Genomic DNA, 144179 nt, shown 5'->3' with positions numbered 1-144179 from the left:
GTTCCTTACGAATTTGGGCTTTCTGGTACAGGCCATAGTAATATCTGTCTCTGTCTCACCCTAAAGAGAGCAATGTGTCATGTTAAAATGGACAATTCTTTTTTATTATAAATTCCATCTTTCATTAAATCCTCATAATTTTTAATCAAAATAACTTCCCCTCCCTCTTGCAGCAAGACATCAACTCTTCTCTGATGGCGTGTTGGCGGGACAACCTGTCACTCACAAGACATCACAACAATAGCAAACCACAGCCATCCAATCATTTCCTGATGGACAAAATCAAGTCCTGCTCTACATTTTTTCTTGTTTAGAAAGCTGTTTCACTTGGATATACATCACAATAAGGAAGAAGAGACTATCACAACTTCCATTTCATGCTGACTTTTAAAAAATAGGTAACGCAAGGATCAGAGCTTACAGCCATCCTCTGCTTCTCTCCGCCACTGAGGACATCCATCCAGTCCTGCACACTCTCCCAGCTGCCCTCTCGGTCCAGGATATGTCCCAACTGGACATTGTCCAGATATTCCTTCAGCACCTGACCAGAATTACACAATATATAATAATAGCAACGCTATAGTTTACTATTCAAGCGCATTACTTAAAGGAACAGTTCACCCAAAGTCCCTTTAAGACAAGTCATTTCACTCGGCGGCCATCTTTGAAACGCCTTTTGGGCATCCAAGTGCAGCTCCTATCTCTTTGAATGGGGAAAAATTTCGATTAAATTTCATATTTGAAATTGCCAATGAAATCTGACAACAACTGTGTCATAAATTTGGTTTCTAAATTCTTGAATCATGACAAAAAAACAGTATTTTTCTGGCTGCATGCGCAGCTTTAATTCGCGTCTCTTGTGCCTCATTTCGGAGGCACGCATCTGACTGTTTCTATAGAAACCGGAGCTTCTACCAGCCGCTGCAGTGACGCGATGACTTTACCAATCGGCGATTTGCTCTTATTTAGAAGGCGGGACTTATTCCGCCATATTGCACGTTGCAATTTCTCCCATTCAAAACAATACGAGTGACGCGTCTTGTGTTATTCTATAGTCTTTGGTTGACCCAATAATAGTGGTGAGCTAACAGAGCTAGTGCAAGACAAGCATTTGTGGTTAAGAAGTATATCTTTTAGAAAATGACCAATCGTTTCGCTAGATAAGACCCTTATTCCTTGTCTGGGATCGTGAAGAGCCCTCTGAAGCTGCATTTAAACTGCAGTTTGGACCTTCAACCTTGAAGTCCACCATATGGAGAAAAATCCTGCAATGTTTTCCTTAAAAACATTAATTTCTTTTCGACTGAAGAAAGAAAGACAAACATATTGGATGACATGAGGGTGAGTAAATTATCAGGATATTTTTAATTCTGAAGCAAACTAATCCTTTAATATGTAAACAACTGATCAATGCACATACCTAGAGAGCACAACAAATATGGTCAACGGACGTTCAAACGTGCTTGCGTGACGTGCGAGAATAAACCTTATTGATTCTCACACGTCAAGCAACTACATTTTAGCTTCCGTTCTCTGTTTGTGTATTGTTGATCAAAGTTTATATGTGAATAAAAGCCTACAGTAAATTAAATCTGTTCATCATATAAAGCAATCATGTCTCTTTAGAAGCTTTGGATTAAACAGTTTGATTTATATGGATTTCTTTTACTCTCCTTATGAACCCTTTAAAGCAGCAAAGTTTTGGTGGACAAAAAAGATGAACAAAAGTCTTATGGGGTTTGAACAACATGAGGTTGAGTAAATTATGAGAGAATTTTCATTTTTTGGGTGAACTATCCCTTTATTACATAATATCTAATTTTGCCGTGATTATAAAACTCACCCGATCAGATGTTCCTTTCTTTAATTGGTCTTCGTGCGTGTCAGGATAAATCACCTGATCTCTAAGGGAACCCAGTGTCATATATGGCCTCTGAAAAAAAAATAAAAAATACAAACAAATGAACCTGGAAAATATATAGGAGAAAATGTTCACATTTTAACCTGCTGTCATAAAAGACCTGTGTGAAAAGGCCCACCTGAGGAACATAGAAGAGCTTCCCTCTCTCTGGTTTCGTGAGCTTTCCTCCACACAAAGGCCACAGCTGGGGATGCAAAGAGATACAATGTATATGAACAACAACAACAAAAAACTCTAAAGACACATAGTTCTTCTGAAGAACAGATCTAACCTCTCCCAGCACCCTGAAGAGGGAACTCTTCCCACAGCCGTTGGGACCACAGACTAACACATTTGTCCCAGATGACACCTTAATGTAAGGAGGGAAGATGGTAATTACCAAAACCAGATCACAAAACCCTATTTTCCAATCTAAATAACAAATTTAGACTAAGAAAAACATTATTTATGGAGCGCTAACCTCAAAAGACAAGTCGCGGATGAGAATGTCTCCATTGGGCGTCGCTAAAGGTATGTGTTCAAACCTGTGGATGAAAGGATACAGCTCAATTTGAACCACTGATAATATGCTTGTCAGACACGATGTCTACATTTAACAAACTAGAAAAATAACAAACAGGCCTTTGGAACCAAGGATTATATGAACAAATAAATGCTAAGTAGCTAACTATGATGACTAGATTGATGTTTGTTTAGTTTGTACCTAACTTACTTGATAATGTTGTCTGTGATTATGATTTCACCTCTCCCGGGAATAAGAGGGATTTTCTCTACTGCTGCATCTGTAAAAAATAACAATAAATACATATATATAAAACAATTACATTGAATAAAAAAAATGAATGTTAAAAAAGATGATAGCACTTTATTTACCTGTTCCTCATGTACATACTATTATTATAGTAATTACAATAACAAGGTACTAGCCCTGAACCTACCCCTAAACCTAACCTTAACCCATGTAGTTACCTTATATTACCAAGTACTTTCTTAAGTAAGTACACTGTAAGTACACGTAAAATGCTTAAAAAAACAAACAAAACACACAAACCTTTGCTTTGCTGCGTTATCATGGTCCGTTCATATCTGCCTGAATTCAGCTCCTTAAGGACATCCTGAATTTCTGTAATTCTTGCAGTGAACCTAATAAAAGGATTCAGATTCCAGATACTCAAGCAGATTAAAAACAGACAGCAGGCGAGCACTGGCAAATGTAGAGTAAAGGTTGCACAGACTAGTCGACTTCAATGCTCTGCCAAGACTTTGACTAGTCGCTGATTATGGCCTATAGAGGGCGCAACAGGATAAGATATCTTTGAAGTTTTATGCTCGTATCCAACAGTTAATGACAAATAAAGGCATACTCTGACAGCACTCCACGAGATATGTTTAATTATACCATCAGTATGCTCAATATTGATTGGGTGAATGAACGTTTTAAACAGCTTATTGTACATGTAAGTAAATCGCTGTTCTAAACTAAAGCGCTGCTACATAACACGCACACATATACAGCATAGCTTGTGCAGATCACGTGCACACTGAAACGTTCAGTAGAACAGAAATGTATTGTCAATACTGTTCTGTGATTTATCAAGAAAATAGCTTAGAAACTGAAAAGTTCTAGCATATATTTCTTAGTAACTAAAACCCACAGCTTCACTATTACTAGAGAGACGCTGCCAGGTAGAAATAATTCACACACGCAATAAATCTCGCACTAATGCATTCATATAAATGTAATGTTTACTGTGCTACTTTATCTGTATCTGATTTAGAATGAGGAGAAATCTGTGAGAAATATAATGACCCAAAGACAAAAGAACTGATAAAAATAAGTTGTTATGTAGGAGCAATAGCCTTGTGGGCAGCACTGTCACATGCCATATAGCTGTGCACAAGGCAACCCACGTTCGAGTCTCTGCTCAGGGTTCAGGCTTATTTGTTCATTAATGATGTTATCAGTGACTAGTCATTGTCGACTCGACTTAAAGGTGATAAAGAGGATCTTTTCGTCGACTGAGAAACCAAAGACTGTTACTGAGTTTTTGAAATGAGCGCATGCATAAGAACAACCCCCCCTCCTTTCGTGGGAACGCCTCCCAAAACGCGTGCACGAGTATTGGAACACGAGTGTTTACCACCGGAATTCGCTGTGTCGTGTTAGTGGATTCATTGTGTCGGACTCACCGCAGGTAACTCATAATCTGCAGTTGTTACTCCTGTCTCCGGACAAAAACATTGCATGCGGTGCCTGTGGAGTGTGGAAAGTTACTGGAGCGCACAGCCGCGCTCGTCTCTCACAAGGAACGTCATGGCAGTGATTGACAAGCCAGAGGGCCAATCGTTTACGCGATGATCGCGTAAACGATTGGCTGATGTTTTTAAGGCCCTACCTCGTGCACAGATGATGTATCTTAATATTATTCCTTTCTGTGCACCTAATAAATAGTTTTTTATCAGTTAGTAAAGACAGTTTCAAGTAATATTGCAAAAATGTATAAAACAAAACATCCTCTTTAGCACCTTTAAGTCTGAAATTTGAAGTCATTCAACCCCTAGTGTAGAGGTGAAGAATGGCATGAGGAACAAGCAAAGAATGAATGTACTGGAGGCAGAGCACTCACCCGGACAGTCTGGTCATCTCTCTGCCCGCCAGGACGATCCTTCCCAGGGCCTGTGCCAAACTTATTAACATCCGCCCACTCTGGTAGTAGTCCTGCAGCATAAAACAAACACAGAAGAACTTCTATCTTCTGTGCAAACATTTATCTAAGGAAATCCTTACTGATCCAATAAAGCAATTTTTATTCAATCTGGAGAGATCAAAGGTCAGTAATTACAAGCAAAATGTTATCTGAATTTACATACACATCGCCACTGTATAGTTAAAGTGATTTAAACTGGTACCATAAAAAATTTTCAGATACTGCTTTCTGAAATAAAATAATAATAATAAAAATAAAACAGATCAGTCTTACTAAACAGTCACTTTGTCTGTGTTCAATCATACTCACTTCCAGTCGCTCAGCATTTGTGCTGTTCAGATGCCGTTGGTTTGTGAGGTCCAGGAACGGCCGGCTAATAACCAGGTAACCTACCGCCATGGCTATGTCTAGAGAATCATCAGAAAATGTGTTTCCCATAAAAGTTTCTTTAAATTTGTCTTAACAATGATCCATACTAGGGCCTGTCTCTACGTAAGACAACTTTTAAAATCAGCATTGACTTTCATAATGTGACATATTTCCAAGTGAAACATTTCAAAGTAGAATTGATCCAGACCTGAATGTCACTTTTATATACTATATCAATAATTACATTTTGATTGAGGGTTATAAAGACAAATTATTTGAACAAATGAATTGCACACAATAAAACCTGAAACATGCATTAAACAGTAAAAAAGGGCCAAATTTGATCTATGTTGACTTTAAAAATTCAATTTGGATTCTGCTGCCACCTTCAGTAGTAGGCTATATCTGCTTACATTTGGCTATGATGCTGTCCATGACACCCATTGAGAAACGAAAGTGTATGAAGTGATTCAAATGGTCCACCTAAAAAAAAAAAGAGGTCTGATTGAACGATTCACCAACATTGTGTATGAATTAGATAACGGATATCAAAACTATTTTTATTTTCCTCACCAGTTTCTGAAAGGTGGTAATAATGGTTTGCTTTTCTCTCCTGCTGCCGTTGTAAAACGCAATCTCCTCACTGAAACAATATGCAGAAATCATGCATTTTTCTTCATAACATACCTTAGACAAACAGCCAGGCAAAGAGATGGAGGCCCATAGATACCTGTTAGTGATGAGACGAGAGTTGACATATCTGTACTCCCCCTCATACTTTTGCTCTGTTATGGTCATCTTGCCAATTGGCCTGCGCAGTCTCGTCAGGAGAAGACCGGAGAGCACCAGATAGCTCAGCAAACTAGCGGGGCCCTACAGAGGAGCAGGAAGATGTTTCAAACACTGAAAAGTGAGGTGCTGAATTAGCCGGTAAACGGTGTTGGGTAGTGCATTGCTAAGTAAATAATTACTGTAATTTAATTCATTTTCCTTTGAAAAAGTAAAGTAAGGGATTACTCTTAATTTTTCTGTAATTTCAATAAAGTTACTTCTGATGTAATTGCATTAAATACTGTGTAGTACACTATAGAACAATTCTACTTAAAACAATAGTGGATTTAATATCAGATTTTAACATCTAGTGTATGTTTTTATGTAACCTTCTCCCATTAAATACTTTGGTCAATTCAAGAATAATTTATGTAATTTATATTATTTAACTGGATGATTTAAGAGAGCAGTTTCATATCTACCCTTGTATTGTTAAACTCATCACGGTTGATTTAGAAAGTAGCTAATTAGTAATGCAATATTTTTTAGAATGCGAAATTAGTTCAGTAATTAACATTATTGAAGATGTAATTAGTAATTACTTAATTACTAACTTAGCCTACACTGCTAGTAAATTATTTGAAACTGACACTTACAAGAGTCCCAATGGCTGTGTTCAGTTTGAAGATGTAGATTAATATATCTAGTAGAGGCTGAAGGAAAAAGGAAAAGAATCAATAAGTCTCAAACTGAAGACATGTTAAAATATGGTTCAGAATAACCCCAAATTTTTTTTTTTTCTTTTTTTTCTTTAACAGAATGATAGTTGCTCCATGTTACCTTGCTGACATTGGAATATAGATCCACCACACTGTTGCAGAACTTCTCCACATCTTGTGTTATCAGCTGGTCTGGGTTTGCAATGCGGTTATCCAAGTTGCCAATCTTGTAGTATGTGAACCCCCTATTGTAAGATATAGTGTTGTAAAACATACAGCAGTGCTTTTCTAATTAAAACATGCACATAATACTTACTTTTAAAAGTAATGTGTTACAATATTGCGTCACTCTCCCCAAAACGTAACTAATTATGTTACTTAGTTGTTGTTTTTTTTGGTCAAGTAATGCATTATGATACTTTTTGTTACTTTTCTCACCTGGCTGAGGCTCCCTCTCTTCCAGGCCTTGCAGATGTTTTTTTTGTTTTTTTGCAAGTCTTTAACACAGTAATGCATTCAACAACATAGCCTATATAACAGGGATAGGCAGTGTCGGTCCTGGGCTGCATCCGAAAACCTAGACAGCTGGCTTATCGGGCAATGACTTGTAAGGCAGCGTTTTTGCATAAAGGCACCTCACAAAACTGATTTCGGACTGACTTCTGAGGCAGCGTAACAGTTTAATGATCTAAAGCGAAATAGCAAGAACTTTGGTGAGAACTAAACAAAATATTTAATTACTACAGTAGTAATTTCTCACTAGAAATTACATCAAAAGTGGAAAATGTTGGTCAAAAATGTACATTTACACACAAACTGACCAGCAAACGCAACTTTCGGAAGCCATCTTTATTTTTCTAGCACAACTGGAATGCACAGGATTGTGTGATATCAAAGGCAGCGAAGGATGCATCTATGCCGCTTTCAAAAATCGATCAGATTAAGGTATCTCAGGAAACAGGAAGTGAAGCTAACATTGGATTCGGATGCCTTGATGCCTTCCTCACATGTGTCCTCCGAAGGCAGCGTTTTCCAGTTTTTGTACGCAGCCCTGGAGTACCGCTGTCCTGCAGAGTTCAGTTCCAACCCTAAAACACACCTGAACAAGCTAATCAATGTCTTCAGGATTACTAAGGCTACAGGTAAGCCAGTTTTTTTTTAATCAGGGTTGGATCAAAACTCTGCAGGACAGCGGCACTCCAGGACAGACATTGCCCATCACTGCTATATAACAAACACATTCATTTTCTTTTAAAAACTCATTAAAAAAATATTATTTCCTGACCCCCTACAGCTATGTATATGCCATACAAAAGATTTGTTACTTTTGTACTTTTTGTCTGTTCCCGCATACACTACTTCATGGAGCAGAGAGAGAATTTTAATTTACTAGTTTATAAAAAATTAATGAAAAGTAACGTGCATTACTTTTTTAAAAAAGTAACTAAAATATTAATGAGTACATTAATAAAGTAATGTGCTACTTTACTCATTACATCAAAAACTAATCAGATATGTTACCCAAACACTACATTGTTTACATTTCAAAGTAAGAAACTGTGTAAACTGAATTTTAAAAGACATTAATAATTCACTCTATTAGCAAAAACAATTTTAATAGAGTCAACTAAAAATGAATATGAACAGAACAGAAATATGACAACACTGGATTCAATTTAAGCATCATTCACCAGTTGACGAATATAACTTACATCAGGTAGTCATCGTAAAGTTGATTGGTCAGCCTTACTCTGAAACACAGCTTCAGTTCATTGAGTCCCAGCTTTAAGAAGTTATTCACTAGAGATATCTGATGAGTTACACAAAAACATGTTTCTCAAATAAATCTATATGAAATACATACAGTCAAAGGGAAAAAAAGGTACTAAAATATTAAATAATGCATTATTCCCTGTTTATGATATGTTAACTACATTTTAATAACATTTTATAGAACACAAGATTTGTTATGATCCCTCTATTAAAAAATACAAAATTTAATACAGAATGATACATTGGCCTGGTTTCACAGACAGGGTTTAGATTAAGCCAGGATTAGGCCTATAAGTAGCTTTTATAAACATGATTTAGAAAAAAAAACCATTACTGATGTGCATCTTGAGTCAAAACAATGGCACTGACATATCTTAAAATATGTCAGTGCCATTGTTTTGTCTCAAGATGCACATCAGTAATGTTTTTTTTTTTTTTTTACATTTTAGTCTGGGACTAGTCTGTTTTAGTCATTTTAGCCTGGGACTAGGGTTTAGCCTTGTCTGTGACACCAGGGGATTATGTTTTCATATAAATGGCTTGACGACCAACTTGTAAATTGGACACAGTAACTCTGTGTAAAGTTTAGTCTACTTACAAAAGGCATGACTGTGATAAAGTTGACCAAGTATCTTTTGAAAGTAGTTGTCGAGCGTCCAATAATTGCACTGCAAACCACCCACCCACACACACACACACACACACACACACACACACACACACACACATTGAATAGCAGTCATTCTGTGCTTGTAGTCAGTACAAGAAAAACAGGACAGACAGCATTTAAGTGTTCAGGCACGACACCCAGAGGTAACCATGCCACTGAGAAATGCACTGGACTACAAATACAACAAATATAGGAAAAGAAGGAGGAACTTACATAAACATTCATAATCGTGATTCAAGATCAGATAAGATGAATATAACGTACAAAAACCTCCCCTCCTAATGTTGTAAAATGGCATGTGGCAAATGTGATCAAGAATCTAAAATCTTCATACCTCTCAATCATGGTCCCATTATGGATCATCCAGACATCACAGTAGGTTCTGGCCATGAGCATGGCAGCAATCAGAAGCAAATATCCTGACTAGGACAGAAAACAACCAATAATGCAGCTGTAGCCAATATAAAAATGATTTTACATAGACCACACAGCCAGTGGAAATAAATGACATTAAATACATGATAGCAAAAATACTTACCTCTTTGCAAAAGGTCTGTGGCAGCAGGATTTTCATGATATGATAAATGCGCCTGAAAAACACCTTGTCCACCGCAGCCTTGTCTGTCTTTCTATCCTTCTGAAAAGGCCATTGAATCATATTAATCTGCATGCATGATTTTCAACTAGGGGGTCCTGAATGGGCTGTATGTATAATATACTACTACAAACTCCCATCTTCAATTTAGATAAAGAAAACTACGTAGATTTAGACTAAGGAATGCACTTACATCATGGTCCAACAGTAGTTTTGATGATCTTTTCTCTCTATAAATGAACACGTGGGTAAAGCATGAGAAATCAACAAGACTTAGAATAAATCATATTGCGTTTCGATGAAACTCATTCCCAGACGCATGTTAAATGAATAAATGAATGTGTCCGGTGTCAATGATATTTCAATGTCGAAGAGGTTATATCGGACACAGGTTAAATAAATGGCAACAGGCATAAGAAGTTCTTACCCATTGGTCTCCGAAGACAGTCTTTGTTTTAATACGTACACGGCGAACACCAAAGCACCTGCGATGGAGAAATTGCCGGCTGTCAGATGCTTACTAACAGCCGCCATGTTTTATGAAATCAATAAGGAAGCGACGGCGGGCCACGACGGACCCACGCAGAGGATTTCCTCCAGTTTTTTTCAAAGCACGACGGTTAACCGGGAGCTTCTATAGGTCTACACATGCCTAAGAGCACACAAACACACATACGTACACTTTCTATAGAAATATCACACACACTGATGTATACACACGTAGTGAAACGTTCAGCCGAAAGGTGTCGGCAGAGTCACGTCATTCAAAGGTGCAGAGTTATTCCTTTTTGCTACATTTTTGCTACGTACGGTTTTTTTCTTCTTTTGCTTGGGTTTCCAGTTATAATGCAATCTAGCTCTCGGTGCCCAAGTCTCAGCGTATTTATTAAATCATATTGGTAATTTATTTTTATCAGAAAGTCCCAAATTTTATGCTTTTACTTTTTTTTTTTTTTTAAGAAATATAGTGTTGTTTTATATTGTACATTTAGGTGTTTTATTTATTCTTCAGCCCTTTTTCTTTTCTTTTTACTTTGTTCATTTGTAATTTCGCTTCAGCTTTGCATTAACTGTTGTCTTATACTATGAATTAGAACCATACTAATATTATTTAAATAGGTAAATATGTTGACATTGTTGACTTAATACGTAATGTTTAAAAATTGTCATTTTTGAATTGTTAAGCTTTGAAACCTTAAAAAAAAAAATAATTAAAAAACTCTTTTAGATTTTTTTTTCCAGCTATATGCTGGAAAGAATGCTGGACCTGCATATAACCCTAATTTTATGTCTATCCTAAATTTAACTATTTATTATCATTGTACACTTCCATCTACATCATTCAGAGTAGCACATGTAATTTTGATGAGGAAAACAAGCGGATTGTTCAGAGCACTCCGCCAGCCAATAGGAAGTTTCCTTTGAGGTCACGTGAGTAAGTTTTGAGTCAGTCCCTCAGTAAGTTTTTCTCTCGTCAGTTGTGATGTGAACAGCGGTGCGTCGGCGAGCGTCTCATTTGAGCCTATTTTATGATTTTACAAAGGATTTACCTTCATAATTCTGCAGTATGATGTTCCTCATAAACTATTCAAGTAAGTACCACTCGTCTGAGACGCTTTAAACACAGCAACTAACTATTAAAGATTTATAAATGTAAAGTGCTTAGCTAGCAGCGCTAAAGTGTAACGTTAAATCAGCTATGAAGAGGAGAAACAGTTACAGTATTGAGAGGAATTAGCTATTAAATTCGGTTTGACGAATTATTTGTTCTATCTTAACAGTCGGAAAATTAAATACCTAAATTAAATAAAGGAATTTAATAATACATAAGTGATTTGATGCTGTTTTCATGATCTGTTAAGGAGCCAAACTGGTCAAACCAAAACAACATTTAATTCTGAAAATAAATCATAGCTGGTCATACTCCACCTAATGTCAGTGTTTTTTCCTCTGTCCATTTCCTCTCATATCACTGAACACAGGCGAGAGGGTTAGTTTTGAATGACAGGTGTCAAGCCCCTATTAAATGATAAAGATCGGTGCATTACTTGCATTCTGCAGCAGACGTGCGTCACGTGTAGACAAAAGCAGTCACGTAATCACAGTGATCCAGAAAACATTCAGCAATAAAAATTACATGTCAATGGATGATGCATTCGTAGATAATGGGTCAGGTAGTCTGAGGTCTTGTTTCTCGATCATCACAATGATAATGAACAGCTTGAGTTGAGAGCACTTTTGGTGCTGCGGAAACTGGTTTTAAATTGAACGTTCCTGTTTGCTTAGAAAAGCAATTTTGATGCATTTATAATATGGCAAGATGTTAATTACCTTTTTCAGTATGTAAATTAAGAACAATGTTTATTATTTTTTTAATTTATTTTACTATTATCCAAACTAAATGAAAATACTCTTAACTCCCAAAATCCATCTGGAGCAACCAAATTTGAGGTGTGCCGTACAAGGCAAAATTTAGTATGGATCACCCTTGTGGGATTTGAACCTACAACCCTCACTTACCAGTCCAGGAGCCTCATTTTTAAAAATGTACATCAGATTTGATTCTAAATTCCATGTATTTTATCCTATATAAAAAGTAATTGGGATTTATAAAGGCAGAAACTGACACAGAAATATTCTTGTTTATATGCCAAATAAAGATCATGTGTACAAACTTTTTTATGCGCTCATATACAAGTAATTAAATTAATCCAATATAGCATAAGATAAATAGGCAATCACAACATGCATTCATATAATTATATGTAAAAATGTGCAACATTTTAACTGCTTTGTGAAAATGACATCACCAAAATGAATTTATTTATAACACTAATAGTCAAAAGTTTGGAATACATACAGTACATGCGTACATATACATATATATATTATTTATGAATTTTCAGCAGTTATTACTTCTGTTAGTGTGTCACTGTTTCCACAAAAATATTAAGCAGCAAACACTGTTTTCAATATTGATAACAATAATAAATGTTTCTTAATAAAGAGATATTTCTGGGCATTCTGTTCTTGGAGTTGATGAACTTGTACACATTGCACTTGAATTGAAGATGTAATGTGATTTACAAATAGGGATACAGTTTTGGGCATGCATTTTATAAATGCGTACATTTTATAAAACATTTCGGCCATAAGTTCACACTTAAGATCATTGTACATGTTTATAAATGAGGCTCCTGGTCTCATTTGTATGCTTACTTTAGCTGTTTATGATCATCAGCTTTTTCTCCCACAGTGCCCTCAGCTCTCGACTGGCAGGAGGGCGCTTGGATCTGCGGCTGAGGCGGCTCAGTAACGGCAGAAGCGGCTGCTGGAATGTTCCGTCAGGGCAGCAACAGTGGGAATAAGCGCTTGGCAAGCGGTGCTCGTCTCTCCCAGCCCAACATCCCTGTGTCCCTGTCTCCCGGGTCCAACAAAACGCAAGAAATGGGCCGCAGCTCTAAGACAAACCCCCTCAATGCTATGGGCCTGGACCATACCATCACCGGCCCAGGAGGGGACCCTGACTACATCATGCAGCTGGTCAATGATGTTCGCAAGTTTTCTGATGTGCTGCTGAGCCTAAAGGAGGCTTTTCACTCCAAAGGTGAGGTTCTACTTAACCCTTGCTACTTCAGATGCTTCCAAAAGTGTTTTGGTGCGTTACAGTCATGGTTAATCATGTGGTATCGCTGTTTATGACTGATCATCTTCTTTTAAATGTGCATATGGGTCGGTCGTGTCAGCCCACGCTGATGTGGAAGTTTTGTAAGCTGTGTTAGTGTTCCTCATTCCCATCACTGGAGGAGTGCCACGTTTGTCAGGATGCCACGGGTAAACTCCTGGCCATCCTGCTGAGAGTGTTGCTTTTCTGCTGCACAAGGCATCTCTGAAATTTGCCTCCTTGTGGTAACCCAACAACCACCCTCTTGAATAGATATGACTGCACATGACACACAGAGTCTGTTGTTGGTTATCCCTGTTTGCTTTTTCAAGGTACAGTACTTTATGGGAAACTATGAGTTCCTGTTCTGCATTATTGGAAACAGCTAACAAGATTATGTTCCTGATTCTTCCTTTTAGAGAAAAGTTGCTTGCTATGATGAAAGAATGAAAAGCCTTTATTATATAGTCATCCACAGTAAATAAATACAGCATTTATGACAGAGCTGTAGGGTATAGATAGTGACTGGCCAATTATGGTTTGTGGTCTATACACATTTAAATACTTTCCCATCTAAGAATAGCCAAACCGTCCCACCCCCAGTAGGGAATATGATGCTTTTTTATTCTTTGCAAAAAGCATTTCACCACTTAAAATGGTGGTCACTGGCAAAACAAGTATGACAACTATTAGTTTTGCTATTTCTGCCAAAGTATGTTTATGTACACTCAAGATTTCAGTCATAGTTCATTCAATAATTAATCTTTTTAAAAAGCCTTTTAAACAGTTTAGTCCCATTATTCTAATTGTTCCAGTCTGTTTTTTGCAATGTTGGACTAACAAACCTACACTACCATTCAAACGTTTGGGGTTAGTAGGAATTTCTTTATTTTATTCAGCAAGGATTTGTTAAATCAAAGTAAATACATTTATAATGTTACTTATAACTACTATACAGTTTTATATTGCAAATAAATGTTGTTCTTTTGAACTATGAAAAAAAAGTATCACGGTTTCCACGAAAAAATATTATCAACATTGATAATAGTAAGGAATGTTTCTTGGGTTTCCACAAAAAATATTCTCAACACTGATAATAGTAAGGAATGTTTCTTGAGCAGCAAATCAGCATATTAGAATGATTTCCGAAGGATCGTGTGACACTGAAGATGGGAGTAATGAGGCTGAAAATTATTCACAGAAATAAATGACATTTTAATAGAAAATAGTTATTTTTAAATTGTAATAACTTTTCACAATTTTACTGTTTTGACTGTATCTTTGATCATATAAATGCAGCATTGTGAGCATAAGAGACTTCTTTCAAAAACATGAAAAATTCTTACCGACCCCAAACTTTTGAATGGTAGTGTAGATAAAATGATTGTAGCTGGTCTTCATACAGCATGTACACGTTAATCAGACTCTAGTTTGCCTTGGCATTGTGTGCATTCTAAAAAAGGTGGAGGTGATGCAGCACAACACATATTTTAATCCTTCAAATGCTTGATTATGCTTCGTGTTACATATACAAGGACAGACAGATGAACAGTAGCCCGACATCACATAATCCTACTTTAGTTTGTAACTGTAAAGATGCTTTGACAATATGACACAAAATAAAATTCATACAATTTTTATTAGCATATAATTTTATTAGCATACTTTTGTATTGCCAAAACATTACAGGAAGTGGGTTGAGGTGAAAAAAACATTCTCAAAAGAGGCTTTTGTACCACTGAATTATAACTTCAGTACTTTATTTTACAAGTGTGGCAGCTGCTGACTACGAAAACTTAACACAAATACCAGCAAAACATATGGATTGAATGATCTCAATAATCCAGATAAAGCTTTGGTACATATTTGCTGAATATGAGCAGATAAATCTCTTTCTCTTTCTCTTTCTCTTTCAGTGCAGTCTGCCTATAAAAAAAGAATTCTACCTGCTTTTATTTTAAATGATAAACTGTTTGTTTGAGTACTGATGAGTGAGATACTTCACACCACCCTTTGTCAAGCAGCCCAGTGACACTTCCCACAAGCACATGCTTTTGACCTCCCCACTCTCCCACTGCCCTGTTCTCTCTCAGCAGAGGAGATGCTCACTGACCCTCTAAATGTATGGATTCAGCCTATCTGCGCAGAGATTGCTCATCACACAGCTCTCCTCACCTCCCTGACTGTTATTTTACACTAGCTATGATCTACAAGTCAGCCAGGAGGAACGCTACAGGAACTCATCTGCGTGCTTGTTTGCTCTTCAGTCTGAATGCACGTCACGTTGAGTGTCTCCTCTAGACTTTTGTAGACTTAACGCGTCACTTTAGACCAAAAAAAAATGAGTGGTTTGTAAAGTGTTTATCAGAAAACTGCAGTCGTAGTGCTTTTTTCATCAGTGTTTATGTTGGCTCATCACTTTGATCTGGCGCGACCAAACTCTTCTCGTCGGTGATTCCTCCTCCGACATGAAGCCCCCTCCTCCTGCATACCCCACATTCCTTCAGAACAAATGTTCACTTGTTCCTTCGATTGACTGTTGTTAGGTGTGCGACACATGAAAAATGACTCTTCCTTGCTGAAATTTCAGAGTTTTCAAGGGCACTTTTTCACTCCGTTTTTGTTGTTTGACTATCTGGCAGCCGGGGAATTTTTAAAAAAAGTTGTCGTAGTCAAATTTTTTTCTCAGTTGAATGGTTTTCTATGTTCCTTCTTTTTGATTGACATCTTTCCCATGAAACTCTCCGATGCTGTGCATATCCTGTGAGAAATGTCACTTTTTTTGTTGTTTCTCTTGTCAAAACAAACCTGAGAGCTAAGCCTAGCGTGAATTTCTTTTGAATCAAACATTTAGATGTTTTTAGTGTAATGTTGAACTCCCGTGACAGTTGGACATTCAGAAGGGTGGGGTGTTTTTACTGGAAGGGCTAAATATCAAATGATTCCCTCTGTGATTTTAAAGAAGCACGTTCGGAGCGAACGGAGTGTATTGTGGCCTGTCGACGCTCATCATGTGGGTAGCTGAAAGAATGTGCTTTTCTGTTTTGAAGAGTTTCTCTTAAGTGCTCTGAGTTTGAAAAATGCTGTGATAATAGCCAGGAGGTTTAATCCAGTTCACATTTATTTGTAGAGCACTTTTCACAATACATATGGTTTCAAAGCAGCTTCACAGAAAATGCATGTTTCTACTTTACAAATCTGTTATCAGAGGTGGCTGTGTCAGTAATGTTCATATGTCAAAAATGTACAGTTCAAAAGATAATACAAATCATACAAATGTAGACTGATTTAGTGTAGTTCACAGTTCAGATAACAGCACTAAGTGTTTGTCTTTTTTATAAACACGCGGAGTTGCCAGATGTCAAGAGAATAAAAAATTGGGGCTTTTCTCTTCAATTGTTTAGGGATGCAATGATATGAAAATTTTGGCCGACAGCCGATAATCCTTTATATTTGAAAGCCGATAACCGATATATTGGCCGAAAATCTAAATGCAACTTTTTTTTTAATTTAATTTTTGAGAGCCTCACCAAGTCTCACCATTAAAAGCCATGTCCCAAGCACACAATTATAACTATGTTATATTATATCATTATAACTTCATGTAGCCGATATGACAGATTTGCACTGCTGTATTTAAACTACTGTACTAAACTGTATTTTCTTTTTTGAAGTGACTCCAATCATATCAAGCATTTCAGCTTCAATTATAGTGAACAGTGCGCATCTGAAGTGTCTCAGCTGAAGGAAATAATCCATTATTTATCGGCTTTAATTTATCGGACAAATTTTCTTATTGGGCCGATATCGATAATATTAAAAATGAACATATATCAGCCAATACCAATATGGTGGCCGATATATCATGCATCCCTAAAAATGATACATTTTCTGCCCAGTATTTTACTTAATCTTCTCATTCTGGCAACCATGTTCACATGCTCTCTCTGCATTGCAATAAAGTGCTGATGATCTGACAACACAGACGAACATGTATGCTGGAGTTGTGAAATTCTGCTTGAATTAAAGTGTCATACAGCCAGTCTGTGTACCTTCAGGAGGCTGCTTGTGCGATTCGCTGCTAGTATATCACGCGAGCACATGTTCTCTTTGATGAACTGTAATAAATCTAATCATGGTTCTTGACCATTTTATTTGCGATCATGGTTGGTGAATAAATGCGCTCCGTGCAAACTCTGTGCTACAATACAAAGTAAAAATTTTACATAATTTGGAATTAATATTAGGAATTTCACTTTTTCACGTTTTAGCTTTTGAGAGAATCTTTTTAATGTTTTACCAGTTTTCATAAAGTAAAACAATGTGAAAGATGAAAATGGCTAAAAGCACAAAAGACAAGTATCGTTCTTTGTGGTCTGATTGTACGAATTTGCATTTGCGGAGCTATCTGCGTCTGTTGTTTGTCTCATTTGCAAGCAAATTGCTTCTCATAAAATATCTAATATGAAGACAAATTACAAAGCCCTTACCAAAACCACTGCTAGAAGTCATTATTAATGGTAAGTATTGTTCAGTTTACTCTTATCAATACAATTGTAATCAATATTTTTTTGTATTGATTTCCCGTGCTATCATATCAAGCTATCAGAGTTGGTTAAATGAAGTCCATGTTCCACTTAAAGACATATTAAGCTGAGTTCAGACTGCACGATTTTCAAAGTAGTCGGGTCACTGATCTTTTCACACTGCATGACTATCTTGGCCAGCATTCAGTCGCTGCTGTGTTCAAACTGCACTATGGATCGGCTACATAAGGTTTCACACTGCATGGCTTTACAATAGGAAGAATCGCCGACAACTCTGTCTGGCACGCAAACTGTTTCACAACCAAACACACGCGAGATGTGACAAGGAAACCACGCGATATCACGCATGCAAGACCGGAGTTATTATTATTATTATTATTATTATTAAAAACGGCAGCCCGCAAGAAGCTTGCAATACGAATTGCCTGTGCGCTGTTTTGCAGCGAAAACAAGAAAAAGAAAAGAAGAATATGGAGGAGGAAATGTTTGGGGAGACTGTTGATTGTGTGTTCTGCAACGAGAGTTGTAGGTAAATTAATAACTTTTCAATGTGCTGCTGTTGCGGATGGTCAAGCAAATGTTTGTGCTTTGTTTCTGTTTGATATAATTGTAATGTTTATCTGAAACGAAGCCATGCTTGCTGATATTGTGGTCTGTAACTCCTCCCCGAACTCCCCGCTGCTCTGTATCTTGCTCTCTCATTGGCTGTCTATCATCGCCGATGTAGTTTTCAGTCAGAACACTTTTCACACAGCAGGATTTTGAATCGCCGTCAGGTCCAGATATTTAGCATGCCAAATATCTCACGGGTGTCGGCAACTCGTCTGCGATTCTCTCAGATCGCTTTTGTTCATTCACACTGCGTGATTGTCACTCGTGTGAACGAGCACCGATTTGCCTGTGATTTCGGGCATTTGTCGGTGATTTCTCAAAACCTGTCGGCGAGCCAAAATCGGGGCTAAAATCGTGCAGTCTGAACTCTGCTTTAGGTGAAGTGTAGGATATTGCCATGCAGCCCTGAATCTAGGTTTAAAAATATCTAGTTAGTCATCTGAGATTATCCCCATTTTTATCCCTCTATTATTTTTGTGTATTTATTTGGGAATCTACCCGATTTGCTTTCTGAGAATTGTGAATAGCTTAAAAAGCTGCAGTCCATAATGAAAAGGTTCAATTTTATGAGACTCTCTCAACCCTTAAGCGTGGGAACTTGGAAGGATCTGAGTCCACGCAGAACCAAGCAAAATGATCTTTAGTTTAAAATTAGCTCAGGTTTTTCCTCTTTTCTTAGACTTGGTTAAAAAATAGTCTTCCAACAGAGTTATTTTGCTCCAGTCGTAAAGCTCTTATTATGGCTTACAAAGATTGTATGCTTTGGCCACGTACACACTGCAAAGATTTGGGCATGACAACCACATTTAAACGGGGGAGTACTATCACTGGTACATTGAGCAGGTCTCTCTAGACTGTAATGAATGGGTTTCCCCGAGACCACAGGCCTGGTGAGCATTGGAAAAATACAGATATTCTCCATTTAATTTTATCTAATCAAAAAAACTTTTTTTGGGAACCTCTCTGATTGGTTGATCTTACATTGGGTCCAGGCAGGTCGTAATTACTCACAACGAGAGAGCACTTCTCCTAATCATTTTTGTTTTAAGATTGTATGAGTTTGCTCTGCATGGACAAACCGATTTCAAAAACTCTGCAGTACCCTAGTTTTAAATTTAAACAGCCAGTCATATGCCGGGTTCATTTGGTTTTTTCATTTCCAACTTTTATTTCCAAGTTCCTCAGACACCTGCACTCACCCTTACACCTGCAGTCTGATAGATGTAAAACAAATGAGGGGTTCAGGCATAAAAGAGTATTTTCTTTTAGCTGGGCCTAGTCGACAAATTGTTTGCGTGAATGCACCAGCCTGTTGGAGGTCTTGGTATGGAGGCCCCTTTGGCATATTGTAGTGGTGGTAATCTGGGGATATGGACAAAACCCTTCAAATTGAAAAAGTGAAAAAAAGACACCCCACCCTCGTGTTACGAGATTGCTTCGCAGAGTGTTGCGGGTGGCACCATTGACGAAGCCCCTGTGGTAGGCGATATAATGGCTCGCTGCGCTTGTGAAGTGGAGAAGAGAGATTTGTTGGGCAGTAACTTTCCCACTAAAGGTGAGGGATGTTTTTGTGTGGGCCTGTGGTTGGGTAGCATTTCCTGGGGTGTGGATTTACAGCCGCAGTTCAGCAGATTGGTCATGGGGATGTGCCAGTTGGCCCATGAAATCCTAGCAAAGTACAGAGCCATCATTAGTGCTGGATATAAAGTGTTTTTTTTTGGGTTCATGTCAAATGAAGGCCTCTTGATAGAGGTTATTTTGGTTTGGCTGGATGAAATATGTAACTGAACTGAGTTTGAACATGAAAAGTGTGACTTGTCGGTTTAGGTGTGTTTATTTCCCCTTATGTGCTAATGGGGCACTCCAGTCTTTGCTAATTTCCTGCACTTCAAAGAATGCTCTTTCTGTTCCCGTACAAGAGAAGTGGGACCATGTGAGGAAGGCCGACAGGCACAACGACAAACCCAGTGCCGCTTTCTCACAGATGAGTTACAACGGAGCATCACTAAGCTTGTCTGTCTCTTTGGGCAAAGCGCAACTTAGGCAGGTCGAGACGTGCCTATTGATTACCTGTTGTTAGCAACAGAGGAAATGCCAGCAGCTGTGCGTAAATGCTTTGAAGTGTGTGATGACATTGTGTCAAGCGGCTAATTTTCTAGGAAACACTTGGAACATATGCTGGGAAAAAAAAAAAAAACACAACCTGTTTTCTCAGGGAAAAAAAGTGACGTGTAGTTTCTGACTGTAGCAGCCCTAAAAATGTGAAGTGATGTTTAATTGACTAGCACTAAATATTTTTTGTTTGGTTATAGTTACTGGTAGAATTAAAAAATTAACATTAAATTAATTTAAGTTAATTTCTGCATTTGATGTGTGGATTGTTTAACAATACCATTAAATAAATATAATTTAAATTACTATTTAAATAATAATATGAACATTTTGAATGTTAAATCAGTGTGTTAAAGGGTTAGTTCATCCAAAAATATCTTATGGTGTATGAGTATGAGTAATTAATGACAGAAATTAAATTTATTTTCGGGTGAACTTAGGTGCAGTTAATCACAGAAAAACGTATGAGTAATTAGTTGCTTATACTATTCAATAGTTTTAATGATTTGAAGTCACAAATTTGCTCATAAATATTATTTCAGTGGGTTGCATTAAAATATTATTTTAGTTATTATAAAAATAATTAAGTATTCAATTTTATAAGAACATTTAATATTATTCAAATAATTAAAAAAATACAAAAAATGAATTACAATATTATATTTCTATTCATGTTTATTCTGTAATAATTTGGGGGTTACTTATGTAGATATATTTATATTTCTAATCACAGAAAGGTGTGTGGTTAATTAGTTGCTTGTATCAGTTCAGTAGTTAATACATGTTGGATCAGAATCATTCATTTGATGGACCTTCAGACTAGTAATTCAGTAACATCCTGTTGCATTTTGTCCCTGTGAACTATGGACATTTTCACAATGTTTTTAAGCCTTTGTAAACAACCATTTTTAAGACATCCATCAGTTAAACTTGCTGAGTTGCTAAAAAACATGTCATACCTGTAAGCCATGAGATCAATCCCTAATGTGTGTGTTCATGAGAAAACGTGACTTGTTGACTTTCTTGCCGATGAGCCGTGGGATATGGGCCATTTGCGGCCTCCGTATTCTCACACTGCGGTGCGAGGCTTGTTGGCAGTTGGGTGAGATTATGTTAAACGGCTCTGATCAGAGACTGAGGGGCAGGCGAAGAGCACAAGTGAAACATGAAGAGACTGAGCGTGAAGCGTGGCTGGGCCAGCACGCAGGCAGAGCGTGGGAGGGACGGCGACTCGCTGCTGGAGCTCTCAGAGGGAAATAGACACTGGACTGAGGGCCGTCAGCGGGGGGCTCGTCCCAAACAATGCATGTGTTCCTCTCTGGCGGTATCCCTACCGAAACAAAGCCCCTCAGTTCCCCCTGAGCAGTTTTCATGCATACTTTTTAAAATCCCATTGTTTTGACAGCACTGAAGAGTTTGGGGGCCCAGATGATGCATTATTCATAACAGAGTGAGAGCGGGTTTGGAGAGCACCGATTGCTATGCTGGCATGAAGACGTCCTGGGACCCCAATCAGCTCTGACACATGACATAGTCCCCTGTGTGCTGGGCCCCCGTTGGGCGGACGCAACATTCCATCAGTCTTTTGGGGGGTGGATCACTGCCTGTCATTCAGACCGGCCTGTCCTGCGTGTCTAGCCACACTTTAAAATCAAACATCTTTAGAGACCAACAGCACTGCTTTTTAGATGGGGCTGCACTAGCATCGTCATTAAAAATGTGCTGTGCACAGACCGCTTAATCAGAAAAGGCTTTTCCTTCTGTGACCTGCTGCTTGGGACTTGACCCCTCACCAGTAATTAGGAGGGCAGAGAGGGGAGGACCTTTAGCTGGGGTGGGGGTTTCTGATGGAGCACTTTTGTCTGAGGGACACTTCAAAGTCAGAGAGGAGAGAGGACACTCCTGAGTATCCCTGGGGCTAGAGCCTCCTCTCCTCTTACCACTCTGGAATCTCCTAATCCTGACGGTTTGAAGACATGCACATGGTCATTTTGTTGGTCACTTGGTTTCAATTTCTGCAGCATTGCACTGTGTAGTCCCGCCCACAACAAAGACTCATTGCATCGAATGCCTCTCCTCATGCATATAAATCATTGTATAATGACTTGATGTAAACAGAAGTGACTGACATGTTGGTCTTAAAGCAGTGGACCAGGCAGTCAGTGCATACACATGAATTCGTGGAACTGAGTTGGAGGAAGAGGAGTGATAATAGAGATTCACAGCAGAGGTGATGAGGCAATAAACAGCCCATTACTTATCATTTTGGCGCCACTCTGAGGGCCGTGACTTTTTTCCCTGACATCTTTATTCATGTGTGTGTTTTTCATGTGTTTTCACACTGAGGGGAATTTAGGGTGGCAAATACAGAATGATAAATTGAAGACTCTTAACTGTCAGAACATTTGAGCTTCCTATTATTTATTTATTTTTTTTACAGTGGGAGAAGCGATCCTCTCTGTTCCGCCAAACACGCACATACCTTCCACGTTGTAACTGTGCACTCGTAAAACTTCTCTCATCGCTGTGGCATGATGTACATCTGCACAGAAAGGATAAAAAACAGATGCTCCTGCTATCAAAACTTCACGAACCCTTTGCAACATTCAGTTAGTTATGAAGTCATCTGCTGCACACATCCAAATGACAGTCCACTTTATCCTAATGTAAACAAGGTGGGTTAGTTTATGGGTTCACATGATGTAAACACACATTTCTAACCGTAATGTCTATTCACAGCAAGTCTAAATATTTAAAGTTTGAAAAACATGCACAATAATATTTTGAAACTTAATATTTGATAATGTTTAATATCAGTATCTCACTTTTGGGGGGGTTATTTGAAGGTTAGTTGTTTGTTTGGATGCCAGACAATTAATTCAGATATACCCTTTTGACCTTCTGAGAATGAACCAGTTTGATGTCAATAGATTTGTGTGTAAAAAGCAAAAATTGTTTGTGAATGTTTTGTCATTTATTTAAAGCAAACTTGGTGGCCTTTCAAGTCAATGTGAAATCAAAATTGACCATATTTACTTGACAATTGGCCGTTGCTTAGGCTGCGTATGTTTTGATGTTAATAATGTTATAATCACTGGTGTCAAAAGTATTCACATTCATTACTCGGGTAGAAGTATAGATACTAGGGTTTTAAAAGACTTCTGTAGAAGTTGTAGAAGTATCAACTTAAGCTTTTTATGCAAGTAGAAGTGTAAAAGTACTGGTTTGAAAACTACTTAGAATAACAGTAAAAGTAATGTAAGGAGACAAAAGCTTAGGCCACGCCACAGGGGCCTATTGAGGAGGTGCACTACCCCACCTCCTCAAAAAACATTTTTCAAAAGGCCATAATGACTATAATGTTATATTAAAATGTTAATGTTAAAAATTTTTGGATGCACTAGGCTACCTGTTTCTACCAACCTCCTCGCTGGTGGAGGTTGATTGGGACATTTCGCTCTTCTTGAGTCTCTGCCACGGACAGCTTTGTACTTAGCTTCATATGGCTGCTATGTCCAATGTTGGGGGTAACGAGTTACAAAGTTAGTATAGCCTACTTATCACAACATTGTCAATCGCAAAGGCTAATTTATTCAAACGTCTCTCTACCAAACTACCTACTGTAGCTTAATTTGCGGAGGACGAAGAGAAAGCACCCATTTGATAAATGAGCCTGTAGTGGAGGTGGAGAAATAATAACTTTTAAGAAATAATCGTTAAAGACCCCAACACTGGCTATGTCCTCCTTGCTGGAGTGTGACATGATTTGTGTCATGTGCAGGTGCGATGGATTGCGTACAAACCAATAGGGTGTCAGAATGGTATATGTTTATACTTCTCTTCCAACCACAATCCAATTCACACCATCTGGATGGCGCTATTTATCTGGATAGTTTTTTTTTTTTTTTTTTTTGATGATGATGATGAAAAAACAAGCCGAAATGAAGTAGGAGTAACGAGGGTATTTTTAAAATGTAAGGAGTAGAAAGTACGGATAATTGCGTGAAAATGTAAGGAGTAGAAGTAAAAAGTCGGCTGAAAAATAGTTACTCCTGTAAAGTATAGATACTTAAGTAGAAATTTTGGGTAAGGTAACAAAGTATTTGTACTTCGTTACTTGATACCTCTGGTTATAATATTAAAAAATAATATATTAAAAGCTAAATAAGCGTTGCTTGAGTCAACATTCGGTCTGGCTCATTCTTGTATGAAAAGCCCACTTTTCACCCAGTCAGTTCCAAATAGATTAAACCAAGTTCTACCCTGCATATTTCTCTTGGATTCACATTACAGACGTGGATTCACATTTAAAGGAGTTTCACATTGATTTTAAAGTCTTCCTATTATGCTATTGTGAAGGTTCCTAATTTTATTATGGAGGTCTCCGACAGGTTTACAATAGGTCCCTGTTCGGATGAACAAGCCTCTTGGGCACTTGTGGTCTAATGGTTAGAGAGTCGGACTTGTAACCCGAAGGTCGTGGGTTAGAGTCTCAGTACCGGCATAAAATTATATAGGCCTGTCCATTTCTGATAATTCCAGGTTGCTATGCTCACGCAGGTTGTTTACTCATTTAACTCATGGCTACGAGAAATATATGTCGTTCCATCAACACTGGATCTCGAGGCCATGACATTGCGTGGCCACACCATAAGGATGTTGTTAGCTCGAAAAAATCTTGTAGCCACAACTTCTTATCATGTTCCCATGAGTTAATATGTCATGGCCACGACAAAACTGTGTGAACCGGGTTGGGTTTGAAAATAAATGCTTCGGGTCAGGTTGGACTAATTTTACACTACTGTTCTGCTCTGGTTGGTCAGATGGCCCAGTCTGTTGTGATTGGTCATTTTTGTAAAGGTATTGTTTAATTTATAGCATGAACGAGCATGTGGGTAAACACAACATAAAAGCCGTAATGAAACAGTGCTGTACACTGATAACAGAAACGCCAACAAACATGAACAGAAGTTTGCTGGTGTTTGTAGGCATTTGTTGGAGAAGTATGAAATATAATTTAGCTAACTGACTAGCGATGCCAAACTGTGTTGGTCTTTGTTTATGTCCCAGAAACTATATAACTTCATAAAAAAATAAAACATACTTGCAGGTTGGGGCCCATAAACAGCAGCTTCTGCTTTTAAAGTGGGAACTGTGCCATCTTTCAGTAATAGCCTTTGTGCAAATCCAGCATTTAACTCATGTAGATTTTAACTCATGTAGAATTAAACTTAAATTTTAAACATTGTTCCCGAACTCCAGTGTCCCTAGGAAGAAGACTTGTATGCATGCAACATGGCCTCACCCACTTTGTTAAAATTGCTTTAATAAATTTGTGGAAACTGACATTTTTAGGATTCTTTGAATATAAAATTCAAAAGAACAGCATTTTTAAAATAAAAAAATATTTTAAAAACCTTTGTAACATAAGATATGTCTTTACTGTTACTTTTGATCAATTTAATGTATCCTTTCTAAATAAAAGTATTAATTTCTTTAACAAAATAGATCTTATTGACCTCAAACTTTCGAACAGAAATGTATATTCAAAAACTGGAGAGAATCAAGTCAAAACTCTCTGATCAACTTTTCCATGACAGCAGTAATCCAGTCAGCATTAATGAAGTACCTCACTCTCAGTTAAATTTTTTTTTATTACAAGTCTGGATTGGTGTGCATATCTGTTGTCATGTTTGTCTCAGAGTTCTTTTCTTATCTTGATGTCTGACATCTGTGAAATGCTCAGAGCATTGCCTGCATCTCAAGCCATCGACTCACAATCTGCTCAGTCTATAACCACAGTGGCTTACACCATCACACGCCTCCATTTGAGATTTCTGAGAATAAGTGTTCTGTTAGGCCAATGTCACGCATGCCACTTCATCATGTGAATGCTTGGGGAAGGTTCACAAGGGTATTTTTAACTGACTGAATTTCAGAATTCTCGACGTTGCTGCTGTACCCTTCTTGTTTTAAAATTGTGCATCCCCTAAACACACAGAGGAAGTTCAGCTGATGCGATTGTGGTCTCTATCTGTTTGTCACCCACAGAAAATCAAGAGTGCTCGCAGCACGTGGTCAACGAGCGAATTGGGGAGCTTGTACGCGTGCTGAAGGTCGTCATTGGTAAACACCAGGCGCTGAACTCTTCAGAAATTCTCGGTGCTGCAGGCACTGTTATCGCCAAAGTCAAAGGTGAGCATCCTCATTCAGCTCCGCCTCACTTAAGAATCAGCAACTCAGAATTGATCTATAAAAAAATAGATCTGTTCCATTGTTTGTGTATGCACTCAGTTTTTTTAGGTTCATCTGTGTGCATGTCTATAGTACATTTTATTAAAATACTGAATTTGGTCCTCAAATATATCTTATATCAATATCTTAAAGCATTAAGCCACATTAAGAGTTAAGCATTAATTCTATAATAATAATAATTAAAATGGCAAAAACTATTTGTAATAAATCACTGTTTTAAAGGATTAGTTCACTTTAAAATGAAAATTATCCTAAGCTTTACTCATCCTCAAGCCATCCTAGGTGTATATGTCTTTCTGATGAACACATTCAGAGTTTCCGCCAGACTGCCTTCCGTATTCAACTTAGAAAAAAGTGTAACTGACATTGCATCAGTTATGCTTTTTTCGTAAGTTGAATACGGAAGGCGGTCTGGCGGACATAGCGTAAGTGTTTTGAACTGCGAGAGGCATTACACTTTCTTCCTAAGTTGAATATGGAAGGCGGTCTGATGGAAGCTAGATATTTTACTGTATAACTTGTTTAATATGGATCTTTTTCTTACACAAACACATTGCTTCGCTTCAGAAGACCTTTATTAACCCCCCTCAGCTGTGTGGAGTACGTTAATGATGGATGGATGCACTTTCTTGAGCTTCATACTTGTTGGTCTTGTTCACTGCCAATATAAAGGTTGGATGCGTCAGGATATTTATTAATATAACTCCGATTGTGTTCATCAGAAAGAAGAAAGTCCTATACACCTAGGATGGCTTGATGGTAAAGCGTGGGGTAATTGTAATTTGAAAGTGAACTAATCCTTTAACTCTTGTTTCTGACTCGTGTTGTTTAATGTGAAGCAGTTGTTTTTGTACTGATGGCAGACATATCATTCTTTTGTTGTGAATAATCTTATCTTTTGTTTTGCATCCATCAAGTTCCAAAAAATACAAAAACAAATGACTGTCCCTTTCATGTAAAAAAATTAAAATAGTCACTAGATTATCAACGGACCTTACTGCATGGTTATGTAATATTAATACATTAAACATTTCAAAAATAACTACATTGTGATCATGATATTGATTTTGGTCATACCACCCACTCCTAATCGGTGTAATTCTTCTGGCTAGTGCACAGGAACGTTCATGTGTACATCAGTGCAGTTCGCATTCCAGATTCAGGTTGCAGAAGAGGGAACAGATGATTTCTGTGCTATGTTGACATACTGAATGTGTTTCTTATTCATTATCCACATAATTCCTAGCTGTTTCCAACAGTGTTTTTTCACTTTTGTCAGCATTGATTCAAGTGGCCTCTAGAGTATCATCCTTTGCCACTAGAGGGCCAGTGACCCCTCTGAGCTCCCATGTGTCCTATACAAGGACAGGCTCTTGTTAAGAGGAAGTCTGAAGAGTTTAACAGAGGAAGATAATCTGTGGATTGTTGACATGCTTAAGGCCTGCACTTTTTTTTTCTTTTTGAATGGGGAAGTTGAAAAGAAAGGTTGATCACCTCAGATACCCGCTTCATGTTACATGTTAGAGCGACATTCCAGTGTGTGCGTCCAACTCACACTTCAGCTTGCTTGCATTTTAACGCCCCACATCCATGTCAGCCGTTTTCTTTCACTCGATGGAACACTATGAACTTCAGGAAATCAGATGCACATTTTTTCCCCCTCAATCACGCTCTGTCCATGCGGTCCTCTCTCTTTTTAAAAAAACGCTGCATAGTTTTGCTGAAGAATCTCTCAGGGGCGCAGCAATAAAAGTGTCAAGTGTCTCAAGTTATTGAAATTCTTTCTTCCCCCACCCATGTCTAGAGCGAGTCAGTGGCATCTGACTCACTGTATTTTTATCTTTGCTTCTGATCTGAAGAAGACACTGTTATCTCAGGTATTTTATCCCATCTTATGACGCATTGCACCTGATGAAGTGATACTTGCCTGTGTTAGAACACCACAAGTGTGTGGTAATAATCATTCTAGTTCTTTTTTTTTTTTAAGAAAAATGATTCTTTAAATCTGTTTTCTTGACAGAATTTGAAAGAAGTCTGTCCAATGATGCAAAAAATGCTTTCAAGGTTTTTTTTCTTTGAGAGAGCTACTTTCTGAATGTAGCTATTCCCGAAATGTATTTGAGCTGTGAAGGGGGCAGAAGTGGAAGCATTGTTGTGGACCTGCAGGATGTCCTGAGGAAGAAGTCAGCGTTCCATTGCAGGGGCCACTGAGCCGCCCGCCTGCATTCAGAAGCAGAGAGGCATGCACCAGGAGACACACACCTCTCACGCTCTCTTCTCCAGCGCCGTCTCCTCTCCTCACATTGTGGCAGTTGAGTTTGGGGATTCCCATCTCTGTTGACAGTCGCTGTGTTTTGTGTGGCATTCAACTAAAAACTGCGCCCATGCGGAACTGGAAACTACAGCTGAATATGTTGCTTTTTTTAATGGCCTCGTCACTTTTTCTTGTATGTCAGGGAAAAAGTGGAAGTTGAGCTGTATTGTGAACTAGGCTGTGGTGTTAGTTCCTGAAGTGCTAGGGGAGATTTGCCTTCGGTTAATCTATGCTTTACAATATCGAACTTGGATATGACTGCAAGTGCAAGTTAAAGGAGTTGGTAAGTTGGGCGAAAGTTGTTTGAACGTCCTCTGAATGTTTTGAGAGTTCAAGCTTTGTCAGTGTTTCCTGTAAAGGGAAGGCTCAGCTAGCAGACAGGAAGTTCTTGGTAAATGCAAGTTGTTTTGCCTCTCTGAGACTTTACTTGCTGTCTGTCACAAATCTGAGGTTTAAACGTAAGATTCAATGTCAATACGATGTCAATTTCTCTTCTAGCTGCTCAAAACATGGACATGGTGGGTCATCAATCATCTTCTTGAAACAATGAAGAAAAGTGTCCTTTGATTTATTTACATGTAAACTGTTCAGCATTTGTGTTGTACTCTAGGGAAGCATGCCTTGAGTACAAAGCAGCATTAGACTCTAAATAAGGTGTTCAAAATTAGTCTGATTTTAAAGGAAAATAAAATTAGTCTCATGTTGAATGAGTGAATTATACAGTAAATTATCAGAAATTGTTGGATCTTCTCATCTGTCCTCAATAGCTATGGTGGTGCTCCCAGCTGATGATTAATTCATATTGTCATAAACATCTATGCCCTTGATGAATTGTAATTTTGGTGCCTTTTGCCTGCTCTTCTCATGTGGTTTATCACTTCCCACAGGCGTGAATGTCAAGGAAGTTAATAAAGAAAACAAAGGCACAATATTTGGTGAGATATTCACATCGATCGACACTTTGGCATTCACCTTTGGCAATGTGTGAGTACCATACTCTTCTGTAATTAAACGTATATTATGCTTTCCATCTGTATAGATTTACTTTCAGTTTCCATGTCCCAATTTTACAGCACACGTCAGCTGTACATCCTGTAGTCACTGTCTTACCACAGATGAAATGTACTTTTGTAGTGTTACTTAAAGGGTAGTTCACCCAAAAATTAAAATTGTGTCAACAATTACTCATTTTAATTTGGTTCTAAACCCATAAGACTTTCTTTGAAACACAAATCTGAAAGATTTCTGTCCCTTATCTTATTGAAAGTCTATGCAACCAAAACTTGAATTCTTAAAAACAACAACAAAAAAAAAAAAACGTATAAACATATTAACATTGATCAGCACACATACCTAGAGCACATTAAATATGGTCAACTGAAACTCAACCGTACTTGCGTGACACTTGAGAACAAACCTCATTGGTTCTCCACCATCAAGCATGTTTGAGCTTCTGTTTACCTTATTTGATGTGCTTTCGATGGTTAGAGAAAAATGATCAGAGAATATTAAATATATCTTCACTTGTGTTTGGAAAATAAACGAAAGTTATGCTGCTTTGGAATAAAAAAAGGGTTGAGTCAATGATCACAGAATTTTCATTTTTGGGTGAACTATCCCTTTATTACTGCTCAATTTTATTTAAAATTATCTATTTGTGATTACATTATTTGATTTATTCTATTTGTGAAAGTATCATCATAATGTTGTAACAGTATTATGTATGATCAAGTTATATTATGTGCAGTGTCTCAACATTGACTTGTCTTTCTTTTCCACTCAGAGTGTCTGACTTCCTTATGGGAGATGTGGACAGTGGCTCCAGGTTGGGGTACCCCCAAGCCAGAAGAAGTTGTGTAAGTTGTCACCTTCATTGCCTTTTTTAAACCCAGGTCACAAGTTGAGCCTTCAAAAGTCCTTAAATAGTTCACACAAAAATCCATTATTTACTCATCCTCATGTTGTTCATACCCATGTGTCATTTTTTCAGTGGAACAGGAAAGGAAAATTTTCTACTTAAGCAGTTCTTTTCCATACAACAAAAGTTCATAGTGACCACGTCTGCCAATATAAAGTAATGAAAAATTAGTCCTTATGACTTGTGTGCTGTGTTCAATGTCTTCTGGAGCCATACGATAGCTTTATGTCAAAAGCAGACTGAAATTTAAGCCATTATTCATCATTTATAAACAAAATTATCATATGGCTTCAGAAATAGACTACCATTCAAAAGTTTGGGGTTGATAAGATTTTTAAATGTTTTAAATGTTTTTGCAAAATGTCTGTTATTTTTACCAAGGCTGCATTTATTTGATTAAAAATAGTTATATTGTGAAAAATTATTACAGTTTTCTATTTTAGAGGGGACATTAACTTTTTTTTTTTTTTTTTTTTTTACAATGCTCTCTGAAGTCCACTTATAATGTTATCAATATTTTACATTAAAAAATTTCCTAATTTAGAAGTAATAAGCTATTTTCTATCCTGTTTTTTACCCTCTCTTTCGAACACTTTGAACGTTTTGATAGGCGTGCCGCATTCAAGATTTGGAAGTAAACGGCCACCGCTATGATTGGCTAACAGTTTTGACTATTAAATTAATTTTCAAATCTGTGGGTGTGGCAATGATGTAGAAGTAGGCATTGATCTTCTTTTGAAGATGCAGCCTTTCATCGCACTATGACGTAATGGTGTGACAAAAACCAAAATGAGTCGTTTTTAATATAGTACAATGACCTCTTATATGTCAAAAGATCAATGAGTTTTGTGTTCCACAGAAAAAAAAAAAAAAAACAACATTTTTTTAGAAAAAGCATGAGTAAATAATGACATTATTTTTTAGTGAACTATCCTTTTTAAAGGTAGGGTAGCAATCAATAATAAAAGGGTTCTAAATATATATTTTTTTTTACATATATTCTGTGGAAGTCTCAGGACCAAAAAACGTTCATTCAGTTGTTGCATTCGGTCCAAATGCAATAATAAGACGTCCTACCTGCCTATCAGTGTATGTATAAGCATACCTCCAAGCACCCTGCTCATGCAGACATCACGTCATCATGAGGCTATGCAGAGTTGTAGACAGCCACCGAATGTCATAAACAGCAGCCACTTTTACAGTTTCTCCTGAACCAAAACAACAAGCTGATGCTGTGTTCACATCATAACTAATTAATTGCGAGATGGCAACCCACGACGTTCTACTAGGAGCGGTTCACGTCTTCAGACTCAGATTAATGCGTTTCTATGGCAACATTATCTACACTGAAATGAATCTGCAGCAGTCAGGTTGTACAAGTCAGTGCTCTTTAAGTTGCTTACGTTCATTATTACTGTAAAGTGATGTGCTTTGAGACATGAAGTAATTGAGCTCCTTAATTAAACGCTTTGCAGACTGTGTGCGTTCATGTGTTTTGGAGGAGGCGTGGCTTTGGCGAGCACTCTGAAGGGAGGGTGGGATCTTATGATTTAAAGCTAGCTAGCTAGCCTCTCTGAAATTGCCTACCCTATCTTTAAGTTTAGATGTCTTTTTTTAAAATAATGAATCCTGGCTTGCCCCTGTGATTTAAAGAGCAGGGTGTTTTAAGCTTTGACCTAGATGTTAAAAGAGATAAAAGATAAAAGAGAATCAGTCAAAAAAAAAAGCACCTTCTCATCCCTCACCTCTGTAATCATACTTCTCATCCCGTATGAAATGTCTTTCCCTTTATCTCTTCTAGTCTTTTGAAAACCTCTCTGAAGATTCACGGGGCTGCAGTCAAAATGATCTGGCAGGTAAATGGATTTCCTTTCTTTCTTCTTTATGTACCCTTCTTTTACATCCTTCTCTCACTGTTTTTATAGCAAAGATAGCAGGCTTGTGCCGTTGAGGCGTTGCAGTGAATCTCTTCACTCGTTTTATGTGCCCCCCAATCAACAGAAATACAAACTTTTTTTAATACAAACGTTTTAAGTTTTCTAGTTTAAAACAAACCACACATGAAAGGTGTTGTTCTAGCAGAGAGACAGATGAGCAGTACTGATCGACAAGAGAGCTATATACACCCTGTACCTTCACACTTGTGTTGTTTTTCATATAGTCTAACATTCTTCTTGTTTGCCAAATGGTTGACATTCTTTGGAGTTTTTTTGGACGTTTGTGTGAGGAATGGGAACCACATGTGGCTTATTGGGCGGGGTGCTTGGATTCAGTACGGCTGAGCTGCGTGTCAGTACATTTGGGGAAGGTTAAGCAGAAATTTTATGACATGGTCTCACACGCTCATGCCATGCAATATATCGTACATACATCTAATGCTACCACATATTAGTGTCAGTTTTAGAAACATGTCTTATGGCTATGGTGGAGAATATTTAGTCCTCTTAAAAGCAAGTCTGCCACCAATTTGAAGGCTGTCGCTGCCTTTAATGAGGCTAACTTGTAAAATTGGCCTTGTAACTTTTGGCCTATAAACCAAATAAGCCAGTAACATTTAATAGTTAATTTTAAATGACAGTTTTAGAGAGCGGAGAGACGAGGTTGAGGAAATATAAATGTCTTCAAAGAAAATGTCTACCTCTGCATTTTCGTCAATCTTTTTAAACAGTGTGGAGCGTGTATTTTTTTTTGGTTGTGCGTGTTCATATGCGATGTTCTGGGTGTGTGTTTCTAGATCATGCTCTGTCTCCAGAGCTGTCCACTGTCGAGCAGGTGGACCTCCTTCTGCTGAAGAATGACAGTGGAGTTGAGTCGGCCTTGCTCTATGCCAAGGCCTGGTCCAAATACACCAAAGACGTGTTGGCATGGGTGGAGAAACGCCTCAGCCTGGGTCAGTCCATTCTTAAAGCCTGATCTTATTTGGTTTGAATTTCCAGGGTTGATCTTTGGTGTTTCATGTGGTCTCTGTATTTTACAGACATGGAATGTGCCAAAAGTTTTGCCAAGATGGCAGAATCTGCAAAGGCAGTAGCAAGTCAGCAGGTGATGGTCTTTTTAGTGCATTGTTTTGGTCAAATATAATGTATATGCATACTACTGCTCAAACATTTGGGGTCAGTATGATTTTGTTTTTTAATTTATTTATTAAAGATGCATTAAATTGATCAAAAGTGACAGTAAAGACATTTAAAATGTCGATTTCTATTTCAAATAAATGCTGTCACTGTCCACTGAATTATTAAGCAGCACAACTGTTTTCAACATTGATGATAATAAGGAATGTTTCTTGAGCATCAAGTAAGCATGTTAGAATGATTTCTGAAAAATCATGTGACACTAAAGACTGGAGTAATGATGCTGAAAATTCAGCTTTGGCATCACAGGAATTAATTATATTTTAGAATATATTAAAACAATTTTAATCATATTTTTAATATTAATGTTTTGACTGTATCAAATAAATGCAGAGAACATGAAGAGACTTTTTTCTTTAAAATAATTTTACCGACCCCTAAACTTTTGAACGTTTTAGTGTATTTGGTTTTGGGCCTCTAAGTGATGTTATTGTGTTACTGTGTGTCTTTATCTAAAGGACTACATGCCGTTCCGGGATATTTATGTCTCTGCGTTTAAAAATGAGATAGAGTACAATCATGTTCTGCTCCAAACGGCTGCAGCTCTTCAAACAAACAAATTCATACAGGTATAATCAGTTGACTCTACTGCATACTTTTAGCTAACTATTCAACAAATCATTTCTTATAATTCTATACAATTCCCATAATTCCAACAGCCACTGCTGGCCCGCAAGAATGACCTGGACAAGCAGAGGAAAGAGATAAAGGAACAATGGCAAAGAGAGCTGAAGAAAATGGTACCTATGATTACTTGAATTCTTTGAATTTCATCACTAACGTTTCTTCAGAACGATAGCGCTTAATAACACGTGTGTTTTCAGGGCGAGGCCGAGAGCGCTTTGAAGAAGGCTAGGTTGCTGAAGGTGCAGAAGAAAGAGGAGTACGAGAAGGCACGCAGCTCCACCAGCCGCACCGAAGAGGAGCAGCCGACAGCAGGAGGCAGGACTCTGGAGAAGAAACGGAGGGTGGAGGAAGAGGCCCTACAGAAGGTACTGCAGAAACTGCACTATAAATAATTTTAAAGCTCTAAATTCAACTCCAACACCATCACAGACTGCACAAACCCACACACACCCTTTCCTTTATTATCCCTGTTTACTGGACATCAAAGCGGCAATAAGAAACAGAGTTTGTGGGAATTAATTTGATTTTTCTTTAACATCTGATGCACTGTCTGAAAATTTGGCCATATAATCTAAACATTACTGTTGCTATAACAACTCTAGCAACTACACTGACTGAACACACACTAAACACATTTCTTCATAAATTGCAATTTTTTTGCAAACCTGTTTTGTGCTGCTAATGACATACTACATCTTAAAACAGGCTAGTAAAATCACTATGCTTTTATTTTGTTTGACTCATGGTCTGCTTTTGTGGTGACCCTAGGCAGAGGAAGCGCAGGAGCAGTATAAAGCCTGTGTGGCCGATCTAGAGGCAAAGAAGGTCGGCTTGTCAAATGCTAAGAGTGAGATCCTCGCTCAGATTCGGAAGCTGGTCTTCCAATGCGACCTGACTCTCAAAGCGGTCTGTATCACATCGTCACTATATAAAAGTACAGTTCAAAAGTTTGAGGTCTGTTAGATTTTTAAATGTTTTTGAAGAAAGTCTGATATGCTCACCAATGCTGCATTTATGTTTTACGATCAAAATTACAACAAAACTGTAATATTGTGAAATATGTTACAATTTCTATTTCTGTGATGGCAAAGATTAATTTTCAGCATCATTACTCTAGTCTTCAGTGTCACATGATCCTTCAGAAATCATTCTAATATATTAATTTGCTGCTTAAGAAACATTTCTCATTATCAAAGTTGAAAACAGTTGTGCTGCTCTATATTTTTGAGGAAACTGTGATACATTTATTAAAAAACAGAAATCTTACTGACCCCAATTTTTTGAATGATAGTGTATATATTGAACTGCCCTTTTTCCTATTATTGCACACTGACTATTCTCATGAACACTTGTAGGTGACAGTGAACTGGTTCCAGATGCAACAGGCTCAGACTGTGCCTCTGTCTGTCAACTACCAAGCTCTAAGTGAACAGGCCAAAAAGTATGAGCCTGGCCAGCGCTACTCTGAGTTTGTTTGCAGCTTGCCTAAAGAGCGAGTGTGGCTGGAGTCTCTGTCTCAGGACATCACTACTTCCTCAAAAACGGGGTTAGTCCACATTAAAGTTTCCATGCAAGCCGTGCATTGTTTGCATCTTCCTCAGGAAGAATGATGAGCGAAACAACCGCCGGTCATGCCGTGTTGTTTACCCAAGTGTTCTGGTCTCCGTAATCACTGCCCCGTGCAAACTTTGCTTTTCAGCTTGACCTCTGAATCACACCCATGTACAAACATACTGGCCTGTGCTATTACATCTCTTTACAGTGCAAATCTCATGCTTTCCTGTTGTGTAACCCATTTTACAATCAGCAGAGACTTTGCGCAGCTTGATTTAACTGCAGTATTTTTCTAAATCATTCTTTAACAAGTGTCTTTCTTTCCAGAATATCTCTTCATAAGAGGTCTCAAAGTAGCACCCGTTCGTCCCATGGGAACCTGTCGCAGGGTTCTGTTACCTCTGCGGATAACCACAGCGCAGACGAGGTTGAGGGTACCGTACAACCCTGCAAGGCCAAGATCGCAGAGAGACGGTCCAATAGCAGCATAGACATGCAAGGTAAGAGATGTTGTATCTTATTCGTTAAAGATCTAGGCTGGTGATTAAGGCCCTGTTTACATCTGGTATTAAGATGCACTTTGGTCAATTAGATCTCATGTAGATGAGGGAGACATATTCCTGTTTACACCTGGTGTTTTAATCCGTCCACTTTCGACCACTTCTGTCCTGATTTTTCAAGGCGAGGGTCTATGGATGGGTAAATGTATGGGATTTTCTGGATCTTTTGATCTAATGGACAAAATTAGCTCACGCAATTTACATATAAAGGCAGCGATGATAGAAAAACACATGAAGAGCAGCTTTCGTTTCTTCTCTGACAGCTGCAAGACCACACCGAATGCGGTGAGTGTGTGTTAGAAATCAGGAATGGTGAGAGAACATTGCGCTTGGTATGTTTTTCATCTTCAAACCAAACTTGGGTCTCCAGCTGACAAAGTTTAAATCCCGTCTGGCTAGCGTCCTTCTCATAATGTTTACGCATTAGGTCAGTAGGCGGAGAGTAGGCGGTCTTTTGTGGCTATTCGAGAAGCATCACTTGTGACAAGCTCAAAATATTTTAGACCCCATTTACACCTGTATTTAGCATCGTCCAATTGTGATCCGATCGACCAAAATGCATCTTAATACCAGGTGTAAACAGGGCCTAAAAGTTTACAATGATACATTTTTGTGGCACTAAATGGAATGAGAAATATAATGACAGAATTCCCCTTCTACCATTGTTTGGACAAACAGATAATCCTTCCCCAAACTCACACTATTGGTTGAGCCATAGTTGCTACTTCAGGCTGCTCAAACATATAGAGCAGGTTTTTACACTCTTTGGGGGATGTCAACCTACTCAACCTGCATTTGTTAGACTCTAAGACTTTAAAGGATTAAATGCTACAAGATTTATTTTCTTTCCACTTCATCAATATCCTGAGATGTTTGCGGCTATGAGGCACATTTATTTGGCAAGCTTCAATCTCCTGTACAGGTTATTTTTATGGCTTGACACGTCCACTGTAGGTTTTCTTTTTACCCAGTGAGAGCCGTTCAAAGCTTCGACTAAAGCTGCAAGCAGTCAGGATTAAGGCCTATACCCAGATCGGCTCTCGGCTTCCAAAAAGCCCCTGGTGCTGTGACATCATCGGCCTGCTGGATTACAGCCTGAGCATTCAGACTGGATGACTAAACTAAAGAATCAAGAACATCAGTTGAACGCCATGAACTGAATGAAACATTCAGACAGGCTGATTCTCCCAAACACAAAAAGGATTTTGCCCCTCAGTTTTATGTATAGAGACTAGAGATTTCAAAGATGAAATTTAATTCTGAGGTTAATTCTGTGTGTTGTAGCGTCAAGGACGCAGGGCTCACAGCGGGCCTGGAGCTCAGGCAGTGCCGGCGGAGGAGGGATGTGCAGTGACTCGGAGAGTGCTGGGGGAAGCAGCGAGTCTCGTTCCATGGACTCTCCCACAGCCAGTCCAGGTGCTTTTTCTTACCCACATTTCATCCTACAATCTGTTACACAGTATGGGACATCTCTTATATATGAAATCAGTGCCTCCAGGATTTCAGGGGACTTTTTTCTGATTTCTGTGGCCTAAAATGACTGATTTTGCTGCGGCATTTCTCAAAATTTGTGGCAATATTTGCAGCATTTCTTGTGTAATTTTTTGGTGAAATTACACCAGAGTTAATATTCTTCTAACATTTTTATTATTTTTCTGAGCTCAAGAACCACTGGGCTCTGTAATTTTAAAAAGGAGAACACTGATAATAACTTAAAATATAATTTCAACATTTTATTTCATATGTAACAGCAAATAAAACAAAACAAAAAAAATATATAAAATGTTACATTGCTGTGTTTCTCACAGGATTTTGAGAAACTATGGGAGCATGGTTGTCATTTAGAAGGTTTTGTATATTTTATCAATCAATTTTGTATATTTTATGTATCAAATATGATACAACAGGCTTTGAGGAAAATGTATTTGTTCATCTATCAATCATCATTGTATGCCCATTGCATTGCATTGCATTATGTTTTGCCCCCCACAATAAAAATGATAGAGCTTTCATCATAAAACTAAGCAAATCTTCTTACCAAGACATATTGTAAGAGATATAGAGTGACAAATTATATTTATATGCATTTTATGTAAGTAGTCTGCTGTATTGTTATACAGATTTCATTGATTTACATACATAAGCAAACTGCAATTTTTGATCGGTTTTGGCCTCTGAATAAAATTAAGCTGTTTTCCCCCTCCATACTCTCGCCACATCATATGGGCCATAAAATCCTGGTGTATCAAATATATGAAAAAACATAAAACACATGCAAACTTCTTTTATTTTTTGTCTAAAAGGTTAAAGAAAACTGTTCTGTTTTAAAAAAATGTAATTATTTTTTGACTATATTATTTCAAGCTTTACAGAGATTATTAGTATTTTTATAATACAACAAAAAAAAAAAACCTTAAATGTAACAGTGGCTGTAACAGCGCGAGTGGGATTGTTGCGGTGGTTGACTCACTGACAGATGCACTGCCGAAGCAACGCTGCAAACAGTTGTTTGTCGATCAATTCAAGTTCAACGCACGTAGTCTACTTCAAAGTGGGCTTTCCTTTGGCTGAATGTGCATTGTAACTAACCAAATGTGTAGTTTTCTTGATTTTGCAAATTGTGCGATCGCGGAATCCTGGAGGGACTGTGAAATACTTTATTTAAAATATATCACGCGTACATCTGAAAATGGTTTTTAATATCAATGTTAATTTTCTGTATAATTATTTATTCATTCATTCATTCAATCATTCATTCCACCTTGTTCTTGACATAGTTGTGTTTGTGACATAGTTCCATGAGCAGAATTTAACATAATTTGCTGAACAATGTTCACAACATCACAGAAAACCAGGCATAAAAACATATATGTGATCAACAAATCATTGGGATGTGAGAGTATATGCACTGGCCTAATCAGGCATGTGACAGTTTTGCCAGACATCCTGAAATGCTTTCACTCTGCCCAATGGTATCAGCCATTCTTATTGTTGAGGCCTGTATATTTTATGAAGAGTTTAATCCTACAAAGAAGTTTCTCTAAAAATATTGCTGGTTTAGGCACGTTTGTAAGTTTTGCTTGTAAAGTGGTTGACCTAGTTCTCATTGGACAGGATGGAGAAGTGCTCTGCAGGGTGGAAGTATCTAATGTGTGTGCTTGTGTGTCTTCATGCTAAAGGGGATTTCAAACGCAGGCTTCCCAGAACTCCCTCAACTGGTACTATGTCTTCTGCAGATGACCTGGATGAGAGGGAACCCCCTTCCCCATCAGATAATGGTTGGTTGTACAAACTGAATAGCGTGATTGTGGCTGTCTGTGTTCATAGATGTGTGGTGACACACCACAGGTTCATGTTTATTATGCAAGTGCTGAAATGCTCGCACCCTTGTTTTTGCTGTCTGTGCAGCTGTGTAGATGGGCTTGGTGTTGACATTGGCAAAATGCCACAGTTAACAGTTCCTCTCTCTCCACCTAAAGTGTTACATTTCAGTAATAATTGCTGAATGTAAACAAATGTTAGACTTAGGAAATACATTTGAGGAAATAGAGAGAGGATTGTGCTTCCTCAAAAGTACTAAAAGAGTCATTCATTAAATCGGAATGCAAACCAGAATCATTAAATTTCTTTATTTCCCATCCACACTCACATTTAAGACTCTTGATTATCCCATGTCCAAACCAGAACTTTGTTGATGGGCCAGCAGAATGTTTTTAAACTATTTGCAAATTAGCATTTGAAACACATTATGTCTTTTCTTGTCTCAGGTCTCGCTGAGATGGTGTTGGAAACGGCCAGTTCTCCCGGCCCTTTCCGCAATGCTCAGATGTCAAAAGCGGCGCACACCCACAAGTTGCGGAAACTGAGAGCGCCTTCCAAGTGCAGAGAGTGTGACAGTCTGGTGATGTTCCACGGAGCTGAGTGTGAGGAGGTGCGTCATCATCATCAACACCCAAACTGATTTAGTTCACATTGTTCCGTAGAGCCATTTTTCATTCTCTACTCTCTTATTCCATAGTGCTCCTTGGCCTGTCACAAGAAATGCCTGGAGACTCTTGCCATTCAGTGTGGTCATAAGAAGCTCCAGGGTAGACTGCACCTGTTTGGGATTGACTTCGCCCAAGTAGCTAAGAACAGTCCTGACGGCATCCCCTTCATCATCAAAAAATGCACCTCGGAAATCGAGAGCCGTGCCCTGAACATTAAGGTAAAGAATTGAGATGTAACTTAAAGGAATTGCGTTATTTCAATGTTTGAGTCATCTTGTGAATGACGCCTACTTTCGGTACGTTTCAAGGGCATTTATCGGGTGAATGGGGCGAAGTCTCGTGTGGAAAAGCTGTGCCAGGCCTTTGAGAACGGAAAGGACTTAGTAGAGCTTTCTGACCTCCACCCACATGACATAAGCAACGTGCTCAAGCTTTACCTAAGACAGGTGTGGTGGGATAAATAATCCCAGTTTCATCATGTCATTTATGAAACTTGAATTATTAGAGTGCAACAGTACCCGCCCGGTTTTTCAGCATCCATGGTTTCAGACTTTTTTTAAAAGTCTTCATTAAAGTTATAAGCCATGAACCAAACCAACCAGCTATTAGGTGAATCACAACATTACAAACTTTGATTTAAAGCAGAAAAGTATTTGAAAATAAAATAAAAAGACAAAGCTACAAGACCGTGAAGCATTGCAAATGACAATCCAATTAAAAATGATGGATAAATATAAATCTAAATCTTTAAATAAGTAGTTTTCTATTTCTCCATTGTTTTTAATTTGATTATGCTGTTCGCAATGCTAGGATTGTAGTTCTTTCTATCTCTAAAGTCATTAGGTACACAATCCTTTGTATTTTTGTCAGATTTTCAAATACTTTTTTGCTTCAAATCAAAGTTTGTAATGTTATGATTCACTTCTTAGCTGGTTGGCTTGGTTCATGGCTTATAACGCTTTAACAAAGACACCTTTGAAATCCTTATGGGAGAAATGAATGGAAAATATACTTCTGGAACCAATGCTGCTGAAAAAGTGAGCAGGCACTGTTGAACTCAACTATAGCTGTATAACTTCCATTGCTCTTCTCATTTAGAAAACAAAAAGTAACTCTAACTTTTTGTTAATTGACATTGCCAAACAAAATGTTTTTCAGTTGCCAGAGCCATTGATTCTGTATCGGTATTATAATGATGTCATTGGGCTGGCAAAAGAGACTCAGAACCTGGATGAGACCGACTCGGCTAAAGAGAAATCAACAGGGGAGCAGCTGTGCCTCAGCATTGAGCTTAAAAGAGTTCTCTTCAAAATTAGAGACCTCCTTCGCCAGCTTCCTGGAGCTCATTACAAAACCCTGCAGTTCCTCATCACACATCTGCACAGGTATGCTAACACAAACCATAAACATATGCATCTAAAAAAAAAAAATAGTATACCTCTAACATCGCGGCCTTACTGTATGTACGTTTTAACGCATCCTCTGTGGCGGCCGTGAAACCACGCCATGAAATTGACTGATGGAGCAAAATGGCTGTGTGTATTGGGCTAACCCTAATCCAGCTACTCGTTTGTCATTTTTTTTAAGCGTTAGCCTCCCTTTATATCTAAAGTCCTTTCGTTTTCTTCAGAAAGAGCTTTAGAATCAGAAAGAGCTTTATTGCCAGGTATGTTTACACATACTAGGAATTTGTTTTAGTGAAATAAGTAAAATGGTAAAATAGCAGTGACGCACAAAGGAAATATGTTATAGACAACATACATAAAACAGAAATTGTAACGCGTGAGCAGATAAGTTTCTCGTGCATAGTCTGTTTTTTTTTTTTTGTTTTTTTTTTTGCAAAGGTCCTTTTAGGGCTCCGTAGGAATCCATTATAAGAATCAGTTTTTTCATTGCTAGTTGCTTGAAACCCTTAAGTGTGTTTTGTGAGAGTGAAATATAAATCCACCACTCCAAAACATCATTGTTTTACAGAGTAACAGAGCAGTCTGAGGAGAACAAGATGACAGCTAGTAACCTGGGTATCATCTTCGGTCCCACGCTCATCAAGCCCAGGCAGTTGGATGCAGAAGTGTCGCTGTCCTCTCTGGTTGACTACCCTCACCAGGCCCGCATGGTGGAGCTGCTCATCAATTACCACCAAATGATCTTTGATGTCCCCCTCAGCCCAGTGTCTCCCACCAGTCCTACAGCATCACAGGCTTCCACTGTGCCCAACATCCAGGACAAAGAGCCAAAACTCAGCCGTCACTCCCGATCTCTCATGGATATCAAAGAGGTGAGATGGGACAGAGAACGGAAGCTAGACCTCACTTGCTTTAAGGACATTTTTAGGAAATATTATGTTTATGATAGTGGTGGGAATCTTTTGGCACCTCGCGATTCGATTCAAAACCATTCTCGATTTTGAATCAAATTTCAATTAGGTATATGCATAGATTTCATTGTAGTTTACTGTTATATGTTACTTTTCCTATTTGACTGGTAGACAGTTTAATAGGTCTTGAAAGAAAAATCCAACTGAATTAAATGTAAGCCTTGAAATTTATTTAGTTTTTCTTCCCATTTTAGTCAACACAATATTACAAAACAAATGCCATTTAAGCTGGCAGTCTTCTGTAATATAAAAAATAGAGACAAAGAACAAATTACAAATGATAGGACAAATATATTTGAAATTTGTGAATTGATCGGTAGAGGATGATCGTGATTCATATGTGAATTGATTTTTCCCCCACTCCATAGTTTATGATTTGTGATCTGTATTTATTGTTCATACAGAGTGCGAAAATTTACAAGAGACACTCGTCTGTGATTACCTCTGCACAGCTTGTGGAGGAAGTTAAGGAAATGAAGACAGGGGATGATAGAGCACAAACACCTGGTTAGTATGAGTGTCTTTGCTCATCTTTGGTAAAATCAAAACTGTTGAACCATGGCTGCATGAAAAATGTTTATCTTTTTTATCTGAAAGTTTATGCAGGTAAATTAATATTTTTAATGAAATAGATGAATGAAATTAATGAAATGAATATGTTTTCTTTGAATAAACTTAGACTTTTTATGGTATTATGTGTCAATTACTATTGATTTCTAAAGAGTTAATATTGGTAATTCTCAGATGTGTTCTTATAAATATAATTTAATGATATATTCAAATACACTTTCTAATATTGCAACAAACATCCTGCAACAAGTGGTTTTTCTATAGATCATGTAAAATTAAAAAACTTAAAATTAATTCAGTGCTAAAAATTGTGTAAATGTAGTAATAACATGGTAATAACACAATAACATTCAAAACTTTGAAAGCTTTGTGCATTCAGTTTTTGTTCAAATACAAGATGGTTTTAGTTGAAAAATATTAAGTTATGACTGTTTTATAAACTTATGTTTCACTGGGTCAAGATTGACCCGGAAATGCAAAAGTCACATTCAGATTTTAAATACATTAAAAGGTTACTCTAAATTAATAGTTTGTATAAATTAATTTTAAGAGTATTTTTTTCTCTCCAGTGGGTGAGTGTTCAGATATCAATGGGGTTGACTCAGCTCCTGTGGACATGCAGAAGTCCACATCTGTGTTCAGCCGGCCCAGTGCCAGCAGCCGATTGGTGCAGCTGCGTCCCCAGCGCTCAAAGCCGGTGTCTCGACCCATCAGCATGCCTGTGGACCGACTGCTCAATGAGGTCAACAGCCGCAACACTGTGGAGCATGAACACTCGCCTGCCGCCATTCAGGAGACCACCGAACCGGAGAAACCTTCGACACCACGACTCTCAAGCTATTACAGGAACCCCTTAATCGACACTCAGACGCTCAGGAGGACCTGGGACAGACAGTACAGGCATTACGACGTGACACCCAGAACTGCAATGATAGTGGCCAACCTGCCACCCTCTGGTGTGCCGAAAGCATCTGAAATTAGCGTTGTACCCCACAGCATTGCTACTAGAAAAGATGGTACAAGCCAGTCTGTCGGGGCTCCAATAACCTTCCGAGCACCACGGACACTAAAACCCCCTCCTGGAACGTTCTATAGACCTCCATCAGGAGCCCAATTCAGGTCATTTGACTCACTGGCAAAAACTGTTTCAGCGGCACCAACCACTACCACAGGAGCTGTTTACACAACAGCCATTACCATATTAACAACAGCAGCCTCGTCAAATGTTGCGACAGTCACTACAGCAGTGACAACGCCCCCCACCACACCGACAACACCGGTGACTGTCGCTCTAACGGCCAAGCCAACCTTTACAACAATAACAAGCACTGTATCAGGAGTGGAAGAAGGACTTTCTGAAAGTGACTCGCAAAGCCCCATCACGCTCTCGCCCCCTCAGTCTCCAGGCTCCAGCGCTGAGGAGCTCAGCCCAACAGATGCCAAACCCCTCTATCAGAGACGCAGTCGCCGTATGCAGGAGCTGGAGCAGCGAGAGGCCCATTTTGTTTAAAAAAAAAAACACTGGCTCTTGAAAAAGCCAAATCTGTTGGCTTCTAGGGTTGTCCTCTAGGGCAGTTTTTGTCACGCCTGGTACAGTATTCTCCTGATATGTGACAAAGTGACTGATTCCTCCACAGTCCTCACAAGGTCAATTTTAATAGTCTAGTAGTAGATCTGACTACGACTGTATATGTATGTATCTGTATGTCTTTTTTTGTGCCATACTGTATATATTAAATTGTTTTACTATCCCTTTAAGAAAGGGCAAAAATATTACAGGAGAGGTGAAACGTCTCTGTGAATTAAATAGCTATTTGTTAATGTCCCTTTAAGCTACTGTTTGAGCCGGAAATATCAGCAAAGGTCCAAAACATTTGTGACATTCACTTAACCGTAAGTGAGCACTCTTTTATGTTATTTTTGTATATTGTTTCTGAACGTTTATGCCAAATGTGTTTAATTTTCATTATCCCATTGTGATAAAATGGCCATCCAGAGGTTTCAAGAGACACTTCTATATCAATAAATAATCAGTTATATTAATGTGTTATTAAAGTCAGAAGTTCTGTGTAATAATTGTATGAACTCAACAGGAGTGTGTATAGTATTGTCTGTAAATGTATGCCAACCTGTTCATTGTGATGCACTTGCTAAGCCTAACCACTGCATCATCACTGCCTTCGCATGATGTAATACAGTTACTGCTGGCTGTTTTTTTTTTTCTTTTTCTGTTTGTCTCTCAGAAAAACTTCTGCTCGTGCGTGTTTTAGGCTGCGCAAGTGCATCTGTTTCTGTTTTATTTCAGAGTTATATATGCATTTGTTTTCATTTTGTACACATAACCTGCTGCCATAAACATACGATAAACATACCAACAATTCTTGAAGACGTGCAACATGTTTGCAGATTAAATATTTAGTTAAAACTATTTTTGTATTTTTTGCCCTTTTTTTCTTTTTCTTTTTTTTCTATATTACTGGTGGTTTATTGCTGGCTCAAATCAAATAAGTATGTCCCTGCCAGTGTTTTTATTGTTAACTAAAACTAAAACTAGTTATAATAATCAATTTTGTTTATTGGAATAAAGCTGAAATAAAATATAAATAAGATGAAAAGCTTAAAAAAAATTAAATGAAAATGAGAAATATTGAGTCAGCACTAAATATGTTTAACTTATAATAAACGGTAGCTCAGGAATGCTTGCTTTACATGTGAGAACTAATGAGGTTCATTCTCGCATGTTACGCAGCACGTTTGAGCTTCCGCAAGAACCAATGAGGTTAATTCTCGCGTTACGCAGCACGTTTGAGCTTCCGCAAGAACCAATGAGGTTAATTCTTGCGTTACGCAGCACGTTTGAGCTTCCGCAAGAACCAATGAGGTTAATTCTCGCGTTACGCAGCACGTTTGAGCTTCCGCAAGAACCAATGAGGTTAATTCTCGCGTTACGCAGCACGTTTGAGCTTCCGCAAGAACCAATGAGGTTAATTCTTGCGTTACGCAGCACGTTTGAGCTTCCGCAAGAACCAATGAGGTTCGTTCTCGCGTTACGCAGCACGTTTGAGCTTCCGCAAGAACCAATGAGGTTCATTCTCGCGTTACGCAGCACGTTTGAGCTTCCGCAAGAACCAATGAGGTTAATTCTCGCGTTACGCAGCACGTTTGAGCTTCCGCAAGAACCAATGAGGTTAATTCTCGCGTTACGCAGCACGTTTGAGCTTCCGCAAGAACCAATGAGGTTCGTTCACGCATGTTACGCAGCGCGTTTGAGCTTCCGCAAGAACCAATGAGGTTCATTCTCGTGTGTTAAGCAGCACATTTGAGCTTCTGCAAGAACCAATGAGGTTAATTCTCGCATTACACAGCGCGTTTGAGCTTCCGCAAGAACCAATGAGGTTCATTCTCGTGTGTTAAGCAGCACATTTGAGCTTCTGCAAGAACCAATGAGGTTAATTCTCGCGTTACACAGCACATTTGAGCTTCCGCAAGAACCAATGAGGTTCATTCTCGCGTGTTACGCAGCACGTTTGAGCTTCCGCAAGAACCAATGAGGTTAATTCTCGCGTTACGCAGCACGTCTGAGCTTCCGCAAGAACCAATGAGGTTAATTCTCGCGTTACGCAGCACGTTTGAGCTTCCGCAAGAACCAATGAGGTTCGTTCACGCATGTTACGCAGCGCGTTTGAGCTTCCGCAAGAACCAATGAGGTTCATTCTCGTGTGTTAAGCAGCACATTGGAGCTTCTGCAAGAACCAATGAGGTTAATTCTCGCGTTACACAGCACGTTTGAGCTTCCGCAAGAACCAATGAGGTTCATTCTCGTGTGTTAAGCAGCACATTTGAGCTTCCGCAAGAACCAATGAGGTTCGTTCTCGCGTGTTACGCAGCAGGTTGAGCTTCCGCAAGAACCAATAAGGTTCATTCTCGCTTGTTACGCAGCACGTTTGAGCTTCCGCAAGAACCAATGAGGTTCGTTCTCGCGTGTTACGCAGCACGTTTGAGCTTCTGCAAGAACCAGTGAGGTTCATTCTCGCGTTACACAGCACGTTTGAGCTTCCGCAAGAACCAATGAGGTTCATTCTTGCGTTACGCAGCACGTTTGAGTTTCCGCAAGAACCAATGAGGTTCATTCTCGCGTTACGCAGCACGTTTGAGCTTCCGCAAGAACCAATGAGGTTCATTCTCGTGTGTTAAGCAGCACATTTGAGCTTCCGCAAGAACCAATGAGGTTAATTCTCGCGTTACGCAGCACGTTTGAGCTTCCGCAAGAACCAATGAGGTTAATTCTCGCGTTACGCAGCACGTTTGAGCTTCCGCAAGAACCAATGAGGTTCATTCTCGCGTGTTACGCAGCACGTTTGAGCTTCCGCAAGAATCAATGAGGTTAATTCTCGCGTTACGCATCACGTTTGAGCTTCCGCAAGAACCAATGAGGTTAATTCTCGCGTTACGCATCACGTTTGAGCTTCCGCAAGAACCAATGAGGTTAATTCTCGCGTTACGCAGCACGTTTGAGCTTCCGCAAGAACCAATGAGGTTCATTCTCATGTGTTACGCAGCACGTTTGAGCTTCCGCAAGAACCAATGAGGTTCGTTCTCACGTTACGCAGCACGTTTGAGCTTCCGCAAGAACCAATGAGGTTCGTTCTCGCGTGTTACGCAGCACGTTTGAGCTTCCGCAAGAACCAATGAGGTTCGTTCTCGCGTTACGCAGCACGTTTGAGCTTCCGCAAGAACCAATGAGGTTCGTTCTCGCGTGTTACGCAGCACGTTTGAGCTTCCGCAAGAACCAATGAGGTTAATTCTCGCGTTACGCAGCACGTTTGAGCTTCCGCAAGAACCAATGAGGTTAATTCTCACGTTACACAGCACGTTTGAGCTGCAAGAACCAATGAGGTTCATTCTCTCATTACGCAGCACGTTTGAGCTTCCGCAAGAACCAATGAGGTTCGTTCTTGCGTGTTAAGCAGCACGTTTGAGCTTCTGCAAGAACCAATGAGGTTCATTCTTGCGTTACGCAGCACGTTTGAGCTTCCGCAAGAACCAATGAGGTTCATTCTCGCATGTTACGCAGCACGTTTGAGCTCCCGCAAGAACCAATGAGGTTCGTTCTCGCGTGTTACGCAGCAGGTTGAGCTTCCGCAAGAACCAATAAGGTTCATTCTCGCTTGTTACGCAGCACGTTTGAGCTTCCGCAAGAACCAATGAGGTTCGTTCTCGCGTGTTACGCAGCACGTTTGAGCTTCTGCAAGAACCAGTGAGGTTCATTCTCGCGTTACACAGCACGTTTGAGCTTCCGCAAGAACCAATGAGGTTCATTCTTGCGTTACGCAGCACGTTTGAGTTTCCGCAAGAACCAATGAGGTTCATTCTCGCGTTACGCAGCACGTTTGAGCTTCCGCAAGAACCAATGAGGTTCATTCTCGTGTGTTAAGCAGCACATTTGAGCTTCCGCAAGAACCAATGAGGTTAATTCTCGCGTTACGCAGCGCGTTTGAGCTTCCGCAAGAACCAATGAGGTTAATTCTCGCGTTACGCAGCACGTTTGAGCTTCCGCAAGAACCAATGAGGTTCATTCTCGCGTGTTACGCAGCATGTTTGAGCTTCCGCAAGAATCAATGAGGTTAATTCTCGCGTTACGCATCACGTTTGAGCTTCCGCAAGAACCAATGAGGTTAATTCTCGCGTTACGCAGCACGTTTGAGCTTCCCCAAGAACCAATGAGGTTAATTCTCGCGTTACGCAGCACGTTTGAGCTTCCGCAAGAACCAATGAGGTTCATTCTCATGTGTTACGCAGCACGTTTGAGCTTCCGCAAGAACCAATGAGGTTCGTTCTCATGTTACGCAGCACGTTTGAGCTTCCGCAAGAACCAATGAGGTTCGTTCTCGCGTGTTACGCAGCACGTTTGAGCTTCCGCAAGAACCAATGAGGTTCGTTCTCACGTTACGCAGCACGTTTGAGCTTCCGCAAGAACCAATGAGGTTCGTTCTCGCGTGTTACGCAGCACGTTTGAGCTTCCGCAAGAACCAATGAGGTTCATTCTCGCGTTACGCAGCACGTTTGAGCTTCCGCAAGAACCAATGAGGTTCATTCTCGCGTGTTACGCAGCACGTTTGAGCTTCTGCAAGAACCAATGAGGTTCATTCTCTCATTACGCAGCACGTTTGAGCTTCCGCAAGAACCAATAAGGTTCGTTCTCGTGTGTTAAGCAGCACGTTTGAGCTTCTGCAAGAACCAATGAGGTTCATTCTTGCGTTACGCAGCACGTTTGAGCTTCCGCAAGAACCAATGAGGTTCATTCTCGCGTGTTACGCAGCACGTTTGAGCTTCTGCAAGAACCAATGAGGTTCATTCTCTCATTACGCAGCACGTTTGAGCTTCCGCAAGAACCAATGAGGTTCATTCTCGCATGTTACGCAGCACGTTTGAGCTCCCGCAAGAACCAATGAGGTTCGTTCTCGCGTGTTACGCAGCAGGTTGAGCTTCCGCAAGAACCAATAAGGTTCATTCTCGCTTGTTACGCAGCACGTTTGAGCTTCCGCAAGAACCAATGAGGTTCGTTCTCGCGTGTTATGCAGCACGTTTGAGCTTCTGCAAGAACCAGTGAGGTTCATTCTCGCGTTACACAGCACGTTTGAGCTTCCGCAAGAACCAATGAGGTTCATTCTTGCGTTACGCAGCACGTTTGAGTTTCCGCAAGAACCAATGAGGTTCATTCTCGCGTTACGCAGCACGTTTGAGCTTCCGCAAGAACCAATGAGGTTCATTCTCGTGTGTTAAGCAGCACATTTGAGCTTCCGCAAGAACCAATGAGGTTAATTCTCGCGTTACGCAGCACATTTGAGCTTCCGCAAGAACCAATGAGGTTAATTCTCGCGTTACGCAGCACGTTTGAGCTTCCGCAAGAACCAATGAGGTTCATTCTCGCGTGTTACGCAGCACGTTTGAGCTTCCGCAAGAATCAATGAGGTTAATTCTCGCGTTACGCATCACGTTTGAGCTTCCGCAAGAACCAATGAGGTTAATTCTCGCGTTACGCAGCACGTTTGAGCTTCCCCAAGAACCAATGAGGTTAATTCTCGCGTTACGCAGCACGTTTGAGCTTCCGCAAGAACCAATGAGGTTCATTCTCATGTGTTACGCAGCACGTTTGAGCTTCCGCAAGAACCAATGAGGTTCGTTCTCACGTTACGCAGCACGTTTGAGCTTCCGCAAGAACCAATGAGGTTCGTTCTCGCGTGTTACGCAGCACGTTTGAGCTTCCGCAAGAACCAATGAGGTTCATTCTCGCGTTACGCAGCACGTTTGAGCTTCCGCAAGAACCAATGAGGTTAATTCTCGCGTTACGCAGCACGTTTGAGCTTCCCCAAGAACCAATGAGGTTAATTCTCGCGTTACGCAGCACGTTTGAGCTTCCGCAAGAACCAATGAGGTTCATTCTCATGTGTTACGCAGCACGTTTGAGCTTCCGCAAGAACCAATGAGGTTCGTTCTCACGTTACGCAGCACGTTTGAGCTTCCGCAAGAACCAATGAGGTTCGTTCTCGCGTGTTACGCAGCACGTTTGAGCTTCCGCAAGAACCAATGAGGTTAATTCTCGCGTTACGCAGCACGTTTGAGCTTCCGCAAGAACCAATGAGGTTAATTCTCACGTTACACAGCACGTTTGAGCTTCCGCAAGAACCAATGAGGTTCATTCTCGCGTTACGCAGCACGTTTGAGCTTCCGCAAGAATCAGTGAGGTTAATTCTCGCGTTACGCAGCACGTTTGAGCTTCCGCAAGAACCAATGAGGTTCGTTCTCACGTTACGCAGCACGTTTGAGCTTCCGCAAGAACCAATGAGGTTCGTTCTCGCGTGTTACGCAGCACGTTTGAGCTTCCGCAAGAACCAATGAGGTTAATTCTCGCGTTACGCAGCACGTTTGAGCTTCCGCAAGAACCAATGAGGTTAATTCTCACGTTACACAGCACGTTTGAGCTTCCGCAAGAACCAATGAGGTTCATTCTCGCGTTACGCAGCACGTTTGAGCTTCCGCAAGAATCAGTGAGGTTAATTCTCGCGTTACGCAGCACGTTTGAGCTTCCGCAAGAACCAATGAGGTTAATTCTTGCGTTACGCAGCACGTTTGAGCTTCCGCAAGAACCAATGAGGTTAGTTCTCGCGTTACACAGCACGTTTGAGCTTCCGCAAGAACCAATGAGGTTAATTCTCGCGTGTTACGCAGCACGTTTGAGCTTCCGCAAGAACCAATGAGGTTAATTCTCGTGTGTTACGCAGCACGTTTGAGCTTCCGCAAGAATCAGTGAGGTTAATTCTCGCGTTACGCAGCACGTTTGAGCTTCCGCAAGAACCAATGAGGTTAATTCTTGCGTTACGCAGCACGTTTGAGCTTCCGCAAGAACCAATGAGGTTAGTTCTCGCGTTACACAGCACGTTTGAGCTTCCGCAAGAACCAATGAGGTTAATTCTTGCGTTACGCAGCACGTTTGAGCTTCCGCAAGAACCAATGAGGTTCGTTCTCGCGTTACGCAGCACGTTTGAGCTTCCGCAAGAACCAATGAGGTTAATTCTCGCGTTACGCAGCACGTTTGAGCTTCCGCAAGAACCAATGAGGTTAATTCTCGCGTTACGCAGCACGTTTGAGCTTCCGCAAGAACCGATGAGGTTCGTTCTCGCATGTTACGCAGCGCGTTTGAGCTTCCGCAAGAACCGATGAGGTTCGTTCGCACATGTTACGCAGCGCGTTTGAGCTTCCGCAAGAACCAATGAGGTTCATTCTCGTGTGTTAAGCAGCACATTTGAGCTTCCGCAAGAACCAATGAGGTTAATTCTCATGTTACGCAGCATGTTTGAGCTTCCGCAAGAACCAATGAGGTTAATTCTCGCGTTACGCAGCACGTTTGAGCTTCCGCAAGAACCAATGAGGTTAATTCTCGCGTTACGCAGCACGTTTGAGTTTCCGCAAAAAACAATGAGGTTCATTCTCATGTTACGCAGCATGATTGAGCTTCCACAAGAACCAATGAGGTGTTACGCAGCATGTTTGAGCCTCTCAAGAACCAATAAGATACATTTTTGTGTTACACAGTACGTAAAGTGCCCTCCACTAATATTGCCACCCTTGGTAAATATGAACAAAGGTGGCTGTGAAAATAAATCTGCATTGTTTATCCTTTTGATCTTATATTTTTTAAAATCACAAAATTCTAACCTTTTATTTAAGTAAAACAATTGAAAATGGGGGAGAAAGCTCATTATGAAATAAATGTTTTTCTCTAGTTCACGTTGGCCACAATTATTGGCACACAATTATTGCAACATCCTTTTGCCAAGATGACAGCTCTGAGTCTTCACCTATAATGCCTGATGAGTTTGGAGAACACCTGACAAGAGATCAGAGACCATTCCTCCATACAGAATCTCTCCAGATCCTTCAGATTCCAGCTCCATGTTGGTGCTTCTTCTCTTCAGTTCACTCCACTCAGACTCCACTCAGGGGACTGGGATGGTCATGGCAGAAGCTTCATTTTGTGCTCAGTGACACATTTTTGTGTTGATTCTGATGTTTGTTTTGGATCATTGTCCTGATGGAAGATCCAACCATGGCCCATTAGAAGATTTCTAGCAGAAGCAGGTTAGTATTTGATAGAATCCATGATACCATGTATCTGAACAAGATGTCCAGGGCCTCCAGCAGAAAAATAGGCCCACAACATTAGCAGTAAATTTAACCGTGGGCATGGGGTACTTTTTATCCATGTGTGCACCAAACCCATCTGGTGGGTTTGCTGCCAAAAAAGCTCTTTTTTAGTTTCCTCTGTCCATAGAAGCTGGTCCCTTTTTGAAGTTCCAGTCGTGTCTGACAACTGAATATGCTGGAGTTTGTTTTTGGATGAGTGATGAACAACTTGTGGGGGATGTAGGTGCTGTTTGAAGAACCAATGCGGTTCATTCTCATTTGTTACGCAGCACATTTGAGCTTCCTCAAGAACCAATGAGGTTCATTCTCATTTGTTACACAGCACATTTGAGCTTCCGCAAGAACCAATGAGATTTGTTCTGATGTGTCAAGAAGGTTTGGCTGAGTGCTCTTTAGTGTTTGCTGATCAATGTTTGTTAATATTTGAATGAAATCCTAAATTCAGTCTGTTATCTTCATTTGTTCTAAAGAGTTTGGATTTAGAACATTGGATTTTCATTTTTGGGTGAACGAACCCTTAAAGCTAAATAGAAAATAAATAAATACATTAAAAAAACTAATAAAGATGACAAAAAATTACCATACAATAAAAAATATTTTTCAAATAAATCAAAGATTTTTGGAGTATGTTTTACCAAAAAACAAACAAACAAAAATATTTCAGTCTTTCTGCTTTAAACTTTAATGTTTTTTCAATGTTACTTGTAAAAATTACATGTAGTTTCTTTGTAATTAATTGCGGAAAAAAAAAAAAGTCACCAATTGTTGTGTAAAACACGATTCCTAAAGCATTGATTCCTGCTTTAGCAAAACTTCTTATTAAAAATGACTACATTTAAACATAATTTATTATGATTTAATCAGCATGTTCAAGATTTCATGTCAAAGGTTAATTTAGCTGCTGTATTTCAGGGGGAGACAGACCAGTGTCCTGATTACAGAGCTTGCCTATTGTTCTCACTCCCTGTGTATCTGTAACTGTCCGGGACAGAGTCTGTCCCTCCTCATCCCTAATTAGACATGTCACCTGAGCTCCAGCACTGAGCTGCTCAGCTCTGACTCATCCAACAAACAGAAGCAGAAATAGGATATAAAATATAGCACACATACTCCAAATGTCCATATAATACTTAATATAACACAACACACATTAACAGTATCTCCTAATGCATCATCAATCCTCCACTTGTACTTGTAAATAAATAGTAGTATTTTTAAAATGGAGGGCTTTGTTGATGGCCATGTTAACCCTGCAGATTAAGGCAATCAGATTAGTGGTATCACATGAGTCAGTCAAGAGCAGCAAGTTTGGCTGTTGTGTTTCAACGACTATCATGGACTGTAATTATGTACCTTTATATGCGAATGTTGAGGGACTCAAATCTTTTCAGCACTGAAGTAAGTATACCATTTTTGGTCATACACTACCATCCAAAAGTTTGTGTTCAGTAAGATTTTATTTATTATTATTATTTATTTATTATTTTTTAAAGAAATTAATACTTCTATTCATCAAGGATACATTAATTTGATCAAAAGTGACTAAGACGTATTTAAACAAGATTTTATTTAAAAAAAATGCTGTTCTTTTGAACTTATTATCAAAGAATCCAGAAAAAAATATGTCACTGATTCCTCAAAAATATTGAGCAACACATTTGTTTTCAACATTGATAATAATAAGAAATGTTTCTTAAGCAGCAAATCAGCATATTAGAATGATTTCTGAAGGATCATGTGACACTGAAGACTGTATTAATGATGTTGAAAATTCAGCTGTGCCATCACAGGAATAAATTACATTTTAAAATGTATTCAAATAGAAACTGGTTATTTTAATAACAATAGTTACAGTTTTTACATAAGAGACTTCTTTCAAAAACATCTTCAAAATCTTACTGACACCAAACCTTTGAACGGTAGCGTACATTCACGACAGGTTTAAGTTGTCCTCGGTAGAGAATATGCATATTATACCTAAAATAATGCATTTTTTTATTTTTTTCATTCATTTAGCCATAAAGATCAAGTATACTCGTAATATGTCTATCAAAAGAGACTCCATAAGATGAGACATTTCTATCTGAACCTGAACTCAAAGGGCTTTAATCAGTGTTTGTGTAAAAAGATCACTGTGGAAAATTAGATGTCTAACAGACATAATAACAGCTCTGTCTGTGACTGCTGTGCTGTTTTGGTCTTGCTGTAGTAGTCATTGCTATGGCTCAAAATAGTTCAGTGGTTCAATGCTAGGCCCATATTTTCTTTAAAGATTTGTGACCCAATATCACATGACAAAGTCTCCAAACACTAAAACAGTTGTTTTTTTTAAAGGAAGACTGCTGGTCGTCTAAAATCTGATCACATGGTCACATGTAAAGCTCTGCAATGCTAACAATATCTGAACAGTTCTGCAAGTTTTCTGTCAGTTTGTTTGTGAGTGTTAAGTATGTGATGTGTTGCCAGGTTTGTTGTTTGTTGGTGACCCCTACGAGGGGTTAAGTTGGAGCCATGAACACAAGCAGCCAGATCCGTCTGCTGCTCTGGAAGAACTGGACACTCCGCAAGAGACAAAAGGTACAATTAACCGATTCACCGGGACGCAAAACAATCATCATCGCAGGCTGTAGTTTCTAAAGCCTCAAGACAGCTTATATTTAGAGCGCTCTGTTTATATCATGTGATACAAGCCTCAAAAATTTGGTTACGAGTGCAGGATTTAGGCAATGAGGTGTGACATGCCACACAAAAATATAAGACTCTGAAGCTGAAAACTGTGTTTGCTGTGCTTCAGAATGTTCCAAGTTTACTTTTAGTACATTATGTGCATAATTTATTGTCTGCTATTATTTATTTAACATCAGGGCAACACTTTTCATTACGGTTCGATCAGTTCTATGGATGATTTTAGAGAATTTTAGATCCAATATTGGATATTTCGTTTTACTTCAGCATATTTTTACAGTTAGATTACCAATATCTGAAAATTAATATCCATTTTGTCATACTGTACATTATAATGTTGATGCTTAAATTCAAAACAATTTTAGTTTTTAGTGTTTTCTGTTCAATTTATTTAGACAAAATAGTATAGAATTTTAATATTGATAACATTTATCAGTTATTGGCCATATCATGAAAATAATTAAATATCAAAATTTTTGCTTAGCTAATATTGTGCATATTGTACAACCTTATTCAATTCTTTAAAATGAATGCATTATACTTTAATAAATTATTGTTCTTTATTAGGTCATATAATACATAATGCATTATGACATAACAAGGACCAGTAATTTATTACAGCATTTAGTAATCGAGGCCCATATATATAGACTAAGATATTTCTTGTATTTCTGTGTTAATTATGACAAAAGCTGCTTGTTTTAAAACTTTTTTATTAACAGAATTTGAGAATTTATTGAGAGTGGGGAGAGAAATATAATTCAGTTTACATCTTCATTTTGTGATTTTGGCATTTTTAATTTATATTAGAGTTAGATTGTTTTAATATATTAGTTTGTACAACTTGAAATGTTAAAAATGCATTCATGTATAAAATAATATTAACATTAAATGCTTTAAATAGTATATACAGTATTTATTCATGTAATTAGTAAATAGTAAAAAGTAGTATTGTTTTTCATGATACCTTATTATGTTAGGTAATAGATTTGTAATATATTGTTGTATTACAAAGTGTTACCAACATTGCTACAATCCTACATCCTAGATCTGACGTGTTTCTGAGCATTCTGCTCTCTTGTTATGTGCACAGATTCGCTTCCTGGTTGAGATTCTGTGGCCTGTGGTTTTATTCATTGGACTTGTTTGGCTACGAAGAGCAAATCCTCTATATCGCCAACATGAATGTAAGAATACACATTAAAGTATATTGTTAGCTCTTGTCAATGTCACACTCACAGCCAGATATAGATAAAAATGGGTTTTCAAATAATAAACGTTTCCTTCAACATCTGTCTGTCGTGACTGAGGACTTGCTCATGATATCTGTAAATGCAGGTCATTTTCCCAGCAAGGCTATGCCTTCAACAGGAATCCTGCCTTGGATCCAAGGGATTTTCTGCAATGCTAATAACCCATGTTTTCGCCATCAAACTCGAGGAGAGTCACCTGGGGTCGTTTCCAACTACCACAACTCCATGTGAGTCAGACACTCCTCCACAGCTCAAATCTGGAAGATTTTCCTATCTAGGACATGTTGTGTTGTAGGCGTTCAGAGATAGTCCTCTGACACTATATAGTTTGGACCAGAAATGTGTTTTCCTATGCAGAGGAGTTTTGCAGGAGGTGCAACAAAGAGTCGGGATTGTAAATTTAGTCTTATCCCATTAGAAAGCTGTTTTTTTCTCTCTTTTTTCTCTCTCTCAAGTTAAAGGGTTAGTTCACCCAAAAATGAAAATTCGGTCATTAACTACTCACCCTCATGTCGCTCCACATCCGTAGGATCTTCGTTCATCTTCAGAACACAAATTAAGATATTTTTAATAAAATCTGATGGCTCAGTGAGGCCTCTATTGCCAGCAAGATAATTAACACTTTCAATGCCCAGAAAGCTACTAAAGACATTTTTAAAACAGTTCATGTGACTACAATGGTTCAACCTTAATGTTATAAAGCGACGAAAATACTTTTTGTGCACCTTTATTCAACAATATAGTGATGGGTGATTTCAAAACACAACACAAATTACAAATAGTCACAAATAGAACATTTTATATATGTCTTTAGTAGATTTCTGGGCATCTGAGGGTGTTAATTATCTCACTGTACCATCAGATTTCATCAAAAATATCTTAATTTGTGTTCTGAAGATGAACAAAGATCTTACGGGTGTGGAACGACATGAGGTTGAGTAATTAATGACAGAATTTTCATTTTTGGGTGAACTAACCCTTTAATACCGTAAAATTAGAGATGTACCAACGCTATGTCACGACCAATTCGTACTTATTCTACGAGGTGGCTATTTCGTATAAATTCATACGACCTCACTCGTGCGAATTCGTATGATTTGTCTAAACCCCAGTGACGGTTAGGTTTAGGGGCGGGGTTTGGGGTAGGTCATTCGTATGAATTCATACGAATTTGCCAACTCGTAAAATACATACGATTTAGCAAAAAACGTATGAATTAGTACGAGTGAGGTCGTATGAATTCATACGATTTAGCCACCTCGTAAAATACGTACGAATTGCCGTGAGATCGGGTTGGATGTACCCATTTCAATTTTTTTGGCTGATTCCGATTTCCGATTTTTTGTTAGTGAGAAATCGCCCTATTCCTTTTTTCTTTCTAAGAACTATAATTGACAACATATACAAACAAAAATCTACTTTTCTTCAATGCAAAGTTTTATTTTCATTTAAAAAACAAACAAACAAACAAGTAAAAGTCAGTAATAAAATATAAACAGCTCAAATAAATGCAACAGAATAAAGAGATCTATGAAACTAAGTTTTTTTTGGGGTTAACTGGGTTTCTATTCAGGTAAGAAATACTACAGAAATTAAAGTAATCAAATGTAAAATGACACATTTTACATTGGTTACATTAATTTCTGTAGTCTTTTTTGTAAATATTAATACAGATCAATTCTTACCATTAAAGTTATAAAACGTAGGCCTATTCAGTCAAGAGCAGAAAGTGATTTTCTTTTGTTCTTTCATTAACATGACAGACAGCAGCAGGAATATTGGACTGCTGTCCCTTTAAGAGTTTATGAACGGTGTTCAACGGACCCAATACTGTTACACACAACATGGGTTCACTTCTTAGCTATTTAACGATTCAAAACTGACTGTGTTAATCTGTATACTCGCCAAGATTGCCTGTGCCGCTGGTTTTGACATACGTTTGTATGTATTTGACAGTTTAAGCGCATTATGCTACTCGTTTTGGTATTTGTGAGTCAATGTTTCAATGTTTTCCTCACATAATGAAACAAGTAGTAACATTTAAAAAAACATTTGGTAAGCATCCAACTAAGCGTTTCAGGTAAAAACATTCTATGAACGATAGTTTTTAAGAACATTATAAAGACCAGATACTCTTGAAGGAATGTTTTATTAACTTTACTGGAAATGTTCATTCGTAACTTTGAGAGAACCTTGCCACAACATTAGCTGAAATTCTGAGAATGTTTGTTTTTAATGGACTTCCAATCTCAGTTCCAGTCTATCGTTGTTACTCATTTATTTCTGCCCTCCTTAGACTGGCACGGTTTTACATGGATTCTCAGGAGCTGCTGTTCAACGACACTGAGTTCCAACAGCTCGGTCGTCTGTGGCGTGAAGTCACTGTCATGAGCAACTTCATGGAGACGCTGCGCACCAATCCTGAGCTGGTGGCAGGTATGTAGAGCATGGGGAGCGTCTGCTGTCTGACCCATTAACCCGGCCCTTAGAGGAACTGATGGAACCTCTTTAATGGATCTGAGTGATGGATGGAGAGAGTGGGCATTTCCTCTCTTGTGCTTCCACTCCTCTCATACCTGTTTCCTTTTCCTGCTCCATCTAATGGGTTGATGACTAGACCTTAGTGTGAGGGCGAATCCACGTCTTTCTTAAAAGATGATGTGAATTTTTCCACTTTGGGAATGTATTTTTTAGGAAAATATTATTTTATTTGATAAAAATATGGTAAGAACAGTAATATTGTGAATTGCTTCACAAGAGAATTGCTTTCCAATTGAATATATTATGAGCGCTATGAGCACTTTACTGACATAACTGTGACTTCACTCAGCACTTACTGTTGTTCTCATGTTGATTTGATTGATTCTACTACTCTCATTTGTAAGTCGCTTTGGATAAAAGCGTCTGCTAAATGACTAAATGTAAATGTAAATGTAAATGTATATTTTAACATGTAATTTATTCCTGTTATGGTAAAGCTGAATTTTCAGCATCATTACTTCAGTCTTCAGTGTCACATGATCCTTCAGAATTCATTCTATTATGCAGATGTTCTAGAAACATTTATTATTATTATTATTATTATTATTATTATCAGTTTAAAACAGTGATACATTTTTTCAGGATTCTTTAATGAACAGAGTAAGCATTTATTTAAAATAGGAATATTTTGTGCTACAATGTAAAAGTCTTTACTGTCAATTTTCATCAGTTGAATAATAAAAAATCCCAAACCCAACCTTTTAAACAGTAGTGTATATAGTAATACAATTTAATATTCTACATCCTACTTGGTAAAAACAATTTTTTAATCTCTTATCACAGTCATAATTTGCATCTTTTTAATGTCATATGATAATATTTTCATAACATGTCTTATCATATCTTTTATACAAGTAACAGTCCTATTAGTTTATCTCTGAACACCTTTAACTGGAGTGAATTAGTTAAATCTGTCAGCACTTTCTCCACACACGACCCCCATGTTGTGACCTTTCAACACAGAGTACTGTTGAGCGACAAACCTTTCAGCAAAGAATTCAGTGATCAAGTGATCCATTGAAGCACTTTGTCAGCACAGTTTGTCCTCTGAGTGAATATATGTCAAAGTCATTATACACGCTGATCAGCACACTGCTGCAATGTTAAGAGTGCTCCAGTTAAAAAGGTGTGGAATGCATTCTTCCCATTTCACATGTAACTAGGCCACAAAAAAAGGGAATATTTGTTTACTTGCATCTCAAGTCAAAGTTTTAAAGGATTTAGTTTAAGAAAGCAATTTTTATGATCTAAAACAAATCTTTTATGACCTTTACAGACTTGAATGTGGCTTGGACTTATGACATTTTCATTATAAAATTATAGTTTTCATTACTGATGTTTAATCATATGTTTTCCTCCATGTCCTTTCCTTTCCCCTGTGCATTTAGGTAAAGGACTGAAAGTGGAAGACATTCTGAAGGACGACGAGACTCTAACATCATTCCTACTGCGGGACGTTGGGCTTTCAGAAGCTGTGGTGCATGATCTTACAAATGCACTAGTGCGGGTGGAGCAAGTAAGTTGTGGCAAATTTTCCTGCTTTTTAAAAGCACAATGGCTGCTTCTCTTGTGAGACATTGGTTTTCATAAATGCTTTAACAGCTTCCCACTGCAACAAGAATCTTGCCACACAGTCACATCCTCATACACTCCTATGGGGACTCCCTAGATGTTTCCAGCAAAATCTAGTAGGTTTGTGTTGTGTTTTATGGTGTTTAACAGTCACTGAGAGCCCTTCCTGAAGTTGTGTGTCATTGTCTTGGTGACGTATGTCTTCTTTTGTTTCACGCTGGCCTTTCACACACTGGCTGATTTATTGTGCAGTCCATTGTCTCAGTGATTCAAGCACTCTTAAGCAGGCTGCTTTGATCCTACACATTACTAAGTGCACCTTGATGTATTGTGATACACAACATAATGGATGGAGCTATTTCCAGAAATCTGTATTTGAATGATTTCTTTAACACAAATTTATTAATTTTACAAACCATAATCCATCTGAAGATATTTCTATAAGATCATGCTGAGAATTTCACAAATGAGATATCCAGTTGTTCTTCAAGACAGTAATGAGATTAAATAAAGATCAAATATAACCATATAGTCTCTTGCTTCTCAAAAATTTCTTCCTACGAAAAATTATTCCCCTAGTAATCTCATTTTTGTCCTCTGGAGTTTTAAAAAGTCTTACAAAGAAAAAAAAAAAGAAAAAAAAATATTTTTTTAAAAGGTATGCTATGTAACCTTTGACTCTCTAGCAGTTAAAATACAAAACTGCATGCATTTTGCAGAGGAACATTGTTTTGGTTGTGCTTTGGCGCTGCATGACTGTGCGGATGAATTCTTCCTCATAAGTAAAAAAGGACAGAGATTATCCTACTGCTCATAAAACATTCACTACTAGGATCATAACCCATTTAGATGGAAAGGATCCCAAGCGGACTAGCTGAAGATGTTACTGTAGCTATACCCATTAAAAGACATGGTACTGCTTTACAATGAACTCTGTTAGAGAGCTAAATATGGCAATTTATCTGTTCAATAAAATACCTTACTCACCTGTCGAGTCGTAAAATTGGCATCTCCTCATCACTGTTACAACATTTCAAATACCTCAGTTAACTCCATTTTCGAAAAGCCAAGCCAATGTTGATTCTTGTTTTATTACGAGCTCTGTCAGTTTCTCTTCTGTTCTGGATTTTTTTTAAAGTAGGTGATTCCCCGGAGGTTTGAGATTTAGCGCTCCATGTCGATTTTCTCGCTCGCTGTGACAACTAAACTATGTCACTCCCGCGCCATACACACGCCTTATTAGCCGGAGCAACTTTTCTCTATTTACAGATATGATGAGACACGCCAAATGAGTGACGTGTGTACACAATTTCCCACGAAATCTATCCTTTATATAATCACTTATAATAGGCTTATAGGCTTATCATAGTGCATCAGGGAGGACTGATGATATATTGACTTGGAAAAATGTTACATAGTGTACCCATATTGTACCTTGTAAAAGACTGTAAAAATGTGACAGTAAAAATCTGGTTAAATTGTTAAAAATAGTTAAAGTTGTACTCTCTCTCTCTCTCTCTCTCTCTCTCTCTCTCTCTCTCTCTATATATATATATATATATATATATATATATATATATATATATATATATATATATATATATATAGAAAAACTGTAATAGAACTACATTTTGTGTTGTAAATGTACCTTTTTTTAAGGAAAAAACGTATAATTCACAGTGAAAAACTGTAAACTGACATTCCTATAAAATTTACAGATTGCTCTATAAATATTTTTACTTTTTTACTGTATTTACTGAATACTGAATTATTCTTTTTATTTTTTTCACAGTGTTTTCATCAAATTCCTCCAAAACCAAATTTTGACCAAATCTGTTAGCATGCCTCTATACCCTGAATATGTATGAACAACCTTCAAAGCCACGAAATAACAACTTCTGTGCATCTTCACTAAGCAGAGCTTTAATTCTGGACATGCTGAACTTTGCCCAATAATCTGCTCCTGTGTTTCCAGTTTGCATATGGCGTCCCAGATCTGACTCTGAAGGAGATCGCCTGCAGTCAGACTCTTCTGGATCGATTTCTCATCTTCCCCAACCGTGGATTGTACTGGGTCCACAATGCCATGTGTGCCCTTTCCCAGCAGAAACTGCAGAAGATCGAGGATGTACTTTACGCCAACATAGACTTCTTCAAGCTCTTCCGACTGGTCAGTCATGACACTTTCTCTTTACACATGCTGCACTGAAAACTGTTATACTGGTGTTTAGAGAAATTAAATGTAATTCAATCCCAAAAAATGACCAAATTAAATTCCTGAAAATGATAATTCCAAAATGAAATGGATTGAAAATGTTGTGTATACAGTAAATCACACTCCCTTTGCCATGATTGTACACTGTACAAGGCCAACTACATAAAATGTGAATGATCAAATACTTTTTTTGGGAAGAAATTAATACTTTTATGCAGAAAGAAATGTTTTTTGAGCAGCAAATCAGCATATTAGAATGATTTCTGAAGGATCATGTGACACTGAAACGTCTTAAATTATAATAATATTTTACAATATTACTGTTTTTGTTTTATTTTTAAATAAATGCAGTGTTGGTGAGCATGAGACTTCCTTCAGGAACATTAAAAATTTTACCAACCCCATACTTTGAATGATAAATATAACACTAAATTATGCTATCATTATAATAACTTATACATTTATAAATATAATAGAGTAGTTATAAAATTAAATATAATATAGATGTTTCTGTGAAATATTCAACATTTCTAAATGGTCACTGAGGTGTTATAACGTTCTCTCGCTGTAACTCACTCTCTGTTTGCCTTATACATTTTGAAACTGTTAATTTTGTTTCAGAGAAATTTAAATATTTTTCATGAAGTTTGGAAATATTTAGCTCAGAGTCAACAGTAATTAACTGTCATCAATGTACTCCTCTATAGTGTGCTGTATACATGAGCTGTACGGATGTCACATGTGACACATGCTTTGGAATTATGGAAAAGCTGTTCTAAACACATCATAAGTGTTCACAGGTGGTGCACTAAACTAAGAATGTGGATCATGAGCCAGACCTACTTACCTGTTGTTAGATTTTAGGAGGCCTATGAATACCACTGCTGAAACAACACTACTTATCAGCTTTCTCTTTCTTAGTCTCTCTCTCACTTCGTCCGTGTGGTTCAGCTAGGGTTAGGCCAAAGCAGATGGTAGCGTTAGCATGATGACACACTGCCTGGCCTCATTTACTAATGAGATTAATGAAGACACACCCTCCGGTGCATGGTGAGGACTGCTGTGGAAGCAGTTACTGTTCTTTAAGCAGTTTTGCTGTCTCTCGTGATGATGTTAGGCTTTCGGGAAAAGTTGTTGCTCATCTTGCAGCTCTCTGCTGGTGTCATGAATGGTGGAATCATAACAAAGCTTACATCACTCTGCTGAATAAATTGCCCTATGTCAGCTATAGAAATCATACAGCAGGGGTGCAAAATTCAGTTCCTGGAGGCCCACAGCCCTGCTCCAACACACATACCTGTAGTTTTCAGTTTTCAGCCTGAAGGACTTCATGAGCTGTTTAATTCAGGTGTGTTTAATTAGGGTTGAATCTAAGCTCTACAGTGCTGTGGCCCTCCAAATGGAGCAAATAGAGCCCATCAATGCTTGCAGACTATTGCTGGACAGTGACAAGAGATGCTCCATTTAATAGACAAGCCAAGTAGCACAGAGTAGACACTGAATAGGACTAAACTACAGTATGTACAGTAAATATGAGTTTTTTGCCTTTTGTTTCATAATAAATTTGATTTATAACCCTTTGCTTATTTTTATAGTGTTACATAAACAGGACAGGTGACAGGTACTATCGACACAATCTACATAGATGTAGAATGTAAAAAACATATATATCTTGGAATATTATCAGCCAATCATTTGTTTTAATTGTCATATTTAAATTCAGCACATCAAAATACATAATAAATGGACCCTTTTTCTCTAAAGCAGATGAATTCTAAAAAGTTTGTAGACCAGTGTTATTAATAATAAGTCAACATGCAGTAAATCAATGACTATATTAATGTACTCAACATATGAACCCTATATTCCCGGAAAGAACATAAAGTCAATGTCTTCCATCTCTAAGGGCCCCGTTTACACTAATTGTGGTATTTGTTTTAAAACTGAGTTTTAAAATTAAAACAATCCTTGTCTACACTGGCGTTTCCACAGAGTTTCAGAAACGATCTCCGTCCACACTACACAACCGAAAATGCATGTCACATGGCCGTTAAAGGTACAGGTTGTAGGCGCACTACCAAAACAATAACAATCGCGTGGTTTGATGACGCTAAGAAGGTGCGTGGAATGATGGGATTTGTTGTCTTCTACACAACCGCTGACAGCCATCAATCAGACGGAAAGATAAAGAATACGAAAAGATACGAATCAAAACAACTCACCTGTTGAGTAAAACACAAGCGAGATCGGCATCTCTTTCTAGGTGAAGTTTGTCGCAAAGCTCTCTCCATCTAGAAAATGCAACACCGATATTGATCCTCGCTCTTTCTCTCCTCTTGTCCCAAACTCTTCTTGGGTCGTTTGGTTGGCCCGTACGCTTACATTTATGGGAGCTGTCCTTGTCAACAGAACCAGCGGCAGATGGCAGATAAATAAGTAACACAATCCACCATAAAACGTGCAAGAAGTAAATAAGGAACTGCTTGAAGCAAGCTAGTGGTTTGCTGGACGCTAGACACTACTTCTGCATTTGTCCACGGCACTGTTGTCATGTGGTTCCTACGTCAGTAAAGGCGGTAACAAAGGGTAACTGACGTCATTGACAGGCGACTGCATTGCCCCGTGTCACTGTTTAGAATGGGAATTTTCTCATGATTTACAAGGAGTTGAAAACATTAGAGATATTGTTAGTAATCAGCTGGACAAAATATATAACACAAGCCTAGTGGTTTTTGGATATTTTACTGTGAATATCTTACAAATTGTACCTTTAATGAACATTGGGTATGCGCGTACAACTGTAAACAGTTGCCTCTTGCGCATGTAGGCAGCTGCAGTATTAAAAAAATGTTGAGTTTAACTGCACAATGGCTGCTAAAAATGAAAACAAAGCCAGCAAAGATTGCAGTTCAGTCTCCATGTTATTGTTTACACGGTCGTCAAGGATAAGCAGAGTGAATGTGGGCAGCCACGCCATCATTTTCAAAAGTCTCTGTTTTGGTCTGTTTATACTGAAACGCAACCCCGGCATTTTCAAACTAAAATGGGTCTGCAGCGTTTTCGAAAGTCTCTGTTTTTGAGGTTCGAAAACGCTGGCGTAGTGAAAACGACAGGCGTAACTGTAGCAAAACTTATGTCATTTTAAAACGAAAATGCACTTTTGTAAATAGGTCCTAAGATGGATTTTGGGCATCTCCTGGCAAGACCACATTCCAAACAAAAGCTCACCCAGAGACGCATGCACACCAGCTGAATGCCCAAAGACCTGCTGTACGGCGAACTTGCCAATGGCTCCAGGCCAGCAGGAAAGCATGTACTTCGCTACAAAGATATGTGCCAATAAGACAAGCAACATCAATCCAGATGCAGCTGTAGATCATGATAGATGGAAGCTCGCTCTCACATTAGACAGTCTATTAGAATGATTTCTGAAGGATTGAGTGACAAAAAAAGCAGCCTTGGTGACCACGAGACTTCTTTTAAAAGCATTTAAAAATCCTTTAAGTGGTCGTATACATTGTTAAAAATAAATTTTACAGGTAATGGTCTGTCATACAATAAAATACCTGTTGTTTTACAGATATTAGCTGTAGTTTAAATAAACAGTAATATACTGTACAACACAATGTATTCTGGGTAATATTTGTTGTTTTCGAGAAAGTAGCCTAGAGCAGTATAACTTGAATTAGCAGCTCTCAAAGTCGACACAAAGAGGCTGTGTCCCAAATCACACCCTATACCCTCATTCCATAAATAGTTTACTAATAAAGTTCACTTAAGACAGTGAATTACACTGATGAACACCTGCTGTTAACAAGCAGAATCCGTAAGATCAAATAAAGATGAAAGAATAAATGAAGTTTCAAGATCTGATTAAACAACTCTACAAACAGCATTACCAGCTTCACTTTCATTACCAGCTTTATTTTAAATGTGGGGTTTAAATGTTAATGCTTTATTGATTCATTTAATGTTACCATTGTGGTGATCGGTGTTTGCTTCGGTTGGGCTCTTCACCCTTGACTTTTCAACATTAGTTTTTCTTTGTCTGCTGTAACTGTGTGTTTAAGGCATACATGTTATAACAAAAAAGCACAAAGAAAATATGATCAGATACTATTGGCTGTTTATTAATGCTTTAAGTCATGAAACAGCCTGGTTCGCTGATCTCTTTCTAATCTATAATTATATGGGTGATGTTTTATATTTTTGATTATGATATTTCTGTGATTCTACAGCATGATATAGCTACATCAGTGTCATGACAAAAAGATAATATGAATCATTTTAAAAACATCTGTATCATTTAGACACACACAGACGTCAAGAATAAGCATATGAATTTCAATGATGAATGAATTTCAATGTGACAGAATTAAATTTAGTCTAGTAGTAAGTGAAGCTGGTAATGCTGTTTTTGGAGTTGTTTAATGAGATCTTTAAAGATTTAATGTCTGATTTTAAGGCTGTGACTGTAGTTAGCTGTAGTTCTTGTGTTTCCGTTTGTCTTTTTTTCTGTTGTTGTTTCTCTTTCCTTCAATGTTAACAGCAGGTATTCATCAGTAATGGTCAATCCTCAATTAGTCACTTAATTATCTAATTAATTTAAACACTGCTGCACTGTTACTCTAACACTCTAGCACTCTGTAGTGTGAACACTATAAGTGTTCATTAAACACTAAGGATTTTGTTGTGGGGTTAAAAGTGTTAAAGGTGTAAGATGAAAAAAAAAAACATGAACTGTAATTTAACAGTAATAAACGGTAAATTAATTTCTGACAACATACTACAGAAAAACAATAATTTACTAGTGCCCCTGCTACCAGAAAATTACCTTAAAATCAAGGAATCATTTTATTATTTCCATGACGACGCGTCACTGTTTGTCACGTGACACACGGCAGCAACAACAGAACTGTATGACTGATGGATTGCTTTTGTCATTTTTCCTTTTTTATTCAAAATATTCACAAACTTGTTAACTATTTCATGAAATATCTGATATTCCAATTGTCAAATATGTATAAGTGAATGTGTTTTGTTGTTTAAACACTTTTATAATGATCTCGTTAGTTGAGCTGTATGCGCGATATCCGCCATTTTTGTTTGTGCCGCAGTTCAGAGACTCAGATCTGTTGTGATTTACAACATGTGAATTCATCCACACCTCTCGAAATACATGAATGTAAGTGTCTGGTGAACTGGGAGAAGAACAGAGTAAACTTTAAAGTTGCTTATAATACAGTATGTATCTGATTTTAATATAACACGTCTAGTTATAATGGAATGGATTATTATTGTTTATATAGAGGTCTATGGTAATCTAACAATGAATGTATGTTAAAAGTCAAAGATTTTATAGTATTATAAGGAGATTTGTGTAGAATTACAGTAATAAACAGTAGGATAAGAATAAGGATAAACAACAGGATAAGAAATTACTGATTATCTATGGGTTTTTTTCTGACAGTATTTTTCTGTTTTTAAACAGATGCTGCCAGAAAAAAATTTTTATTTTACGTTTATTTATTTACAATGTATGTAATGTATTTTAATATTACTTTTAAAACAGTATTACAATGACAAAACGTTTAAAATTGTGTACTCAAAGTAATTATATCTATAAGTACAATGAGTGGGCCACCTCGACATTTCCATTTTTCCTTGGTTTCATATAAACTCAAACACTCTTTCCTTTTCTCTGTGTTCAGTTGCCCATGGTGCTGGATAATCACATGACTGGGATGGACCTGCAGTTCTGGGGTCGAGTGCTTTCAGCAGTGTCCGACAAGCTTCAGGAGGTACGACTGCTTGAGAAAACTCAGTTCCTTTCCCCTTTCAAGACCCTTATTTTAGCATCCAGGAAGCTCCTCACTTCCCTTCAGCTCTTTAGAAAGCTCCAAGAGAGATGGTAGGAAAGTGTGTGCGGATCATTATTGTCTATCACATCAGAACCTCAGTTGTACGGTTAAATCACCATAATCTTGTGAAAAGGGCAGAAAGTGTTTATATGACCAATTAATGTGTGTACATGCATGTGTTTCATCACTCCTGTTTTATAATTATGTTGAAAGGACATTCCACTGAGGTCACATCCTGTTGGTGGAGTACATTTCTTTCCCTTTTGCTTGGGTGACAGAAAGCCTGGCCAACTAATGCTATCACCCACCACTAAATCCATCTGCGCTCAGTGGGTCTGAATGTATGAATGGGAAGTAGGGAGTAAAAGTGTTAGTTTAGCCGAGGTTGAGCAATGACTCATAATTCATACTGAAACCTCTATGGAAATCTTCATGTTTTCACCTACACTTATCTTGACCTGGTTTGACTCACTGTGCTATCATAGTGTGCATTAGAGTTCACGACCCATGGAAAAGTGCTGGATCTTACGTTCACTCCTATTTTGACACAGAGCAGCATTTGCTAGGCTTTGTGGAGATGAAAATGAGCATAACAGCTGTGAGGATATTTGTCCTTCGCATGAATTCTCCCTAAAGCATTTCCCATAACTTCAGAGATAACATCAGATTACATGATGTTATTAATTACGTCTTTTATATTGTTAGAAATGGTTTTCTTTAATGCACTCAAATAAAAAATGAAAAATCTGTCATAATTTACTTACATCATTACCCTCATGTCGTTCCCATACAAAAAAGGTGTTTATTCTGTTTTTTTTTATTTGTTTGTTTTTTGTCCTTACAATGAAAGTCAATGGGGTCCAAAACAACACTGGACATTGTATGGACAAAAACAGACACTTTTCAAAATGTCTTTTTTTGTGTTGTTTATTTCTATACAGAGTTTACCAGTTGGATTAGACTGATCATGTACATGGCAGAATTCAAATTGGATCAGTTGCAAACCTGGTTCTCACCTTATTTTTACCTCCAGGATGCCAAATTGAGCCACAACTGTACATAAGGGTTTATTTAGGGATATCCTCTTCAAGTGCATCTTTAGGTTGCCACGTGTATTAGCCTGCTTTAGTTCTGGCAGATAAGAGATGTTGACCCTGGATGGTGAGGTTCAGACAAGGTCGGTCAACCAATTAGGCGACATTCTGCAAGCGACCATCTAGGGCACGTCTCTTACCTTAAAGGGATAGTTCACCCAAAAATTTAAATTTGATGTTTATCTGCTTACACCCAGGGCATCCAAGATGTAGGTGACTTTGTTTCTTCAGTAGAACACAAATGATGATTTTTAACTCCAACCGTTGCCGTCTGTCAGTCAAATAATGAGAGTCAATGGGAACTTCTAATATGAGAGTAAATAAAACTTGCATAGACCAAATTAAACCCTGCGGCTTGTGATGACACATTGATGTCCTAAGACACGAAACGATCGGTTTGTGCGAGAAACCAAACAGTATTTATATTATTTTTTACCTCTAAAACACCACTATATCCAACTGCAATCAGCACTCGTTTAGTGAGGCAGCGATGTCTCGCACTTATTGAAGTATATGCGCGAGACATCACTGCCATTGTTAGAGCACGATCAGGCCTCACTAAGCGAATGCTGAATGTAGTTGGACATAGTGGTGTTTTAGAGGTAAAAAACGATATAAATACTGTTCAGTTTCTCGCACAAACCGATCGTTTCGTGTCTTAGGACATCAATGTGTCGTCATGAGCCGCAGGGTTTAATTTGGATTTGTCTAAGCAAGTTTTATTTACTCTTATAAAAGAAGTTCCCATCCACTAGCATTATTTGACTGACAGACGGCAACGGTTGGAGTTAAAAATCATCATTTGTGTTCTACTGAAGAAACAAAGTCACTTACATGTTGGATGTGCTGGGGGTAAGCAGATAAACATCAAATTTTCATTTTTGGGTGAACTATCCCTTTAAAAGAGCTTTTTTTCATTTACTACATAAATCTTAAATTTCCATTTGATAACTGTACTATTATTCTAAAATAATAATAAAGAATGAAAAGGTACACTGTAAACCTGAATGCTGGGAAATAGAAATCCCAGCCCAGTTTCAGGTAAATTTAAATTTGTATAAATTAAAAGAAACAATTTCATAAAACTCAAAACAATGATATAATTCAGATTACTTAAATGTGTCAGTTTCGTGAACTCAAAAGAAAAAGAAATTTCTAAATACTCATAAAAGCTAATTTGATTGAACTAATTTATTTAATTTGAGTTTGCCCTACTTAAATGCATGAATTATTTTGAGTGTTAGGGTTTACAGTGTACACTAACATTCATGTATGGGATCGGTAAGCTTCTTTAATGCTTTGAAGGAAGTCTCTTATTCTCATTAGTTTTATTTGTCAAAGGGACAGTAAAATAGTGTAAGATATTGTGGTCGGCGCCGATGGCCTCATGGGCAGCGCACTGACATGTAGCGCCAATGCGCTTCGGGCAAACCCGAGTTCGAGTCCCGGCTCGTGGTCCTTTCCCGGTCCCGTCCTCCTCTCTTTCTCCCACTTCGCTTCCTGTCTAGTAACTGTCCTATCATAATAAAGGCAAAAATGCCAAAAATAAATCTTAAAAAAAAAAAAAAAAATTGTGTAAAATATTGTGAAATATTATTACAATTTAACATGTTATAAGCTGAATTTTCAGCATTATTACTCCAGTCTTCAGTGTCAAATGATCCTTTAGAAATCATTATCATATGCTGATTTGGTGCTCGAGAAACATTTCTTATTATTATCAATGCTGAAAACAGATTTTTTTTTTAATGAAAAGAAAGTTTAAAAGAACAGCATTTATATGAAATAGAAATCTTTTGTTAACAATTAACATAAATTAACATAATTTGATATATTTTACACATTTACGCTGAATAGAATTAATTAATTAAAAAAAGCATTTACTGACCCCTAAAATTGAGCAGTAGTGTACATTATGTCCAAACATTTGACTGATAATGTATGCTTTTAGGCATACATCAAACTTTATATTTAATTATTCTCAAGTGAAAGTTGTGCTATTACAGCCATAAAGACATAGTTAACACAAACATTTTGTCATTGTTTACTACTCTCAAATTTTTAAAAGCTGTATATCATTCTGTGGATCACAAAAGAAGATGTTTTAGCAGAATATCCAAGTTGCTGTTTCCTATACAATTAAAATAGTTGGTAATTCAAGCTTAAAAAGATCATTAAAACATCATAAAATTACCATTCAAGATGTTTTGTGCTGAAAATCTTGCCTTTCTCCACTTCTCCTACCCTTTTGCATTTAAGACCCCTTATACATAAATAAATCTGTACATACTGTAGCTGTTATAGTTTTAAAATCAGACTATAAAAGTTTACTAAATTTACTAAAATGTCCTTTCTCCTAAAGCTTGCAGGGAGGCCCAGCTCCCAAGACTTGATGCGGGTCATGTACTCCATATTCCAGCCTGGGGGTCCCACTTCCTTCAGTCAGCTGATGTCCACTGTGTCAGATCTGTTCTGCGGATACCCTGAGGGTGAGGGCACCCGGGTCTTCTCTTTTAACTGGTATGAGGACAATAACTACAAGGCTTTCCTAGGCATCAACAGCTCCAGAGGACACGAGAGCTACACCTACGACAAGACAGCAAGTGAGAGCTGTTGATCTGTCTTTTTCAGTTTCTTTTTTTAAAAATCTTTTACTTTCTTTGAATTTTTCTTCTGCACTTTTTCTTTCTTTTCTTTCTTGTTCTGTTTCTCATTCACTCTCTCTGTGGCCCACAGCTCCTTTCTGTAATGCATTGATGCAGAACCTGGAGTCAAACCCTATTACGAAAATCGTGTGGAATTCAGTGAAGCCTCTGGTGATGGGGAAGATCCTGTACACCCCAGACTCCGCGGCTGTCAGAAAGATATTAAAGAGTGTAAGGTTTAAATATCCACCCACTCTCACACATGCGCTGTCAACCAAATTGTATACTACCATTCAAAACTATTTGGGGTTGGAAAGATTTTCTCTGAAAGAAGTATCTTATGCTTATGAGGCTGCATTTACTTGATCAAAAATACAGTAAAAACGGTAATATTGTGAAATATTATTATTACATTTTAAAATAAATATTTCAATTCATTCACGTGATGCAAAGCTGAATGTTCAGCATCATTACTCCAGTCTTCAGTGTCACATGATCCTTCAGAAAGCATTCTAATGCTAATTTGTTGCTCTTTTGTAAGATTATAAAAGTCTTTACTTTCACTTTTGATAAATTTAATGCATCCTTACTAAATAAAAGTAATTATTTCTAAAAAGAAAAAATCTTACTGACCCCAAACTTTTGAATGGTATACAGTGGGGACAAAAAAATCTGAGACCTGAACATGAATTGTGTCAGTATCTGGTTTATCTCTTTTTTTTTTTTTATATAACAGCAGCACTTGAGCTGCATGAACTCCACAAGTTGTGTAAAACATGATGATCATGTTCAGCATCATAATTTGAGATAATCCAGCAAGCATCTTGTGTGCTTCAATAGTCAGGGTTACACTGGAATATATATTTCCATCTTGATGGTTGTTTTTGTTTCAATGAGCATCCCTAAAGTGCCCTGTAAACATACAGTATGACACTGACAATGCATATGGATTCATGTTTGTGTGTGTGTGTGTTCTACAGGCTAACACTACTTTTGAGGAGCTAGAGAGGTTGAAGAAAATGGCTAAGGTCTGGGAAGAGGTGGGACCACAGCTCTGGGAGTTCTTTCAGAACAGCGTCCAAATGAACATGATACGGGTAACATATCTGTTTCTTTTCATCTCACACACACACATACCGTACATGCATACACACTTCTCTTTATCCCTTCACATGCCACATTATGCCAACAAACTTCTGAATATGTAATCCACTGTCCTCCTTTAGTGTCCTCCTTTCTGTATGATCTCTCATGGGATTAAGTTTTCATTTATATTATCTGTCATATTATTGTATCTGTAAGTAAATCCATTCTCAAATATTGTCTGAGATTGTTTGTATATTTGGTGTCAGTAAGTAAAAAAAAAAAGAATACCTTTCAGAAAGGATGCATTAAATTGATTGAAATTTATAGTAAATATATTTAATGTTACAAAAGATTTTCTATTTAAAATAAATGCTGTTTCATTTTGAGGGAACTCGTGCTGCGTCGAAGAAAATGGGGAACTAGGGAGTGCCTCCCAGCTTGACAGCGTCTGAAGCATGTGTTGAACTAGTTCAGTCTCGATTGGTGTTGCGTCATGACGTCATGTGATGCTGTACACAGAAGCTACAAAAGAGAGCTGGCACAGTGTTATATTAAGCTCTTCACCAAGTGTTCTGTGTTGTTGTCAGTCCTAGTGTTGTCAAAAGTACCGACTTCGGTACCTAGTCGGTACTGAAATTTTAAAAACTTGACGCTTTGAGTGCTTTTGAGTGGATTCGTAAACATCTCTGATTGGCCGTTGTTTTCACGGCTCATCGGATATGTCTGTGATAGGCTTCAATGATCAATGCTGTAAAAACGTTGTAAATAGTCATCAATTAATCTCTTCACTAAGCGCTTACACAGATACACGCGGGAGCGTTTGAAAGCCAATTGTAGCCAATCACAGGCATATCCGATGAGCGCGTCAACACAATGGCCAATCAGAGATGTTTATGAATCCGCTCAACAGCGCTCAAAGCGTCACGTTTTTAAAATTTCAGTACCGATTGGTACCGAAGTCGGTACTTTTGACAACACTAGTTAGTCCTATTTGGTGTTGTTTGTAATACCTTTTGGCCTGCTGTACATGAGACCCCTGCAGTGGTGGCTAAGGACCAGGGGGTTTTCCCAGAGGGGAAATTCCACATGATTAAAGTAACGTGCAGATGCCTTCGTTCTTTGGGTATGTTGTTTTTGTCCAAGGGTCCTGTGTTGGGAGCGTCTTGTCAGCGTAAATTACGGAATTGGATGCATCCATCACAGGCTGGGGAGCTGTCATGGAAGGCCGCTTTACCAGAGGTCTGTGGAGAGGGCATCATCTTTCGTGGCACATCAATTGCCTGGAGATGATGGCTGTGTTTCTAGCCCTGAGGCACTTCCTCATGGACCTCAGGGGCCATCATGTTCTGCTACGAAAGGAGAATACATCGGTGGTCTCCTATATAAATCAGCAGGGGGGCCTGAAGTCGTGCCCTCTCTGTAGTATGCCGCATCAGGTTCTTCTGTGGTCCCAGGGAAAGTTGCTCTTGCTCAGAGCGATGTATATTCCTGGGGACCAAAATTTGGGAGCAGACACCCTGTTGAGGTAGAGGCTGAGTCATGAGGAATGGAGGCTACACCCCGACATGGCAGAACTTCGGCCAAGCGGATGTGGATTTAATCGCCTCCCTCGAGAACTCCCACTGTCCACTTTGGTTTTCCCTCATGCATCCAGCTCCTCTGGGGCTGGATGACGTGGTACAGGCGCAGCTGAGGCGGATATGGAGTTCTAGAGAGGATCTGGCGATACGGGGTCAGTTTACCCCTAGTTGCCCTGTGCTGGCCAGCCTGAGTTTGGTTTTCAGGCATCATAGAGCTCCTAGCAGGCACCCCTTGGGAGATCCCCATCAGACAGGACCTAGTGTCGCAAGCCGGGGGCCTAATTTATGACCCCCGTCCAGAGCCGTGGAAGCTATGGGTCTGGCCTCTGAGGGGGACCAGCTTCTAAGCACTGGTCTCTCAGTAGAGGGTGTTTGATACCATTTTAAACTGTAGAGCTCCCTCCATGAGGAAACTTTATGCCCTAAAGTTTAATGTGTTTCCTTTATGGTGCAGAGAATGACCCAGTTAACTGCCCAGTGGCTTCAGTGCTGGAGTTCCTCCAAAGCCGTTTCTCTGATGGTCTTTCCCCGTCCACACTTAAGGTCTATGTGGCAGCCATAGCTGCCTTCCACATGCTTTTAAGCGGTGGTCCTTTTAAGCACCAATTAATTGTTAATTTCCTTCGTGGTGCTCAGAGGATGAGACCTGTCGCCCAAGCCAGGGTTCCTATTTGGGGCCTGGCACTGGTTCTTGAAGGGTTATCCCTGGCACCCTTTGAACCTATTGACAAGTTGTCGGAGAAGTTTCTCTCTTTCAAAGTGGCCTTCCCTCTTGCCTGGAGAACCCTAAAGCCCTGTTATCTGGGGTTTCCCTTCAAGAGGTTTGTGATGCAGCTGGCTGGGCCTCCCTGCACACCTACATAAGATATAGCTGTCACGCTGGAGGCGCTCCCCTAATTGTCTCAGGGAATAAGGGTTACAGTCGTAACCCGAGACATTCTTATGAACTTTCTCTTTGTCAAAGAGTCCTGAAGAAATGGATCATTGTTTCCTGAAACTGTTTTCAACATTGATATTAATAATAAATGTTTCTTGAGCACCAAATCAGCTTATTATAATGATTTCTGAGGATCATGTAACGCTGAAGACTGGAGTAATAATACTGAAAATTCAGCTTGAATATATTTAAAAATGTATTAACATTGCTTTATAACATATATTAACATAACATGATAACAGTGAACACAGCATGCTAACACAAATCACTGTATATTTTTGATGACATAAATGCAGTCTTGGTGAGCATAAGAAAGTTTTTTTTTTCAGTCCTTTATTTCTATCTCTGACTTTCTCTTTTTCCTCCCCATTGTAGGACACACTTAGAAACCCCACAGTGATGGACTTTTTGGACAGGAATCTTAAAGAAACAGAGTTCTCTACCAAAGACATCCTTAACTTCCTGCACAATGGTCCAGAAAAGGAGAGATATATGAACATGACCAACTTTGACTGGAGAAATGTCTTCAGTCTGGCTGATCAGGCTATTAGGATGTTCAACCAGTACAGTGAGGTGAGAGCAGTCATCAATTCAGATTGGCTTTAAGGATAAATTAGTTATAAACCACAAATAAATAATACTCATCTACTTCCCATTTCAACCACCTCATCCACATGTTTCCTTCAAAATAGAACTAGATGATAGGTGGGGCCTCCGCAATGTGATGTCACATTGCATAGAACCTGCAAACTGCTTATTTTGAGACACTGCTTATGATTTATGGGGATTAAAAAAAGGAGTGGGTGGATTTTTACTATCATAGGGTGGTTGTGTTCATAACCCGCTGACACACATTAATGTTCAGACACCATGTAAAAGTGAATTTTGCATAATAGGTTCTCTTTAATATTTATATATCGAATATCTTTACAGTATCGATACAATCTTCTGCATTTGCGCTAGATAACCTTTTTTTGTTCAAAAACACTCAAAACTTACTCAACAAAACAATCATTTACTGAACAGATTTTACTCAACACTTATTCATTCTGGAATAAAACAATAATTCATACAAGAGATTTGTTCAGAAACAATCACAGGTGGAGTGTGCGGTGAAAGCCGAAAGGAATATTGTTTAGCACTGTAATATGTTAATATTGGCAAATATCTTCCATAAAAACAAGTCAAAATTAATTTACATCCTTAAACCTTGCCCCTCTAAAACATTCAGCTCTTTCCAGAGGAGATGAAAAGGTCTAGCAATGCTCTATGTAGAGCATTTCCTCAAACCATCCTTGTCGTTCCTTACTTCACAGAACGAGGCTCTTTAGCTCTGAGCACCACAGCTCTCATTCTACGGAGTGCTGATTGCTCTCAGCACATCACCACAAGAAAGACCACTTAGCACGGCTATATAGAGCCCATCGTGGCCAGATGGGTGAAAGGGAAAAGAACAAGCAAGCTGTCAACAGCATGCAGGCCCCTCTATTGTATGGCTTTGATTAAGTAGAGAGTGGGTGGGAGAGCCACTCTTTGCCAGCGCCTTGTTGTTTTTATGGACGGTGGGCTTCACTGAGAAACAACAGGGGCAAATCACTCAGCTTCAGCTTCACAACCCCTGTTCGTAAGCTGGAGGCCTCTTCTCGCAAATTGATTCGATTGGGATGGCGATGGTGGGAGAGATCATAGAACAACCCAGTCTCCTTTTGTTTCCGTCCGAGCGGAGAGCCATCGTGCTTTACAAACAAACCTTGCTTGTTTAACCCATTAGCTATAGTTGTCATCGTTCAGCCTTGCTCAGATATTACCTTGAAGAGCTATGGCATCATTTGTCGCTGAAAAAATGACTGATTTGTCTGTCTTTTTGGTTTATTTGTGGTTTTTTGGGGGTGTGATCTCAAGCTGTGTGCTTCTGAATGTGAATGTTGTGTTTTTGAATTGAAATGTGTTGAGAACATGTGAGTCCTGCAGGGGGTCCCATTGAATCTTTCCATTCACTTGTTTGTTCGGGACCTCTGGTGGCATTGTACATTACTGTGAATGACTCCATTAGATATGGTGTACATGAAATAGGAGGCCTCTCGGCTCTAGTGCGGTGGCATGTGATGTGAGAGCGAGCCGTTCACTCAGCTATTGTACAGCAGTCCTCCAGTGAAGAGCCAACACAGACTCTGTGATTTTCCCATGTCATTGGAGCGCTTTGAGAACGAGAGGCCTGCTACATGGAGAATTGCTTTGGCTTTTGAAAGCGTGACACACACATTATTATACAACATTATTAGTTCCAGTCCTCGTTTTTTTTGGCTGCTTGTTTGTGTTTGCGCACTCTACTGTATATGTGATGGGATCATACGAAGACTCTTTCTGCAGTTACATTGTTACACCAGTAGGTGGCAACAAGCGGAAAACTGAATTGTTCAAAAACAGTTGAGAGAAACAATCATTTACTCAACAGATTCATTAAAAACACTGATTCAGTCTGTGATGAATCAATCATTCACCTAAAAGATTTGTTCTTAAAGATTGATTCATTCCATTAGTGAACCACAGAGATGCACAACAGTTCTGTTGTTGCTTTGTTTGGAACTATTTTCATTGGTAAAGCAAAAATAGACAAAGTAACTGGCAATATTGTGTCTAAAATGTAAACAACTGATTACTAATGTCTTGTTTATTGGATGGTTTGTTGTATAAAACAATTTCACATTTGCAGTTGTGCTGTCTCAATATTCGGAAACAACAGTGGGACTTGCTCGTGCAATATTGCTTTACAAGCAATGAATAAAAAGTACTAATAGTACTTAGAGGAGTAACTCGTCTTGCATTTTTTGTGCATCTATACTGTATATGATCCAATGTACTTATGGATGTCACCACAAGCACTTATAGGATTAAACATTCAAACGCATGTTATTTTCTATTTACTCATATTTACACTCTTCTTTTTATATCTTATCAGTGTATAAGTCTGGATAAGTTTGTGGGTCACATGGATGAGAATATGATGACCCATCAGGCTCTGCATCTGCTGGAGGAGAATAAGTTCTGGGCAGGTCTGGTCTTCATGGACATGTATCCCTGGACCACAGAACTCCCCCGCCATGTCAAGTTCAAGATCCGAATGGACATTGATGCAGTGGAACGTACCAACAAAATCAAAGACAGGTGAGACTTCATGATGTTTAAATGGCTTAACTGTTCATTTGATCTAATAAGGGTTGTTCCTTAAACAAGGTCAGGGTTGGTAGTTCATGAGACACAGATTACGAGACCATTAAACCCCACAAGTGGAGACTGAATCTGTTTTATATGAATCTTAAAAAACAATTTTTAAATAAACCATTTTAGTGGGCTTCCTTACTCATCAAAATCATAAAAAATGTTTAAATCAATCTTGAGGGATCATTGAAGGAACATTAGATTTAAGTTCTTGTCTCATCTTTCAGAGTACATGTTTTGATTCAGATTTTATATAACATTTGTGTAAGGAGAGAATGGAAGATCTTCTCTTGTTCATGTAAGGCGTTACTGCTCAACGCACTATTGTTAGAGAAAGAAAAAGAGAAAGAGCGGGCACAATCACATTCTCCATGGAGCTCCAGTGTGCTGCACACTGCAAAGTGACACCACTCATTACTGAGAGTCTCTCTGGAGCACAAAACATGCCTGCCGGTGTTAGTCTGATCATATCTCATGTAGCCATCCCTCTTTGACACACGAAAACAAACAGCAGAGGATAGAATGACCCTGTGGGTTCATTGTGTTTTCATTATGTGGGCATAATACAAAGCCAAGGCACTGCTAAAAAACCCCAAAACAAAACAAAAAAAACAGCGTGAATTGAGTTACAGATAAAACATTTTTTTTGTCTCCTAAACGTTTTAAGTGTAATGCAGGAGATGAGGCAGATCTAAGTGCAGGAGTTACATTTAAATGCTATCAAAACACCAACCAGGAAACACAGGGAACACATACATGTGAGTAAAATCAAACATCGACTGACAAAGAACTAGAGAAACACAAGTGCTATACTTTATATACACAGGGGGTAACAAGCAGACTACAGCCCTGTCCCAAATGGCACACTTCATATGCACTTTCTGTCTTGTGGACTTACAATGGCTGCCGTGTGCTCATGTCCATTAAGTCCATGAGACCGTATGGTGTCCCATTTGTCATTTGAGGTTTCAGAAGGGTGCTAGCGAGCTCCCCCTTTGCGGTCGATATGCACCCTCGATATGCGCACTTTTGCCGAGCCTGCATCAGATTTCTTCCCGACAGTCATGTCTGTGGTGTCACGTCACGAAAGTGTGGACTCGTAGGAAGACCGCAAGTGTTTAGGGTGCCATTTGGGACAGGGCCTACAAAGCATGGCACAAGAAACAGGAAACACTTCAACATAACAGTCCAGGACTATATAACATTAAGCACATTGTTATGGTATGACTTGTGGAAAAACAGGCTTTATTGCAAAATTTCAGCACTGTTATAATTAAGAATAAGTATCCAAAACCCTTCTTGGCTTTGACTTTTTTGAGTAGCCTTCCCAGCAAACTAGGGAATTTCTTTACATGTGCATGACAAACTAACAATCTCTAAAGTGTCATGGTCCTGGAATATTCATATACAGTATTTCACTGATCCCCAGAAAGTACCTGAATATGTACATTAAGAGGTCTACAGTTGCTTTGAGTATTTTAGCCTCTACCCAGTGAAACTCAGTTTACTCAACAGGTTTCAAAATATAGATTTTTTTTGGATTAAAGACTATTGAAGTTAACATTTTTGAGTAATTCATGTTGGATTACACAGCAAGTGTGATGTGCTAGAAGGCTGAATTTTAAGTATGTTCATCTCAGAGTAGCCCAATGACAGTCTATAGAGTTTTATTAGGTGATATTAAAACTAATTTTAAATACTGTAGACTATGATTTACTGATTGAGCTCCATTGTACGTAAACTGTTGACCACTAAGGATTAATGCATTTTACTGCTCTTGGATAAACTGTCAATGAAAAATATACACTAAGTTTGGGATTAAGATTTTTTAAATGTTTTTTAATTCAGTAAAACAGTAATATTGTGAAATAGTAATACAATTTAAAATAACCGTTTTCTTTTGTAATATATTTTAAAATGTAAAATATTAATGTGATGGCAAGGCTGAATTTTCAGCAGCTATTATGCCAGTCTTCAGTGTCACATGATCCTTCAGAAATTCGCATCAGCTGACTCCCAGGTGACTGACGTCTACCTATAGGAATATGACGCCTATAACAGCACCAATATATAAGCTCCTCAGTATTAGCAGCAGCTATTGCATTCTCAGGAGCTAATTACCCTCCTCCATCCCCAGCTCCTCCTCTCGTCAGTCAGGATTTGCCTTATGATTCCCCTGAATCAAACTAATTCTTGAAATATGTGTACATGTTAAATTATTGACATTAATTATATCTACATACAGTATATTGGTTCTGTTCGGTTTACCCTAGGGGGGTTATTGCTGCTCTCCCTGCTCTTATCCATGCTAGGCTGCATGGATGCCTAGGGAGTTCTTGCCCAGAACAGAACCATACCGTCAATACAAACTCTATGTAATTATCAATCATATTTGACGATAGTGGTCCTGACAGAAATCAATCTAATATGCTGATTTGCTGCTCAAGAAACATTCAATATTCTTGATTATGAGTAAAACTTTTTAAATGATCACCACACTACTAAATGCACCTTTAAGTATCCTACTCTTTCTTTCTCTTAGGTACTGGGACCCTGGCCCCAGGGCAGACCCTCTGGAGGACCATCGCTACATTTGGGGAGGTTTTGCCTACCTGCAGGACATGATTGAACATGGTATCCTAAAGTTACACACAGGTCATGACTGGCCTCTAGGTGTTTACGTGCAGCAGATGCCCTACCCCTGCTACGTGGATGACATGTGAGTGATGGCTGAAATTATGTGGTCAGAAAGGGCTAACTGACCCTATCCCATATCATCAGACCAGCTTAAATGGATATTCCACCCAGTTGAAAATTCTGTCATCATTTGGGTCATTCCAAACCTTTTTTTTCTTTCTCCTGCGGAAGACAAAAGAAGAACTGTTTAGGCAACCAAACAGTCTTGGTTCCCTTTGACTAAAATTATATTATTGACTATACAATAGAAGTAAATGGGACCTAAACTGTTTGGTTACCAACATTTTTAAAATATCTTCTTTTGTTCAGCAGAAGAAAGAAAGTAATGCTTGGAACAACATGAGGGTGAGTAAATGTTCACAGAATTTTCATTTTGGGTGGTCTTTCCACATATGACTCCAGTTGCATTATTTCATGGCATATAATAGTTCTCAATGAAACCTTGCAATTATTCAATGGATCTTGTTTGTTTTGTCCCATATCAAGGTTCATGCTGACCCTAAATCGCTGTTTCCCCATCTTCATGGTGCTGGCCTGGATCTACTCTGTGTCCATGGTGGTGAAGAGCATTGTGCTGGAGAAGGAGATGAGGCTAAAGGATACGCTGAAGGCCATGGGCGTCTCTAATGGAGTCATCTGGTACACATGGTTTATCGACAGCTTCCTCATCATGGCCGCCAGCACCGCTCTACTGACTGCCATTATCATGGTGAGGAAGAAATGCGATGACTGATGAACTTTTTCCTTCTGAGCCTTTCCTTCTGCATTGTGACCTCTGCTGGATGTATGTTGTTAGTACATATATGGAGGGTCTCTCTCTCTCTCTCTCTCTCTCTCACTCTCTCTTTATTGTTTTCCTCTGGACCTTATTACTTAGAATATGCCTGGACCACATTTTACAATTGTGGATTTTTATGACAATAACTGTCTATTTATACCTCATTACCTCATCAGTAGCAAAGCAAAGGAAAAGAAATGTGTGAGGATAAATTATTTAGCTGTTAAATTAGAAGAGTATCCTAATTATTGTATGTCTTTGTCCTCAGGTTGGAAAAGTGCTCAATTACAGTGATCCCATCATCCTGTTCCTGTTCCTCCTCACGTTCACTGTGGCCACTATCATGCAGTGCTTTCTGATGAGTGTATTCTTCAATAAGGCCAACCTGGCTGCGGCTTGCAGCGGCATCATCTACTTCACCCTGTACCTTCCTCATATTTTCTGTTTCGCCTGGCAGGACCGCATTACCAAGAATATGAAGTTAGCCGTGGTGAGTACACTATGGTGTTCTACTTCTCTTCAATTCGATCCAGTCTCAAACGCCATCATTCAAAATTTGGTCATTCTCAACCAGGGGGCCGGGGATCACTATGATTAAATAGTTTTAAATTTAAATTAAAGGTGCAATATGTAAGATTTTTGCAGTAAAATATCCAAAAAACACTGTGTTATATATTTTGTTCACTTGAGTAGAAAATCGCTATTATAACCAAGACTCCGGGACGTGTGAGAAGTTGCCTGTCAATTGCGTCATACCCGCGTTACCCTCGGTTTCCGGGTTTATTTTGTAAAAACCATGGAAATATTTACGTTTAATATTTACATGTTTTAATAGGAAAGGGAACAACTGTTTGGTTACGTTTATAGACAGAAAACTAATTGTTGTTATATAGCTCAACACGTTTAGTCTTATTGTTTAAATCTAATTTTCTTGATTTTTTGCGAGTACCATGCTTTACCATGCCTCAGAGCTGTGTTACCTCATACTCATGACAGGAAAAGTGGAAGCAGCGCCGGCGACTGTGGCATAATAAAAGTTCCGCTGCTCGTGGTGTGTGTTGCGCAATCGCTCCAGCGGCCTCGTTCAGCTCCCACAACACTCGGTCCTGCTCTGCTTCATACTACAGTAACTTTAATAATCTCATCCATGAACGTGAGTCCTGTCCCAATTCTTTTCCACCGGGCGTTGAGGTAAAGACCATATGTCCCAAGATTCCGCGCTCAAACTTGCTGTCATCAAGCTACGCCTTTGTTGTGAATAGGCCTCTAGTGACCTCTAGCGAACAGAAATCTTACATATTGCACCTTTAATCAAAAATTATATTAAAAAATAATCAAACTGAAATCATAAAGTAAAATGCTAAAACCCATAAAATAAAATATGTAAATGTGTAAACAGCAATGTATTTCATATATAATACTATGGCATAATAAAACAATAAATAATAAAAAACTAAAAATATTTGTTTCTCCCTTTAGTAACTTGTTTTTAATTGAAGAACATAAACTTCTAAAGTCACACCACTGTGGTCAATTAATTTAATATATCAATACTTCCACTTAAAAAAAAAACAAACTGTTTTGAATACAACCTATACAACCTATTGTTGGCTGTTACAAATATACCCGTGCGACTTATGGCTGGTTTATGTGTTCCAGGGTCACATATTGGGGAGCTTTCTAATATTGTGTTGAACTAAGGGAGGCCTTCAAGTCAAATAGGTTGAGAACCACTGTTATAAATGTATTTAGCATGAAATCTTATTTCATTTAGAAACTATTTAAATTTAGAAAGTCATTCATTTATATTTGGACTTTACATCTGAGTGGTCAAAATGGCTCTTGCATGAATTAAAGTTTGGTGAAACAATCCTCCTTTTCCAGAGCTTTCTGTCTCCAGTGGCCTTTGGTTTTGGGACAGAGTATCTATCCCGCTATGAGGAGCAAGGCCTGGGTCTGCAGTGGGACAATATTGGTACAAGTCCTCTAGAGGGTGATGAGTACTCCTTCTTCACTTCTATTCGGATGATGCTATTGGATGCAGTTCTTTATGCTGTTTTGGCTTGGTATCTCGACAATGTCTTTCCAGGTCAGTTTCTTACAAAGCACTGCACTGAATGTTGCTAAACTACTGTAAAAGAAAGCTTACTTTGTTCCATTGGCTTTTCAGGCCAGTATGGCATTGGTCGGCCATTTTATTTTCCTTTGCAGCCCTCGTACTGGGTGAAGCTGACACCTTCACCTTCACCCTCACAGAATCCAGAACCAGGTATGGTTGATTGTTTACACCTGATATAAACATCCATTTAGGATGATTCAATCACATGTTGGCAGCAAAAAATACAGGTGTAAACAGGGCCTACATTAGATTCATTTTGTAAACACCTCTGCTTCTCTGTAGGCCCTGAGAAGCCTCTGGTAAATAACTTGGAGAAGCAGGAGGATGTTGAGCATGGGGGCCTTTCGCCGGATCACAGGGAATGCAATGGTTCCCGCAGCAGCAAGAACTGCAAGCACAAGGAGAAACGAGAGAGGATGGAGAAGGAGAAAGAGCGGGACGAGCAGTTAAAAACGCATGAAGAGATACAACAAGAGGAGATCCAGCCTGTGCACAATGGTAAGGATGCCAGTTGGGTTGTGTTATTTACACTTTTCCTGAAGTTTCAAAAAGACACTTAATTCTAAATCCAAAGAAATTTATATAGCTGTTTGAACCATAAGTGTAGTTTTAACGTTTGAGGGTTACAAATTTACATGTCAAATGTTGAATTTCTTTGATTTGTGCTTCACTATTTTCCTTTAACTGTCATTCCGATTAAAATGTCAATGAGTGAATTGATCTTTAGAGTATTCCTGTACTACAATATATAAACCTGTATATGAACCCAAACCTGTTACATTGTCAGTTATCTGTCTGGTTTAGTGTCCGTATGGGTATTTTATTGCAGGAAATCCATTCTTTGAGCCAGAACCGGAGGGTCTGTTAATAGGAGTCTCAGTACAGGACTTGGTGAAGGTGTATTCGAGGAACTCAAGACCTGCAGTGGACTGTCTCAGCATGAACTTCTATGAGGACCAGATCACTTCTTTCCTGGGTCACAATGGGGCAGGAAAGACCACCACTTTGTGCGTCCTTATCTTCTCTTTATCCTTTGATGATATAGAAACATCTAGTTTGTGTCATTTTGGACACATTTCTCATATATGTACTTGCACTGTCGCAGGTCCATATTGACTGGGTTGTTTCCGCCCACCTCTGGAACGGCTTACGTATATGGGAGGGACATTCGCACAGAAATGGACACCATACGACAGTCGTTGGGCATGTGTCCGCAGTACAACATCCTCTTCAACCAGTGAGCACTCTTTCTTTGCAAGTGGACATAATATTATAAATACTGCAATCTGATATGTATGTTTCATTTTATTTCACTCAGTCTGACAGTAGAGGAGCATATTCTCTTCTACTCTCTGATGAAGGGACGTGAGCGCAAGGAGGCCGAGCAGGAGGTTGAAGACATGCTGGAGGACCTGGGATTGCCTCATAAACGAGACGAGGAAGCACAGAACCTCTCTGGTGGGTCTGAATGTGAACCTGAGATGATAATCTGGTTTATCTGCAATCTGTTATTAAGGGGTCTAAAGTTTGCCCACTCAGGATCTGTGTTATAGACAGATACTTAAAAACCAGGGAGACGGGGGGTACTGGAGATAAGCTTCTTATTTGGAGCTGATCTGGGTTAGGGATAAAATGAAGCAAAGATGCATCAACTTGATGCAAAAAAGTGTCAGTAAAGACATTTCTAATGTCACAAAAGATTTATATTTTAAAAAAAAAATGCTGTTCTTTTGAACTTTCTATTCATCAAAGAATACTGAAAAAGGAAATGATATTTTAAAATATATTAAAACAGAAAAACGTATTTTTGTAAGATCTTTAAAGCACAGACATGAACTGACCGAACACATTATCTCAGAATTACTCATGTTTTACTCTGAAGGCGAAGAACAGGCTTGCTTTATGATTGTGCCTAGGTTTCAAATGTTCCAGCGTTATTTCCTGACACAATCTCTGGGTGTCATGTTGTCTTAAATATCTCTGACTGTACCCACAGTATATGCAATTTTTAGTGACTTTTTACATTACATTTTTTTACAATTTGCTTCTGCTCTGTCAATAAGGGGGTATGCAGAGGAAGCTGTCAGTGGCGATGGCTTTCGTAGGCGGTTCTAAGGTGGTGATTTTGGATGAGCCAACATCAGGAGTGGATCCATACTCCAGACGCTCCATTTGGGACCTGCTACTCAAGTACCGCACAGGTACTGCCATCTTCTGGCCAAAGAAAACATGGCAGGATTATAAATACCACCACTGCCAGAGACTTTGTTGTACAGCTGCTCATGTAATAATATACAAATCGGATCCTCCTGTTATTAAATATCTGTATCATCTCTTTCTCTCTCTCTTACACACACACTTCATCCAGGCCGCACAGTAATACTGTCCACTCATCACATGGATGAGGCAGACCTGTTAAGTGACAGAGTTGCCATTATCTCTAAAGGGAAACTACACTGCAGTGGCTCTCCTCTCTTTCTGAAGAACTGCTTTGGAGTAGGTTTCTACCTCACGCTGGTGCGTCGCATTAAAGACCAGCGCAAGAAGGAGGTGAGACTTCTTTTTACCATGTTGTTAAGTACAGCAAAACACCATGGGTGAATATAAAGTAAAAATTTTAACTAATATATATCACCATACTGATAAACCACCACAATACTTTAAAATTAAGATGATTGTTTTGTATTACAAGTTTTCTGAAATGTTGTACTTAAATATGCAAATTAGGCATTATCTAGTTAAAAATGCTCTAATTTGCATACATATTTTTCACAGAAATATGAGCATTTGATAAAGCCAGGTTCAAAATTCTGTTTAATTTATTTGAGATATTAGAGTTTACAATTTTTTTTTTTTAATTTATTTTGGATATCCCTTTTATCATAAATCAGAAAATACAATTTATAGGGTGAGTTCATTTTCAAATGAAAATTAGCCCAAGTTTTCCTCACCCTCAAGCCATCCTAGGTGTATATGACTTTCTTCTTTCTGATGAACACAATCAGAGTTATATTAATAAATATCCTGATACATCTAAGCTTTATAATGGTAGTGAGCAATACCAATTAGTATGAAGCTCAAGAAAGTGCTTCCATCCACATACATCCATCATAAACATACTCCACACCGCTCCGGGGGGTTAATAAAGGCCTTCTGAAGCGAATTGATGCATTTGTGTAAAAAAAAAATATAGATATTTAAGTTATGAAGTGAAATATCTAGCTTCCACCAATAAAATGTTATATAAACCAAGCGAATGTTCCTGGAAGGGAGGGATTATGGTCCCTCCAGAGAATACGTCATCAGAGAGAAGAGATGATAGAGGATAACCCCTAAAAATAACATAAATACCTGGAATGTGGTTCTTAAAAGTACAGTATTTTGACTGTGTCCAATAAAAGTTCTTGTGCTCCTCAGAATGAGTGTGACTGTGCATCTGAATGTTCCTGCACCTGCTCCACCTGCACTAGATATAAAGAAGAGAGTCAGGCAGTACAGCCTGAGAGAACACTGGACGGTCAGTGGAATAACAACTCAAAATATACAGTGATATCATTTCTTCAAAAATTAATATTTTTTTCTATCTCTCTACACAGGGAATGTTGAGAGCATCACTACTCTGATTCATCATCATGTACCTGAGGCAAAGCTGATTGAAATGATAGGTCAGGAGATGACCTATCTGCTCCCAAATAAGGGTTTTAAATATCGTGCTTACGCCAGCCTTTTCCGAGAACTGGAGGAAACCTTGGCTGACATGGGCCTCAGTAGCTTTGGCATATCTGACACATCACTAGAGGAGGTTGAACAACATTTCTTTTCTTTCTTTATGCTTGCAACCATTACCATCAGTGATACCAGTCAACAGACTGCAGAATTTATATAGCTTTTGTGCTTAAATTTTGTGTATAATTTTAATATTTATATATGGGTATTGATTATATATATATATGTTGGCTGTTACTGTGCAAAACTTACTGATATGTGTGTGCTCATTAATGATTTAAGAAACTGTGTTGTATATATTTAGATCTTTCTGAAAGTTACAGCAGATGGAGAGGCAGCCAACAGCTCTGTTACACCAGGTAAAAATCCTCATATTATCTATATTTATATATAAAATTCATCTCAAGTTAATTCATCTCATAAAGTCCTGTACTTTCCATAAACCAGTAGTTCATAACCCTGTGTTTGACTGTGTCAAACTACCCCCTCAGAGCAATGGATGCTACAACAGAGGAAAAATGGCAATGGTTTCTTGAAAGAAAGAGAGGCTACGAGTAATGTTGAAGGTGAATCGAGATCCCAGATCTCAGCTTTGCTCAGCACTCATGCTAAGAAGCTAACAGGGTGCTAAAGGGTTTGACTGAGGTGCTATGCTTCATGTAGAGATAAAGCTTCTTGAGAAACAGTAGCTCTTGGCAGCAACCAGACCATCTTAGACCAATGTGAATTTCCATGCTGGTCCAGGCTGGTTTGTGCTGATTAGTGCTGGTCTAGCTGGTAAACCAGTCATTTGTGCTGACTGATTGCCTGACAATGGTTCTTGGTTAAGCTAGTAAATATATGGGGCTTGCTTGTTAAAGCAACTAATGTGGTCTTGCTGGCTTGGAAGTTTGAGCTGGTCAGTTGTCTTAGCAAGGTGAGGACAAACCAGCAGCCAAAATATAATGCTGAGAGCAGTTTTTACAGCAGGTCTAATTAGTTTATGCCCGTATCTGGTCTGGTTTACAGATGCTAATGGAATGGGGAGCACACTTGAGTCTGACAACAGTGCTGGCAGAGCCTCCAGGCAGGTTAAAGGCATTAGCCTGGTACTCAAGCAGTTCCACGCTCTTCTGGTCAAGAGATTTCACCATGCCACACGCAGCCACAAAGATTTCCTTGCACAGGTAAGGTGAAGTTCGCGTGTGGACACAATGTTATGAAAATGAGGAAATTTCACCCAAAAAGGATCATTTTGTCATTATTTACTCACCTTCATGCCGTTTCAAGCTTCTATGACTTTCTTTCTTCTGTGGAACCCAAAAGTACAATTTCTGAAAAATATTCTGAAGAAGTTTTTTTCTAGAATAGACAATAAGCAGATGTTTTCTTTAAATTTTGCTTTTTTTTGTAGATTGTTTTGCCAGCCAGTTTTGTCCTTATTTCTTTGGTCTTCACTATGATTGTCCCACCATTTGGAGAGTATCCCAGTCTAACCCTCACTCCATGGATGTACGGACCACAGTTTACCTTCATCAGGTGAGATCAGCTGTTTAGAGTCTAAGGGCATTTTCACTCCTCTAGATTGTTTGCTTTGTTCTGAAACAAAGATGTTGCGATTTCTTCTTGGTTCGGTTTGCTTTCACAAGGCAACATTTCTAAAATTTGTTAATACGAGTCAAGTGCGAGTAAACTCTCCTCTCATTGGTCAGCGTGCACCTGTTTATGTTCCAGGATTCAGCTCATAGCAGACATCAGTCAGGGTGGATAGACAACAGCTCCACGGGCTGATTGTGGCTTTCTTTGTAGCTGTTATTAAATTACTTTATCATTTTTAACAAGAATCAAGGCTTTGTATTTTTATGTTTTGGACAGTTGTTCTGAAATATTTTATATATTTTTGTCTGACCAAATTTCAATTTGGCATTTCACTTTATCTTTGCTCCAGCTTACCCATGATTCATTTTGAGAGGCATTAGCAAAATGTAATTACCTGTCGTATATTGTGATAAAGCATGGTTCGTTGGTCCGTTAGGTCGGATTATTTCTCACCACTCCAAAGTTCGCTAGCTGAAACCACTTTGTTCGTTCGTGCTATGTCAGACCAATTATTTTGGTGTGGATCCAAGCACAATTGCCATGTTCACATATGCCTAATCGAACCGAACTAATGGAGAAAATGCACCAGGTTCTGAAACAACCAAACCAGATGTGAAAATGCCCTAATAACCTGCTTATATAATAGTTTGTATGTTTTCATGGGAGATAATTTATCACTGGTCTTCTGTATTTCAGTAATGAGCAGCCATCACACCCAAAAATGAAGCACTTCATACAGACGTTGCTGAAGGACCCTGGCATGGGAACACGTTGTATGGCAAATCAGCCCTTAGAGTGAGTTTAGAAGTTTTGTCTGAAGGTGGTTTGAATTGTATTGTGTTGTGTTTGTATTGGCAGTAGCAAGTCCTGATTGTTGCTCTGCAGCAGCAGTAGTGTAGCATATACTCTGCCAAGACCGAACATATCAACATTGTCAACATCAACATCTATTACCTTGCCAAACACTCCGAGATTTGTCATGACAGAAATTAATCTTTGAATGAGCGTAACAAAATCTCATTAGTTTTCTCTATAGATGTATAATAATAACGTATAAACATTACAGGGCTATGCATTTGAGCCACGAGTCAATATCATTTTCAGTTCATTGTTTAATTAACTTAATTGCTAGGAGGAGTACAGTGAGAAGTGCCTGGTTCCCACAGTAAAGTTCAGTGGTACTAAAGCTCTTATATAGGGATGTATGAGTGCTGATGGTGTGTGGGAGTTGTGCTTTATCAGTGCTGTCATGAATTCCCACACCACTGTGTAATTTAATACACAAACTTGAAACAGAAGATGTTACCCTTTCCTCATTCCCTGCATTGTTGGGAATTTTTTCAACATGACAATGAAGATATGCATTCTCTATTGCACTCAATTTTAACACTCTTGAGCACCTGTGAGGGATTCTGTAGAGATGAGTTGAGCAACACTCACTATTAAAGATCAGGGCATTTAATGAGCTCATCATCCAGGAGTTAAATAGGACAGATGTGAAAATTTGTCATGAACTTGTACACTCCATGCCAATAAGGGTCAGAGCGGTATATTCAAAATTATGGAGGGCATACTAAGTACTAGAATATTATACATTTGTTGAATTAAATCTAGGGTGTACTCATTTCTGCAATCCTTAATTTAAACAAAATTGCCTAATTTACTTATTTTATTAATGATATTTCTCAGTTTTTATTATGTACTGTATATGTTTAATACATTTTAGTTTTGCCATCTTTCTATGAAATGTATTAGTGATCATACAGAAAATACATCTTTTGTATTTGTTCAGAGGGGGTGTACTCATTTAAGCTGTGCACTTTATATACTTAAATTAAGTTACTGTATATTATATTATATGTGAATTTGTGCTCACAGGAACCTCTTCACCTGCTTAAACAAAACCTCTAATTGGGAAGTTCCTCCAGTGTCTCCTGAGGTCACAAACATATTATTGAGTCCCGCATGGGATACAAGAAACCCCTCCCCTTCCTGTGAGTGCAGCACTGATACAAAGCTCACTATGCTACCTGTCTGTGCAGCTGGAGCTGGAGGACTGCCACCACCACAGGTCAGGATCAGATTGAATTGAAATACTTTAATCGTAATTATAAAGATCCAGGCAGTGGGTTTAGTGATGTTGTTGTTGTTGCTCTGATGTAGAGAAAAGAGCCAACAGGGGACATTTTGCTCGACATGACAAACAGAAACATCTCTGACTACTTAGTGAAGACTTACCCCACGCTCATTAAGACCAGGTGAGCTGTTATAAAAACTTCAGTGTGTCAGTAGTGTTAGGATTCATTTCATTTTGTATAATGACTGCTGTTTTCCTTATATGCAGCTTGAAGAGCAAATATTGGGTGAATGAACAAAGGTAAAGTTTCTGTCTTTTATTATTTAGTTGTGTGGATGTTTGATGTGGTTGCCGATATGGATATGAAACAAACAGTTGTCCAATTGAAACATATCTGTGGAAAACCTATACATCATAATCAAAGGATTTCTTTTTTGCAAAATGCCTCGGGATTTTACTTCATTTCATACTAAAATGTTGATAATAAAAATTAATGGATCTGTGTTTACAACAAAAATATACCAGTGCAAAATGTTAATGTGCAAAAATGATGTAATGGTAATATTCAATAACACAACAAATAGTGGACACAATAACTAAGGCACCTTTAAAAATATGCTTGATTAAACCCAAATTTGCACAGGTATGGTGGACTCTCTGTTGGTGGACAACTACCGATTCTCGATGTGGACCCTGAGATGATCCAGAACATTTTTACCCAGCTTGGACGGATGATGAATATTACAGGGGTATGATATTTTGTACTACACATAATAAACAATCATGAGATTTTGATATGAAGCATTTAAATATATTATTTTCTATTCTGATCACATAACATATACTCTATTGAATGATTTCCTCCTCTTAGGGTCACTATTCAAAGTTAGCCATGAAAGAATTAGGAACCTTCTTGCACTTCATGGAGAGTGAGTACAATGTTAAGGTAAGTTAAACCACCTATTTAACAATACAATATCTCAAAATGTGTTGGACACTTAAGCTATGTTTAAAAATGACATATTTTGCTCCTGTCCCAGGTGTGGTATAATAACAAAGGCTGGCATGCCATGGTCTCCTTCATGAACATAGCAAACAACGCCATTCTCCGCGCTCACCTGCCGCCTCACGCCAACCCATCAGAATACGGCATTACTGCCATCAACCACCCGCTCAACCTCACCAAAGAGCAGCTCTCAGAGGTCACTGTGTGAGTGTCAGATGTCACATTGAAATGTTTTTGACTGATAGGCTCAGTTTACATCATCTGTCTTGGATGCTCAGCACTAAATAGAGGTGTGAAAGGGGTCCAAAATGTTTTGTAATCCTACTCATTAGTCATTCGTCCACTGTACTAAAACAAGGGGTTTAATCTTAATGTGACGTTCAGTTAATAGTGATGTATGATTGATGTACACTACCATTCAAAAGTTTGGGGTCTGTATGCTTTATTTTGAAAGAAGTCTCTTATGCTCACCAAGGCTGCATTTATTTGATAGTAATAGTATTAATAGTATTATTTTATAGTAATATTGTGATTTTTATTTTTTTTTTACATTTCAATAGTATACATGACTTTGACTTGGTTTGATATGCAAACCATTGATTCGAAACAAAAGATTCGTAAAGCCACGAAGCTTCATGAAGCAGTGTTTTGAAATCGGCCATTACTAGATATTGTTGAAAAGTTATTTTGTTTTTCTGGCTCACAAAAAGTATTCTCGTCGCTTCATAACATTAAGGTTGAACCACTGTAGTCACATGGACTGTTTTAAATATGTCTTTAGTAGCTTTCTGGGCATTGAAAGTGTTCAGCAAAACTTTTTTGCTGGTAATAGAGGCCTAACTGAGCCGTCGGATTTTATCAAAAAAAATTCTAATTTGTGTTCTGAAGATGAACGAAGGTCTTACGGGAGTAGAACGACATGACAGTGAGTAATTAATGACAGAATTTGCATTTTTGGTTGAGCTAACCCTTTAAATCTTACTAACCCCATACTTTTGAATGGTAGTGTATGTAGGCATGGAATCCGAAAACACCGAAGTCTGATACACATCATTTCAAGTGTATTCCTGTTTTCATACATAAATGTAAATACTGTATGACTGTGTGAATCATGTTTTTTAAGTAAAAAGTGTAGTAAAAGACTGCTTTTCCTTCCGGACAGTCTCGCCACATCAGTGGATGCAGTGGTGGCCATCTGCGTCATCTTTGCCATGTCCTTCATCCCAGCCAGCTTTATCCTCTACCTCATTCAGGAACGTGTCACCAAGGCCAAACATCTGCAGTTTGTTAGTGGAGTCAGTCCTGTGGTCTACTGGGTCGCCAACTTTTTCTGGGACATGGTGAGATTAATCAGCATTGTCTGCTTACAAGGACAGTTCTGTAAAATGTCAATCCTTAGTCATTGCGAAATGTTTTTGGACTGCTGCTTGATTGCTCATATCCTATTCGTTTGTTTGTGCCAGATGAACTACTCCGCCAGCACAGTGATGGTTGTGGCCATTTTCATGGCTTTTGATAAGAAGTGCTACACATCACCCACAAATCTGCCAGCGCTGGTTGCTCTGCTTTTGCTCTATGGGTCAGTCAGCGGCTTATGTAGATTGCCATTGACTTGAGAAAATCAGCTCAAGCACAACAGTGATTTTTCTTTCACTCTTCACTATGCAGGTGGTCAGTGACGCCCATGATGTACCCCATGTCCTACATGTTCAATGTCCCCAGCACGGCGTACGTGTCCCTCTCCTGCATCAACCTTTTCATTGGTATCAACAGTAGTGCCATCACCTTCATCTTAGAGCTCTTTGAAAACAACAGGGTATAATTAAATTTGTATTCACAATTTTTGTTGTTGTTTGATTTATATAAAATTATAATATAGTACCTTTTAACAATAAAGTCTTTCTTTGCTTATAATTCCATATTTACAGATCTCGTATTGCTTATTTTGTAGTAATTGCTTGTGTTTTTTCTTCACAAACCCTTCAGTCTCTACTAATGTTTAATGAGGTGTTGAAGAAGGTGCTTCTGGTCTTCCCTCACTTCTGTCTCGGTCGAGGTCTCATTGATATGGCCATGAACCAGGCCGTGACTGATGTCTACGCCCGATTTGGTATGTCCGTCTATTAGCAAGGCCTATTAATGATATATCAATTGTTGTGGAAAACCTGTCACCTCAAATAAAAGCCCTTTAAAGGTGCCATCGAATAGAAAATTAAATTTATCTTGGCATAGTTGAATAACAAGAGTTCAGTACATGGAAATGACATACAGTGAGTCTCAAACACCATTGTTTCCTCCTTCTTATATAAATCTCATTTGTTTAAAAGACCTCCGAAGAACAGGCAAATCTCAACATAACACCGACTGTTACGTAACAGTTGGGATCATTAATATGTACGCCCACAATATTTGCATATGCCAGCTCATGTTCAAGGCATTAGACAAGGGCAGCCAGTATTAACGTCTGGATCTGTGCACAGCAGAATCACTAGACTAGGTAAGCAAGCAAGAACAATAGCGAAAAATGGCAGATGGAGCGATAATAACTGACATGATCCATGATATCATGATATTTTTAGTGATATTTGTAAATTGTCTTTCTAAATGTTTCGTTAGCATGTTGCTAATGTACTGTTAAATGTGGTTAAAGTTAATATATTCATTTTTCATTTTTCGTCGCTATATTCATTTTTAAACACTTGCAGTCTGTATAATTCATAAACACAACTTCATTCTTTATAAATCTCTCCAACAGTGTGTAATGTTAGCTTTAGCCTGTTAGCCACGGAGCACAGCCTCAATCTCATTCAGAATCAAATGTAAACATCCAAATAAATACTTTACTCACATGATCCGATGCATACATGCAGCATGCATAACGAACACTTTGTAAAGATCCATTTTGAGGGTTATATTAGCTGTTTGAACTTTGTTTATGCTGTTTAAGGCAAGCGCGAGCTCTGGGGGCGGGGAGCGTGAGGAATTAAAGGGGCCGCAGCCTGAATCGGTGCATTTCTAATTATTAGAATTAAATTAAATAGGCAGTTAAAAAAAATATTAAAAAAAATCTATGAATAGCATTTATTTGAAATAGTAAATACTTTTTGTAGTAAAGACAATTGTTACAAAAAAAAAAAAAAAAAAAGTTATTTTAATGCATCCTTTCTGGATAAAAGTATTCATTGCTTTCCAAAAAAAAAAAACCATCAAACAAAAATCTTACTGACCCCAAACTTTTAAACGGCAGAGTATATTAATACAAAAAAAAAAAAAAAAAAAAAAAAAAAAATTGCTAACTAACACTGCTTAATATTAGGGATGGGCATTTTTCCAAAATATTGTATTAGAATATTTGGGCTCGTAAAAAAAACGAATATTCGAATATTCGTTTATTTAAATGAGGTTAAACGAGAAGGACGTTATTGTTTTATATTCATCAATATTTTGTAACCATTTCTGAACAAGCTTACGATTAGGCAACATACATAACAAGCTTACATTATATCTCATTATATTCTTTTCGTTCAAAGCATTAAACAATATGTGTAAACAGAAAATATTAAGAACAAAAGCATTTAATCTCAAGCAGCGCGAGCGGGAAAATACTAATAAAGCAGATAGCGCCCGTTATTGTACAAAACGTACATAATACACTCGAGTCAGTTATCGTGTTTATTGTTTCACATGTTCACGTTGAGAAAAACAATAATATCCACATGCTCGGGTGAGAAAACGATCCGTGCTGACAGACGTTGCAGAGACTAAGATAACAATACATAACGGTGTGCTAAGCTAAGTTTCTAACAGTAGCACTGTGTTTTCTGTTCGTAAATATATCTCCCGCGACGAAACTTAAAGAAATATGTCTCAAAATCATTTTGCTATCAGATAAGTTATCATCTTGGCTCACTCGGGGATAACTTACAGCTGCACTTACCTGACGTCGTGAATGCAGTAATGGACAGCTGTCTTTCCTCACTCGACGGGTATTTAGATTTCATGTCAAAAGTACTTCCATTTTGTAAGATAATTTTCATCTAAGTAATTCCAAACTGCGCGAGTTAGATAAAAACATTATGTGATGATCAAATAAAATAAACTTGTTGAACACGCTCCACAGCGCCACCCGGTGCATTTAGTTATAACTGCGAGTTTTAGTGCTCAGGATTTATCATGGATTCACTGCATTTATTTATTTTTCGAATATTAATTACAGAACGAATATTCGACTATTTGTGCACATCCCTACTTAATATAATGAACTGCTAAGTAGTTTCTTTTGTCATGTTTTATCTTGCCTATGGTAATAAGTGAGACAGATCTGCTACTGGCGCCCCCTCAAAAAAACAACATAAAAAAAAACAATATTGTTATAATATTGTTGTCATAAACAGGGGAGGAGTTTTCCATGGATCCATTCAGATGGGACTTTGTGGGGAAGAATCTCTTCTGTATGGCTGTGGAGGGTTTCGTGTATTTCATCTTTAACCTGGTCGTCCAGTACAACTTTTTCCTTGATCTCTGGTGAGGGCTAAAAGACATTATTAATATCCTCTGAGATTCTGCTCAGTACAGACTTTTACTCTACAACTGCAAAATAAACATTAAAAGAAAAGTTAGCTGTAAAATGGGATCTGTTTAATATTTATTTGTGTTTACTGTAGCTGTTAGGAAAAATCCTTAAACAGCATATGACGGTAACTATTATTTTTGTAGGTTGTCAGACCATGCGAGGAGACCAGTTAAAGATGAAGATGATGATGTAGCTCAGGAGAGAGAGCGCATTTACAAAGGAGGAAACAAGAACGACATCCTTCTAGTTCGAGACTTGTCAAAAGTAAGTGACCAGATGTACTAAGATAAAAAACATATATTTTTGGAGTATATTTTGTAGCAATGTCGGTATTTTAAAGGACCAAAGTATTTTGTGTTCTGATCTCAGACATACAGGCGCAGAAAACGACCAGCAGTGGACAGAATATGTGTAGGAGTTCCAGCGGGGGAGGTATCACTAAAAAAATCATTTGTAAACCATACTGCTGCTCTTTCAGTTGAAATGAACCGCTGGACAATAACGTGGAATTCAACTTAAATGTTCTGTGCAGTGTTTTGGGCTTCTTGGTGTAAACGGCGCAGGTAAAACCACAACCTTTAAAATGCTGACCGGAGACACCGATGTGACGTCAGGGGAGGCGTCAGTAGCTGGATACAGGTAGTGTTCAAACCATAAGGAGCCACTAGTTGTGAACTTCCATTGGATGTTAATGCTAATCATGACATGGGTTTTTCTTCAGTATTCTTACCAACATACTGGATGTGCACCAGAACATGGGCTACTGTCCTCAGTTTGATGCCATAGATGAACTGCTGACGGGGAGGGAGCACCTGTACCTGTACGCCCGCCTCCGAGGGATCCCTGAATCTGAGATTAGCAGAGTGAGACTCACAATTCACCTCCCATCCCTTACAGATCACATGACACGCACCAGGACAAAAACATAGTACACGACACTTAAAACAAAATTTTTTTGTACACTTCACTGTACACAAAAAACTACTGTATGTTAGGCTCTGTTAAATGAAATTCCATTCTGATACAATCTGGTATGTTTTCTGTAGGTGGCAGAATGGGGCATTCAGAAGCTGGGTCTGTCTGAATATGCCGGAAACTGTGCTGGTACCTACAGCGGGGGCAACAAGAGGAAGCTGTCTACTGCTATTGCTATGATTGGCTGTCCTCCTCTAGTGCTCCTGGTATGTTTTTCCTAAGCATTCTCATTGTCATTGTGTAAATCAAAATATTGGTGTAATGTAACCGTGTAAATGTGTGTAGGATGAGCCCACCACAGGAATGGACCCTCACTCTCGCCGGTTCCTGTGGACCGCCATTCTGAGTATCATCCGTGATGGGAGGGCAGTCGTTTTGACGTCGCACAGGCAAGAGTTTGATGTTAACCCAGGATTTCCCTAACAGGCTTCACTCTGATAATTAAAGAAGAATACAGTCTGTGTGTTACAGAGTGAAGAGCATCTCTGTTCATTTATCAGCTTAGACCAAGTTTTTAGAGTTCACAGTTCAGTATGAGACATTTTCTTGTGAAATGAAATGTCATATCACAGTTAAAATCGCAATATATCACAGTATAATTTTTGGCCAAGTCAGTGTGTAATGTTGCTCTCTCTCTCTCTCTCTCTCTCTCTCTCTCTCTCTCTCTATATATATATATATATATATATATATATATATATATATATACACTCACCTAAAGGATTATTAGGAACACCTGTTCAATTTCTCATTAATGCAATTATCTAATCAACCAATCACATGGCAGTTGCTTCAATGCATTTAGGGGTGTGGTCCTGGTCAAGACAATCTCCTGAACTCCAAACTGAATGTCAGAATGGGAAAGAAAGGTGATTTAAGCAATTTTGAGCGTGGCATGGTTGTTGGTGCCAGACGGGCCGGTCTGAGTATTTCACAATCTGCTCAGTTACTGGGATTTTCATGCGCAACCATTTCTAGGGTTTACAAAGAATGGTGTGAAAAGGGAAAAACATCCAGTATGCGGCAGTCCTATGGGCGAAAATGCCTTGTTGATGCTAGAGGTCAGAGGAGAATGGGCCGACTGATTCAAGCTGATAGAAGAGCAACTTGGACTGAAATAACCACTCGTTACAACCGAGGTATGCAGCAAAGCATTTGTGAAGCCACAACATGCACATCCTTGAGGCGGATGGGCTACAACAGCAGAAGACCCACCGGGTACCACTCATCTGCACTACAAATAGGAAAAAGAGGCTATAATTTGCACGAGCTCACCAAAATTGGACAGTTGAAGACGTTGCCTGGTCTGATGAGTCTCGACATTCAGATGGTAGAGTCAGAATTTGGCGTAAACAGAATGAGAACATGGATCCATCATGCCTTGTTACCACTGTGCAGGCTCGTGGTGGTGGTGTAATGGTGTGGGGGAAGTTTTCTTGGCACACTTTAGGCCCCTTAGTGCAAATTGGCCTACCTGAGCATTGTTTCTGACCATGTCCATCCCTTTATGACCACCATGTACCCATCCTCTGATGGCTACTTCCAGCAGGATAATGCACCATGTCACAAAGCTCGAATCATTTCAAATTGGTTTCTTGAACATGACAATAATTTATTTGATTGTTTGTTTGCATCTACAGTATGGAAGAATGTGAAGCCCTTTGTACTCGTTTGGCCATCATGGTCAATGGGACATTTAAGTGTCTGGGCACAATCCAGCATCTGAAATACAAGTGAGTACATTCTTTTGGAAAGTTTTATAAAAATTCAAGAATGCCATTTCCATATTACCACAAATCAACTTGTTCTTCCAGTGTTGAAGGGGTCCTGTTATACTTTTTTACATTTTCAACTTTATTTAGCATGTAATGTTGCTGACATTAAACATGACAAAGGTCTGCAAAGTTACAAAGTCACTCCAAAGGGAGTTTTTCCTCTATATCAGTATAACATTTTATTTTTGGGTCTTTTAAATAGTTGCTTATTTGCTTGCATATTACTAGAATATTGGCTGTTTATTAGTACTTATTAAACACATATTAATGCCTTATTATTCTACATGACCTTATTCTACATTCTTAATCCTACCCAATACCTAAACTTAACAACTACCTTACTAACTATTAATAAGCAGTAAATTAGGAGTTTATTGAGGGAAAAGTCTTTTAAAAATGAATATATGTTCTCCATACTAAAGTGTTACCCAGTAAACACTGTTTCTAAACTCCCTACAATGTCTCAATTCTAGTCCTGAGTTTTCTTCCAGGAACGTATATGTAACAATATCCCTCATTTAAATAATTACTGCCAAAACATATGCAAAAAAAAAAAAAAAAGCTGTGAGGCCTGGTTGAGTGTGTTGAAACTTGTGGTTATGGTAAGTGGCGTGACATTTCTGAAACGCACTAGAAACAATTAACAACACACTGATCCAGCCGATCAATCGGAGCACATTGCGAGGAGCTTCATGGAGATGAGAATTAATCAGAGTGTTATAGACAGACTGGGAAGAGAGATGCTGCAACAATGTCAAATATGTGAACAATAATGTGTTTTTTTAAACACTCAAGCATGAAATCCTATTCAACAAAATCAGGACTTTGTAAAAAAGCATAATAGTTCCCCTTTAAATGTTCAACTATTAAAGCTGATATGCATAATAACTTTAAACCATCAAATGGTCAACAAAACAAGTGCATACTTGATTTTATATGCATGTATTGATTGTACTTGCGGACAGGTTTGGAGGTGGCTATGTAGTCACGATGAAGATCAAAGCTGCAAAAGCAGGCCTGACTCCTGACCTGGTCCCGGCTGAGTCCTTCATGGATAGCAGCTTCCCGGGATGTATACAGCGAGAGAAACACTACAACACTTTACAATATGAAATCGCCGCTGCCTCACTGGCGCGAGTCTTCCAGCTGGTGTTGACCAACAAAGAGAGACTGAACATTGAGGACTACTCTGTGTCTCAGACCACATTAGACCAGGTGCGATGTGATACAGCATCAAGCAACAAATCTTTTTTCATGTCAGTCCTTACCAGCTGTTGACAGCATGTTAAGAGTTATTTTAACATTTCACTTTGACTGCAGACAAGAAAAATAGCTTGATTCTGTAGAATTGACATGCTGTGGATGCATTTAGGGACCTTTTATTAGGAATGGTTGAAATTCCCATGCAGAGACTGAATTCGATTTGCTCAGCAAATGTGACTGACAGGACTAACAGCTCATCTGTTTCACTGCCTTACAGGTGTTCGTGAGTTTTGCCAAGCAGCAATCAGGAGAGGATGACACTGTCCCCCCTCATCTCAGAGCATCAGGGTCAAGACGAGAGAAAAAGGTCTCGCCACTACAAAGAGTAGTGTCAAAAAACAGATAAAATGAACTCAGATGCTTCAAAGGGACAGTAACTCATGGCTGACAGCATGTTGTTCATGAAGTTCCCTAAAGCCAAATATATGTATTTATACACAAAACCAACTGTATCTATATTAAGTTTAATTTAATTTAATTGCCCTCGGTCCATAGCACTCTGAACCAAAGGTCAATCTACACCCAATGAAAGAGAACCTTCATTGACACATTAATACTGATTAAGCTCATTTGAAGTAGGTACAAAACTTGCTTTAGGTTCCCATACAATCTGAAATGTTTATTGTGTTTATACATTTGTAAATATTAGTGTTGCAATTTTTCTTTGTTGTACAAATCTCTCAAATGCTGAATGCAAGAGCATCTGCTACAGCACTGCCTGTGTACGCACTCACCAAAATGCTTCATTCTAATATAACTTTGATAATGCACTGATTTTGTACTGGTTAAACATCAACAGTATGAGCTCAAATAAATGTGAAATCTATAATCAAAACCTGAAATGTATGCAGCATTTTGCAGCATTGCGTTATTTCAAAAAAGTTACTTTTTATTGTTACTCTTTCTCATGGTCAGCTGGCTGGCACTTTCTCTGAAACACTTGATTTGGCTTGCAGTTGTTTTTTTAATGCAGTGAATACACACTTATGAGATCTACAAACAGCCAATCCCTGACCGTAAAAATTAGTGAGTAAGGCTGTGTGACTGTTTTGAAGAATGGAGAGATTCAATTGTATTTATCAGTAAATATTTTAAAGGGTTAGTTCACCCAGAAATTAAAATTCAGTCACCCTCAGGCCGTTACACACCCGTAAGACCTTCATTCATCTTCGAAACACAAATTAAGATATTTTTGATAAAATCCGATGTGAGGCCTCCATTGCCAGCAAGATAATTAACACTTTCAAAGCTACTAAAGACATTTTTAAAACAGTTCATGTGACTGCAGTGGTTCAACCTTAATGTTATGAAGTGACGAGGATACTTTTTGTGCATCAAAAAAAAAAAATTAAAAAAATAACGACTTTATTCAATAATATCTAGTGATGGGCGATTTCAAAACACTGCTTCATGAAGCTTTGAAGCTTTACGAATCGTTTCAAACCACTTTACGAATTGTTTCAAATCAGTGGTTCGCAGCATGTATCAAACTGCCAAAGTCACGCCCCCCAGTGGTGAACCACTGAAATTTCGAAACACTTATGACATAACAAAGCCTTGTTTACTGAAATCAGGTGACTTTGGCAGTTTGATACATGCCCCGAACCATTGATTCGAAACAAAAGATTCGTAAAGCTTCGAAGCTTCATGAAGCAGTGTTTTGAAATCGACCATCACTGGAAATTGTTGAATAAAGTCGTTCTTTTTTTTTTTTTCTTCGGTGCACAAAAAGTATTCTCGTCGCTTCATAACATTAAGGTTGAACCACTGTAGTCACATGAACTGTTTTAAATATGTCTTTAGTAGCTTTCTGGGCATCTGAAAGTGTTAATTATCTTGCTGGCAATAGAGGCCTCACTGAGCTGTCAGATTTTATCAAAAAATATCTTAATTTGTGTTCCGAAAATGAGTCTTATGGGTGTGGAATGGCATGAGGGTGAGTAATTAATAACAGAATTTTCATTTTTGGGTGAACTAACCCTTTAAGCAAATATAGTTTTAATATGCAATAATATAACAGATGGTTTTCAATAACAATAAACACTATTCAGTAAGATTGTTCTTACACCATGTCTTGAAAATACTGACATTTGAAAACTGACTCACTTATTTCTGGGAAATAACAAATCTTCAGTAATATTCTTTACTACAAAACACTTAGATATGTTCTGCAAAATGTTTTAATGGAATACAAAAATGAATACTCAACAATAAAAGAGGATCACACTGTACACCATGTTTTCTGCTTGATGGTCTGAAGACCTTCAATTGGGACTCAACTTCCACTCTTTGATGTAAAGCAAAAGTTTAAGTTTGTGTAACATACTCCTCCTGCACATAAGTATTAGTCACTGTTAGTATATCTTCCTCGAATTTGCTGTATAACCATAGTTTATGCTAGGTAAGCCTCTATATAATAAATTAATTACTAGTAATTACCATTCCATACTTCAGAGATTACATCACAAACTTAATTGAAAAAAAAAAAAAAAAAAAAAAAAATTAAAACTTAAAAAAAGGTCTGACAGAAATAATAGACTTATTTTGCTGCTTACACTATGATGTTTGGAGAGGAATCCAATGACAAAAGTGCATGTAGTTTCATCCTCCATCCAACAGATCTAGAAGAAGAGTGGAATGATGGCCGTTCTCAGGTCAGGATAGTCTTTGAATTGCTGGGTGTAGGTTTTATGCTTTTCCCGAGCCCATATAGTCATCTGAATAAACCCCAAAAATGTGAAAACTCCAACTGCAGAAATATGAAGGATTCATGGTTCTTATCAGGCAGGTGCAGCAAAATATTTACTTATAAAATACATACAGTGGAGCTCAAAAGTCTGAGACTACTGATAGATAGACAGACAGAGAGTCTTTTAATCTAAAGTGACAGTAAGATGTTACAAAAGATTTTTATTTTAAATAGATGCAGTTTATTGAACTTTCTATTCATAAAAGAAACCTAAAAAAGATGTATCACGGTTTCCACAGAAATATTGAGCAGCAAAAAAAAATTACAATTTCAACATTGATACTATTAAGAGAACTATTATTAATTAATTGAGTACCAATAATAATTGAGCACCGAATCAGCATTTTAGAATGATTTCTAAAGGATCATGTGACACTGAAGATGAGTAATGATGCTGAAAATTCAGCTTTGCCATCACAAGAATGACTGTTTTTACTGTTTTTTTGATCAAATAAATTCATAAGAGACTTCTTTCAAAAGCATTATAAAACTTTTGACTGTATAATCAGCATAACTATTTAATTTTTTTTAAATGTTACCCGAAAAATGCGCAATATTAAATATAGCTCATTAATTTTGCGTCATAAATACATAAACTTTAATTCCCAGCTTTCAATTAGATTTTTGCATATCCGAGTTGTGGTCTCAGACATTTGGACTCTCAGCAGATGGTTTGTAATACTGTGTACCTGGAAGACACTGTGTCATGACTGTGAAGCTGATCCATGATCCCACCTGGAAATAAATTCAGGTTTCAAATTTTGCATCACCGTGCAAAACACAGACAATATTTCACAAGATCACAAGGATACTTTAACCAGAAACATTTGACATATTTGTGATGTATCTGCTCGATACAGGTGTGGACACAGCCCCAGATGTTCCGAATGTCTCATTTACTGCTTTTTTGACATGAAAAAGCTCACTTTGTACACTTGACAAACCTCATATGTGTAGTTTGGGCAGGACACGAAGAAAAACAGCCAAGTGAATGGATTCTTTGTGGGATAAGGAATCTCTGTAGGCCTGGACCCTGTCGATGTGTGAGAAGATCATAAGGTTATGCGGTAATATATCTAATATAAGTGGATTCTATTCAAGAACTGAAGAGTTCAGGATTAATTCAGGAGAATGTCTAGTCTCTGAAGCAAGTACTAATGAGATATAATTTTACAGCATACACCCACACATTCCTTTATGTAAGGAAGAAAGAAATGGTAACCACAATCAATGGGTTTCACTGTCTTCACCCCCACACAACTAAAGAGATCTTTTTTAGGACTCACCATTACAGCTGATTCGATTCAGAATCAGATGAACAGAGAGATTGCCAAACTCACAGACCTGAAAAAAATGAAGAGACAAAGAGATGATGGAGAGAAACAGCTATCTAAAATTAAAACTGCACTAACTTGTAATTTGTGGCTCTCTAACTATTAAAAAATAAAGCTGCAGTGTATGCATCTTGTGGAGGAACATTGTTTTGGTTGTGCTTTGGTTCTGCTCTTCTGTGTGGATGAATGTAGTAGGAGGCACTGGTGTCACACTGATACAGGATATCTTATCAGAGCAGCTGGACACAAAAATAACGGTTTCTTCCAGTGATTTGCCATTTTGAATGATACATGGGTCAGTTTATCTCATTTGTTGTTGCAGTTTCAAGCTACGGATGCTGGAGATCAGTGTGTGGCAAGCAGGAAGGGACTGAGAGCCGTGAGCGAGGCTAGTGGCACAACTGTTAATGAGATTGACCTGAGTACCACACCCGTCTCGAGTCCCACGGAAGAACTCCAGAAGGATAAAAGGATTATAGAGGACCAGGTCTAGATTTTGTCTTGTTTTGTTTTAGTTTATGTGGCAGTCGTTTGTGAGGGGCTGCTTTACTTTCGCTTTGTTGTTTATGTTTATTTTGTCATTAAACTTATATTGAACATCTGCCAGTTCCTGCCTTTCCTAAATATAAACCTTGTTACAGTGGTGCCAAAACCTGGTAGAAGGAGGAAATTGCTGTCAAAGAGCCCTTGTCCATGTGGGAAATTTGTGATGCCATTGCATATGCCATCAGCTTTTCTGCTGACATTAAGGTTGAACCACTGTAGTCACATGGACTATTTTAACGATGTCTTTGCTACCTTTCTGGGCTTTGTCTGCCTATGTGTGGTTCAGATATCTCTCGGATTTACATTTACATTTACATTTATGCATTTGGCAGACGCTTTTATCCAAAGCGACTTACATTGCATTATACTATACATTTGTATCTGAGTATGTGCAATCCCTGGGATCGAACCCATGACCTTGGCATTGCTAGTGCCATGCTCTTTGATTTCATCAAAAATATCTCAATTTCTGTTTTGAAGATGAATGGCCTTACGGGTTTGAAACGACATGAGGGTGAGTAATTAATGAAAGAAATTTCATTTTTCGGTGAACTAACCCTTTAAGCCTCTTGATTCAGCCTTCGATTCATGCTTAAAGTAGCCCTTCAATTTCCCAACTAAAGAGTGTAGAAGTTATTTTACATTTTAGGCCAGATTATGATCCAAAGGTGCCTTCCTCAGTCCCAGGTATGTGCCATTTCACATATGACTACCTGCAGTCAATAGAATTAGTGTGATTTCATATGTGCTTCAGAGACCGGTCACATGGAAGCACACCCAAAGTGTCAACAACCTGATGCAGCGTCTCGTACCTACTCAAGGAACCCGGGTTACAGATGTAACCTGAGATGTTTTTAGCTGATCTCACATCAGTTTTATAAATTTGTAGACATTTCTAATGGCACATTTGTCATTTTCAAAAGAGAAGAGTTATAATTAAAAGTTTCATTTTAGCCAGATTAACCAAACAAAACAAGCCCTACAAATGAAAAAAAAAAAAAAAAAAAAACATTATACAGACACTTCATATTTAATGGTATTAGAAGATTTGTTAATAGCATTTAGTATAAAATACAGATTACACTTTCAATATTTGCAGTTTGTAAAAGGTGTTTGTATGCATGTTTGGGCTTTTTATGCATGTTTTGAGTTTTCTCTGACCAGCGTGTTGCAGTTTTAAGCACTTTGTCAAACTTGGATAAAGGGTTTGGAAGATGACTTTTAACACTCTCTGATTAATAACATTTTGTTTTTGTTTTGTTTTTTAAATCAAAGAAATTACACAATATAGCTTTAAATATTTGACTTAAGTAATAGAGATTTTGACATAGGTTTACATACCAAAAACACTGCCAGTGCGGAGTAGATTTGGAGTCTCCCATAGCCTAGAGAAGCAATCAGGAGTTAATATGAGACACACAAACTAATCTAATGTGTAACATAATGAGCACTTACTTGGTGGTGTGTAGAGTGGATGGTTGATGTAATATGCCTGCCATGATGCAAATCCCCAGTAGTACAAACAGAGCTAAAGAAATTACATTTTAAATTTGTGTAAGGATCTCATAACACACAGTAACTGCTTAAAGAAGAATACATGACTTAATGTTAAAGGCAAACCTTAATTTTATACTTTAGCTATGTTTTACTTAATTTAAGCTTTCTCATTTGCATTGTTAGCATTCACATGTGCAGGCAATAATTTTAACAACTCTTCCATATGGTCAAACCATATGTATTTTCAGTGTGTTGAAAGATAGTGTAGGGGCATAAATTAAACCAGCAAGACGACACTTAATGGAAAACAGCCAAATATCCCCCTTAAAGCTCCTCAATGCTTCACTGACACCACTGAACTAACGCCAATGTCATAAGCTCTTCAGATACATTAGCTAATGTTCCAAGACAGGAAAGATTGGGACAATAAGACTTTGGAAAGCATGTTGTCTTATTTTTTAGTGCTTAAAAACAGCAAGAGGCATATTATAAACAGAAAGAGAAAGAGTAAAAATTCATGAATATATTATATGAAAAAATGGACATAAACATACCAGCATGATGGTGCGTAAAGGTAATGTTCCGTCAGAAAAGCGATGGATAAAAATAGTTTCCACAAGCTTCTTAATGTAATGAAGAGAGTGGCACCAGCAAGCCAGTCTGTATCAGCAAGGTCAAATATAAAACACTAGCAAACGTTTGGTAAATTATTCATTATTAATTTTCTCACTGAAAGAAAAAGTTAAATGAACTGCATTTTTTTTTTTTATTAATTTTAAAATTGTGCTGCTATCTATAGTCAAAAATAATATTTAACACAACTACACAACCTAAATACATTATGTTACACCAACAAAACTGAATTTAAGTGTGTTAAATATTCTGTTCATCAACATACATCAAGTTCAGCTCATCTGAACTCTTTCACTCCAAACTCACTTGACAACTTTCAATGGACTTTGGGTGTAGTCATACTCATGCCTGTAGATGTATGGAAGCCGATAGTAGAATAGCAGGTAAATGAAAAGCGGCCCAAGACATTCTGCCAGAAATACCTACAATCAGCCCCAAACAAAAACATCATTACTGGCCTGCACACAATATGAACTGCTAATGTATAAAAAGGTTATATATATAAGATATATATATATCTTAGTATAAGATTGCTTTCTTTACCATAGTCCAACCTATCTGTGGGCCGAGGTCCTGAAAGAACATTGTTGCGGTCGTGCCAACTGGTAAATCCTCCAGCACATCATCATCACTGAGCGCCTTTCCCTCTGAGAAAAAATCAAGTCAGTCATAGACTCATAACATAAAGAAATATAAAGAGAAATGCACCTCAATTTAGACATTCTAAAAACAATATTTTCATAAATTATGCAGGATAAACAGATTTTTTTTTTTTTTTGAAAGCTGCAGTTTTCTCACTCTTGCCTTCTCCAGTTTGAAATGATGCCTGAATGCCTGACATTCTGGCAGGAGAAATGCAGACGGGCACATATGTGCCACAGCTGTTGCAGATCTAAGATTGCAAAAGCATCTGTCTACTGTATTAGGCTTTAGTTATGTGCATATATATATATATATATATATATATATATATATATATATATATATATGTATACAGTTATGGAAAAAATTAAGAGACCACTTAACATTGATTTCTGAACTTGGAGTGGTCTCTTAATTTTTTCCATAGCTGTATATATATATATATATATATATATATATATATATATATATATATATATATATATATATATGCAAGATTTTGCAATGCTGGTAAATACACAGGATGTCCAAAATAGAATAGAATAGAAAAAACAACTACAATAAAAATAAACAAACAAACAAACAAACAAAGTATGTTTACCAGGATGCAGCTTCAGTGCCTGTCTTGATGGATAAAACTTGGGATCTGCAGGGATTTCAAGAATTATAATATTTACAGCTTGGTCATATTACTAGACATATGTAAGCTTCAGGACTTGAATAAGCATATAAAATTTAGTCTTTGACTGTTTAAGAACAAAAATCACTTACAAATTTTGTGCAGCAATGTCTTGATCTCTGCTATGGTGGCATTGGGCTCCACCTGAGATAGTTCAAGATTTGAAACAAGAGGCCTTTGTTTACTCAAATATGATCTGTGGCCCAATGCCAGCGATGTTAAAAACTAAAACTAAAATATATATTCGATGAAAACACTCAAACTAAACAGAAATTAGAAATTTTGCCTTGGCAACTAACTGAAATAAAATAATTTGAAGTATTAAAATGACTAAAAACTAAATTGAAAAAACAAAAACTAAAAAATTTACAAAAACACAACAAAATAACTTAAATAAAAATCCATTTAGAAAAAAAAAAACAATTATAAACAATATAAAAAGAAAAAGAAATTCAAAATAATAATACCCTACTATAATAGTAGAGGGGCCGTTTACACGACACCCTTTCCAACTAAAAAACTGAAAACTTTTTATGCGTTTTGGCCATTCATTTACACGACAACGGCGTTTTGGTGGTCTAAAAAACGCAAACTTTTGAAAACGGGTTTCAAAGTGCAAGTTTTTGAAAACGGTCTCCGTGTAAACAACAAAAACGCGAATCTGTGAAAACGATGACGTCATGCACACGCGCATTACACGTTCAGTCTATAGTGTTTCATCGCCATCTATTGGCCTGACAGCAGAATTCAGCGTTTTTAGTCATTTTCGAGGATCCATGTAAACGGGGATAGTTTTGAAGAAAAAAAAAAAACTTTTCCGTTTTCAGTACATCGTTGTCGTGTAAATGTACCCTAAGGTGCACAAGCCAACGCACCTTATCCAGGTAGCAGAGTTGCGCCTTGCTCTTGGGGTCCAGGATCTCCACCTCAAAAAAGACATAATTCTTATCCTTGGTTGTACCAGCTTTCAGGCCGTGGTCACACCTGGCCTTTATGAAATGTGCTACGGTGAAGAGATCCCTTAAGTCCAGACATTCCATGATGCCTGAGGGCTGTAGGTGAGCCCTGATTTTGGTGGTTGGTATACTGATGCCAGGGAGGGTGAAGCGATCAGACCCTCACAGTCACATGGTAAGAGATGACATGCTCATGTTGACCTCACAGGCATATCCAGTTGAGTACCACAGCCAGAGTATCTGGTTGACATAGTTGCATAATTTTGCTCAGGATACCACATTTTAAGATTTCATGCTTACATGGCTTTTTATTTCCAGAAAACAGGGCCCGGTATGCCATGTCATAATTTATTGGGAGTATTTGTGAGCTATGTCTGCAGAAATATTCCTCTCATGCAGTGCAGGCACATGCGCACGGACGCACGCCTGCAAAGAGACGTGAGGGGCATGTCTTGGATTTAGAGCTGCGAGCTGGTCTAAATTTATCTCTTGACGGTGAGGGGCAATTCATCAGCCCTGTTGCACCTCTGAATTTCAATAACACTGTCAACTATCGTATCATCATCTGGTTTGAGTTTAATCCTTCTGGTAAGGGGAGACCGCCCCCCATCATGCTTTAAACATATACGGACTTTCATTGATATTCTAGCTTTAATTACCAGCTTAAAGTATGAAGAAAAGTAGAGCACAGCATTGCTGAGATACAGGATCAGGCCTGCTGTGAAAGTAGATGTGACCACACACAGAGATAGACCATAACAGAGCCATGATAATTAAACAACATACAACAATACAGCACAATAATAACAACTTTACACTTTACAATAAGGTCTCATTTGTTAACATTAGTTAATGCATTAGTTAACATAAACTAACAATGAAGATATTTTTACAGTATTTATTAATCTTTGTTAATGTTAGTTAATAAAACAGAGCTTGAGCATTAACTAATGTTCACAGAGACAACTTTTGATTTTAATAATGTATTTGTAAATGTAGAAATTATTAATAAAGAATAATTAATGCTGTAGAAGAACTGTTCATTGTTAATGTCAAGTTTATATATATATATATATATATATATATATATATATATATATATATATATATATATATATATATATATACCTGGAAGAGAAACATAATAATAATAATAATAATAAATAAATAAGTAAATAAAAAAATATAAAAAATGAGTACCTCGGTTTTGAAGTCGCGGTTCGGTATGGTTTTTGGTACAGCAGGAAGGGAGAAAACGAAACATAAAATGGCTTTTTTTTTTATTAAACAGTGGTTTATTGAACAAATTGTATTTTTGTCTTTAAATATATTAAATTAAATTATAACTAAAAGTTTCTTAAGGATAAAAAAATTATCTTAGCTAATGGTACAAACTATGTAGGGAGCCCTTGCACATTATGCTACTATAATATTAATGGTTAACAACTGAGCCCGAACTATTAGCCTAAATTCAATTGCTTTTTAATTTTAGATAAAATAATCAACACTCAAATAACAAATTGTATGCAAACATGTAAGCTGCACCTAAGGCCGTTTTTGCATTAAAGGGTTAGTTCACCCAAAAATGAAAATAATGTCATTTATTACTTACCCTCATGTCGTTCCACACCCGTAAGACCTTCGTTAATCTTCGGAACACAATTTAAGATATTTTAGTTGAAATCCAATGGCTCCGTGAAGCCTCCATAGGGAGCAATGTTACTTCCTCTCTGAAGAACCATAAAGGTACTAAAACATATTTAAATCGGTTCATGTGAGTACAGTGGTTCAATATTAATAGTATAAAGCGACGAGAATATTTTTGGTGCGCCAAAAAAAAAAAAGACTTATTTAGTGATGGCCGATTTCAAAACACTGCTTCATGAAGATTCGGAGCACAAATGAATCAGTGAGTTGAATCATGATTCGGATCGCGTGTCAAACTGCCAACGGCTGAAATCACGTGACTTTGGCGCTCCGAACAGCAGATTCGATACACTAATTCATTTGTGCTCCGAATCTTCCTGAAGCAGCTTTTTGAAATCGGCCATCACTAAATAAGTCGTTACTTTGTTTTTTTGGCGCTCCAAAAATATTCTCGTCGCTTTATAATATTAATATTAAACCACTGTACGCACATGAACTGATTTAAATATGTTTTTAGTACCTTTATGGATCTTGACAGAGGAAGTGACATTACTCCCTATGAAGGCCTCACGGAGCCATCGGATTTGAACTAAAATATCTGTGTTCCGAAGATTAATGAAGGTCTTACGGGTGTGAAACGACATGAGGGTAAGTAATAAATGACAGAATTTTCATTTTTGGGTGAACTTTAACTTCTAAATATTTTTACTCCAATTTGTTATTGAAATATAATCATTTCTACACAGTGATTGCATTTTTCATGATACATTAAATATTCAAGACATCACTAAAAGGTTAAGTAAAATATAATGAATAGGCTAATACAGTGCAAGATTTCATTTCTCTGACAAGCTACGTGGACACTGAATGGCTTTTCTGAGGTAACTTAAATGCTACATGACAGTTGTTTACAAGCTTTCATTGATGTCTTTCCGCCGTTGAAACACTGATTGAGCGATTACAAGAGACCGAAAGCCCTGTACCGAAACGGTTCGGTACGAATATGTGTACGTTACCGTTAAACCCCTATTATTTATTTAATTCAGCACCCTATTTAATGGTGTTGTAATGTGTTATTACATAGTTTAGAGACCCATATGAAGTCACAGATTAGTAGACCTAATGTTATGGTAAGAGCCGAAAACCATCATACTGCGAATATCGGTAAAATATTGTATAACTTTAGTTAAATCTAACTTAATAATTTTTTTTGTTAATTGTATTACTAGTAAGTCATGGGGATGGTACACACACACACACACACACACACACACACACACACACACACACACACACACACACACACACACACACACACACACACACACACACACACACAAAACCCCAGCTCATTAACTGCAGTAATCCTGCAGTTCATTGCATTCAGATATTTAAATGTTTCCATTTAAAACAGAACATCTGTGAGGGGGAAAAAAGCCAAAATGTAATTCAAGTAATTACCTCAAAATAGGCAACTCTATTAATGACTCCATGTCTCTTCCAGTCCTCCAAGTGAAATCCATGCCACGCAATTGATTCCCAGCCTCTGAAAGAATTAATGTTTTCATCCAGCATGTCCATATGAGCAGAATAGGCCATAATTCCTCATATGTAACCCTGCTTTGCCTTTGTTGAATGAAATGTTATCTATCAGTCCACTAAATATCTTCTGCTGAATCCTAATGAGGATGTCAAATGGAGAGTAACTGCTCTCTACTGCTGGAAATAAATAGACAGTTGTCTCCAGTGATCAATACAGTGGATAATTAGCCATAGAACCAGGCATAGAGGTGCTGAGGATGGGACAACTGTGCTAATTACAGTGAATGACAGAACAGTGTGCAGGAAGAGAGTAAATGCTGTTGTAATTGGAAGAAGTGGGTGAGTTTCTTTCATAATGAGCAATGAGTTCAGTTCACAGACGACACAGTGATTTTGTTACACAATTTTCCTGCCTTACTAAAAAAATTGAGAACTCTGATGATGTCCCTTGTTCATTAACTCATAATTTTATAGTTTTTCACCGCTAGAAGGCAGCACTCACTCTCTTTACAGTACACAAGAGTTTCTTCTGTTGCTATGTTCATTCTTATACAGCAGAATAATGCTATTCAGTATTAAAACCTAACTGTTTTTTAGTAGTAATTTTTTTTAGTAGTTTTAAATCCTAACTAGGATTTAATACTACTATTCAGTATTAAATCCTAGCTTTTTCAAGCCATTTTTTCCCCTGGAAATCTCTAATGTTTGGTGGTTTTGGATTTATGGTTATTCTTGAAGAGATTTTCATGTTCTACAATGAATTTTGAATTCACTGTGTAAGAAATTGTACATTGCTAACAGGATATACAAGAACGCAGGTTGTCGGATTCTTCAAACACGCAGACTCACATATCTGTATTGTAGTCTTTCAGAAACATTTTTTTTAATTTTAATAAAAAATTTTTTTTGAAGAGCTTTAACCTGTAACTTATGCTGTAAAACAAACCTTATTTTATTTAAAATCTAAGGCGACTCCAGAAACGGTATGATAACCCTTGAACTGAATACCAATGGAACTAGCAATATAAAAAATGGATAGAAACAAAGAAAGTAAAGGCATTTCCAATTCCAGATGGATTTGAAGAGGGAAATGGGGAACTAATTATTTTAACATCCTATAATTATTCTGAGAGGACCTGCTTGGGTTGATTGTTGATGGGAACCAGCATTTTCCCCAGTAGAGATGTTTGTCCGGTTATTTGTTTTAGAGATAAAATGCAGATGCTGTTGAAACCTTGATACATGAGATTTAATCAGTGATTCTTTCTACTGACCTTCATTTCCATGACCAAAGGGGAACATTAAGATATGCTGAAGATGATTTAGGGCAGCTCTGGGCTGGTATAGTGGGACACGCTCTCTTGAGTCAACTATGGAAATCCTGAATCTTAAAAAGAGTTTATAAGGCAGCAAAGGCTCACTTACCCTATTTTTAGATATTGACAGTTTTTGGTAATTTATCTAAAAACACTACGCACATCACTAGTGATGTCATAAAAAACATGGGTTTCCATATTTTATAGGGATTTCCATAGACATAACATATTTTTATACTGTACAAACTGTACATTCTATCCCCTAACCCCATCACAGACAACTTGCTGCATTTAATATGAGTTATAAGGTGTTTTCCTCGTGTCCCCATAGGGTTTACCAGGACCCGCCCCCCCCCCCCCCCCCCACACACACACACACAAACACTGCATTCCTATCATTATGGGGACATTCCATAGTCATAATGATTTTTATACTGTACAAACTGTATATTCTGTATATACCTTATACTAACCCTAAACCTACCCATCACAGAAAACTTTCTGAATTTTTACATTTTCAAAAAATATCATTTTGTATGATTTATAAGCTTATTTCCTTATGGGGACCTAAAAAAATGTCCCCTCAAGGACAAAATTTACTGGTATTACTATACTTGTGGGGACATTTGGTCCCCATAACGTAGGGAATACCAGTACTCACACAACCCTCATACTGAAAACATATATGACCGATAAATCACTCAAATCTTCTTGCTATTTTTAATACAGGTAGATATATATGAATTTAAAGACATAAACAGCTAGATGAAGGAAAAAAAAAAAAAAAAATTAATTTAAAGGGCTAATAAAAAATATAGTACAGCAGGTTTTCAGTAGGTTTTCAAAATGTTTATAAAATGGTTCTTAAAGTCTCTTAAAAATACAGTAAAAACTATAATATTGTGAAATAATTTAAAATAACTGTTTTCTATTTCAATATATTTTAAAATGTAATTTATTCCTGTGATAGAAAAGCTGAATTTTCAGCATCATTACTCCAGTCTTCAGTGTCACATGATCCTTCAGAAATCATTCTAATGTGCTGATCTGGTGTTTATGAAACATTTCTCATTATCAATGATAAAAACAGCTTGATTTTTATGTGAAATCCGTAATACATTTTCCCAGGATCCACAAAGAACAACATTTATTTGAAATAGAAATATTTTGAATGATTACTGTCACTTTTGATCAATTTAATGCATCCTTAATTAATAAAAGTACACATTTATTTAAAAAAAAAAATGGTAGTGTGAATCTCGCTAACTAAATAGTAATTAATTCAAATGGCTAATTAAAATGTAGTACAGTGGAAAAATGCAATGTGTGTGTGTGTGTGTGTGTGTGTGTTTGTGTGTGTGTGTGTATTATATCGAAAGATAATAGCATAAAAAATGGCCGTGCACAGTTATTGAGCTCATTTTTGACTTCACTCGATATTGTTTATATGCAGCTGAAAGCTATTAAATGCACATTCTGAGGAACGTGACATGGTATCTTTCTAATTTCACCATGTCTAATGTATTCAGAGCCAGTCACTTTGACACTCCACCTGAGAGCTGAGTCAACTTCATACGCCTGCAACACCCACAGGCCTGCTGCTCGGCCACAGGAACTTAAGTCCATTTACTCCGTTTTTCTCGCTGTGCCTGTGCTTTTCTTCTCCTCTGTCTTTTTTTGCTTTCTCTCTTTCTCCCCTTCATTTTCTTCTTCAAAGTCTCATCTCTGGCTGCCTGCTGAGAGGGTTGTTGAGAAAGTTAATTTTAGTGTTGGCTTATATGCTATGCTTGGCCTGTCTCAGTCAGCACCTGCCCTAGCTTTGATACGGGGTGACAGTCTGCCCGATTCATCTGCCCAGGAGCTGTCAGTCAAACGGCCATCATGGGCATTGTAGTCAACACTGAGACACCCCAGAGCACCGGGCTGACCGGAGCCAGGTCACACACGACAAATTACAAGGAGACCCTCATTCATTTTTCTCATAATAAGCTAGTGATTAAATTGTCTGTCATAGACACATCTTTAATGTGATGTGTGAATAGAACTGAATGGACAAGTGGTGGACCGATCCAAATTTCACCTTACATGTGAGTGCATTTGTAAAAAGATTAAGCTATGATTTCCTACAAGTAAGAGCTTCATAGTGTTTTATTTGACTGAAAACTGCAAAAGTGAGAAGTATGTTATCACTTGGTGGCACAGGGTTACAGTGATGTTCATTGATAAATAAAGAATATCATTTACTCACCCTGGTGTTGTTTTAATGTCGTACACCCTTCTTTCTTTTTCGGACCACAAAAGGATAATTATCCTGATCGTGAGAAAACTTTTTCGGATCTACACGATTCACATATTTTGATTCAAAACAGCGAATTTTGCCAAAAAGTGACTAGTTTGCAGGTATGAATAATCCATGTTCCTGGATCAACATCTTTATTGATTATGGAACAGCATTCCAATCAACCAATCAGATTTATGTTTAAGTTTAGGCTAACAGCCAGTGTTAGGTGCTTCTACATCAGTGTTATTTACCTAATATTTCCTCCTGATTTTCAGGGGAAGTTACGGAGCATCTATTTACACTAAGTGCAAATTGATAGTTTTCACGTGACGTCACGCCCTGAGGGAAACAGCCCCGCCGGCGGGCAAATCAATGCTTTCCTCCATTGCCCGCCAGTCATTTTTGCCAGGTTTGTGGTAAGATCTATTGTAGTTAGACTGACCAAATTCAAAATACACCTTACTGATTATGTGTACTTTGTACAGGCAAACAAATGAACACAGAATATTAATGCAGCACAAGGTTTTCTCGTTAAAGGATTAGTTAACTTTCAAATTAAAATTTCCTGATAATTTACTCACCCCCATGTCAACCAAGATGTCCATGTCCTTCTTTCTTCAGTCGAAAAGAAATTAAGGTTTTTGATTAAAACATTCCAGGATTTTTCTCCATATAGTGGACTTCAATGGACCCCAAACAGTTGAAGGTCAAAATTACAGTTTCAGTGCAGCTTCAAAGGGCTCTACGTGATCCCAGACGAGAAATAAGGGTCTTATCTAGAGAAAACATTGCTCATTTTCTAAATTTTTTTTTTTCAATTTTATACATTTTAACCATAAATGCTCATCTTGAACTAGCTTTGAACTAAAGTTTGAACTAAATTCTCATATACAATATGCAAGTATATAACAACTAGTTCAAACTTTGACCTGTGGAGGGCAGTAATACACTTAGCAGCATCTACACTGTCGGAATTCTAATAGAGAAGAAGAAGAGAGCTAGTTCAAGATGAGCATTTATGGTTAAAACGTATATAATTTTTAACTTTTTTTTTTTTAGAAAATGAGCAATGGTTTCTCTAGATAAGACCCTTATTTCTCATCTGGGATCGTGTAGAACACTTTGAAGCTGCACCAGAACTGTAATTTTGACCTTCATCCGTTTGGGCTCCATTGAAGTCCACTATATGGAGAAAAATCCTGGAGTGTTTTCATCAAAAACCTTAATATCTTTTTGACTGAAGAAAGAAGGACACGGACATCTTGGATGGCATGGAGGTGAGTAAATTATCAGGAAATTTTTATTTGAAAGTGAACTACTCCTTTAAGCATTTTTTCCATCGAAAACCATTATAAAGAAAACGGATTGCGTTCAAATTCTGGGCTCATCTGCTCGCCTGTATATAGTAGGCACCATCAAAAAGGGTTCAACTGAATTTGATCTTTAAATATCACTGTTTTAATACATTAAGGCACTTTAAGGGTGGGTTGCACTAAGGATTCTTTAGCCTGCTGTCAGTTCACCCTCTGCCTATGCTGCTTGATCAGCCCTTTCATTCTAACAGTCTTTCTGCATAGTTAATCTGCATTTAAAAATTAAGTGGTGCAACACAATTCGATTTAAAATAAAACCCAGATAAACATCCTTGATTAGTGTTAAACTTTGCTCAATTTAATCCTTATTGGTACGGCACCATATGCCTTGCATTTTATGCTAGACTGGCAAGAGAAAACGAGCAAGGCTTGCAACACTTGCGTTAATAGTTACCAAAGAGGGTACAGTAGGCTATATGTGCGCACTAATCATTTTGAGGACAAAATCCCATGGACTTCATCCTGATTCAGAGTTCCATGTAGGATATGAACATTTTCACTGTAGCTAACTTATTGTCACGTTCCCACGAGTTAATATGACGATCCCACAAATGAATATCTTGTGGCCACGACAAAACCAAGTGAACCGAACATGTCTCCTCCCGGTCACTGTAGTATTAGGCCTTTTTAATGAACCTTGACTCCTGACTTTGGCTGTTGGTACATAGATACTTTTTTTTCTAGGCATTGTATTTCATGTCGCTTTCGTTAAATAGAAAATTTTTTTTTTTTTTTCATATTGTATACCCAGTATTGCCAAATTGCTACTTTTACACTGTTCCCGCGGGTTGTTTTTCATGTCCGCAGGTTGAAGCGACCCCAAATAACATAATATTTAGCCCCTGAAATACCAGGGTAACCCGCCAAAAACACGGATTTTACCCCCCAGAACGCATTTTTACTGGGGGACCCACCATGAAACGCAATTAGGCTAGTTTTGGGTAGGGATTGGGCGGGTTTTATTGTGAAAACCGGGCAACCCCGCGTATACCCCCAGAACGCTTGGAATATACTACACATCTTGCATGGGATCATTGTGTGATACTTTTGCATCTTTTAAAAGCTTCAAATAGGAACAGTCAGAGAATTACATAGAGATATTTCTATTTGACTCTTTTATATCACTTTATCACATTAATCATCCATAATTATAACACAGCTCTCTGGAATACTTGATTTTGATTGGTCATTTGAACTAAACAATAAAACTAAATCTATTCATTTGTTTATTCATTTGAAGCAGGGAAATATACAGTATAGTCAGATTGTTATTATAGCAAGTTAAACCCCTTCAAAATCTAGAGGGATACAAGACGTGATCGTGATCCCCATCAGAGTTTATTTTGCGATAACAACCGGTTGACTGTGTGTATTATCCCTTTCATAAACATACTTATTCTCACTCGGCTGAATAATGTTTGTCTGATTCAGGGGCCTGCAGAAATGTGTTGACTGAAGTGAAATTGTGTTCGACAGACTAGCTCTGTCGTTTGAGTTGCTTCTGAATAAGCAGATGGGAAGTGAAACAACATCAGCAAATGTTCCTTTTAGGGGAAATTAATGACTTTGTTTGAGATATTTGTCATTGAGGTTTATGAATATTGATGGAGCATCATCTGGCAAAGAACTCACTGAATCACATGTGTTGAGAAAACAACAGCATAATTAGCTGATCCGTGTGAATGTTTGAACATTCTGAATCTTCCGTCACTAACATTCATTGAGCAGGGACAGGAATTCTGAACACAAGAATTAGGGTTTTTCCAGAGATATTTAAATTCTCTTTGTCACTAAATAAAGAATCTTTTCCCACATGCTTTGGGATAATTAATATAGGAAAGTGTAGAAAACGTTTGATTTTTCTTTTGATGTTGATGAAAAATGATCTTTCATCAATATCAAAAGCAAAATCACAAAGCCCTCTGTGAATTTCAAAAATTCTTTCATCCACAGATTACCTAGTGTAGAAAAAAAAAGCAAGCACGAACAAAGCCTTTGTTGCATTATGTTTGAAAATATGAGGTATATATTATTGAATAATAGCATTTCAGACAAAGCACCCCAGATTAGACTGTATGACTGCTGTCTGCAGTGTTCTGTGGGAAAGTTGAGATATGTTTGAATGGCATGAATTTTGAAGTACACAGGAAACAACATCAAACCATGAACACTTAATGTAACAATTATTTATTGTAATTACACTGTACACTGTGAAATGTTTTCAGCATGGATTGATTTTAAAGGAATCGATCACCATAAAATGAAAAATCTGTCATCATTTACTCTCCCTCATGTCATTCCAAATCTGTATGACTTTCTTTCTTCTGTGAAACATGAAAGAATATACAGTATTTTAAAGGGATAGTTCACCCAAAATGAAAATCTGTTGTTTATCTGCTTACCCTTACCCTTACCAGGGCATCCAAGATGTAGGTGACTTCTTCAGTAGAACACAAATTATGATTTTTAACTCCAACCGTTGTTGTCTGTCAGTCGTATAATGCATGGCAATGGTAACAAAATTTATGAGAGTAAAAAAATAATGCACAGAGAAATCCAAATTAAACCCTGCGGCCTGTGATGACGCATTGATGTCCTAAGATACGAAATGATATGAAACCGAACAGTATTATATCCTTTTTTACCTCTAATACACCACTATGTCCAACTGCCTTGAGCGCGCTGATGCGTGAGGTGTGTACGCGCTCTGGCATAGTTTAAACTTGGTGCCTGTAGTACAACAGTTGTTATACAAATGGAAGTAAATCACTAAAAAAACATCAAAACTTCATTTTATTTTGTTACTTTTCGTAAGGGCAGCTTTACAAATAAAAAGGACACATACAAAGATCTTCCTCACGCACCGGATGCTGTGCGCAAACTCAAGGCAGTTGGACATAGTGGTGTATTAGAGGTAAAAAAGGATATAAATACTGTTCAGTTTCTCACACAAACCTATCGTTTCGTGTCTTAGTTAGGACATCAGTGTGTCGTTACGAGCCACAGGGTTTAATTTGGATTTGTCTGTGCATTTTTTTTTTACTCTCATAGATTTTGTTAAAGGTGCTCTAAGCGATGTCACGCGTTTTTAGGCCAAAACATTTTTTGTCACATACAGCAAACATCTCCTCACTATCCGCTAGCTGCCTGTCCCCTGAACACACTGTAAAAAAAAACGCGGTCTCTGTAGTCGCCACAAGCTCCAAAAATGGCAATAAAAACAAACTGGTGCAGTCTGGACCACGAAACATAATAAACATGCTCCAGCCAATAACCGACAAGAATGATTTTAAATGCGCGTTCATGACTGTTTCAGGAAGAACGGAGGGGAGGGGGAGGAGGAGGAGGAGGGAGGGTCTAGCTAGCCTCTGTTTTGTTTGACAACACTTTGAACGTCAACAGGAAGTTACTCCACCCAGTATTGCTTAGAGCACCTTTAACATTACCATGCATTATACGACTTACAGACTGCAACGGTTGGAGTTCAAAATCATCATTTGTGTTCTACTGAATAAACAAAGTCACCTACATCTTGGATGCCCTGGGGGTTAGCAGATAAACATCAAATTTTCATTTTTGGGTGAACTATCCCTTTAAACAATTTTGGAGCCCACTGATTTTCATAGTGTAGACAACCATGGTGTGGATACATTTCTTAAAATATCTTCTTTTGTGTTTTAAAGAACAATGAAAATCATACAGTTTTGGAACAAATAATGACAACATTTTATTTTTAGATGAACTGTCCCTCTAAGTTGAAGTCATAAAAAGAGTTGAAAAAATGTCCTAACTACCCTAAATATTTGACAAGCTAAAACTAAGAGATGCAGTCTGACAGATCAATATTATATAATGTCCATAATATAGATTTTTTTTACTTAATATTTCTAAGTTTCTAGTGGTAAGTTTGTTACATTCTTTGTTAAAATAAGTATTACAGTTGAATACAATGGTTATGCACTGAAAGTTGCACAAACAACATTTTAATAGAGCTTTAAAAGTTAATTAATGTTTTTTCTGAGTCTGAGTTTGAATTTAATCACAGTTGTTTTACAAATGGAGGAGTGTAATGTTGACTGAAATCTCCAGAGCCACTGAACCTCAATCCAAGGTCATCTTTTGACTGAAATATATAAAACCCTTTACTTCACAGCAATACCACAGTGATTACAGATCAGTATAACTGCAGAAACAGTGTCAGCAGAAAGTTTTCCTCTCACCTGAGGGTGCATCTCTCAGGATTCGTCGTCAGTTTTAATAATGTGGAACAGCGTGACGTTAAAGAGTACCTGGTGGCCATTGTTCCATCCATAAAGGGCACGATCCCTGGCGTTGTAATCCAGCATAGACATGTGAAAGTACTGGTTATGGATAGGGATGTCCATATACTCATAGGTAGAGGTTTTGGTGGAATAAGAGTAATACACCTTAGCCCCGGTCAGATGGGAGTTGGTGATGTACAGTGTGCCGCAGATCATAAAGGACTCACCTGCGTTTCGTTTGGAGTATTCTGTGTTCCAAGTGTTTAGCACCTGGATGGTCAGAGGATCCAGCTGGCTGATCACTATATTCCCTGCATTCTGATTGGTTGCGTAGATGGCCCATAAACCAAGCTCGTCTGCCATCAGGTCAATGTCGGAGAACCCGCCCCAGGTGTATGGGTAGACGTTGTGGAAGCCAGCTGACTCAAGTGCTCGTTGGGTCGTGACCCGGCCACTTTCGAAGCTGTATCTGACGATGATGTTGCTCTGGTACTTGTTGTAGTACAGAGAGCCATTGTAGACCACGTGATTCGTGCCTGCCCAGTGGAACGGAAGGTTGTAGGTTCTTGATTCAACCCCAGCCACGAAGTCGCTTACTGATTTGTATTCTCGGACAATCTTGTTGTTTGTATAGCTGTCCATGTACCAAACCTGCATCAGAACAATACAAATGTGATGAGTAACATTCAATACTTGAATTTGAATTATATTAAATGAATCATTTATAGAGCACAACAATAGGGATCAGGAATGAAAAATCTCATTCATTTTCTCGATACAGAAACCAATTTTTAGCGATAAATCTTCCAAGACACCATGACCTTTGAGGATGATAAATTAGTGTGATTTCAAAATCAAATTGTTAAAAGAAAAATCTATTTCAAATAAATGTTGTTCTTTTGAGCTTTCTATTTATCCAAAACTCCAGGAAAATGAATGTAGCAGAAATATTCAGCAGCAGTGCTGTTTTCGACATTGATAATAATAAGAAATGTTTCTTGAGTTCCAAATCAGCATATTAGAATGATTTCTGAAGGATCATGTGACACTGAAGACTATATATATATATATATATACACGCTCATTAAACTCATAAAATTAAACATTAGGACAACATTATCCATTTTAAATTTTAAAATAATCAAACAAAAAAGTTTAAAATAAATAGGGCAAGATTTACTATAAGGGGCAAAATAGCGTGAGACCGCAATTTTTTGCATGTGATCTACTAATATATATATATACACGCTCATTAAACTCATAAAATTAAACATTAGGACAACATTATCCATTTTAAATTTTAAAATAATCAAACAAAAAAGTTTAAAATAAATAGGGCAAGATTTACTATAAGGGGCAAAATAGCGTGAGACCGCAATTTTTTGCATGTGATCTACTACTGACGTGCAAATTAAAGAACACTGACGCAATCAAATAATTTACATAGTGACCAACGCAATCTACCAAGAGCAGTGAAAATTAGCATTGGGTCGTGAATAAGCAGAGCTGATGCTCATCAGGTGCGGGTCGTCACAGGCGCAACTTGTTACATGTAAACTGACAAACCCGTACACACACACATATATGTGATGTGATCTGCAAAAACGTACTCGGTTACTAACGTTACCTCGGTTCCCTGAGATACGAAATGAGTACTGCGTATTGGGGAAAGGTCTCCTTTTTCCCTGTTACTGAAGCCTTTTTCAATAACGCAGTGTAACTGCATCGTCATTGGTTCACTCATAGACAAGTTGTTGAACCAATGACTGCGCGGCATAGTTGCGCGGTCTATTGTGACAGAGCGCGCAAATATTCCCGCCGAAATGGGCGGGGTTTAGGGCTATATAAGCGACGACACTGAAACCGCAGCCTCGTGGCACGGCATGTAACGCAGTACTCGTTCCTTATCTCAGGGAACCGAGGATACGTTAGTAACCGAGTACGTTCCCTTTTGATACTTCACTCGTACTGCGTATGTGGAATGAATTCAACCGCGCTGTGCCATGGCAGGGAACGACTGGACTTGTCTTGTGCACCGAGAGGGAACCAGAGGACAAGTGAGAACGCCGGAGCCATCGAACCCTCGTTACACTACAAAAAGGGGAGTTAACTCCCAGAGTGGCATGAAGCAGAGCTTGATAGAGGCCACTGGATCATACCGAGAGGACCCGAGCTGTAAGGTCGGGACGTCCAAATGATAAAATCTGACAAAAGTGGACGGCGAGGACAAGCCGGCCACCTCACAGATGTCTTTAATCGACACTCCACTAGACCAGGCCCAAGAGGAAGCCATTCCTCTAGTGGAGTGGGCTCTAACTCCTATGGAGCAGTCGAGGCCCATAGAGGAGTAACAAAGAGCAATAGCGTCGACTATCCAACGTGAAAGACGTTGCTTTGAGACCAAAGACCCTTTGGTGCCGCCGCCAAAGCAGATTGCCGAAAAGGCTGTGATCGATCAACGTAGGTCCTTAATGCCCTGACAGGGCAGAGTAATTCCAGCTCTCGCTCGTCCGACGAGGGAGGAAGCGCTGAGAGGGAAATTACCTTTGCTCTGAATGGAGTCGAGAGCACCTTAGGGACATAGCCATGCCTAAGTTTCAAAACGACCTTGGAGTCGTTGGGCCCGAACTCAAGGCATGCAGGGCTCACGGAGAGGGCCTGCAAGTCGCCAACTCACTTAACCAATGCTAGTGCAAGTAGCAGAGCGGTTTTGAGCATCAGGGGCCTGAGGTCAGCTGAAAGCAGTGGCTCAAAGGGAGGCCCTTTAAGAGCTCTGAGGACCAAAGAGAGGTCCCAGGTGAGAGGACGAGGTGGATTTAATTGCCTAGAACCTCTCAAGAAACACCATGGATCATGGATCGTCCAATGGCCTGAGCTGTGGCCTTTGTGGCATGCTGGGCTAAGTCAGTGGCGCTGCGGAGGTCACGGAAGGCAGGTGCATTGACACCGGACTCGTCCAGAGAACGGAGGAGCTTCGCCTGAAACACCTGGAGAATCGCCATGGTGTGCAGCGCTGAGGCAGCCTGGCCCGCGGACGTGTATGCTCTGCCAGCCAGGGGCAGAAGTGGTCCTGCAGGGCTTGGATGGAAGGGGCCCTCTTAGTTTTCCAACCCACAGCCGTGGGGGGACAGAGGTGAGCCGACACTGCTTCGTCCAGGGGCGGTAGATGCTCATAACCCTTCTCTTCAGAGCCATCCACAGAGGTGAGAGCTGAATAATGTGTAGTTCATAGGCGGGCAGAATACGGGCCGCACCACGACTTTGTCAGCTCGTCGTGAACCTCTGGGAAAAACGGGGCAGCGCGTTGGTGAGGGGCCTGGCGGGAACCCGGCAGGAACCACTCGTCGAGCCTGCTCCGTGAGCCTGCTCTCTCTGGCGGAGCCCTTTCGATGTCCAAAACCTCTACTGCTTTCGAGAGGATGCAGAAGAGCTTGGCATCCATACCCGGCTTGCATTCAATGGGCTCCAGCGAGGGAAGGCAGGTGGGGTCAGAATCACCGGCCCAACCTTCAGTTTCAGAGGCCGCGAGAGACATGGAGTCATCAAGCGGCTCGTCCTCAAAACCGCCAAAAGAGACGAAGTCGCTCGCATCTGCCGAAGGACGCAGCTCAGGGCGGGAGAACAGGACGGTGGACTGCTCTCGCGGAGAAGAGGGTGAAGCACGCGGGGAAGCCGGCGTGACGTCATCCAACTCCGTGCGCTGGGCAGCTCTGCCCCGCTGTCTCTTCCTAGCCGGCTCGCTGTAGGATGAAGACGGGAGGGTGCGAGCGGTGGGATTGCCTTCACCAAAGAAGGCAATCCGCGAGCGCAGAGAGTTCTCACTGTGAGAACATGAGGTCCCGGTGAGCGCGGCCTCTGCATGGGGTCTGCCCAGGCCGCCGACGAGGGCGCCGGTGCTTCTTCGTTGGTGAGCTCAGCAGTCCGCTGCGGAAGCCTCTTCGACCGCGGTGAGAGCTTCTTTCCAGGCGAGCTTCTTCCAGGCGGTGAAGGCTTCAGCCGGAGATCAGCGAGGAGCAATGTGAAGTCGTCGCTGAAGGAGAGAGAACTGAAATCCTATGGCGAAACACCCACTTATATAGCCCTAAACCCCGTCCATTTCGGCGGGAATATTCGCACGCTCTGTCGCAATAGGCCGCGCAGCTATGCCGCGCCATCATTGGTTCAACAACTTGTCTATGAGTGAACCAATGGCGATGCAGTTACACTGCGTTATTGAAAAGGCTTCAGTAACGGGGAAAAAGGAGACCTTTCCCCATACGCAGTACGAGTGAAGTATAAAAAGGGAACCCCAAGCTGGATTCGAGCCCTTTCTGTTTTTACTTCTTTCATAGCTTGTCTGTAACAAAAGTAATGGTTATCTGAAGTCGGCTGATCGCTCTGATTTACGAAATTCTGAGAAAAACATGTTTAAATAATAGTCACCCCCTTTTTTTCGCATAGACAAAAATGCACTATCCAAACTTAAATGGTTGTAATTCAAGAATGCTTTGGAATATAGATCCTAGGTTGGTCTTGTTTTAAAGAAAACGCTTGTCAGATTATTGTAGAAGTGGAATAAATTATGAAAGTGAAAAAAAGTTATAGAAGTTTAAGTTTATTAAAATGTAAAAATATATTTGTTTATATTTTATAATAATATATTACAAAGCATGTTTTACTCTTAAACTGCAAGAAAATAAAAGCCAAAAATGTCAACATGAAATATTTCAAAAATGAGCTTTCAGTAAGATTATGTTTGGGCGCAGTACCAAACTTTTTCACTAGATGAAACCCAAGTGCAATATCTGACCATTTAAGGGCGCCTCCATTTATTTGAGTAATCTGAACCATATATTTCCATAATTTAATATATTGTATGAAGACATCCTATTCAGAAGTAGTATGGGCAGTTTGGCAGTATTTGATTTGAATTCAACCTCTTATAAACACATAATTAGAACATGTATGTTCATTATAGCTCCGTTGTTCTCGTGCTCCGCCTTCTCACGATAACGTTGTATTAGAAAAAAAAATCTTTGCATGCCGTAATTTATACAGGACTGGCGGGAAATTTGCATAAATACACCTTCATTCTACATGTTATGTGGTTTATTTTGATAGGTGAACTGTCTTTGTAGTGTTAAGAGAGGGAAAGCTATTGCTGTTTTTTTTTTCGCGACATCCGACGGGTTTTCTCAGATCGCATCACATATAGGCCAACATGGCTAGGCAAATGAAATGTTCAGATAACATCTTCCTCTGGCATTCCAAAGAAATTAATACGAGTGGAAAATATTTTCTCCATTCTACAATGCTCTGTTCTCTGCGGTGTCTCCATCTTAGCAGCAACATTGCAGCAATGTCGCAAAATGGGTTAAGACATGCTTTTTTGGGGCGTTAAATAATGGTGTAAATACCAGTGAATTGACTAGCGCAAACATTAGTAAATCACGTTGCGTGATTCATTTAAATACTCTCCTTCCATAAATTTTGCGTCTGAAAGGGAAACTCCTACAAATGCATATATGCAAAAAGGTAAGCCTGTATGGGTTATATCACACAGTCTTACCTTTGTCTGTTTTTCTTTTCATATAATAAATACAGATTTTCATGTAATTTTTTCTTTAAATAAAATGTTATACGCTGTGATTGATCTTAGAGATTGTTGGTTATGTTCATTTCTTTGAACTCTTTATTGAAGTGTTTTTTTTTTGTTGTTTTTTTTTTATGGAGGAAAAATAATGAGAAAAAATAGTTCCTGGAAGCAATGCTGCCGAATAGCCATAGCCATAAATTACCTTGTTGTTCTTAGGTGAAGCCTGAGGGTCTGTCATCCATGCTCCAAACCTTGTTCCTGATGTCTTTACGGTGACGGGACCCGTGATTTTCATCAGCTTACCACAGGCTGACATAATGGAGAATGATAAAGAATGGCGGCTGTTATATAGACACGTATTTTTTAGTCTGTATACACAAGTAAATACCATCAAAGTCATGTTGAGTGTAAAACTCACTGAGCTTGTTCATGCAGTTCCTCAGTCTTCCCTCCAAGCCAAGGACCCTCTGCTGGAGTTCCTCATAATCATATGCTCCTATCTCCTCCTGGATAGCAGTCAGCACTAGAGACAGGTTCCTGATTTCCTGTTTGAACTGGGAAATGAGCGTGGCGTCAGTCTTATACTGCTCCAGCACTGGAATCAGCGGCTGCAGTTCATTCATCTTCCCCTTCAGCTCCTGAAAAACCAGACAAATTTAAATGAGGAGAGATTTGCTTGTATTAACAGAAAGAGATGCAAAGGCACTGCACAGCTTGCAAGACATTCTGAACAACGACATTACTACCTGGAAAAAAGAAAAACATGACCTTTACAGGTTTACAGGATTTCCAAGAATGTTGAACTGCATGTGGCCTTTTCAAATGTTTGTGAAGGATAAAGATGAGAAGCTTTTAAGTGGGATTTGATTCTTCATTCTTGGAGAGTAATGGCAAGAGTGTGGCTTTTTCAAACTGTTCTGTTCATATGAGAAAAGATCATTGATTTTCTCTGAGGCATGACTTTAATGGTAGCCCACCTGAAAGTTTTTAGTCAATAATGTTCTTCGGTTCGACTCGATTTGTCTGAACTTTGATCGGAGTCCTTTCATCTGGCTCTCCATTTTCATGACATACTGGAAATCCCTCTGGGTCCTTAGGTTCAGCACTTCGATTGATTGCGACATGTTCTGAATCTTAAGAGAGGAAGATGAAGTTAGGATCCATTAATCATTCTTTGAACTGCAAAAAGGGAGATGCGATAGATTTAAATTATATTTCCAACTGGTGTAAATCAGCTCTGACATATGTCTCCAAGGAATTTCCACAATTTTACTCAACGCAACCAAAGCAAAGACAGAACTGGTACATTTAAAATAGGACAAAAAAGCGACTATATATCGCTTAACTCTATTACCCTATTCTTTCACTAGCATCCTCCAAAGAAAAAAAGATATGTCTTATGTGCCCCTAACTATCGCTGAATGTTACAGGCCTTTTACAGTAACAGAGGAGAAAAGCGTAGGACGTAGGAACGAGAGGGGGCCTAAAACACCCTTCAGGCCTTTTTGCATTACCATCATCTTTATGCTCCTCCACAATCAGCTGCAGAGAAGCCAGAGGCATTCTTAACAGATGACAATGGCGAACAGTCTAGCATAATGCTTTCAAATCGCTGCAATGAGAGCTTTTGTTATCCAAACCAGATCTCAATATAAAGCAACTTTAGAGATCTTAGACACACAATATGTGCACACACACACACACACACACACCTTCTCCAGTAACTGGCGGAGCTGTCTGCTCTTTGCATCTCTGGAGCACAAGTTCTGTTCTGGTGCCACCACCGTACAGATGCAGCGGCCGTCTGCATCCTGCGCTGAACTGTACACCTGCCAGCCTTCCTTTGGTCTGATGGTCTGTACATAAACACAGGCATGCATGAGGCATCTTAGTGTTTTTTTTTTTTTTTGTTTCTTAATGCATTGAATTGCAATGACATACAATATGACATAATCTGATTTTTATGCCTCAAGCATGCTTTAAGCAGTGAAACTGAAATGAGGATATTTTGTGAGAACTGCAGTAAATTTACATGGCACACCATTCACTGCTAGTGATTTGTTTTATTAACCATTTAGTTTTCAATGTATATCTCATATGGAGAGAATATTGTGTAAAAATGCAAATTGTTTTTAAAAATGCATATCACTTTCATAGCTTAAAACATCCTCCTCATTATAAACAAAGCATTTATTTAATCAAATCAAAGCTCGATTTTATATTGCGCGTTATGTGGCTTCACAAGGGCAAGGAGCTGCCTCTTAAAGTGTTAGTTCACCCAAAAATGAAAATTCTGTCATTTATTACTCACCCTCATTTTGTTTCAAACCTGTAAGACTTTCATTCATCTTCGGAACACAAATGAAGATCTTTTTAATAAAATCTTTCTGTCTGAATTGAAAGCTTTCTGTCCCTCTATTGACAGCCTATGCCACTACCACCTTCAAGCCCCTAAAAAGTAGTAAAGACATCATTAAAGTAATCCATGTGACTCCAGTGGTTTAACCTTAATTTTATGAAGTGACACGAGTGCTATGTTTGTGCAAAAAAAAAAAACATAATATACCACTTTATTCATAAAATGTTAATCTCTAACTCGCATTCATGAGAGCACTCGTTTGAGATTAATATTTTCATTTTTGGGTGAACTAACCCTTTAAAAATAGATCATTTCAGATAGAGGGTCATTTCAGATATTTTATGTGCAAAAAAATTCTTAAAATTATAAATGAACCTCAAGGAACATATTAAAATAATAAATCCATGTCATGACCCATTTAAAAAGAATAGCCTGCCTCAAATGTTCTTGATTCCACAAGCATGGCTCTAATATTTCCAGGTAACCTTTTGGTGACAGTCTTTATATATAAAATGCATTATAAAAGTATTTTCATGCATTAACTATGCCTTGCAATATGATCTCATGAATAATTGTAACCACAGTTATAATGCACTACATTATAATACTATTCACGGTTAGACCTTTAGAAAGTATAATGCATTAAAACACATGACAAACAACCAATTTCAGATGTAACAAGGTATCTGCAAATATTATACAGGGTATAGTTCACCCAAAAACTAAAATTCTGTCATCATTTACACCCCCTCAGGTTGTTCCAAACCTGTATAAATTTCTTTGTTCTGCTGAACACAAAGGAAGATATTTGGTAGAATGTTTGTAACCAAGCAGATCTTGCCCCCAATGACTACCATAGTAGGGAGAAAAATAATACTATGGTATTCAATGGGAGCGAGATCTGCTTGGTTACAAACATTCTTCCAAATATCTTCCTTTGTGTATAGCAGAACACAGAAATTTTGAAACAGGTTTGGAACAACTTGAGGGGGAGTAATTGATGACAGAATTTTAGTTTTTGGGTGAACTATCCCTTTAACTTTGGTTAGTAGTGTATTATAATGTACATTATGAATACCTTTATAATGGATTATAAATACAAACTTTAATTAATGTGTTACCGTACTTTCTGGCTGAAAGGATCCCAATTCTGCCTCTGACTGTATAAGACACTATACTTCATTTGAAATCATACAATAAAAGCAAAGGAGAAATATAGTGCAGTTACTATGTATTCCATTGAATATTCATTTTCATTCACACTGACTCATCAGAATTCTGAAACCAATTCAAGCACACGCCACTAAAACATAGCAGGCCAAAAATAGTGTGTTTTGACAACAAAAAGCACTCCATTGCAACACCTTCATGACAAAGCCCCCCTCTCTCTCTCTGCATTCATTCCCCCCAAATTTCCCTAGATTGTCTGCAACAATAAAGGAGCTTTGTAAACACCCACATTCATTTTTCCCACTCTCACAGCGGGCTTTGAAAGGCCGGCTCTGGGGACTAGCCTTTTACAGGCGAGCTGAAAATGAGAGTTCTTTACACATTCTGGCACACTTCCTGATGCTGCTGCAACTAACAACTAACTGCAATTTCAGCAAATTGTAACATATCCAAGTTGGATGGGTACTTCCTGCTAGTTCACTGCCATTATGAGATACGAGCAGAGGGATTCTGCTCCTCAAATAAGACCTGCAGCTGGGTTTATTAAGACTGGATGAGAGATCCTCACAACACTCTCACAGATCCTACGGATTTCTTTGGTTTCCAGTCACATATGATATATGAAATTCATGTTATCTGGGTGCTACATGACAAAAAGTTGGCCATGGCTCACTGTTGCAGATCTGATCTTGACCCAGTACTAAAAAAAAAAAAAAAATCAATTCCATACAGATTAATAGTAGGGCTGAGAATAGACTGAGGAGGAAAATTATAAGCTCTCAATATAACAAATATGTTAGTACTAAAATAGAACATTAAAACTTTACATTATCTTTTTGACTATTTACTGTTAAAATTACAATGTTAGCATTCTGTACATACAACACGTGCTGTTACACTGTATATTTAAAATAACTGTATCCAATTACTGTAATTATACTCTTGTTCTTACTGAAGGAAACATGCATCTTAATATGCATTGCAATGTAAACAGTAATATATACTAGTATAATAGTTGTAATAGAGTACAGAAATGGGGGAAAAAATCCATGCACTGTTTATTTGTCCCAGGGATCATAATACAAACCATATTCATAACACTAGTAAGCAGCAAATGCAAATCTCATGATGTACACAATAAGTACATTATATCACATGATTTCTATTTTAATGTAAATATATTTAGCATTTATCTAAATAAGACACCTAATATAAAGTCTGACCTAAAGTGAAATAAACAGCCAGCTCAGTACAGGTGGATGTTTAAAACCTTTGAAACAACACCAGAAATAAGAGACTGCAAGCTGAAAGCTTTAGTAGCCCATTCACTATAATAGAACAGAGGATCTAATAATGTTCTGTGGCTATTTGAGCTGCAATCATAGAGAAAGTTACATAAAATGGAAAACAAGATTTTTAAACACAATTTTAGGGCATCCCACATCTGTCAAGATTTTTATAGCCCCCTTTAAGTGCTACTGCATTTCCTTCTCTCTGAGGTTGTTATCGGAATAAGGCATATTCTCATAAGACATCACTGTTTGTCACTTTAAATATACATTTAGTCTTGCGTATACGCTGTTCTATGAGTCAGTGTAGTCGGAGCTGGGCTTAGACATGTTAAGTTTGTGTCCAAGTCAGTAAGGTGCGCATCACTCACCGCGGAAGGGCAGTATCCGAGCAGAGCGAGAAAACACAGCGGTTTCAGCACCACGAACAGCGCCCGCATTCTGCCTCGAGTCTCCCTCCTACGTCTCTGTTGCAAGCTGATTCACTCTCCGATGTTTCAGATCGAGCTTCTTGTCAGTATCTTGGGATCGGAGACCCTCGACGGAGCCGCTGAAAGTGCGTGCGCTGTCATCGTCGCTCTGGGCGCAGAAAAGTTTGAGAGATGTGTGGAGACTCAGCGGATATTACATCATTACAGCATTTCAGTGCGGGGTTACTCTTTCATTAGCCAAACTTAAATATATCTAAGAGTAAGTTAAAGGGGTAAAATCACGACTCTTTTACACAACGTGAGGAGTAAAGCTTAAACCAAAAATGTTCATTAGATGTTGCTCAGGGTGGGGATTGTAAGGAATCGAACGATTTTGGTTCCTTAATACCATTAACGATTATTTTAGCAAGTCTGAAGAAAATATATTTGGAAAAGGGAATTGTACTTTTTAAAGTGACACTGTCTAATAAAATCAACAATCATAGCTAGTTGCTAAGCAAAATTAAACAAACTCTCAAAATCCATAAAGGTACTAAAAACATATTTAAAACGTTCATGTGAGTACAGTGGCTCTACCTTAATATTAAAAAGTGACGAGAATACTTTTTGTGCGCTAAAAACATACAAAATGACGACTTTTCAACAATATAGTGATGGGCCGATTTCAAAACACTGCTTCGGACTTTTACGAATTGAATCAGTGATTCGGATCTCCTATCAAACGGGTAAACTGCTGAAATCACATGACTTTGGTGCTCCGAATCACTGATCCAACTTGTAATGCACCGAAGCAGTGTTTTGAAATCGGCCCATCACTATATTGTTTAAAAAGTCGTTATTTTGTTTTTATTGGCGCACAAAAAGTATTCTCGTCGCTTTATAATCTTAAGATAGAACCACTGAACTCACACAAACTGTTTCAAATATGGTTTTAGTACCTTTATGGATCTTGAGACATTGTTACAATGGCATTTTTGAGATTAATTGATCTAATTTGTGTCTCTGGAAAATATAGTGATCACTGATCTATGACGCTGTTATGTTGAAGATCAAAGTTTTTTTTTTTTGTCTATTTGATGATGAGAGATTTGTGGACACATTAATGTTTTAGATTTTGGAGTAAAAGTTATAGTTATTATTTGAAGTAAAAAGATAAAATTAGACCCTTTGGGTAAGATGACCCCCCACAATACATACCTTCAAAAACCAAGATACAAGCATCTCTCCACATTATCTACAGACACAGAACTGCATATGCTAAAATTACCTCATCAGAAGTTAGAGCATAAACTTCACTGCACCTCTGTATTCTCAATTAGTTGCTTGGCAACATGTGTGGTTAGCCTGTCCTTTTTTTAGAGGTATAGGCTTCTCTCTTTATTTGTTCCTCAAAAGAGAAAGTCTTTTGTTTACTTTAGTGTCATATCTGTTTAATCAATGTCAGTGAAATGGCATTTGAAGAAATTTCAAAATTAAACCACCACTGAAATCTGACAGCACCAGCTGAGGCCAGAAACCAACATGTCCTCCAACCAATACGCCTATATAGGTCGTTTGTCACTTCCCTGAAATACGACCCATAGGAGCGTTTACTAAAGTTGCGCCCCTATCGACAACAGAACACTTTCATTTTTATGCATTGTTCCCTTTTATCTGAATCTTATTTCGGGTTTTGCGCAGCTCAATTGGCAGAGCATTGCAATAACAATATGCAATCATGTGATCATACGATCGTGGGTTCGATCCCAGGGAAGGCATGTGCTCATAAAGTGTATATGCACTATAAATCACTAAAGGTAGGTTTAGGAGTGGGGTGGGAGTAGTCGTTAATAAAAAAAAATAATTTTTTTTTTTTTAAAAATTGGTAAATGTAAATAGGAGGAAAGGTGTAAAAAATCCTCACATCGCATTTAAACGAACACGCATTTTGATTGGTAACGACAGTCATACGTCATTTCATGACGACAGAAAAATGGACAAACATAAAGATTTGAGCAAGTTTGATGAGGGCCAAATTGTGATGGCTAGATGACTGGGTCAGAACATCTCCAAAACTGCAGCTCTTGTGGGGTGTTCCTGGTCTGCAGTGGTCAGTATCTATCAAAAGTGGTCCAAATAAGGAACAGTGGTGAACCGGCGACAGGGTGCACGTGGGGAGCGAAGGCTGGCCCGTGTGGTCCGATCCAACAGACGAGCTACTGTATGCTAATGCTGGTTCTGATAGAAAAGTGTCATAATGCAAAGTGCATCTCAGTTGGTTGTGTATGGGGCTGCATAGCCGCAGACCAGTGCTGACCCCTGTCCACCGCTGAAAGCGCCAACAGTGGGCATGTGAGCATCAGAACTGGACCACAGAGCAGTGGAAGAAGGTGGCCTGGTCTGATGAATCACGTTTTCTTTTACATCACATGGATGGCCGGGTGCGTGTGCGTCACTTACCTATGGAACACATGGCACCAGGGTGCACTATGGGAAGAAGGCAAGTCAGCAGAGGCTCTGCTGGGAAACCTTGGGTCCTGCCATCCGTGTGGATGTTACTTTGACACGTACCACCTACCTAAGCATTGTTGCAGATCATGTACACTCGTTCATGGAAACCTATTCCCTGGTGACTGTGGCCTCTTTCAGCAGGATAATGCGCCCCGCCACAAAGCAAAAATGGTTCAGGAATGGTTTGAGGAGCACAACAACGAGTTTGTGGTGTTGACATGGCCTCCAAATTCCCCAATTCTCAATCCAATCGAGCATCTGTGGGATGTGCTGAACAAACAAGTCTGATCCATGGAGGCCCCACCTCGCAGCTTACAGGACTTAAAGGATCTGCTGCTAACATCTTGGTGCCAGATACCACAGCACACCTTCAGGGGTCAGGGCTGTTTTGGCAGCAAAAGGGGGACCAACACAATATTAGCAAGGTGGTCATAATGTTATGCCTCATCAGTGTATAGTACATGCCAGTGCGATCTCACGGCAATTCGTACATATTTTACGAGGTGTCTAATTCGTACAAATTCATACGACCTCACTCGTACGAGATAGCGGTGTATATGCAGCAATAAAACACATCAAAGTCCTTTTAAATAGTTAATCTTGTCTAGCTATGAGTATATTTTAAAACTCTCTTCTCCTTTATTGCAGAATTAAGCTGCAGGAGTCACCTTGGTCTTTCCAGGAGGTGCCCACCCCTCGAGAACACATCAGTCTAGCTATGTATCAAACCTCAAAGCAGCTGCAGACAGACATCTCAGAGACTGTCTTTATACCGCTAGCCAACATGTGTCAACCATAGAAAGGGAGAGAAAAAAATCAATAGCCATGCCCCAGTGAGCAGTTATCTTTCTCATTATCCTATGTATATACAATGGGCAGATTTTTCAACACTAAGATGAAGAAGGGATGAAATATAAACTACACAAGGGATAATGTATAGTCAGCCAGTCATTTTTGCAAAAAGAACCTAGTCAGAATGAGTACGGTTGATTGTACATTATCCCGCTTATTACTGTTCAAATATTGATCTGATTTGAAATGATTATATAATTTTACATGCAGGCATATTATAAAGCTTCCGCTAATAAACTACAAAATACAAAACAATGAAAAAGCGAAAAAAAAATGCAACAATAGTATTAAAACGGAAGGCATTTTCACTACAATCGAAAACTGTCACTGAGAAAGATGGCAGCAGCTGTTTGTATGAAACAAGAGCGAGGTTATGGTGTGAGTTGAGAGACATGAAAATAGTGCCAGTTTTAGTTACCCAGATCAGCGTTGCCATGGACGACTGTGATATCAGGAAATGCATGGCACGATTGACCAATCAGAATTAAGTAAAACAAGAATTTTACTTTAGTCAGCATGAAATGAAAGTGATAATATTTTAAAGGTGCCATTGAACGTTTTTTTTTTACAAGATGTAATATAAGTCTAATGTGTCTGTGAAGTTTCAGCTCAAAATACCCCATAGATTTTTTTAAATTAATATTTTTAACTGTCTATTTTGGGGCATCATTAACTATGCACCGATTCAGGGCTGCTGCCCCTTTAAATCTCGTGCTCCCTGCCCATCGAGCTTGCGACTCTATAATACAGTGCATTTACAAAGTTCACACAGCTAATATAACCCTCAAATGGATCTTTACAAGATGTTCGTCATACGTACTGCATGCATGCTTCCGGTCATGTGAGTATTTATTTGGATGTTTGCATTTGTTTCTGAACAAGCTTGATAGTGCTCCGTGGCTAAAGCTAACATTACACACTGTTGGAGAGATTTATAAAGAATGAAGTTGTGTTTATGAATTATACAGACTGCAAGTGTTTAATAATGAAAATAGCGATGGCTCTTGTCTCCGTGAATACAGTAAGAAACGATGGTATAACTTTTGAATAGTTTATTACATCGATTTGAATAGGGTTGTACCGTATTAATATAAAATACAAAGAGAAAGTATATTTTATATTAATACGGTACAACCCTATTCAAATCGATGTAATAAACTAGTCAAAAGGTAAATAGGTCAAAAGTAATCAAAAAGTAGTCCTATTATATTACATAAATGTGTAATGTAATGAATCACATTACCACTGTAACTACAATTTTGTCATGTAATTTGGAATCAGTAATGGACTACAACTTGTAAGTAATCTACCCAGCACTGAATCCCATTTCTTGAATAAGATAAAAGTCCTGATGGGGTTTCACAGTGTGCTGAATAAATAGTCTCCTCTGACACCTGTTTGATTTCAAGAGCTGTGCTGAGGTCACACATGTGCGAGCGCAGGACATTTGGTTCCCTCCACAGGTCTTCACTAATGGCCTGGTTGCCTTTGATTACGATTCATGTTGTAGTGGCCTCGGAAAAGCACAAAAAAAGTTTTTGAATTATAAGAGACTGTGTGAATAAAAGAGTGAGAAAAGCAGAGAGAAAGAAGCCGTTGCAGGCTGAGAAACTGACCCAGCAGGTTGCAATGTACATCGCCTGAATCACTCTAACACATTAACTCTGGGCACGTTTGTGTCTGGCAGCTGGCCACAGATGCTGCCTGCTAGAGCTCTGAATGAAAGGTGTTCCCAACAGGAGTGGGACGCCAGCCACATACACAGGCACACAACACACCCACTAAAAATACACACACACAAAAACAGAACATTTACGAACAGACGTTATTCATGAGCTGGAGCGGCTCAGCAGTCATTATTCAGACAGGAGCTGTCTCAATAAAGACAAATAAGCTCTGCTGATTTATTTTGGACACTTAGGCACATCAAACATGGAGGAGGCAGGAAAGCCAAAGATAATGGACTTTCTGCTCATAGAACATTTGGCTATAAATCCATTTTCATATTATGACCGCTGCTTTTCTCCCAGTAAAGCTTTGTATATTCTATGCTGTGTTTAGTGTAATCCACATGGTATTATTGTACCCGTCAATACCCAAGAAAGAATACAAATTAAGATTTGTTAAAGAATTAATAGGCAGGATGAACACAAACAAGATTTAAGCCTCTGCCAGAAGTTTGTGTCCTGTGAAATGAGCTAACTGTAAAATATACCAACCATGACTAGAAAATGTAATGATGATTAAACAAGTTCCAGATCTGGATAAGAGCAGTGACTCACAGAGGACAAATAAACACTTTTGTCATGTGTAGTTGCTCATCATTTGAGCATTTCTCCTCCTCTAAATCTGTCATCCTCCGTTTCGATCAATCTGTTTGTCTGTGTTGCCTCTGATCATTGTGCTAAAGTTAATTAAATATTCATGAGCATATTTCTGTTTGGTTGTTAGTGGTTACTTTACAGGCATAATAAGTGCACGGATATCCTTAACAATTAAATGAAGTACTTTCTGTTCATCAAAAAATCCTGAAAAAAGTATGGTTTCCACAGAAATATTAAGCAGCAAATCAGCATATTAGAATGAAGTCTGGAGGAATGATGCTGAAAATTCAGCTTTGCCATCACAGGAATAAAATACCTTTTAAATATATTATCATAGAAAACAGACATTTTAAATTGTAGTAATATTTCACAATTTGTTTTGCTGTATTTTTAATTAAATTAATGCAGACTTCGTGAGCTTAAGAGACTTTTTTGAAAAACATTAACAAAAAAATCTTCTGAATGGTAGTGTATTTTTGAGCAAGGTGCATCGATTTGAGATGAATGGTAAAATAACACACTTATACAGCCTCATCACATAGCAGATCCATTGAAATCGACTGTATTTTTCAGTATTCTACAACAGCATTCTGATGTTTAGAATATCTGCTGGTAATCACAGCCTTGTTGATGTTCAGACTAAAAGTGTGATATTGATTCCTTAGAACATTTCCATAAACAAGACAACATCAAACTTAATATTGAGTAACTATTTATAATTTTAGACACAATATTGCCAGACTTTATCTACTGGTGTAACTATTCAAAGAAATACCGTATTGTGAATGTAGTCATGAGACTAAGAAGGTTTCTTTAGCTGTGACTATTCATACACAATGGAATTAAGTTGTCTTATTGCTTTTATAAAACAGTTACTACATATTAAAATATTAAACAGCATTTTTATTAAATCTTTAAAGCTGCAGTCCGCGATTTTTCCTCTTTGTCGCCATCTCTTGTTTAAAACCTGCAATTGCAGTCATATGCGGAACAGTTATGTGTACGTGCGTTGTGCCTCGGCACAGTTCGTCAGCGCGGATGAATCTAATGCTTGCTGTCAGTCACCGCACCGGTGTGGATACTGTACTTCAGAATCACAGATTCTACGTCTTGAAAGTATGACCAATATAAGAATTTTCACTGGAAAATAACAAGTAACATGTCTGCCACTTTTGTTCTGACCAACTGAGGGTAAAAGCATTAGGCCTACAATAAATCACGCTGCCTATAGTGATTAAATCTAACGATCGCTTAGCTCTGATCACGCCAAACCATGCAAATTATTATTACTGTTATATTTTTCTCTAATTGTTAATGTTAACAACATCAGCATTGTGTGACTATGTGTATATTAGCCTTACCTGTAGATTTCAATTTCTGTAGCCACTCCACAGTCCAAAGTCTTTTGGATCTTTCTGGGTTACAATCCGCCATCAAAATGATAAGTTTAATTATTTAAGCTGCTGTTTGAAAAGGATATAAATGATAAAACCAACTACCCTGGATGGGACTCCTTCCTTTCTGTTTACAGACGTGACGTAATGACGCACAGAGGAACTGCTGCATGCTCAAATTTCCTGCGGAAATCCGCCATGTCGCTCTTATTATAAAACATTATTACAAGCTTACCGTTGTGAATTGAGACAAGAAAATTAGATAGTTTTGAACACTGGCTGGTTATGTACTTGCTCAAAAATTTATTGTGGATCATTTTTAACCAAAAAAAGCTGCGGACTGCAGCTTTAAGTAAGCAAATTCACTACTAAATTGTGTAACCAGTATGGTTCTACTGAGTACGTTAGGCCTCATATAGATTTATCGCACTGGCTCAAGGAGAAAGACTTCTGAGAGTTGAATCTTTGAGGACATTGAGAATCACCTTTAATGAAGTGATCAAGTACCTTTGAAGTTCGGAAGGAATGAATAATGCAATAAAGGCATTTCAATGCAATAATTCACAAGTAGCTGTTAGGACCTTTGATGTGACATCCTTCTGTATTAAACTTCAGCATTCTGATTACTAGGACAGTGTGGCGTACATTGATGCTTCTTTTAGAGTGTTCAAACAGCTCAAGAGGATGATTGGGGCTTTTGGCTCGTCATGCCATAGTGCTAGCTAGAAGTACTTTTTCCATGAGCAACAACAGTTGGCTCTACTGATCTGGTCGGGTTTCTTGAAACTTCTTAACATTACGTCATTCATAAGTTATACCTTAAGCTGTACCTTAACATTAATTTGTGTTCTTACCTAAGTATACCTTCTGTAAGTCATATGTTCATAAGGTTGGTCTGGACCAGTCTTAGCAATACCTTATCACTCTCTGCTAGTGGCCACCACTGTGCAAAAAGCTTCTTTACATCTCAGTCTATACGAATATAATTCTGAAGTTGTAATACACCCATTGTTCAATTAGGCTAACTGAAGTGTTTTCATGCAAAGAAAAAAAATTGTCATTGATCTGATGGTTGTTAGCTTTTTTAGTTATGTTATCCAAAGGTACATCAGCTGGCAAACCATTAGGCAGTAAAGGCTTAGGAGTATATTTAAAGGGAATGATTGTGGTGGGGAGTTTGGTCAAACTATGACAGTAAATATGAAAATAATTGTGCTAAATCAAAGACGGTGCTGTCTGTGGAGCCATTTAGTGTATGTGCACTATTTTGTGCACTCTTTCTGTCTTTTTTCTCTGCCATAGTAGCTGTTGATTATCGTTCACATGTTGCACTTTTATTGAGTAGGTCATCCAATAACAGAAATTAGTGATTTACACCAATAATGTGATGCGGCTGTAGGGCAATCAACCCTGGTTGTTGAGTAAATGAATACACTATGGCAAATATGATAATATAAATGACCCTTTCAAAGGCCAGTGAAGGCATACTGCCAGTTAATGTAGCGGGTTGAGGCATGATACGTTTGGGCATGAGGTTTGCTGGGTTCATGCACTCATTTTAAAATTATATAAAATTTTGATTATTTTTATAAGAGCCCATGAGTCCTGATTACTGCAATTTCAATTATTTATGTAGTGCTTCTTCTATGAAGAACATTGCTTTCTCACATAATGCAGTGAAGCAGCCCCTGCATGGAGTGAATAATTGATTCTCGAGCCAACAGTATCAACCACCGCCATGGACAGCACCTGTATACCTTAAGCAACATTTTAAGGTATAGTTCGGGGAACACGCTTATAGAAAAGGTATACCTTTAGCTAAGGTATACCTTTAGAGAATTCGTAGCACACTAAGAGACAATGTTATTGTCTCTTAACAGTTAGTTCATGCATTCATGACCTCGAGGCTAGATTATTGTAATGCTCTACTGGGTGGTTGCCCTGCATGCCTAATAAACAAACTCCAGCTGGTCCAAAATGCAGCAGCTAGAATTCTTACTAGAACCAGGAAGTATGACCATATTAGCCAAGTTCTCTCAACACTGCAATGGCTCCCTATTAAACATCATATACATTTTAAAATCTTACTAATTACGTACAAAGCACTAAATGGTTTAGC

The 144179-nt window shown here is 38.3% G+C and overlaps 6 protein-coding genes across 12 annotated transcripts in view; 3 read left to right on the top strand and 3 right to left on the bottom strand.

Moving 5' to 3' along the window:
- The window catches only part of f3b (coagulation factor IIIb), a 4823-nt gene extending 4441 nt beyond the window's left edge, over nt 1-382 (top strand). The window contains exon 6 of the mRNA XM_067362461.1: nt 174-382. Within this exon, the coding sequence (XP_067218562.1) occupies nt 174-244 (71 nt within the window). The 3' untranslated portion in view covers nt 245-382. The remainder of the gene's footprint in view (nt 1-173) is intronic.
- Nucleotides 1-10296, bottom strand: part of abcd3b (ATP-binding cassette, sub-family D (ALD), member 3b) — an 11547-nt gene extending 1251 nt beyond the window's left edge. Inside the window, exons 1-20 of one of the 2 annotated variants that reach the window (XM_067362459.1) lie at nt 9954-10295; nt 9720-9756; nt 9470-9568; nt 9266-9354; nt 8860-8929; nt 8201-8298; nt 6610-6733; nt 6426-6482; nt 5729-5871; nt 5572-5641; nt 5412-5481; nt 4939-5036; nt 4549-4640; nt 2973-3064; nt 2634-2703; nt 2382-2445; nt 2193-2270; nt 2040-2105; nt 1844-1933; nt 422-541 (exon numbers count right to left, since the gene is read on the bottom strand). In XM_067362459.1, the coding sequence (XP_067218560.1) occupies nt 422-541; nt 1844-1933; nt 2040-2105; nt 2193-2270; nt 2382-2445; nt 2634-2703; nt 2973-3064; nt 4549-4640; nt 4939-5036; nt 5412-5481; nt 5572-5641; nt 5729-5871; nt 6426-6482; nt 6610-6733; nt 8201-8298; nt 8860-8929; nt 9266-9354; nt 9470-9568; nt 9720-9756; nt 9954-10060 (1734 nt within the window). In that variant the 5' untranslated portion in view covers nt 10061-10295. Of the gene's footprint in view, nt 1-421; nt 542-1843; nt 1934-2039; nt 2271-2381; nt 2446-2633; nt 2704-2972; nt 3065-4548; nt 4641-4938; nt 5037-5411; nt 5482-5571; nt 5642-5728; nt 5872-6425; nt 6483-6609; nt 6734-8200; nt 8299-8859; nt 8930-9265; nt 9355-9469; nt 9569-9719; nt 9757-9953 lie in introns of both variants that reach the window. The other variant, XM_067362458.1, reaches the window with a different exon arrangement.
- Nucleotides 10297-10970: 674 nt separating this feature from the next.
- Nucleotides 10971-46187, top strand: arhgap29b (Rho GTPase activating protein 29b). Of its 4 annotated transcripts, XM_067362454.1 has the most exons (23): nt 10971-11118; nt 12783-13133; nt 26513-26656; nt 29918-30014; nt 30814-30886; nt 32750-32804; nt 33683-33838; nt 33926-33990; nt 34541-34651; nt 34742-34822; nt 34907-35074; nt 35478-35615; nt 36065-36255; nt 36591-36763; nt 38108-38239; nt 40003-40101; nt 40591-40754; nt 40842-41030; nt 41121-41258; nt 41971-42197; nt 42787-43090; nt 43594-43696; nt 44329-46187. In XM_067362454.1, exons 2-23 carry the CDS (start codon nt 12863-12865, stop codon nt 45267-45269), a joined length of 4020 nt encoding a protein of 1339 aa, XP_067218555.1. In that variant the 5' UTR covers nt 10971-11118; nt 12783-12862; the 3' UTR covers nt 45270-46187. The 4 variants fall into 4 exon arrangements, with proteins under 4 accessions (XP_067218555.1, XP_067218556.1, XP_067218558.1 ...); XM_067362455.1 differs by lacking the exon at nt 26513-26656; XM_067362457.1 differs by lacking the exons at nt 10971-11118; nt 12783-13133; nt 26513-26656 and adding an exon at nt 28762-29313 and having other exon boundaries at nt 29918-29965.
- A 9788-nt stretch (nt 46188-55975) lies between these two features.
- On the top strand, nt 55976-103477 carry abca4b (ATP-binding cassette, sub-family A (ABC1), member 4b). 2 transcript variants are annotated; one of them, XM_067363825.1, is made up of 50 exons: nt 55976-56041; nt 57243-57336; nt 57488-57629; nt 59699-59838; nt 61332-61459; nt 63491-63685; nt 69442-69531; nt 73048-73288; nt 73422-73561; nt 74311-74427; nt 77309-77506; nt 79893-80098; nt 82695-82871; nt 83336-83558; nt 83896-84117; nt 85512-85716; nt 85798-85896; nt 86029-86244; nt 86576-86753; nt 86852-86983; nt 87065-87204; nt 87810-87947; nt 88115-88296; nt 89164-89263; nt 89343-89548; nt 89777-89831; nt 89964-90026; nt 90481-90638; nt 90866-90990; nt 91747-91845; nt 92929-93121; nt 93214-93308; nt 93395-93427; nt 93771-93876; nt 93999-94073; nt 94168-94337; nt 95296-95473; nt 95597-95712; nt 95802-95949; nt 96120-96243; nt 98528-98657; nt 98850-98970; nt 99076-99138; nt 99239-99345; nt 99428-99569; nt 99753-99887; nt 99967-100070; nt 101322-101414; nt 102422-102671; nt 102937-103477. In XM_067363825.1, exons 1-50 carry the CDS (start codon nt 55976-55978, stop codon nt 103063-103065), a joined length of 6987 nt encoding a protein of 2328 aa, XP_067219926.1. In that variant the 3' UTR covers nt 103066-103477. The 2 variants fall into 2 exon arrangements, with proteins under 2 accessions (XP_067219926.1, XP_067219925.1); XM_067363824.1 differs by having other exon boundaries at nt 89964-90038.
- A 1416-nt stretch (nt 103478-104893) lies between these two features.
- Nucleotides 104894-111841, bottom strand: tecrl2b (trans-2,3-enoyl-CoA reductase-like 2b). Its single transcript, XM_067363826.1, has 12 exons — nt 111675-111841; nt 110892-110943; nt 110722-110766; nt 110022-110125; nt 109785-109900; nt 109400-109505; nt 108804-108876; nt 108690-108733; nt 106755-106812; nt 106413-106501; nt 106158-106203; nt 104894-105468 (listed from the first exon to the last, which is right to left on the bottom strand). The coding sequence occupies exons 1-12, from the start codon at nt 111837-111839 to the stop codon at nt 105341-105343; spliced, it is 1026 nt and encodes a 341-aa protein (XP_067219927.1). The 5' UTR covers nt 111840-111841; the 3' UTR covers nt 104894-105340.
- A 12308-nt stretch (nt 111842-124149) lies between these two features.
- On the bottom strand, nt 124150-135737 carry olfm3b (olfactomedin 3b). 2 transcript variants are annotated; one of them, XM_067363037.1, is made up of 6 exons: nt 135724-135737; nt 131464-131599; nt 130729-130884; nt 130170-130389; nt 129954-130060; nt 124150-124827 (listed from the first exon to the last, which is right to left on the bottom strand). In XM_067363037.1, the coding sequence occupies exons 3-6, from the start codon at nt 130873-130875 to the stop codon at nt 124150-124152; spliced, it is 1152 nt and encodes a 383-aa protein (XP_067219138.1). In that variant the 5' UTR covers nt 130876-130884; nt 131464-131599; nt 135724-135737. The 2 variants fall into 2 exon arrangements, with proteins under 2 accessions (XP_067219138.1, XP_067219136.1); XM_067363035.1 differs by lacking the exon at nt 135724-135737 and adding an exon at nt 134941-135009 and having other exon boundaries at nt 131464-131607.
- Between the last annotated feature and the right edge of the window lie 8442 nt (nt 135738-144179).

This window comes from Chanodichthys erythropterus, chromosome 16 (assembly GCF_024489055.1).
Source record: "Chanodichthys erythropterus isolate Z2021 chromosome 16, ASM2448905v1, whole genome shotgun sequence".
In the NCBI taxonomy this organism is placed as follows: Eukaryota; Metazoa; Chordata; class Actinopteri; order Cypriniformes; family Xenocyprididae; genus Chanodichthys; species Chanodichthys erythropterus.
Note: the sequence above shows the minus strand (reverse complement) of the source record. Positions and strands in the feature narration are given on the sequence as shown.

Coding starts and splice junctions, on each gene's coding strand:
- abca4b (XM_067363824.1), top strand. CDS start 55,976: ATGAACACAAGCAGCCAGATCCGTCTGCTGCTCTGGAAGAACTGGACA. Junction 57,337..57,487: donor TCTATATCGCCAACATGAAT/GTAAGAATACAC, acceptor CTGTAAATGCAG/GTCATTTTCCCAGCAAGGCT. Junction 93,309..93,394: donor CCCACGCTCATTAAGACCAG/GTGAGCTGTTAT, acceptor CCTTATATGCAG/CTTGAAGAGCAAATATTGGG.
- arhgap29b (XM_067362454.1), top strand. CDS start 12,863: ATGTTCCGTCAGGGCAGCAACAGTGGGAATAAGCGCTTGGCAAGCGGT. Junction 38,240..40,002: donor CTCTCCCACAGCCAGTCCAG/GTGCTTTTTCTT, acceptor TTCATGCTAAAG/GGGATTTCAAACGCAGGCTT. Junction 40,755..40,841: donor ACGGAGCTGAGTGTGAGGAG/GTGCGTCATCAT, acceptor CTTATTCCATAG/TGCTCCTTGGCCTGTCACAA.
- tecrl2b (XM_067363826.1), bottom strand. CDS start 111,839: ATGGAATGTCTGGACTTAAGGGATCTCTTCACCGTAGCACATTTCATA. Junction 106,813..108,689: donor CCGCACTGGCAGTGTTTTTG/GTATGTAAACCT, acceptor CATTTTTTTCAG/GTCTGTGAGTTTGGCAATCT. Junction 105,469..106,157: donor CATGACACAGTGTCTTCCAG/GTACACAGTATT, acceptor ATATTTCTGCAG/TTGGAGTTTTCACATTTTTG.
- olfm3b (XM_067363035.1), bottom strand. CDS start 135,009: ATGCGGGCGCTGTTCGTGGTGCTGAAACCGCTGTGTTTTCTCGCTCTG. Junction 131,608..134,940: donor TCGGATACTGCCCTTCCGCG/GTGAGTGATGCG, acceptor GTTTATGTACAG/ACCATCAGACCAAAGGAAGG. Junction 130,061..130,169: donor GAACTGCATGAACAAGCTCA/GTGAGTTTTACA, acceptor CCATTATGTCAG/CCTGTGGTAAGCTGATGAAA.